Source organism: Theropithecus gelada, chromosome 5 (genome assembly GCF_003255815.1).
Source record: "Theropithecus gelada isolate Dixy chromosome 5, Tgel_1.0, whole genome shotgun sequence".
Classification (NCBI taxonomy): Eukaryota; Metazoa; Chordata; class Mammalia; order Primates; family Cercopithecidae; genus Theropithecus; species Theropithecus gelada.
The window spans coordinates 54,606,007-54,750,185 of NC_037672.1; the positions used below are offsets into that span (position 1 = coordinate 54,606,007).

Below are 144,179 nucleotides of genomic sequence, written 5' to 3' on the forward strand. Positions count from 1 at the left end.
CAGGTTGTGTCAGATCTTTTTAAAGACCCCCTATGGACACCTCATTTCCCACCTTTTTCTTTCAGCTTCTTTGGCCAGCTTCTTGTTTGCCCCAACTGTTATCATCACATTAGGCAGCTGTGATATTAAAAAATTTTTGCTGGTTGTTCTCAACAATTGCCCCAGGGAAAAGGTTGTTCACCTTCAGTGAGCTCTTAGATCAGATAAAGACAACCTTTGCAAATAGGGCTTCCAGATAGCTGCCAGATGAGTCTTATAATGACAGTTCTGTGGGCTTTGGGCTTTTGAGAGTTCCAAATCCATTCTGGCCATCTTCAGAGACCACTAGACTGCTGGGTTTCATGGCTCTCATAATAGCAAGGTTGTTAATTTTCAAGGCTACTGGGGAGCTGGGGAGAGAGAAATGGAAATATGGCAAGTTAAAATGCCACAGATCTCACTGTTTTAACAATATTTAGTCATTTTTAAAAATAAATAATTCTTAGATTGTTATAAACCTTTGGTGAGTTTCCAGAGTTCCGAAAATATTGATTTTGACCATTTTTGCCAGTCTTCTTGCTTTGGAGGAGCAGATTTTTATGGAGAAGATCTTCACTCCACCATGTAGAAGTGGCTAATACGATTCCTTTTTTGACCAGTAATTACTGAATGTCTCTCAAGTACAGGGCTGTACCTGAGGAAAGAGTCACACAGATTTATCTGAAAACTTATTGCCACTGTATACATTGGGTGTTGGCAGAGGAAAGGGAAAAAAATTTAAAGCTGTTAATAAATAAATTTGTATACTAATTCAGACATAGAACAGAAAGCAAAAAAAAAAAAAATAGAAAAAAGAATAAATGTGTATATCATTATCATTTTGAATAATGGATTCAGTGAAATTTCTGGAAGAGAAATTTTTGAAAAGATTAGTCATTTAAAACCAAGGGAATGCTTTTCTTTTTTGAACAGTTATGGATTGTTATCTGTGAGTCTTACATAAGACTGCCTGCTTAAGGGCTATTTCAGTCTATGAGAGGAAATAATGGGAGAACACAATTAATATGAATTTTTACCATTAAACCACCTTTGATTTAATTATCTCAGAGAACCTTATAACCCTTTAAACAATTCAGCTTCAGAGCACCCTGGAGAGACAGAGAATGTCGTCAGGGACACGTGATCCAGGATATGTGTTTCCTGGATAATTTTGTTTCAGCTCATTTATTCCCAACACAGAAGCAAGCAGAGTAAACAAAAAGATAACTCATGCTGTAATGAGGACCTTGTGAACTGGAACAACTGAAACTACTGAAGGGCTGAACAACTGGACAAATAAATGAAAGACAGAAGACTACAAAGAGCAACAAATGGAAAAAGTACGTTGTAAGTACAAAGTGGTGTTTGGAAGACAGTGCTGCCAGTGTTTTTCCGGTAATTCCTCTTTAGATGCTGTCATTTTCAGGAGAAGCTGATGTAAATGACGCTACAGCCCAAAACCCAGGTGAGCTGTGTTGCCTTGGTTTGATTATCTAATGATTCCTTAATCTAGCGTTGCAATAAGACTGTGAAGTAGAAGACAGACCCTTTTTTGTCTATGGAATTAGAAGACAGAATCTCTGGGTGCTGCTTTTAGAGGCAGCATGTACCTTTTCACTCTCCAAGCTGGTTGGAGGAGGTGTTCTCAAAGTGCTGTGGGGAAAAGAAACCATTGTGATTCATTTATATGGAATATCAGATAGTAAATTATTAGGACTTTCAGCAAACATTTAAAATTCCATCAGTGCCTACCAAATGAGGGGGTTAGGATCATAGAAACTCAAAGATTTGTTCTTGGACAAAATTCCTATGAAAAAGGGGGTGGGAAAAAGAGGGAAGAATCTGGAGGCTGATGACTGAGAAGTAGCACTGGACCTGATGGGGTTTTCTCTTTTTTCTTTATTTTTAAAATTACTGTAAATAATAATACTAACCTGTTAAGGAGGTTTTACAAACCATGTTTCTCAAATAAATCTTACCTTGAAGAAGCCATGTAGGTAGTTTCAGCCCAAGGTTCTCACAAATTCATCCTCTGAGGATGTGTTGTTAGTACTGCTGAGACACCTGCTGCCTCTTGCATATGTTCTGGATTATCTGAAGGAAGGTGAAAGGGAACTGAGAAAAAAGTACCCAGAGGTAAAGCTTGGCCTTATCCACCTCATCACCTTTTCTCTGATCTATTATCAAGCAGAGAGGACCTAGTGAACTTTTCACTTATTAGAAGTGCACATGTTCCTTAATTCTTATGATTCAATAAACAGCCAAGCTTGGAGAGAGGTACTGGGAAATAATAGAGCTTTGCTCCTACCAAGTCTGTACTATACATCAGATGGAGTCAGATTCTTAACAGAAGCACTGGAGCCTCTCCCTGGGGTCTCCTTTCCAAGCCCTGCTCCATTTCCCACTTGAGTATCTTTAAAGAGTCCAAACTTTATTCATTCATCAAGCAAACAAATATTTACTGAGCACCTACTATATCTTCCAGGCTTTTAAAGAAACACCAGAGCCTCTTTTGGGGGAACTCCTCTATCTACTATACTCTCCACTTACCTTAAAATAAGTTAAATTTCACATATTTAATCACAAATATTTATTGAACACTACTACTTAGAGAAGAACCTTATTGAGTGAGAAAAGGTATATATTGTCTTGAAGGCAAAAGAATCCAGAGCTCTGGGGAATCTGCATTTTTAAAAATACAATAGAATGTGTTGAACTTAAAATAGGTGTCTTGAAACAATATTTACACGGAAAAAAAGTCACTAGAGAGACCAAATGGAATGGTAAATTTGATTGCTAATTGTTACAGTTCACCATAACAATGATAAAATATAGGCAGATAGCATGAAAAATTATATTATCTATTGAGCCAATTTATACAGGACTAGGTTAAAAACTGTGGACGCCTGAGCACTGAAAAGTCATGATTCCTTCTAGCATATGTATTTCCAGATCACAATAATATTAAGCTTTCATTAAAATAAATATAAAGAAGTCCAATACATTTTGTATTTTTCGAATGATAGCTTTACTTTTCTGCTGTCCATTTTGGTAGCTACTAGCCACATGTGACAATTTATATTAACTAAAATTAACAATTTTCTTTCTCAGTGTTAAACTAGCCCCATTTCAAGTGCTCAGTAGTCACATGTGACCAATGACTACCTTATTAAAAAGAACAGATACAGAACTTTTTTGTGTGTGTGATAGGGTATTGCTAGGCTGGTATCGAACTCCTGGGCTCAAGCAATCTTCCAACTTGTACCTACCAAAGTGCTAGGATTATAGTTATGAGCCACCACCGTCCCTGGCCAAGAACATTTTCATTATCACAAAAAGTTTTATTACACAGTGCTGACCTAAATGCTTTACGAAAATATATAACAAATATTTTCAAAAATGATTTTCTCTTTTTTCTTCTTTTCTGCAAGTATGCTTGGCAAGAAATCCAGGGAATATAAGAAATGCATGGAATATAAGATGTAGGCTGAGCATGGTGGCTCATGCCTGTAATCCCAGGACTTAGGGAGGCCGAGGTGGGTGGATCATGAGGTCAGGAGTTCGAGACCAGCCTGACCAACATGGTGAAACCCTGTCTCTACTAAAAATACAAAAATTAGCCCAGCATGGTTGCACACGCCTGTCATCCCAGCTACTCAGGAGGCTGAGGCAGAAGAATCGCTTGAACTCAGGAGGAGGAGGTTGCAGTGAACTGGGACTGCACCACTGCACTCCAACCTGGGAGACAGAGCAAGACTCCATCTCAAAAAAAAAAAAAAAAAAAAAAAGATCTAACACTAAAACACATTAACTGAACACATATATGTTTGATATGTTTTTCTGAAGGGGAAGCAAAAACAGAACTCATTAATATTATCAGCATTAAATCTGTATTATTATTATTAGAGACGGGGTCTCACTCTGTCACCCAAACTGAAGTGCAGTGAGCCAAGATTGTGCCACTGCAAACTCTGCCTCCCAGGCTCAAGTTATCCTCCCACCTCAGCCTCCTAAGTAGCTGGGACTACAAGTGCATGCCACCATACTCGGCTAATTTTTGTATTTTTAGTAGCTATGGAGTTTCACTATGTTGCCAAACTGGTCTCTGACTCCTGGGCTCACACAATCTGCCTGCTTGGCCTCCCAAAGTGCTGGGATTACAGGTGTGAGCCACTGTGCCTGGCTATGACTTGTTTATGTAATCAGTGACTGCATCAGCATGTTGTTTGTTAAGACTTCCAAAGAAATAAACTAGAACTAGGCTAACTTTCTGTTCTTTATTATGCTGAAAAAACACGTTTGTTTTGTTTTGTTTTTAGTTTCTACTGATTACAGTTAAACAATTTTAAGGGGGAAAAATATGTCTTGTATTGGCAAGTATCTCATTATTTAAGGCCCAGCTCAGATACAGCTTTTCTCTGAAGACTTCTCTGGTTATCTAGAAAAGTATGTGTCCTTATAATCTTCCAATACATTCTTCTTTCCATGTTTTATTGCTGTTATTTGCATTAGTATAGTGTCTTCCCCAGTAGACAGTTGGATTGGGAGTTCTGGGAGGATGAGAACCCTATTGTCAGGTCTAACACAGTGACTGGGACTCAATACTGTGTTCATCTGGGAACATGGCTGCCGGCCAGTTCTGGGATTTTTAGCAATGGGAAGAACATGTGGCACTTGGGAAGTTTGTTTCACATCTGTTTTCTTCTTGTTGCCTTCCCACTATCAAAGTGTTTGGGATTGTTATTGTCATCTTCACTTTAAAATTAGACACAATACAGGCGGGTGCGGTGGCTAATGCCTGTAATCCCAGCGCTTTGGGAGACTGAAGCGAGTGGATCACCTGAGGTCAGGAGTTCGAGATCAGCCTGACCAACATGGTGACATCCTGTCTCTACTAAAAATACAAAATTAGCCGGGCATGGTGGCACATGCCTGTAATCCCAGCTACTTGGGAGACTGAGGCAGGAGAATCGCTTGAACCCGGGAGGTAGAGGTTGCAGTGAGCTGAGATTACGTCACTGCACTCCAGCCTGGGCGACAGAGTGAGACTCTGTCTCAATAAACATAGACGCATACAGATAAATTAAATGACTTTTCAAAAGGTACGCAATGAATAAAAGTCTGGGCTGTGATGAAATTTTCAGTCCCCAGTGTTCTAAAGTTATGTTATGCCCTTCCTTGAGGTTGCCTCCCTTAAGGTGTCGATTAAGAAATCAAATTCGTAGGCCATGCGTGGTGGCTCACGCCTGTAATCTCAGCACTTTGGGAGCCCGAGGTGGGCAGATCACAAGGTCAGGAGTTCAAGACCAGCCTGGCCAACATAGTAAAATCCCCGTCTCTACTAAAAATACAAAAATTAGCTGGGTATGACAAAAATTAGCCAGGCATGGTGGCGCGTGCCTGTAGTCCCAGCTACTCAGGAGGCTGAGGCAGGAGAATCGCTTGAACCCGAAAGGGGGAGCTTGGCAGTGAGCCGAGATCGCAGCACTGCACTCCAGCCTGGGCAACAGAGCGAGACTCTGCCTCAAAAAAAAAAAAAAAAAAAAAGGAAAAGAAAAAGAAATCAAATTCATACCTTTTCCTGGTATAAAGTAGATATTTTAAGGTAGAAGGAAAAGTGACAAATTTTACATAAAACTCTAGAAGAGAGACTACTGTGGTTTGAACCTCGTGTCAAGGCTTACTTTAAGAAAGAGCCATTTCTTTCTTTTTTTTTTTAATACTTTAAGTTCTGGGGTACATGTGCGCAACATGCAGGTTTGTCACATGTGCCATGTCGGTGTGCTGCACCTGTTAACTTGTCATTTACATTAGGTATATCTGCTAATGCTATCCCTCCCCCTCCCCCCACCCCATGAGAAGCCTTGGTGTGTGATGTTCCCTACCCTGTATCCAAGTGTTCTCATTGTTCAATTCCCACCTATGAGTGAGAACATGCGGTGTTTGGTCTTCTGTCCTTGTGACAGTTTGCTCAGAATGATGGTTTCCAGCTTCATCCATGTCCCTATAAAGGACATGAACTCATCCTTTTTTATGGCTACATAGTATTCTATGGTGTATATGTGCCACATTTTCTTAATCCAATCTGCCATTGATGGACATTTGGGTTGGTTCCAAGTCTTTGCTATTGTGAATAGTGCCGCAATAAACATACGTGTGCATGTGTCTTTATAGCAGCATGATTTATAATCCTTTGGGTATATACCCGGTAATGGGATGGCTGGGTCAAATGGTATTTCTAGTTCTAGATCCTTGAGGAATGGCCACACTGTTTTCCACAATGGTTGAACTAGTTTACAGTCCCACCAACAGTGTAAAAGTGTTCCTATGTCTCCACATCCTCTCCAGCACCTGTTGTTTCCTGACTTTTTAATGATTGCCATTCTAACTGGTGTGAGATCGTATCTCATTGTGGTTTTGATTTGCATTTCTCTGATGGCCAGTGATGATGAGAAAAAATCAGTGATGATTTTTTCATGTGTCTGTTGGCTGCATAAACGTCTTCTTTTGAGAAGTGTCTGTTCATATCCTTTGCCCACTTTTTGATGGGGTTGTTTGATTTTTTCTTGTAAATTTGTTTAAGTTCTTTGTAGATTCTGGATATTAGCCCTTTGTCAGATGGGTAGATTGTAAAAATTTTCTCCCATTCTGTAGGTTGCCTCTTCACTCCGATGGTAGTTTCTTTTGCTGTGCAGAAGCAGAAAGAGCCATTTCATTCGCTTTTTTTGGTTTCTATTTCTACCAACGGAGGCAGAGCGCTTCGTCGGTACTGCTATTTTACCAATATATTCCAGCAGAGGGCGCTCCAAGCATTTTACAACGTTTCCTATGGCTCCTTCGATCCCCGCCCCGCCCGCGGCCCGCAACATCCCTGCTCTCGTCCCAAAGACTTACGTTTTGACCTAATTCTTCTGGTGCCAAGTCATTGAAAGGTCCTGTTTGCCCCTCGGGGTGTATTAGGAGCTCGTAGGGTTTGAGAGATACACTGCATTTTATCACACCTCTCCATATTCAATTCAGTAGGTCATATTTGAATATGAAACATAGAGGATAATTTTCAACGATTGATTTGCTATAGTTAGAGATCATGCTAGGTGATGATTAAATGATAACAATTATGCTTTTTCTCCACTCTGCCCCCCAAAAGTGTAGTTTATTCAATTCATCTCAAATGATGACAAAGGGATTTTTTTATACTTTCTTCATTTGCACCTCGAATGCAGTCATGTGTTACTTAACAAGATTCTGAAACATGCATCACTTTGTCTTGTGAACATCAGGGCTTATACAAGCCTAGATGGTATAGCCTATTGCTTATGTGGTCTAATCTATTGCTCCTAGGCTGCAAACCCACACGGCATGTTACTGTACTGAATACTGTAGGCAACTAGAATACAATGGTATTTGTGTATCTAAACATAGGAAAGGTACAGTATAAATACGATATAAAAGATAAAATGTGGTACTTGTATAGGGCACTTACCCTCAATGGAGCTTGTAGGACTAGAAGTTGCTCTGGGTGAGTCAGGGAGTGAGTGGTGAGTGAATGGGAAGGGCTAGGACATTACTGTACACTATATAGACTTTACAAAACCTGTACAGTCAGGCTACACTATAAATAAAATATATTTATTTATGCAAATATTTATTCTTTCTCTGGTAATAAACTAACCCTAGCTTACTGTAATTGTTTTACTTTATAAACTTTAGAACTTTTTAAACTTTTAGACTCTTCTTTAATATCACAACTTCCAATGCAAACACACTGTACAGCCGTTCAAAAATATTTTCTTTCTTTATATCTGTATTCTATAAGCTTTTTTATTCTTTTCTTTTCTTTTTAAACTTTTGGTTAAAAACGAAGACACAAGCACACATTAGCCTAGGCCTACACAACATCAGGATCGTCAATATCACTGTCTTTCATCTCCACATCCTGCCCCACTGGGAAAGTCTTCCGGGGCAATAACCTGCATGGAGCTGTCATCTCTATGATAACAATGCCTTCTTCTGTGATACCTCCTGGAGGACTTGCCCCAGGCTGTTTTACGGTTAACTTTTTTTGAAATAAATAGGAGTATACTCTAAAATAGCAATAAAAAGTATAGTAAATAAACCAGTAACGTAGTCATTTCTTATGAAGTATTATAGAATGTACATAATTGTATCTGCTATACTTTTATACTACTGGCAACACAGTAGGTTTGTTTACACCGACATCACCATATGCACATGAGCATGAGCAATGCATTGTGCTAGGACATTCTCATGGATATGACATCACTAGGGGATAGGAATTTTTCAGCTCCACTATAATCTTTTTTTTTTTTTTTTGAGACAGAAACTTGCTCTGTCGTCGCTAGGCTGAGTGCAGTGGTGCAACCTCGGCTCACTGCAACCTCCGCCTCCCCTGTTCAAGCGATTCTCCTGCCTCAGCCTCCTGAGTAGCTGGGACTACAGGTGTGCACCACCACACCCAGCTAATTTTTTGTATTTTTTAGTAGAGACGCAGTTTTACCATGTTGGTCAGGATGGTCTCAATCTCTGGACCTTGTGATCCGCCCGCCTCGGCCTCCCAAAGTGCTGGGATTAGAGGCGTGAGCCACCGCGCCCGGCCAGCTGCTCTATAATCTTATGGGACCACCCATACATGCAGTCCTTTGCTGACCAAAACATCCTTATGTGATTTATGATTGTACTTTAAAGTATCCCTACATCTACAGTATGGACCCAGAACTCATTCTACTCTAAATGTAGTTCTTCATCCAATAATTGAACACTGATTGTGACAAATAGTTGACTCACTTGCATTTTTGGTAGTTTATGTAAATGTCTAAACAGTGACAAAGAATGCGTTGTCGAGTGCTTCTAAAAGATACACTTAGCCTGAAATTAGTATTTTTAAAAATAGTGTTTAAAATAGAAAATCAAACAATGAAAAAAGAAAATGGAAAAATATTTATCAAGTATCTTCAATCAAGATTGTGTAGGCATAAATGATAACATGATAAAAATTTATTTTATAAAAAAACCTAGGCAGACCAAAGACTTAAATATACAATGTAAAATTCAAAATTTTAGAAGAAAATATCTTTATGTCCCAGAAATAGGAAATATTTCTCAAAGAAGATATAAAAGAAACTCAACCCACTAAGTAAATAGGTAAAATCTGATCAGTTTGATTACATTCTTTTATTTTTATTTTTATTTTTTGAGACAGAGTCTCACTCTGTTGCCCAGGCTGGAGTACAGTGCACAATCTCAGCGCACTGCAACCTCTGCCTCCCAGATCAAACCATTCTTGCGCCTCAGCCTCCTGAGTAGCTGGAACAAAGGTGCATGCCACCACGCCCAGCTAATTTTTGTCAGGGTTTCACCATGGTGGTTAGGCTGGTCTTGAACTCCTGACCTCAAGTGATCTGCATGCCTCAGCCTCCCAAAGTGCTGGGATTATAGGCATGAACCACACGCCCAGTCAGTTTGATTACATTCTCATCAAAAGCTACCTCCCATTGGAGTTTGAGATCAGCCTGGGCAACATGGTGAAACCCCATCTCTACTAAAAATACAAAAAAATTAGCCAGGCATGGTGGCCTGTGCCTGTAATCCCAGCTACTTGGGAGGATGAGGCAAGGAGAATTGCTTGAACCCTGGAGGCGGAGGTTGCAGTGAGCCAAGATCATGTCACTGCACCCCAGCCTTCGCGACAAAGCGAGACTCCATCTCAAAAAAAAAAAAAAAAAAAAAAAAACATTGGAAAGCAAGATTATCAAAAGATATCACTAAAAAGTAAGACAAGTCACAAACTGGAAGAAGATATTTAATACTCACATAATGTGCAGAGGATTACTATTCAGAATATTTAAAAATTACACCTAAAAAAAATTGAAAAAAAAAACCTAATAGAAAAATGGACCAACATATTGAACATGGATTTTACAAAAAAAGAAATCTGAATTGGCAATAAATATATTAAACATATTAAAACCTCATTCATAGCTAGATAAGTGCAAATTATGATCACAAGATTAGGGAAAAAATTAAAACCACAAGATACTATTTTATGTCTACCATTGGTATAAATTTAAAAGTCTGGTAAAACCAAGTCTTGGCCAGAATGTTTGATCACTGGAGTCCTCAGAAAACTTCCTTAAAAGTGTGCATTGATATGACAATCTTGGAAGACAATTTGACATTTTTTAGTTACACCAAAGTCATGCATATTGTAAAACCAGCAATTCCACTTCTAGAGAAACTCTTGTATTTGCTATGTACCCTTAGACATATACACGAGTGTCTATAGCAGCATTGTCTGTAATAGTAAAAACCTGGAAGTAATCCAAGTATCCATCAACAAGATGAGTAAATTATGGTATATTCATATGATGCAATAGTATGTAGCAGTGAAAAATGAAGAAACCATAGCCATGCGTATCAACAAGGATGAATCTCACAAATACAATGTTGAATAAGAAAAGCAGATTGGAGAAAGATACATACAGTATGATTCTGTCCATTTAAATTTCAAACTCATGCAAACTAAATGCAAATAGGGTACAACTACAAAGAAATAAATGAGAAAAATAAATATCACATTCACATAGTGTTTACTATGGGAGAAAGAGAGATGTGTTCGGAGAAGAGCACACAGAGGTAAGTGCACAATTCTATTGAATTATCCTTTTTAAACATGCATAAAGAATAACCTCATATACCAGTAAGTATAGGAAATGTATAATTATTTTTAAATATTAGAAACATTATTAGCTTTGAAAGGGAGATGTCATCCTAATAGAATTTGGTATGTTTATGTTAGATCCATGGTTATAGAAATAAAGTATTAGGAGAAAATTTGTGAGATAGTGTGAACAATAAAAGTGGACAATCAACCGGGCATGGTAGCTCACACCTATAATCTCAGCACTTTGGGAGGCCGAGGCAGGCGGATCACTTGAGGTCAGGAGTTCGAGACCAGCCTGGCCAACATGGCAAAACCTCGTCTCTACCAAAAACTACAAAAATTGGCTGGGCGTGGTGGTGCACACCTGTAGTCCCAGCTACTCGGGAGGCTGAGGCAGGAGAATCGCTTGAACCTGGGAGGCGGAGGTTGCAGTGAGCTGAGATTGCACCACTGCACTCCAGCCTGGGTGAAAGAGCGAGACTCCATCTCAAAAAGAAAAAAAAAAAAAAGGTGTTTGTGATTTTCCCCAGGTGGATCAAAAATGTGTTTAGATATCATGAAAGCAAAGAACAAGGAAAATATTGGGACATAGAAGTTATATCCAGTAAAGCACATCCTTGTACATTCCTGCCACAGGTCAGGTGAACATTACTGTTCACAGATGGGGTTGTCACATCATTCTCTGCCATTCTTCCGCAGATGGCGTGTTAAGGCAGAAGGCTGGTACTCAGCACCTGCCTGTCTTGGGTTGGGTTACCCCAGAAGCAAACCCAGACGTAAGGATTTAGATTTATTAATAATTAAGTCAGGGTATTTCATTTGGAAAAGGATCCCAAAAGGCACTGGCAGAAGAGGAGGGAAGAGAGAAAGAAAGGGAAGAAAGCCAACGAAGGGTATTGTTACCACACAGATTCCGTGGAGGCCGACTGGGCTTACTCCCCGGTGAAACTGAGAAACCAGGCAGAATGCACCTCAGAGTTGCCCCCACCGGGCAGGTAAGGCCGCTATGATTTTCAGACACCAACTCCCTTCAGTCACTAGTTGAAATCTGCTTTGGGGGAGGGGAGAGAAGACAAACTTCCCAGCACTTCTAGCCTGCCCTGCCGGCCAGGGCTACCCAGACAGAGAGAAAAATCCCTCAGGTGAAGGGCTGGAGATTTCTCCAGATGGAAGTCCACATTCCACGTGCATGCTACATGGCCCTGATGTCAGGAACACACATATTGACACGTGCAAAATGCTATGCACAAAATCCTAACATCTAGGCTTCTGGTTCTTCCTAATAACTGATTTTAAATGATTCTTTCCATAATAATGTGAAGGTGTAAGCCTGTCCTGGAGCAGGTAGGGAGTGGGATAAAAAGTGAGGGGCAGGAAATGAGAAGATTACAATTCTGATCACCTGGTCTGTGCTTAACACTGCATTAGATGCTGGAAATAGATTTGTAACTCTTAAGCTGTGGTCCCCAGAGCTAATAATATAATGGGTACTTATATACACATGAAACATTTAAGTGGTAATAAAAGATGTATAGATTGTCAGTGTGAGTGATACAGATAAAATGCTAACTGAGGAGAGAGGCATTTCTATGTTTAAAAGTGGGTCATACGTGGTACTCTAGACCAGACTAGAGGATTACCTGACAGTTGGAATGAGGTGATCTAGGTGATACTCCCAGCCTGAACAAAAACGTTAATAGCAAGGGTGCTGTTTGTCTCTCCAGATCTCTGCAGATTCGTCTTCACCCTTCTCCACCTTGACTGGTGCCAGAAAACTGGATATTATGGATGAAATTAACAGACATCCTTGTCCCCTGGCTTCCAGCAGTTATATTGGGGGTGGAGGTGTCACTTGAGGAGGTCAAAGGGAAGGACCAGGAGATTGGGGTGTTTCTCTCTCAGCTCCCTTCTTTCAGGGTTGTCACGAGTTAGTTGCTTTCCTTTATCAAGAACTTAGTCAAGAGGTGCTCTACATACAGCTTCCTTTCTCCAGGTTCCAGGAACTGCTCTCTTACTGGCTCAGAAGTACTGCATTATTCCTTGCAGCTGACTCTAGAATCTGTTCACACCTTTATTAAACTCTCCTCAAATTGCTGAAGTGTGCCATGAGTTTTCTGCCAGTGGCCTGACTGAGAGGGTGGGAATGAACTTGAGAGGAGGGAGGAGTGAGATGTTTGGCAAAACTTGAGGAAAGGGCTCATGTTGAGAAGGGAGGGAGGTAAAATGAATATTCTTTTATTTTTTATCTAAAGAAAAAGGGTAGGTGGTGGCGGGCACCTGTAGTCCCAGCTACTTGGGAGGCTGAGGCAGGAAAATGGTGTGAACCTGGGAGGCGGAGCTTGCAGTGAGCTGAGATTGCACCACTGCACTCCAGGCTAGGCGACAGAGCGAGACGCCATCTCAAAAAAAAAAAAAAAAAAAGGGTAGGCCAGGTGCAGTGGCTCACGCCTGTAATTCCAACACTTCTGGAGGCTAAGGCAGGTGGATCAATTGAGGTTAGGAGTTCAAGACCAGCCTGACCAACATGGCGAAACCCATCTCTACCAAAAATTACAAAAATTAGCTAGGCGTGGTGGTGCGCACCTGTAGTCCCAGCTACTCAGGAGGCTGAGATAGGAGAATGGCTTGAACCTGGGAGGCGGAGGTTGTGAGCCAAGATCGCACCACTGTACTCCAGTCTAGGTGACAGAGTGAGACCCTGTCCCCCCACCGCCCCCGCAAAAAAAGGAAAAAGACATTCCAGATTTGAGGACCATGTTCTGAGGGAAGTTTTAAAAGTCTGGGCTGATGTATAAATGGCTGCTTGCCAATGTCCATGCAGCAAAGGTGATCACATATTATCTGTCCTGAGCTCTGCTTGGCCTCATCTGTTTTCTATTCAACAGTTGCGAGCATAAAGGAGGAGTTTTTGTGTAGAACCTCTACAGGTAGGCATATATCTAATTACCCTCTGGCCTTCTATAATTCAAGTCTTAGTGATGATAAAAGGAGCAACTGAAACCTTCCAAGTAGGCTGAACAACAGGCTATTTTATTCTAATAGTCTAGTTTCACCTGTGAGGAAATAGGCTGAAAGTTTTTCTTCTGGTTCTACTTCTTTGAAAAAGAAATGCAATTACAAGTTTTTAAATGTAATTTTCCATGTTCAATGTTGGCTTGTAAACTCCCAAAGGGAATCACTTAGCCAGAGGACCTGAGAATTTGAGCTTCTTTCTGTACCATCTGTGCAAAGATTATGGGTACATGAGCAATAGATTGTGGCTTCATGACCGGTAGCAACCATTTAGGGGAAGGAATTACATCACCTAAAAAAGGTTGCAATATGACCTCAAAGTATTTTCTTAAAGTTTCTATGAAAAATGGTCAAAGTGTAGGGAAGTAAATTCACATACCCTGTCTGATTATTCAACCCTAGTTTATCTCTCAATTGGTGGTTTTTATCTGCTGATCTCTTCATGACTCCTGACTTTTGTACCTTCTTTCTCCACTGACCCAGTAAAAGAATAGGCCTAAATTGCTGATTAAAAAGTAGAGAAAGCCTGAAAGGCTGGGCAGTCCACTTGGCAATTTGGGAGCAGTCATATTTGTTCCAATGCCAATATTATCCCTTTTGCAACTGGAACTTCCAACGCCTCCAGGTCTTTAGCGAGACTGTTTTGGTAGAAGCCACCAATCAAGTATAATACTGTTGTGCAATCCAATACTAACCGCCCAAAGTTAGTGCCGACTCCACAGGTTAAGGGCATAGTCCCTGAGAAAACTGCCTTTGCTTCAGATGCAAGCAGCAAGTTTGGGAGTCCTCAGACCACCGTCAATTCTGAACCAATGACTACAAATTCAGGGGCTCCCTGGCCCCCACAGGTTTAATAATTCATTAGAATGACTCACAGAACACAAGAAAGCACTATATATACGATAACAGTTGTGTTATAATGTTAATAGATACAAATCGGTATCAGCCAAATGAAGAGAAACATTGGGTGAGATCTGAGAGGGTCCCACACGCAGAACTTCCATGCCCTTTCCTCATAGAGTCAGGATGTGTTGCCCTCCTGACACATCAATGTGTTCACCAACCAGGAAGTTCCATTGAGCTTTGGCATCCAGAGGCTTTTTTTTTTTTGAGTTTCCTTTATGTGGGCATGAGTGATTGAATTACTGGCCCTGTGAACCCAAACTCCAGCCTCCTACCCTCCTCAGGGATCAGGAGATCAAGCTAATATCAAATGGCAGAGAATATAGAGGGTTGCATAATTTACTGTAATGTAATACACATGCACCTCTGCATGCTCTTAAATCAGGTTTAGGTCTGGCTATATAAAACAAAAAGCCCTGACACAGTGGCTTAAGCAAGATAAAAGCTTATTTTCATTGCACAAAGGTAGGCAATCCTGGACTGAAATGATGGTTTAATGGTCCTCAGAGACTCAGGCTCCTTCTGTCATTCTTCCATCATTCCATACATGATTTCCAAAGACAAATAACTTATTTATTTATTATTTAGACACGAGGTCTGGATTTGTTGCTCCAGCTGGACTGCAGTGGCGTAATCATAGCTCACTGCAACCTCCGACTCCTGGGCTCAAGGGATCCTCCCATCTCAGCCTCCCAGGTAGCTGGGACTACAGGTACATACCAACAATCTTGGCTAATTTTTTTTGTTTTTTAAATTTGAGTAGAGACACAGTCTTGCTGTGTTTCCCAGGCTGGTCTCAAACTCCCAGACTCAAGCATCCTTTGTCTGGGCTTCCCAAAGTGCTGAGATTACAGACATGAGCCATGGTGCCCAATCTCTACTGTCACATAACTCTGTGGTCCAAGATAGCTGTTAAAACTCAAGCCATCACTTCCAGGAAGAAAGAAAAATAAGAGAGATACTCTAAAACTGGATTAGTAAGCAGCCATCCCCAAAGTCCTGTGCAATAGTTACACCTTTTAGCTGGGCTTACAGCCATCCCACTAAAAATATTGGAGTTCTCCTTCTAAAGAAGAAGGCAAAAAGATGCTGTTTAAGCAGCTAGCAGTGTCTGCCATGTTGCATTTATTTTCATTTCAAAAAATAAATCAAAAAATAAACTTTTCAGATTGAATCTATAATGAGAATGTGAAGGTGATATCAGAAAACAAATATTTTATATATAAATATTTATATATTTATATTAAATATTATGTATTCATATTAATATTAAATATTATATTAAATAATATAAATATAATAAATACATTAAATATTTATATATATATTTTTGGGGGGACAGAGTCTTGCTCTGTTGCCCAGGCTGGAATGCAGTCACGCAATCTCGGCTCACTGCAACCTCTGCCTCCCGGGTTCACGCAATTCTCCTGCTCAGCCCGGAAGTAGCTGGGACTACAGGCGTGCACTGCCACGCCCAGCTAATTTTTGTATTTTTAGTAGAAACAGGGTTTTGCCATGTTGGCCAGGCTGGTCTTGAACTCCTGATCTCAAGTGATCTGCCAGCCTTGGCCTCCCAAAGTGCTGGTATTACAGGGGTGAGCCATCCCGCCTGGCCTAATATAGAGCTATATCTTAATGAAAGAAGTACTTTTCACAGACATGGTACATTTGGAATACAAATTGCAGTGGAAACACAATTACATTTGTTTCACTGTGCCAATTTCTACCATACATATGGATACAATTTTGGTCAGAAGTATGAGGCACAGGTTTTAAAAATAGTTACTGAAAAACAAAGTTTCTCTAAATGTGTTTTTTTCTGGTAACTAAAGTCACAGTTTTTGAATGTGGTAGGGATGAAGGCAAGTTGCTCTCATTCTGTCATTTTTCATATTGCTCCGGAGAGAATTCCACAGTTTCCCCACATATTCAGCCTGAGAATTCAACCCTATCTAGGCAGGTTCATGGGAAATGGAAACTGATTAGACTTGGGTATGATGGCGTAATAAAAGTAAAATGCTAAACATGAAAACAAACAAACAAAAAATAACAACACTCAGATTTCAAAAGTCACCAACACTAGTAATTTTCAAAATAAATTATTTAGTGCACCAAGAGAACTAGCAGTGGTCATAGCAAGGATGATGCTTTCTGTTTTAGCTTCACCCACAGACCCACCCACAAACTACCTAAAACAGATATTCAGTGGAAACAGTAACTGTGTGCCTGCCATGTAAATATATCTTCAAGTAATGTCCTCTAACCCAGAGCTGCATCCCTACTCCTTTCATTCAAAGTTTTAACTCAAATTCTGTCTTATATAGATATGCAACAGAGATCTTATGGCCCTAAACCCTGAAATATTTACTGCCTGACCTTTGGCAGGAAGTAGTTACCGAATGGTTGTTTATTGCGCAAAGTTGGTATGCATCCATTTATCGTCCAGGTATTTATTAAGCATCTATACATCAAGTACTATGCTGTTATTTTCTGTTTAAGGAGATTTCAGACAAATGAAAGATATAACTTCTTAAAATGCTCACTAAGTGCTACTTTAGGGGCAAAAATAAGTTGTACGATGAGCATATATAGGAGGCAGTAACCCAAAACTGGAGAGGGGGGACTGTAACCAAGAAAGCCTTCCTAATTAAAAAGTTGTCTAAGTTAATACTAGATGATTAGAAAGAGTTCGCCAGACAAAGGGATAGAGGGAACAGCAATTACAAAGACCCACAGAAAAACTGGGAACTTTAAATATTTCAGAGATACTGGGTGCTGTGACTTGAGCCTTGTAATCCCAGTCACTCCAAAGGCTAAGGCAGGAGGATCTCTCGAGGTCAGGAGTTCAAGACCAGCCATGGCAACATAGCAAAATCCCCCTATCCCCGCACCCCACCAAACTCCACCTCACCCATCTCTTTAACAAAATAAAGACAAAAACAAAACAACAATATACATCAGAGAAATATATCAGAAAATGGTCAGCAAAGGTTTAGAGATAAGGTATGTCAGGCTGATGGCATGGGTAGTGGATGGAAGAACTGTCATTAATTTGTTAAAATAGCACAAGTTGAGCCACCAGCCTAAGGTCAGAAACCATAGCCATCCACACGTGTGTCTTAGGATAAAAGGCAGGAAATGATTGTTGAGGGAAGCTGAAGTGCCACAGTAAAGACTGGTTTTGTAGGAGGGTGATAGGATAGGAGTCAAGGGATTGGGAGGAAATGTAACTACAAGCCAGTAACCCTGACCTGGACAGGGAGGTAGTGGTCTTGCTGGTGGTGTTCAGGCTCTTTAAGTATGTTTCCATAGACAAAGAACCTTAGCAACTCTTCCGGGACCTGCTCTCTGCTTGCAAGCTTTGCCTCCCTAGCAAATGAAGATAAAATAGCCTTCTTTATTAATCTTTCCAAATCCCTCTGCAAGCCACATCTGAAAGTCTTCCCCCCCTTCCCCCTTTAGAGAAAGAAAAATTGTCTGGCTCTGTCATCCAGGGCATGAGCCACCATAGCCAGCCCACATCTGAAATTCTTTTGATGGTTATAAAGCCTTTCATCCCAGGATTAAAGATAAAGACTTAAAATGCAAATGTTGACCGGCACGGTGGCTCACGCTTGTAATCCCGGCAATTTGGGAGGCCGAAACCCAGCTACTCAGGAGGCTGAAGCAGGAGAATCACTTGAACCTGGGAGGCGGAGGTTGCAGTGAGCCAAGATCGCGCCATTGCACTCCAGCCTGGGTAACAAGGTGAGACTCCGTCTCAAATTAAAAAAAAAAAAAAAAAAAAGCAAATGTTGATTGGGGTTAAAATATTGCAATTTTTTCTGACTAAAGTACAGTCATAGAATGAACAAACAGATATCAGATCCTTTCCAGTTTTAATTTATGGGACTTTGAGGGAAGGGAAGGAATTTCTTAGATCCATACTTATTATAGGCTAGTCTTGCTTATTCTAAAATGGAGCTAGGGAGGAATGGGTAAAAGCTAAGAAGATACTTTTCTGATTTAGGAAATGTGTGTTTTGTTTCAGTTGAGGTATATCCTGTTTTGTAAGATACTGTATATATTTTTTAAATAATTATTTGAGAGCATCGTTATAGATATATCACTTTTTAGGGAAAGATGTACCCCTCCCGCCCCAGTTTATAGCTATTTGGTTTAAAAATTTCATTTAATTTTCAGAATTTTTGCCAGACTCCTCTACCCCAACAAAAAGCTCTAGATTGGGTGTACCTTAAGTGCTCCCCAAACCCCTGGCCACCCCATGCATGCCTTTTCCTTATTCACTGTTTAATTCTCTGTCTGCCAGTCTAGATCCTAAGTCTCCATGAGAGCAGGAACTATTCAGTTTTGTTTACTGCATATTTCCCAGTTTCTAGCTCAGTGTCTGGTGCTCAAAAAAATTCTTCAATAAATAGATGATAATATTGAAATATTATGTGTATTTCTTTGATTTGTTAGTAACTACAAGTAGTTTATTGTGTGTCAATTAGCAGAAGAAAAAGAGCCATTCTGCTTTTTTATATGCATTTTTAGGAGTTACCATGATCTTATTACAAGAAAAGTGGCTGGGAGTGGTGGCTTACACCTGTAATCCCAGCACTTTGGGAGGCCAAGAAAGGCAGATCCCTTGAGCCCAGGAGTTTGAGAACCAGCCTGGGCAACATGGAGAAACTCCATCTCTACAAAAAAAAAAAAAAAAAAAAAAATACAAAAAATTAGCCAGGTGTGGTGGTGTGGGCCCGTAATCCCAGCTACTCGGGAGGCTGAGGTGGGAGAATCACCTGAGCCAGGGAAATCAAGACTGCAGTGAGCCATGATTGTGCTACTCACTGCACTCTAGCCTGAGCAACACGGTGAGACTCTGTCTCAAAAGTAAAATAAAATAAAATAAAAGCTTTGGCTATAAAAAATAAAATTTCTATTAACATGGTCTTATTAAATACATATTGTAGGCCGGGCGTGGTGGCTCATGCCTGTAATTCCAGCACTTTGGGAGGCCAAGGTGAGCGGATCACTTGAGGTCAGGTGTTTGAGACCAGCCTGGCCAACAAGGTAAAACCCCGTCTCTACTAAAAATGCAAAAATTAGCCGGGCATGGTGGCAGCCGCCTGTAATCCCAGCTACTGCGGAGGCTGAGGCAGGCGAATCACTTGAACCTGGGAGGTGGAGGTTGCAGTGAGCCGAGATCATGCCACTGCACTCCAGCCTGGGCGACAAGAGAAAAACTCCGCCTCAAAAAAATAAAATAAAAAAATAAATAAATAAGTAAAATACATATTGGATTTTGTGTTAATAAAGGGAATAAAGGGAAGCTTTCCCTTTTCCCTTGGAAGGTTCACTGAAAAATCAACTGTCAAATGGCAGATTAATAGGAAAAAAGACATACAAAATTTATTTTAACGTGCATAACACAGGTAGATTTCAGGAGAATGATTACCCAATAACTCAATGGGATAGAGACGTTTATATACTCTTCTTTACAGGGGAAAGGGAGATTGGCGAAATGTGGCAACTTAAGGTATAGTAAAGGACTTTTAGGGGAAAATGAGGAACATACAATGGCCTGGGAAAAAGTATGTTGGGCCCATAGAGCAGACAATAGTTTGTGACAAAAGTCTGTCCAAGAGTGTTGACAGACTTCAGTCTTTCTTCCTCCACTATGAGTTAAGTAAATGAAAACTCAGATAAGGCAATTATATTTGTGTTCCTCTTTGGCAGGTCTGGTTTCTAGGCAGATAAGAGAAATTCAGAGGACTTCATTTGGTGCTTTGGGAGAGACAAAGAATTGAGAGGCAGGAAGGGTAGTAGGGAAGGTAAAAGAGACCGTGAAGCTGCTTCCTCAGTTCAGTGCGGCAAAGCACCATATTTGGTTTCTGAGCCCCAACAATTTTTACATCACCTTCCAGATACATTTTATGACTTTTCTTCACTGCATACTTCTTTAAAACTCATCTTACTCTATTTTTCTAAAGGTATTTGCATTAAATGTGCAAAATACTAATGCTCTAAAGAGGAATATTTTGAAATATTAAGAATTATTTATATTTCAATGTAAATAAAGTGATTTTTTTCTAGAAATAAAATTTCAAATTCAAATAGTTGTTTTGGGTGTTTATAGAAGATGCATATATATACATACAGATATGTATGTTCATTTCTATTAAAATCAATGTGCTAATGTTCATATGTGTTAATAAAGGTCCTAGGATTAAATTTATTCTGAAATAGACTCCTAAGATTGTGAAAGTTTAGTCTGGCAAAAGACACATTTAGGGGAATATCATTCTTTAAAAAACTTTTGTTTTTTTTTTACTGTCTCTTGATCTCCCGCCTCACGCATTCCACTTTATTAACACTATAGAAAAATTGATTCACAGCATTTTTACTTGCACTGTTTTATTTTATTTTATTTTTTATTTTGACGGACTCTTGCTGTGTCGCCAGGCTGGAGTGCAGAGGCACAATCTCAGCTCACTGCAACCTCCTACTCCCGGGTTCAAGCAATTCTCCTGCCTCAGCCTTGCGAATAGCTGGGACTACAGGCACGCACCACCACGCTCAGCTAATTTTTGTATTTTTAGTAGAGACGGGTTTCTCCATGTTGGCCAGGATGGTCTCGATCTCTTGACCTCATGATCCGCCCGTCTCGGCCTCCCAAAGTGCTGGGATTACAGGCGTGAAGCCACCGCGCACTTCCACTGCTTTTTAGCAGCGAGCTCTCAGGTCAATCAACTGCTTCCTTAGGTTTACAAACTGTGGGTGTGTATTTGTAAACACAAGTTGTTTTGTATATCCTTGGTAGAACACGTGGTGAAAGTGACACAGGAATAAACGCAAACCTTTTTTTCCCCTTCTTTTTTCAAAGACATAAATCCCAGGAACACTCACAACCGCAGAAGGGGATTTGGTGGACATAAAAAGAAACTAAATTTTGTACTGCCACAGAAGTGAAGCATGGATAAGCTCAAAGGTATTCATGCAGTGTTTTATTTCAAGATTTGTTACGGGGACGTCCGCCACGCCCTGGTCCGCCTTCACCAGGCCGGGCAACACCGCGCAGTCCCTGAGACCCCGGAGCCGCGGGGGCGAGGTCGTGGGGTGGACTCCGGGAGGAGGTTACGAGAACCACACTTCCCAGAGTGCCGTGCGCAGCCCCGCGCAGCCTGCCCCGCCCACCCCGCCCCGCCCCCGGAGGCCGCCACTCGCGGGGGCTGAGGTGAGAAGACGCCAAGCGCCCGCCAGGGCTCTGCGGGGCAGTGCAGAAGAGCGCGCCTCCGCCGGGTGCTGGCGCAGGGCTGGTGAGGTGCCGCTGAGGGCGGCCGGGGCTCCGGGAGCCGGGTAACGTGGCTGCAACCTTAGCGACACCAGGAAGAATAGAGCGGACGGTCGAAAGATCGAGGTAACGGGACGCTTGTCTCCCCTCAGTCCCCTCTTCCTTTGTGCGGTGCCGTCCGCTCGCGCGGAGCCCTCCCTCACCCCAGCCCCGAAGTCGCAACACTGTCTGGTCCCGGATCTCTGGCGTGCGAAGGAAATTCGAGCCCTCGTGCACCAACCGAAACTCCACAGCTGAGAGGGCTTGGGGCCTGACAGCAAGAGCTCCAGCCCCGGAGCTCCCTTGCACGGCTTCTGTCGCCCCCATTGGCCGGAGGAGCAGGATTACGCTCCCGGCTCCCGGAGAGGAGCCCCAGCCTCTGGCTCTGTCAGCCTCGCCGGCGCCTCCTTGGCTCCCTCCTCCCGGTCTTTCGAAGAGGGACCCAGGCAGGTGCTTAGCGGGGTCCAGGGAGAGGGCAGGCACTGTGCGGCTGGCGCGGGTTCGGGGCCCCGGGAGGGCGGCCGGAAGCCCCCTGGAGCCGCTGCCTGCGGGGGCGGGGCGAGTGGGCCACCTCCGGCCCGCGCCGCGCGGGGACGAGGCGAGGAAGGCACTTCCTCTCCCCACTCGGGGGGCTTGCTGGCCGCGCTGGAGGTGCCTGCCCGGGCGCGGCGGTGTAGACTTTGTGGAGAGTGCCTCCTGGTGTGGAACCAGGAACCGCAGCCTCTTTCTAGACGCGCAGCCGCCGGATGGAGTTGTTACCGAGACGATGACAGCTCTTTACGCCTTCCACTCCGTGCTGGGCTCAGTTGTCTTGCTGGTTTCTTCAGAGAGCGATTTGACTGCATAACTTGAATTTTCTACGTGCCTCGTGCTTTACTGGACTTGCACTGTTTTTCCCTCCTGACAATGTTTAATCGGGTGACTTTTCGTAGAAAACGTTCGGTGTTTTCATCTGTGTTCATGGCTAACTTTATTTTTGACTCTTTGCCCTAAGCTAATGTCACCAGTTTAGAGGGATGCTTTGGGAAAAGGTCCTTAGAACCTGGGTTGACATAAGTATTTTATCTGCTGGTTGCACGTTTTTTCCTTTGCATTGTTTTTCTCCCATACAAGATGGTAATTGTTGGACTCTCGGTGTTCTTTATCCTCTCTCTAGAAGGAAATCCTCTTCCCGCAACTTTCTCATGTTCTGGCCCTGCGGTACTCTTGGGTACGCAGAGGACTGCTGCTAACACTGCTGGCACCTGGAAAGCTGCTTGGAGATGGCGGTGGCATTAAGCTGCTGCTTTTCCTCAGACTTCCTCCTGTCACCCTCCTTAATTTGTCAAACTGACCCAGTTCAAACTTCAAACTTTTAGTCACTTTATTTATTTAGTCACTGTTTTAAAAAATTGCTTTCAAGATACCAAATTGCCTAAGCCTAAATATAAAAAGAAGTGTCTCAGGGGCCAGGTGCAGTGGCTCACGCCTGTAATCCTAGCACTTTGGGAGGCTGAGGCGGGGGGATCACTTGAGGTCAGGATTTTCGAGACCAGTCTGGCCAACATGGTAAAACCCCGTCTCTATTAAAAATACAAAAGTTAGCCGAGCGTGGTGGCACATGCCTGTAGTCTCAGCTACTCGGGAGGCTAAGACAGGAGAATGGCTTGAACCCGGGAGACAGAGGTTGGAGTGAGCCGAGATCATGCCACTGCTCTCCAGCCTGGGTGACAGAGTGAGACTCCATCTCAAAAAAAGAAAAAAACGTCTCAGGATACTCTATTCAACTACATATGAGCACTTAGCTTCATCCTTTTAATTTTTAAAGCTGCCAATTCTTTTAGCGTTTGATAAGATTACTGATAATTGGTTAAGATTATATATTCTGTAACAATTGCACATTTTTTGACAAACTCAGTTCACATTCAGTGAGGGAATTTTTTAAAAACAGTATTTCTTCATTCATTAAGAAGAAAGTTGGGGCTGGGCGCGGTGGCTCATGCCTGTAATCCCAACACTTTGGGAGGCTGAGGCGGGCGGATCAAGAGGTCAGGAGATCAAGACCATCCTGGCCAACATGGTGAAACCCCGTCTCTACTAAAGATGCAAAAAAATTAGCTGGTCGTGGTGGCGCGTGCCTGTAGTCCAAGCTACTCCGGAGGCTGAGGCAGGGGAATCGCTTGAACCTGGGAGGTGGAATCTCCTGATTGAGATCACGCAACTGCACTCCAGCCTGACAATAGAGCGAGACTCCGTCTCAAAAAAAAAAAAAAAAAAAAGTTGGGTAAATTTTGATCCCACCTGCTATTTTGAAAAATGAATTTTATTTTTTAGAGCAGTTGTAAGTTCATAGCAAAACTGAGTGGAAGGTATACAGATTTCTCATGTATCGCCTACCCCTACAGAGCCAAAATCCCCATCAGAGTGGTACATATATTACAGTTGATGAACCTACATTGACATATCATTGTCATATCCACAGTTAGGGTTCAGTCTTGGTGTTAAACATTCTGTGGGTTTGGGCAAATAACATTTTTGTTTTTATTAAGAACTTTTGAGAGTTGTAGAGAACTGAAATGGATATTGTCATTTAAAAAAGATTAAAGAGACTATTGCAGACATCTTAAACTTTAATTTCAGATAGTTTTTGTGTTTTATAAATTGAATGTTTAAATTTTTGGTTACTTATATTGGAATTCCCAAAAGAGACATTTATTTTTGTGTTTTAAGAACTAAAGGGCCCCACGTGGTAACTCACACCTGTAATCGCAGCAATTTGGGAGATCGAGGCAGAGGATCGCTTGAGTCCAGTAGTTCGAGACCATCCTGGGCAACAAAGTGAGACCTGTCTCTATATTTAAAAAAAAAAAAAAAAAAAGTCAGGCTCGGTGGCTCATGCTTGTAATCTTAGCACTTTTGGAAGCCAAAGCAGGCCAATTGCTTGATCCCAGGAGTTCAAGACCAGTCTGCACAACATCACGAAACCCTGTCTCTACAAAAATAAATAAATAAATAAATAATAAATAAATAAAAATTAGCTATATGTGGTGGTGTGCACCTGTGGTCCCAGCTACTTGGGAGACTGAGGTGGGAGGATCACCAGAGTCCAGGGAGGTCAAGGCTGTGGTGAGCCATGATTGTGCCGCTGCAGTGGGCCATGATTGCACCACTGTACTCCAGCCTGGGTGACAGAATCAGAGCCTATTTCCAAAAAAAAAAAAAAAAAAAAAAAAGCGAGAGATGAGGGAGGATAAATGTTTCATAAAATAAAATGTTGTTTTCAATCGCTAAAATTCACTTGACCATGTCTTTCTTTTTTTTTTTCTGAACAAAATGTTTTTTATTAACCAAAAAACCGAGGGAGTTGAGCATTTTAAATAAATAAATTTTTGTTTACTCATGTCAAGATGTGTCTACAATAAAAATGTCACCCATTAGTCTGTTTTTAAAAATTCGGTTTTCTCTGTTTTGAGGGACTTTTATGGAAGCACCAGACTATAATAATGTTCTGAGCTCCCTTCTGGTTTACTACACAATTCTCTATTAGAATCCCAGATCTCCGCTTATTGGCTGTGTGAGCATGGCAAGTAATTTTCTAAACCTCTTTCCTTAGCTGTGGAAGGGGGATAAAAATAATACGTACTTCTGTTTTACCAGAATTGAGGATTATTTGGTGTTGTATGTGAAAGCATTCTGTAAGTTGTAATCAACTATAATATGCATTGATATTACTAGTCACATGCTGCATTTAAAAATGCTGCCTGTACAAATTATTTTCTGGTGGATATTGCTACGTAGATACTGTCAGCTGCTTTTTTTTTTTTTTTTTTTTAATGGGTTGGTCATCCAAGAAAGTATATTGTTTGGTTTGGTTATGAATGATTTAGTTGGTTCTTATGAGTCAGAGAGATAATTATGGAAGAGGGTTGGAGGGACCTTGGGAAATTTTCTACTTCATCTCTCTGACTCTTAACCTGCATCTGTTAGCGTGCGAATAAATGGTCTTTCAAGGGTCTGTGAACTCTACTATTTATACTTTTCTGGGGAGAAATTAAATGAAAATTTGTACTTTTCTGGGGAGAAATTAAATGAAAATTTTACTTTTCTGGGGAGAAATTAAATTAAAAGAGCAACATGATCTTGTTCCCACTAAAGGTTTAGGAAACCATTAGCTTCAATGATCTAGGCAAGTTTCTTTAGTAAAAATGTTAGAGATTATTTTTAAAATTAGTTTTTTGTGGAAAGGAAAGAGAAACAGCTTATATTGCGGAAAGGAAAGAAAACAGGTTATTTTTGAAGCACTGAGTGCCTGTTTTTCTTCCAAAGCTAGAAGTTGGTATTTATGATACACTACCTTTATATGAATAATAGTGCTGCTACTTCTACCTGGAAGTGGTACCTTCATTATGATTAGGCAGATATTGTCTACTCCTCTCTTCTTCCCCACCCCCAGCCTTGATGGGCAATACAGTGGGGCAGAGAATGGGACTTTAATACAATCCAGCATGTCGGAATATTATTTAAAATGCCAAAAGATAATTTGGCTTGTTTATTCTAAATTTGGATGTTCTTTGTTTTCACAACAAAACACCCAATGTTAAAGAAAATTAAGTATTTAATCTTTCAAACTAGATGATGATATATACATAATCTGTTGTATATTTCTTGTATATCATAGAGTATAAAATTATGTTAAATCCTAATTGATTATCACTTTGACTTTTAGTATTTCTAGTTTGGAAAGATGGATATGTATGTTTTCAAGAAATTTACAGTTTGCTTTTGTAGATTATATTATAATTTGTAATTTTCATTTATAACATTTAAAACTTATTTGCTTTTTTGGAATTTCTGAATCAGATATACTTTTAAACCTTAGTTTATTCTTTTAAGAATAAGAATTTGGAATTTTGCCCTGTTTTCCTTGTATAATGATTGCTGGGCTATAAGGCTTTACAGTGTAAAACCAAGTTCTGTTCTGGATCAGTTACCAGTAGCATTCCCAAGGCTGGAAGAGTATGAGGTGGATCCAGTGATGGTATACAAACTTGTGAATGAATCTATCAAGTAATGTCTTTTTCCTTGAGTTTTTTTTCCTTTGATATTAATATTTTCATTTAAATGTTTTTTGGAGTTCAAGGTTCTAAACTAATATTTGGGAATTTATAGAATAAAGTAGCAGAAGCATGGTTCTTTGTAAAAATAGTCTGAGAAGTCTTAAATAGACCTCAAAGATTAGCAATAGAGATGAATGCCAGTATTGCAGCATACTTTATATGTAAATGATAAGTCACTATGTTGGATCTTTAGTTATTTTAATGCAGAGGATTGCTTAACTTTAATAATGAAAGTTTGAATTAAGTTAATTAGATATGGAAAATAAAAGGGAATAATTTCAGCAAAAATTTTACCTATGGGACTCCTATCATTTTAAGATCAGTGATTTGTATGGGTTCTTCTACACTTAAACCTTTAAACTTCTGGCCAAGTGGGGTGGCTCACATCTGTAATTCCAGCACTGTGGGAGGCCAAGGTAGGTGGATCACTTGAGGCCAGGAGTTCAAGACCAGCCTGGTCAACATGGTGAAACCCTGTCTCTACTAAAAATACAAAAATTAGCTGGGCATGGTGGTGCACAGTTGTAATCCCAGCACTTGAGAGGTGGAGGCTGGAGGATCATGTGAACCCAGGAGGAGGAGGCTGCAGTGAGATGAGATTGTGCCACTGCACTCCAGCCTGGGTGACAGAGCAAGACTCCGTCTCAAAAAAAAAAAAAAAAAAAAAAAAACCTTTAAAAATTCCTGAAACATTTCCTGTATAGGGAGAATATTATTAATACCACTATTTTGGTTCTCATTGTCATTTACACATAGGCACCTCCATACGGAGATAACATTAATTCTGTCTTTGGCCTAGTTATAAGAGCTTGGGCTTTGTAGTGAGGCAAGTCTCTTTTGAATCCTGGACGTTGCACTTCATAGCTATGAGGCCTTGGGTAGGTGTCTTAACTTCTCTGAGTCTCATTATCCAAAGCTGTAAACAAATAGGAATTTTACCTTTTTCAGTTATCCTGAGGATTCAAATGAATACATGTAAGTATTTAACTCATGGTGACAATTATATACATATATACATATATCTGTTATGTGCCACTTTGTTAACTCATTTAAGCTTTATAGCAATCCTATGAGGTTGGTACTTTTATTTTCCTCATTTTTACAGATGAGGAAACTAAAGCTAATAAAACATTATGTAACGTAACCAATATTGTACAACGAATATACAACTAGTAAGTAGATAGAAGCACCCAATTAATGCTGGCTGTTGTCATTTTACAAAAAAGATGACTTAGGGTATTATCATCTTTTCTATGGTGGGTTTCTAATAATTGCAGTCTCATGTAGAGCATTATAAAGCATATTTTATTTCTTTGCTGGAAAAAAATGTTGATTGCCGGACTGTGTTCCTGACCAAAGACTCAGGATCACATAATTTGTAAAAGTAATAACATTTGTTTATTGAATGCTTACTGTGTACTAGATGCAGAGCTAAGTACTTTATATACATTACTTCACTTACCCCTCACAGCAACCTTAGAGCCGAGGCTCAGAGTAATTTTAAGTAACTTGCCCAAGGCTGCACAATTAACACCGAATCCCAAAACTGTCTAGCTCTAAAGTCTCTGCTGCTAGCCACCAGTTTATCTGCCTTGTGTCACATATGGCTGACAGATTTCTCTCAAAAGCAAGGCAACAACTTCTATAATTTTAAACAGCAAAATGTGCTACTATAATTTTGAACGAGAAGGAAACTGATTACCTGCTGCCTGTAGGCTAAACCAAGCTTGCTGCCTGTTTTTGTAAACAAAGTTCTATTGGAACACAGCCATGCTGTGTTCTTTTAAAAATAAAGACACTGAGACCCAGAGAGATAGGTAACTTCCCAGTAATGTAGCTAGCTAGTAGTAATCTAATGTCAGTAACTATGTTAATAAGCCTCTGAAAGTCCGCTGATCCCTGAATCCCATGCTACCCACTAAACTCTGTGTAAGATCAGCAATGTGCTCCATTCAGAGCGTCGGTCCCTGGTTGGCATAGCTATCCCTTCAGTAAGTATTCAGCTTTGTGCTTTTCGTTCAATTTCAGACATCCAGTGTGAAGTATTCCATACTTTGATACTTGGCAACAAATTATTGATAAATTAATTTTTAGTAGGCCTTGTTATCTTAAGTACAACCCTGTCACTTCTCTGACATTCTCAAGTAAAAATAATGAGTAATATAGGCCCCTCTTAAGGTTCACGCATGTAGTTCGCATATTTAGGTAAAATTCAAGATCTTTCTTTTACTACTTTATACTAGACTTTTAGAGCACTATGACTGTGATAAACTAAGTGGCCCAGTTCAAACAAGGAAATGATTACTGTAAGGTATCAATGGAATTCCGTTTTAATAAAACAGATCCCAAAATAAACATCCTACAAAGTATTCAATGTAGTGAAAATGTTGCTTATAGACCCTAGAAATGACATTAGTATTTAACAAGCAGACTTTGATAATAGTAGTATCTAATATTGCATGTATCATTTAAGGATGGGGATACACTCTTAAGAAACATGTTAATAGGCAATTTTGTCATTGTGCAAACGTCACAGAGTATACTTACACAAACCTAGGTGGTATAGCCTGCTACACACCTGAGCTATGTGGTGTAGCCTGTTGCTCCTGGGTTACAAACCTGTATAGCATGTTACTGTACTGAATACTATAATCAATACTGTAACACAGTCGTTACCTATTTGTGTGTCTAAACAGAAAAGGTACAGCAAAAATAAAGTGTTACAATTTTATGGAACTATCATCTATGCATTGGTCACCATCATCATGACCAGAACACTGGTCATGCAGCACATGACTGTAAAGACTGTAAGTGCTATTGTTAAGAACAACTTTTTTTTTTTTTTTTTTTTTTGAGATAAGGTCTCACTCTGTTGCTTAGGCTGGAGTCCAGTGGCAAGATCATGACTCACTACAGCCTTGACCTCCCTGGGCTCAGATGATCCTCCTACCTCAGGCCCCCGAGTAGCTGGGACTACAGGTGCAAGCCACCACACTTGGCTAATTTTTTAATTTTTGTCAAGACTGGCTCTCACTGTGTTTCTCAGGCTGGTCTTGAACTCCTAGTAGGCTCAAGCAGTTCTCCCAGCTCATTGGTAACTGGTTGTTTTACGCATTTCAGTTTTCAAAAAATTGCTAGGTTGTATAACTCACAGCCTAAGTCATCAAGATATTTCTTTATTTTTATTTTTATTTTTATTATTTATTTATTTATTTATTTTTGAGACGGAGTCTTGCTCTGTCGCTCAGGCTGGAGTGCAGTGGCCGGGTCTCGGCTCACTGTAAGCTCCGCCTCCCGGGTTTATGCCATTTTCCTGCCTCAGCCTCCCGAGTAGCTGGGACTACAGGCACCCGCCACCTCGCCCGGCTAATTTTTTTGTATTTTTTAGTAGAGACGGGGTTTCACCGTGTTAGCCAGGATGGTCTTGATCTCCTGACCTCGTGATCTGCCCGTCTCAGCCTCCCAAAGTGCTGGGATTACAGGCTTAAGCCACCGCGCCCGGCCCATCAAGATATTTCTTAATAAGTGGAACTGGTACATGAGAGGGCACGTAAATTAAAAAGATTTTGGATATCTTAGCTAAATGGAGCCTGGGAAGGCTTATATGAACAGCAATGTGAGAGTGTTTATTTCCTGACAGCCCTACCAATTTTATTTTATTTTTTGTCTTTTCCAATATTTAATTTCATTGATTAATAAGGATGTTTTAATAATCTCATTGATCATTTTCCCTTTCATTATAATCTGCCTTTTTTCTATATGTAAGGACAGTTTTAGGCAGACAGTGTTGCTGTACTACTAACTGAAGGCCATGTTATTGTTGGTCTCTACTCAGTTATTCTTCAAGAACACATCTGTCTAAAGGAGGACTCTGACATCGAGCTGTTTCAGGCATCTAATTCACACTTAAGTTTAACTATGACTTTGACTTTAGCACCAGTGACCTCTCTTACCAGTCTTTCCAGTAGCCTACTAGATCTCTCCATTGGCTCTCCTATCAGTGTTGAATTTCAGCACACCCTGACTTCCAATTAGGAAATTATTCTTTCCAACTCAGTAATCTTGGCTCATTGCAACCTCCACCTCCCAGGCTCAAGTGATCCTCCCACCTCAGCCTTCCAAGTAGCTGGGACCACAGGTGTGTGCCACCATGCCTAGCTTATTTTTGTATTTTTTGTAGAGATTGGGTTTTGCTTTGTTGTCCGGCCTGGTCTCAAACTCCTGGGCTCAAGTGATCTGCCTGCCTTGGCCTCCCAAAGTGCTGGGATTACAGGCTTGAGCCACTGTGCCTGGCCAAGAAAAACATTTTTTAAAGTCACAGCAGTAACTTGTTGGAAGTCATGTATACTTTCAGTAGGAACTATTGAAGCTATTATACAGTTTTTCAAACCAGCAGATCTCCTTTAATTATTGGTATATTTTAGACTGTTTGACTCAAAATTTTAAATGTTAATCAAAAGGAAATAATGATTATAGCCTACTTTTTTCCTGACTTAAAAGTAAAAGTGGAAATTTTAAGAAGAGTATTACCTTTGAAATAAAGTGATTCAAAAATTGAAGTAAATGTCTTATGCACAGTGTTTAGTTAAAATTATTTAAGCATACATTGATTTGGATTATAATAGAAAAATCTCTAGTGTTCATAATCTGTTCATTATAAAAATATTTTAAGTACTTCTGTTTGTTTATTGTGTTAAATGTGTTTACTGAACATGGGAGTAATAGCAGTGAAGACAGATGGTGCCTCTACTTTAGGGGCTTATGTAGTGTTACAGGGAAGACTAGTAGTGAATAGGCACTTATAAGTAATAAGTATTTTAAATCTGACCAAAAATTGAGTATGATTTTCTTTGTGGTAAGTACAATGAAAAAAAAAAAACCAGATTTTTGTGGGAGTGCAAAGGAAGTACACTAGGAATAGGGAAGATTTTTAGGGATGGGCTTCTTGAGCAGATGAACCTGAGCTGAGTCTTAGAAGATGAGCAAGAGTTAGCAGGAGAGAGTGGTGGTAAAGGGCATTTCAGAAACAGCAGAAAACCTGAAAGGAGGCAGAGGTGTAAAATAGCCTAAAGTATGTGGAAAATTAAACACATTCAGGTTTTGCTCTATAGAACATGAGGTGGGGTTTGCCATTTTGTTATTTCACAAGTATGCAAGAGTTAATTTTGGTAAATGCACACACATCTGCCATCAACGTTCAGGTGTAGGTCTAAAATTAATCACGTACTGCTATAAAATATAATCTTCTTGTATCCAAAGTCTTCACCTAACTGAATTGTGAAATAACTTTTGAAATTATTACTACTATTATTATTATTTGAGACGGAGTCTCGCTCTGTCCTCCAGGCTGGAGTGCAGTGGCGTGATCTCGGCTCACTGCAAGCTCCACCTCCCAGGTTCATGCCATTCTCCTGCCTCAGCCTCCTGAGTAGCTGGGACTACAGGCGCCCGCCACCACACCCAGCTAATTTTTTTGTATTTTTTTAGTAGAGATGGGGTTTCACCGTGTTAGCCAGGATGGTCTCGATCTCCTGACCTTGTGATCTGCCCATCTCGGCCTCCCAAAGTGCTGGGATTACAGGCTTGAGCCACTGCACCTGGCCAATTATTATTTCATAAATATGCAAGAGTTGATTTTGGTAAATGTACACACATCTTCCATCAGCTTTTAGTTGTAGCTCTAAAACTAATCAGATACGGCTATAAAATACAATATTTTGTATCATTTAAAATCATCAAACTGAATTATAAAATATCTTCTTTAAAATTACTTTAAAGAAGATTGTGTCTAATAGAGTACTGCAGCAGCAATTATATTATGGCATTGAGGTTTTTTATTTTTATTTGTACTTTTTTGTTTGTTTGTTTGAGACGGAGTCTCACTCTGTAGGCCCAGGCTGGAGTGCAGTGGAGCAATCTTGGCTCACCACAGCCTCCACCTCCCGGGTTCAAGCGATTCTCCTGCCTCAGCCTCCCAAGTAGCTGGGATTGCCTGCCACCACGCCTGGCTAATTTTTGTATTTTTACTAGAGACAAGGTTTCACCATGTTGGCCAGGCTGGTCTGGAACTCCTGACCTCAGGTGATCCACCTGCCTCAGCCTCCCAAAGTGCTGGGATTACAGGTGTGAGCCACTGCACCCAGCTGGCATTGAGTTTTTAAAGAGGTGCTTTCAAAGTGCCATTTGGGGCTGGACGTAGTGGCTCATGCCTGTAATCCCAGCATTTTGGTAGCCTGAAGCGGGCAGATTGCTGAAGCTCATGAGTTCACCACCAGCCTGGGCAACATGGTGAAACCCCATCTCTACAGAAAATACAACAATTAGCCTGGTGTGGAGGTGTGTACCTATAGTCCCAGCTACTCAGAAGGCTGAGGTGGGAGGATGGCTTGAGCCCGGAAATCGGAGGTTGCAGTGAGCCGAGATTGTGCCACTGCACTCCAGCTTGGGCCAATAGAGCCAGGCCTTGCCTCAAAAAAAACAAAAACAAAAACCAAACAAACAAAAACCAAACAACAACAACAACAAAAAAAACAACACCAAGTGCCATTTGGAATTCTTCTTTCTGTTCAGTAGTCTTTTGATTAATGTGTAATATGAAAACACAGTCACTATGCTGCAAAGAGTTATGAGGATAATACAGTATAAAGTGAGTACAGTATTCAGTGTAATGGTATTACATACTGATACCACATGCTAAATGTGATAAAAATTGTAAGTACAAAGGAAGCTACAGAAAGAGAATAAGGTGGTCTGGCTTAGTATAATAGGATCTTTAAGCTTTTGCTGTCAGTCCTGTTTTCTGTAATTCATTGTAAATAATGTTTACATATAAAAATATATTAGTTTTGTTAAATATGCTTTGCATTGAACCATAAACCTGTCTGCTTCTGTTTGAAGTATTTTCTCTTCATAACTTCCTATTTCGTTGATCGATATGCCTTTACTGGCACTTAGAGGAGCAAAAAAAAAAAAAAGGAATCAACTTCCTGTCCGCTTCATTGTCATAACATGCCAGTGTGTGATAGAAATGGACATCTGTAGCATGTTATGACAATGATATACCACGGATGTCCATTTTTTTTCCTCCCTCTTGTTTTGTGCTTTTAATCTTTTAACATATTTGAAGAAGGAGGAATATCATTTATTTTTCTCCCTAAGAATCAGAATCTTAGGCGTATTTTAAAAAAAATTCTGGTTGTTTAAATTCTGGAGTTTAGGCTGAATTACATTTTTACTTGATACTAATATACAGTCTTTATAAGTCCTAAAGTCTACTGAGTTCCTTAGGCAGAGTGAATAGTCTTTGAGTAAGCAGTCTTTTCCGGCTCCTGTCTTCCTGTTCTATTATATATAATAGATTTTTTAAAGTTGTTTAAGAGAATTTTGTATAGACAGATTGTGAGCTGTTGTGTCCTGCCCAAATCTGAATTCAAATGTAAAAATAATTTTATAAAAATGAATATTTATTAAAGCCCTTTTCATAGAAATAGTACGCTGACAAATGAAAACATTTTGTGACAACAATAATAAAACTTTCACTAGATAGAGCTAGAGTAGTTTGATGTAAGGGGAAAAAGTATATGGTCATTTTGAATTGTATGCATTTTAACTTAGTAAAATTTAAAAATAAGATACTAGTGATACCTGCTGTCATAATACTCATGTAGGACACAAAATATGGCATGACAAAATGAAGACTCCCGGGCTCAGTGGCTCAGGCCTATAATCCCAGCATTTTGGGAGACCCAGGTGGGAAGATGGCCTGAGTCCAGCAGTTCAAGACCAGCCTGGGCAACATGGCAAAACCCCATCTCTACAAAAAAATACAAAAATTAGCCCAGCATAGTGGTTGCACGCCTGTAGGATTGCTGGAGCCTGGGAGGTCAAGGCTGTGATAAGCTGAGATTGCACCACTGCAGTCTAGCCTGGGCGGCAGGGTGAGACCCTGCCTTAAAAAAAAAAAAATGAAGAAGACTCACTAACTAATAAGAGTTGACCCAGGTTTTTGTTTTTTGTTTTGTTTTGTTTTGTTTGTTTTTTGTTTGTTTGTTTTTGGCTAAGCATAGGGGACTTTATTAATGGTACACACTAGGTGGGGCTTCTAGGCCCCTCCCTCTTCAGGGGTTCTGCATGGACACTGAGGAGGGGAGATTCTCAGTGTAGTGGGGGACTGAGTGTGGCAGGGACTCCCCAGCAGTGAGGGCCTCTCTCTTCCTCTCATGCTTTCGCTGGGGCTGGTGGTCTGGTGGTCTTACTCTTGGAGGCCATGTGAGCCATGAGGTCCACCACACTGTTGCTGTAGTCAAATTCATCACTATACCAAGAAATTATCTTGACAAAGTGGTTGTTGAGGGCAATGCCAGCCCCAGCATTGAAGATGGAAGAGTGGGTGTTGCTGTTGAAGTTGGAGGAGACAGCCTGGTGCTCATTGTAGCCCAGGATGCCCTTGAGAGGGCCCTCCGACGTCTGCTTCACCACCTTCTTGATGTCATCGTATTTGTCAGGTTTTTCCAGACGGCAGGTCAGGTTCATGACCGACACGTTGGCAGTGGTGACACAGAAGGCCATGCCAGTGAGCTTCCTGTTCAACTCAGAGAGGGCCTTGCCTACAGCCTTGGCAGCACCGGTAGAGACAGGGATGATATTCTGGAGAGCCCCGCAGCCGTCACGCCACAGTTTCCCAGAGGGGCCATCCACAGTCTTCTGGGTGGCAGTGTGGCGTGGACTGTGGTCATGAGTCCTTCCACGATACCAAAGTTGTCTTGGATGACATTGGCCAGGGGTGCTAAGCAGTTGGTGGTGCAGGAGGCATTGCTGATGATCTTGAGGCTGTTGTCATACTTCTTATGGTTCATGCCCATCACGAACATGGGGGCATCAGCAAAGGGGGCAGAGATTCATGACCCTTTTGGCTCCTTCCTGCAAGGGAGCCCCAGCCTTCTTCATGGGGGTGAAGACACCAGTGGACTCCACAGCGTACTCAGCGTCAGCATTGCCCCATTTGATTTTGGAGGGATCTCGCTCCTGGAAGATGGTAATGGAATTTCTACTGATGACATGCTTGCCATTCTCAGCCTTGACGGTGCATGGAATTTGCCATGGGTAAAATCATACTGGAACACGTAGACCATGTAGTCGAGGTCAATGAATCGGTCATTGATGGCGACAATATCCACTTTGCCAGAATTCAAAGCCACCCTGGTGACCAGGCACCCAATACAACCAAATCCGTTGACTCCGGCCTTCACCTTCACCTCAGGGATGCAGCTGGAAATGCATGAGAAGATGCGGCTGTCTGTCAAATGGGAGGAGCAGAGAACTAAGTTGACCCAGTTTTTTACATTGGGGAAAAAAACCCAACCCATAGAGATTGTGTTAATTCAGCCACTCGTGACTCTGGCTCATTGTGGGCAAATACATAGATATTGTTAAGACACAGTCTTCAAGAAAGAGTACACTGTGTTAAGCAGGCAAGTCTAAAATACAAAAGAAAGAAAGTGAACAAGTCAGAGAAATACGGCGTACTATGGGGGTTCATGAGAAAGATCACATCCCGTTGGGAGAATTAGAAAAGAATTCATAAAAAGGAATTATTTAAGCTGGGCCTTGACATCATTCCCTCACAAGGAACAGCTTGAGCACTTGCAAATACCTTTGAGGAAAACTGAATAATTAAATCTGTGATATAGTGGAAAAAGAATGGACTTAATCACAGCTGGATTGAAGCCCCATCTCCCACCATTTCTAGCTGTGTGGCCTTGGGCAAGTCAGGGATGTTAGAACCATCTATGAAGTGATGCTTAACCAAGAGTATATTTAAGATTTCTGGCAAAATAGGTGGTGCACAGTGGTTTAGTAAGTAGTTTTTCTGTCTTATTTCCCTCTTTCCCTACTTTATGTAAAAAACAAATGGAGAAAAAGAAGGTAGACTAGAGCCAGAGCAATGAGGACCATGAATGCCAGGGTAAGCTGAACTACATACATTAAGCAGTTTGGAAAGGACAATTAGAGTTAGATAAATCTAGCAGCATCTAATCCTTGATCGATGTTCAGTGATGGGAAGGAGGGATGTGGTGATTGGTTAGGGGAAGTCATTACAATCCAGGTTAATATGTGGATCTGAACTAGAGTACAATGAGAGAGAATAGAGTTCAATGATAATAGGAAGAAAGGGATGGATGAATAGAGAGTTTTCCAAGCAGAATCCAGGAGAATTGAAGTGGATAGGTTGTGCAAGTGGAGAGAAGAGTCAAATATGGCTCACATTTTGAAGTAGGGTAACTGTAAAAATGGTGTTGCTACTTATAAAAGTAGGGGAATCTAAAGGTATAGTGAGGGAAAAGATAAGGACCTTGGTTTTTCATATATTTTGTTCTGTAATTATATTTCACTTATAAAGTGCTCTGAACAGTAGTGTGGTAGTTAATAGCACAGGCTGGGAGCCCTGCTGCCTAGGTTCACATCCTGGCTCCACCACTTACTTGGGCTTCACTCCATCTCACTGTGCTTCAGTTTCTTCAGATAGGGCACAAAATATGGCATAGCAAACTAAGTGAAAGAAGACTCCTGGGTGCAGTGGCTCAGGCCTGTAGTCCCAGTATTTTGGGAGGTCTAAGTGGGCAGATGACTTGAGTCCAGGAGTTGAAGACCAGCCTGGGCAGCATGGCAAAACCCCATCTCTACAAAAAATACAAAAATTAGCCCAGTATGGTGGTGCATTCCTATAGTTCCAGCTACTTGGGCAGTGGGGCTGAGGCGGGAGGATAAAGGGCAAAATAAAAGTAGCTACTTCATAGAGTTGTAGTGAGTACTAAATGATTTAATTTACATGCAGTTAGAACAGTGATGGCAGATAGTGTTTTCTGTCGTGATGCTGATGTCTGCCTTTATTGTGTGTGTGTGTGTGTGTGTGTGTGTGTGTGTGTGTTTCTTGAGTGAGAATCTTGCTCTATCACCCCGGGTGGAGTGCAGAGGCATAATCACAGCTCACTGTGGCCTCAACCTCCTGGGCTGAAGCGATCCTCCCACTTCAGCCTGCCAAGTAGCTGGGACTACAAGTTTGTGCCACCACACGTGGCTAATTTTAAAATTTGTTGTAGAGACTGAATCTCACTCTGTTGCCCAGGCTGGTCTTAAACTCCTGGGCCCAAGCGATCCTCCCAGCTTGTCCTCTCAAAGTGCTGAGATTACAGGCGTGTGCCATTGTGCCTGGCAGGCCTTTGCATTTTATTTTAGGGCTAATTGATCCCTTAAGCAGTAGAGTGGCTTGTGATTATATTGCTTTGTCTTTTGAGTTTTGTCATGAGTATGTTGGAATGCAACTTTCTTTTTTTCCATTTTATTTTTTATCTTATAGCAAAATTGAGATTTTTGGGGTACAAGTCCATGAATTTTAACAAATGTATAGATTTGTCTCATCGTCACCCAAATCAATTTTAAATTAACATTTGAAATAGATGCAAAATAGTTTCATCATCCCATAAAACTCTTTTTGTCATCTCCTTTTAGTCATACTGTTTCCCTGCCCCTCATCCCTGGCAGCCACGGATCTGTTTTTCATCACTATGATTTTGTCCTTTTGAGGATATCATATAAATGGAATCGTAGAATGTGCAGTAACCTATTGAGACTGGCCTGTTTCACTCAGCAGCCATTGAGATTCATCCAGGTTGTTGCATGTACCAAGTTTGTTCCTTTTTATTGTAAGGTAGTGTTCTATTGTATGGGTGTACCCACAGTTTATCCATTCACTTGTTGAAGGTTATTTGGATTATTCTCAGTTTTTAGCAATTGCGACTAGAGCTGCTATACATTTTCATGTACAAGTTTTTGTGCAAACACGAGCTTTCATTTTACTCAGTTAAATTGCCAGCAGTCAGATTGCTGGGTTATAGTGTAAGAGTATGTTTAACTGTATAAGAAACTTCCACCTTTTTTTTTTTTTTTTGGAACAGTGATGCTGTTTTGCATTGCCACCAGCAGTATATGAAAATTCCAGGTGTTTCACATCCTCACTAGCACTTGGTATTGTTATTGTTGTTTATTTTAGCCACTCTAATAGATGTGTAGTGGTATTTCATTAAGATTGTGGGGTGTGTGTATGGGGGTGTGGCAGGGGCTGTGTTGCTTAGGCTGGAGTGTAGTGGCTATTTACAGACATGATCGGATGGTAGTGCACTACAACTTTGAACTCTTGGGCTTAAACAGTCATCCTATGTAGCGGAGACTACAAGCACACGCCACTGGGCCTGGTTCATTATTTTAATTTTCGTTTATCTAATGGCAGTGATGTTGAACATCTTTTTGTGTGCTTATTTCCATCGATATATCTTTACTGGTGAAGTGTCTTAAGTCTTTGGTCCATATTTTAATTGAGTTGTTTTTCTTACTGTTAAGTTTGAAAGTTTTATATATTTGGGATGTAAATGTAAATTTTTTGTCAAATATGTGATTTGCCAACATTTTTCTCCTGGTTTGGAGCTTGTCTTTTTATTCTCTTATGGGGTCTTTCTCATAGCAAAAGGTTTTAATTTTGATGGAGTCCATTTTAGCAGTTTTTTCTTTCGTATTTAACAACTAGTAGCCTGACCCCGAGTCATGAAGTTTTTCTCCTATGTTTTCTTCAAAAAGTTTTATTGTTTTAGGTGTAGTTACATATATAACATAAAAATATATTTTATATATTATATATTATATAAAATGCATCAGAAACTATATGAAACTATAGCCAGGTGCAGTGGCTCGAAGTCCCAGGCTACAGTGTGCTATGGTATGATTAATTTTTTGTGTGTTCACCTTGTTTTGTTTTTTTTTTTTTTTTTTTTGAGACGGAGTCTCGCTTTGTCGCCCAGGCTGGAGTGCAGTGGCGCATCTCAGCTCACTGCAAGCTCTGCCTCCTGAGTTCACGCCATTCTCCTGCCTCAGCCTCCCGAGTAGCTGGGGCCTGCCACCACGCCTGGCTAATTTTTTGTATTTTTTTAGTAGAGATGGGGTTTCACCATGTTAGCCAGGATGGTCTCAATCTCCTAACCCGTAGTAAGTTAAGAACTAACTTAACGAAGAAATTTCTAATTTCTCTTAAGACTTCCTCTATGCTCCATGGATTATTTAGATGTGTGCATTTAATTTGCAAGCATTTGGAGAGTTTTCTGTTGTCTTTATTACTTATTTCTAGTTTAATTCCATTATGATCAGAGACTACACTTTATACAATGTAATTTCTTTTAAATTTGTTTAGGGTTGTTTATTGACTCAGGATATGGCTTATATAATAAGGTCCACGTGCACTTGAAAAGAATGTGTATTCTGCTTTTGTTGGGAGGAGTGTTCTATAAGCACCTGTGAAATCCAGTTGGTTGGTGATGTGTTCTGTTGTTTTATGTCATTGCTAATTCTCTGCTAACTAGTCCTGTAACTGAAGAGGAGTGTTGAAATCTCTTTAGTTGTAATTGTGGATTTATCTGTTTCTCCGTTTTGTTGTTTTTGGTTTTGCTTTGTGTATTTTGAAGATTTGAAGTTAGGTGTATGCACATTTAGACTATAGTATGTCTTTGGGAATTGACACTTTTATCATTATGCAGTGTCTTTTTTTATTGCGGTGAAAAACACAACATAAAATTTACTATCTTAACAATTTTTAAGTGTACAGTACAGTAGTGTTAACTACATGTATATTGTTGTCCAACAGATCTCTAGAACTTTATCTTGCAAAACTGAAACGATACAATAACTCTTCTTTCCACCCCTCTTGGCAGCTACCATTTTACTTTCTATGAATTTGACTGCTTTAGATGCTTCATATAAGTGGAATCAGTGGAACTTGTCTGTTTCTGGCTTATTTCACTATGTATAATATCCTTAAGATTCATCCATGTTGTAGCATATGACAGGATTTTCATCTTTTTTGAATCTGAATGGTATTCCATTGTACGTATAAGTCACATTTTCTTTTTCCATTTTTCTGATGATGGACATTTAGGCTGCTTCTACCTCTGGGTTGTTGTAAATAACGCCACAGTGAACATGGGTGTGCAAATATGTCTTTGCTATCCTGTTCTCACTTCTTTTGGATATGTACTGAGAAGTGGAATTGCTGGATATGGTAATACTATTTCTAACTTTTTGAGGGCTATCCATACTGTTTCCAAAGCAGCTATGGAAGCTATTTTACATTCCCACCAACAGTGGAAAGGGTTTCCAGTTTCTCTAAGTCCTTGCCAACACTTCTTTCTTTCCCCATCCTAACAGGTGTAAGGTGATATCTCATGATTTTTATCTACATCTCCCTGATGATTAATGATATTGAACATCTTTTTATATACAGTTGACTGTCAGTGTCTGCAGGTTACACATCCCCAGATTTAACCAAACATGGATTGAAAATATTTTTAATCCAATAAAAATAATACAAATTTTAAAAATACAATATAATAACTATTTACATAGCATTTACATTGTCTTAGGTATCGTAAGTAATCTAGAGATAATTTAAAATATGTAGGAGGATGTACATAGATTATATGCAAATACCATACCAGTTTATATAAGGGACTTAAGGATACATGGATTTTGGTATCTGCAGGGATTCTGCAATCAGTCTTCTGAGGATACTGAATAAGGGCTGTACTTCATGACCATTTGTGTATCATCTTTGGAGAAATGTCTGTTGAAGTCCTTTACCTTTTTTTTTTTTCTTTTCTTTTCTTTTTTTTTTTTTTTTTTGAGGCAGAGTCTCACTCTGTCACCTAGGCTGGAGTTCAGTGGCATGATTACAGCTCACTACATCCTTGAATTCCTGAGCTCAAGTGATCCTCCCACCTTAGCCTCCTGAGTTGCTGGGACTATAGGCACATGATACCACGTCCAGCTAATTTTTGTTTTTTTTTTGTAGAGACAAGGTCTGTGTTGCCCAGGCTGATCTCGAACTCCTGGGCTCAAACAGTCCTCCAGTCTCAGCCTACCAGTGTTGGGATTATAGGAGTGAGCCACCACACCTGGCATGTTTTTAGTTTTTGTTTGTTTTGTTTTGTTTTGAGACAGGTGCTTGCTGTATTGCCCAGGCTGACCTTGAAGTCCTGGGCTCAAGTGATCCTCCTACCTTAGCCTCCCAAGTGGCTGGGACAACAGTCATTCACCAGCCATTGCACCCAACCTTTTGCCCATTTTAAAATTGGGTTCTTTTTTTTTTTTTTTTAATTGAGTTGTAGTTCTTTGTATATCTGGATATTAACCCCTTTCCAGGTATATATTTGCAAATACTATTTTCTTCCATTCTGTAGGTTGCCTTTTCTTCTCTATTGATTGATTGTTTTGCTGCACAGAAGTTTTAAAGTTTGATGTCCCATTTGTCTGTGTTTACTTTTGTTGCTTGTGTTTTTTACGTCATACACAAGAAATCATTGATAAATTCAATGTTGTGAAGCCTTTTCCCCGTGTGTTTTCCTCCAGTAGCTTTATGGTTTCAAGTCTAGTCATTTTATGGTTTCGGGGCTACATTTAGGTCTTTAATGAATTTTGAGTTAATTTTGTATATGGTGTAAAGTAAGGGTCCAACTGCTTTCTTTTGCATGTGATATTTTTATATAGTGTTTTTTATTACTAACAATTTTATGTGTTTGATATTATAGCTACTCTTCAGTTTTTAAAAAATTCTTTAGAGTTTTGTTGTTGTTGTTGTTACTGTTGGCATGGTGTGTCTTCTTTCTATCCTGTTCCTTTAACTGTGTCTTTATGCTTAAAGTAGATTTTTTTTCTTGTACGCATTTGATAGTTGGATTTTGCTTTTTCTTATCCAATCTGAAAATCTCTCTTTTTAAAAGTCTTTATTTGAGACCATTGTAGATTCACTTGCAATGCTAACAAATAATAGATCTTATATTTCCTTCACCCAGTTTCCCTCAGTGATAACATCTTGTATAACTTTTATACCAGGAAATTGACTTTGATACATTGTCTATCTTATTCAAATTTCACCTGTTTTACATGCATTCGTGTGTATGTGTATGTTATCACGTGTAGATTCATATGATCAAGATACAGTATAGTTCCATCACAAGTATCTCTTGTACTACTCATTTATAGCCATAGCTACTCCTCTCCTCTCATCCTTCCCTAACCTCTGGCAAACAATAATCTGTTCTCCACCTCTATAACTTTGTCATTTTGAGGATGTTATATAGATAGAATCATACTGTATGGCTTTTTTTATTGAGCATACTTTGAGATTCATCCGGGTTGTTACATGTTTCAATAGCTTGTCCCTATTGCTGAGTAGCATTCCTGAGTCTCTGCCTTTAATTGGAAGTGGTTAGTCCATTTATATTTAATGTGATTATTGATACTGTTGTGTTTAAATCAACATCTTACTCAGGGATCAGCAAACTATGAGCTTGGGGATTAAATCACACTCACCAAGTGTTTATTCTTTATTTTATTTTATTTTATGAGACACAGTCTTATTCTGTTGCCCAGGCTGGAGTGCAGTGGTGTGATCTCAGCTCACTGCAACCTCTGCCTCCCGGGTTCAAGTGATTCTCGTGTCTCAGCCTCCCAAGCAGCTGGGGTTACAGGTGTGCACCACCATGCCTGGCTGTTTTTTGTATTTTTTAGTAGAGACGGGGTTTCGCCATGTTGGCCAGGCTGGTCTCGAACTCCTGACCTCAGGTAATCCACCCACCTCAGTCTCCCAGAGTGCTGGGATTACAGGCATGAGCCACCACACCCAGCAACTAAGTGTTTTGTTTTTTTTTTTTTAATAATTAAAGTTTTATTGGAACATGGCTATATTTATTTATTTACTATTGTCTGTGACTGCTTTTGTGTTACAATGACTGCGTTCAGTAGTTGTGATAGAGACCCATATGGCCCAGAAAGTCAAAAATATCTATTCTGTGGCCTTTTACAGAAAAAGTTTTTAAGCCCTGATTATGCTATTTGTTTTCTATTTGTCCCATCTGTTCTTTGTTGATTTTACAGCAGGAATGTGAATTTAGAAGAGATACTACAGTGACTGGTGCCTGTTAGAATATCTATAGATGCTTTCCTCAGATAACATTTTAGACCTGACAGAAGGTGTCTGTATTCGTTTTTTATTGTGTGTAACAAATTACCACAATTTAGTGGCTTAAAATAATATGCATTTATTATCTCACAGTTGCCGTGCATCAGGAGTTTGGGCACAGTGTAGTTGGGTCCTTTGCTTAGGATCTCATAAGACTGCAATAAAGCTATTGGCCAGGCTGTATTATGAAGAGGCTCAATTATGGAGAAATCTGCTTCCACACTTATTCAGGTCATTGGCAGAATTCATTTCCTTGGAGCTATATGACTGAGGGCCTGGCTTTTTACTGACTGTCAGGTGAAAGCCTCTCTCAGGTCTTAGGGATTGCCTGTAATTGCCTGCTACATGGCTATCTCCATGGTGGTTTGTTTTTCAAGGCCTGCAGGAGAACTTCTTACTCCAGTCTGCTCACACAGTATTCTATAATGTAACGTAATCAAGAGAGTGACATCTCATCACTTTCCCACATTCCGTCAATTAGAAGCAAGTCACAGGTTCTTCCTGCATGCAAGGGGTTTATATGAAGCCATGACTCATTAAGGATCACTGTCATGTATGTCTGCCGCAGAAACCATAAGAAGGCATTAATAACTATAATCTCTAACCTTACATTGACCATTTTGATTTCTGTCAAAAGCTGGAAATGATGAGATTAACAATAAAGAACCTAATATAGCTAAAGTTCTGGTTAGAATATTTAGAGTTTTCTGAAACTACATAATAAGCAGAGCTTTCTACTCTGATAATGCCAATATTTTAAACAAGCACTTGTAAATTCATTATTGTATTTGATGTATTTCTCAGGATAGTGCCATGAGGGAGATAGGTATCCCTGTTTATAGATGAAGAAACTGAGGATTAGTAAAGCCTCAGTTTTACAAATTACACAGCCTCAAAAAAAATTACACAGCCAGTGAGTGATGGAATAGGTGTCTATTTGTTAGTAACTTGAAATCCTCTGTTCTTGTCAGCAAAGTAGAATTGTAACATAGAATTATTGATGGTGTGACTGTTCATCAAATATACTTTGATGAGGAGGAAAGTTTGATTTTGTATGTAAATACTAATAAGTTCTATGTGAAAATGCAAATAAAATGAGATCTTTGTAAGAGTGCAGCATTTCCTATGTTTGGCAGTACAATATTTCTAATTCTGAAAATGTTTCCTTAAGTGGTATCTCTATTTTACAGAAGAGATCGAGGTCTAAGCAAGTTGTCATTTGCTCAAGCTCATATGTTTGATATGTGGTAGAACCATAATCTGACTTCAGAATCTAGGATGAACCTAATTCAATCAAAATATCCTTCTGTTTTGGCCTTGCATTACTAAATTGTATAGCTGGAAGGCAGCTATACTAGTGTTTTACTGTATATCTCTATTCCAGTAATTTCATCTCTACTTGTTATCTGTTAAGTGGGGTTGTTTATCTACACTTGGATGAGAAAGTCTTTAGTGAACTTTACCTATCATCTGTAGGATCATGTTGTTCTGCTAAAAAAAAAAAAAAAAATCCAAGTGACGCCTCAAAACTTAACATTTTCAGTTCATGGCCGTGTGTGGTGGTTAAAGCATGTAATCTCAGCACTTGGAGAGGCCTAGGTGGGCAGATTGCATGAGCCCAGGAGTTTGAGACCAGCCTGGGCAACATGGAGAAACTCCGTCTCTGAAATAAAAATTTAAAAATAGAAAAATGTTAGTTCATAGCCTTTCTCTCTGAAGATAGCATATTACACATCTCAAAAGTCATGTGCTTAAGTCAGTTGTTCTTGTTGGATTTTAAAGGAGTTCCTTTATTGATATAAAATAATTAGCAGAAGTGAATTATGTGTTATTTAGCATAAAAACGAAGTTTTTTGTTATTTTATAAATAATGATTGATATAGTTATTTTGCATGTATAGTACTAACAAATTATAGTTAACAATAATTTTTTTCTTTTGGTTTGTCTCTGTGTGTTTTATTATTGATTTTTCAGTCACAGCAAACTGTATAATGGCAGTTGAGTGGGTTTTGAAAAACATCTGAATTGTAGTGTCTACATCTACCTCTGCCTTCTCCCTACCCTTTGAAAAAGAATAAATGGCATGCTTGAGAAGAGAGCTATATTGAAAGAGGAATATTGCAAATGGCTTCAGATTCTGTGAATACTAAACAAGCTAGGAATCACATTACAAAGGGGAAAAGGCAACAACAGCACCAGCAAATAAAAAACAGATCCTCAATTAGTGATGGTGATGGAGAAGATTCCTTTATTTTTGAAGCAAATGAAGCTTGGAAAGATTTTCATGGTTCTCTTCTTCGATTTTATGAAAATGGAGAACTCTGCGATGTCACACTCAAGGTGAGATTGCCTTTTTTCTACTTTTCTCAGGCCGCTTCAGTGTAATATGAGAAATGGGGTTTCTGTAACCACACAAGGCAAATTTTGTTGCTATACATATGTGATACAGTTGGAATGCTTTTAGTCTCAATCTTTTTTTTTAGTGTAGGAGAAAGGACATAGAGGGCAAATGAAGAGAAGTTAGAATAAGATAAAATTATTGTACTAATTTAATGGTTGATATTCATTATTTCTTAGTTAATTTAACTTCTGAGAGTTCTGAAACCCTAGAACAACAAATATTATTAGTGAAATTAATAAATTGCTGTTGACCAGATAAGCTTTTCACTTGTGAATTTAAATAACTTGGTGTATTTGCTTACTCTGAATACAGAAGTAAATTAGAAGTCAGCAATTTTGGATTGTTTACTCAGCTAGTGATTTACTGTATATCTCTATTCCAGTAATTCAATCTCTACTTAACTGTTTTCATCTGTTAAGTGGGATTGTTTATCTACACCTGATAGTGAAATATAGTCTACTTCGCCTTGGATGAAAAAGTCCTCAGTGAACTTTGCTTATAATCTATAGGATCATGTTGTTCTCCTAAAAGCAACCAGTTTTAATAAAATTGGAAAAGTGATAAAGCAGTATGGAAAAGCCTGTGTTCTGATTGTTTCTCATTGCACATTTAAAGTACTTTCTTCTTATCTCTCAGTGAAATATTAAAACTTTTTGGTGAACTCTTGGGCTTAAGCAGTCCTCCTGCCACAAGCGTCTGAGCAGCTGGGACTAGATGCATGCACCACCATGCCTGACTAATTAAAAAAAAATTTTTTTTTAGAGATGGGTCTTGCTATGTTGCCCAGGCTGGTCTCAAACTCGGTCTCAAATGATCCTACTGCCTTGGGCCTCCCAAAAAGCTGAGATTATAACTGTAAGCCACTATGCTAATGGTAGATAATTATTTCTCATAGTTCTGAAGGTTGGGAGGTCTAAAATCAAGGTACCAGCAAGTTTGGTGTCTGGTGAGGGCTGCTCTCTCTGCTTCCAAGATAGTGCCTTATTGCTGCATCCTCCAGAGGGGATGAACACTATGTCCTCACATGGAAGGCAGAAGGACAAAATGGGCCTAAGCTAGTTCCCTCCAGTCCTCTTTTAAGGCACTAATCCATTCATGAGCACAGAGCCCTTATGATTTCATCATTTCCCAGAGGTTCCCCCACTTAATATTAGCACAGTGGGGATTAAGTTTCAACACATGGTTTTGGAAGACATTTAGAAGATAGCACAGACATAATTTGATAGAAGAGAAAAATAATAATGGAGAAAGTGATCCTATATTTAACACGTAAGCATTCTATATTATGAAATTTTAAGATTCTGTGTTTAAGGAAGATTACCTTTTACTTCATTCAGCTAGTAAATCAGTATTTTAATCTTTTTCATGTTTCTCAGAAAGGTGGTATAATCATGTGGCACATAAGGACATTTTGGTCAACGATGGACCCCATATACAGTGGTGGTCCCATAAGATTATAATGGAGCTGAAAAATTCCTATCACTTAGTAATGTTGTAGCTATCATAGTATCCTAGCACAGTGCATTACTTACGTGCTTGTGGTGATGCTGGTGTAAACAAACTTACTGCATTGCCAGTTGTATAAAAGGTATAATACATGGTTATGTATAGTACCTAATACCTGTTCATGCTAATAAATGATTGTGTTACAGGTTTATGTATTTATTGTACTTTTTATTATTGTTGTAGAGTGTACTCCTGCTACTTCTAAAGAAAAGAACATTACTTAAAAAAGGAAAAAAATTGCAGAAAGTTGATTCTTAACAAAAAACAAGAAAAGAAAAAATGTTAACTGTAAAAACAGCCTTAGGCAGGTCCTTCAGAAGGTATTCAAGAGGAAAGCATTGTTACTATAGGCGATGACAGCTTCATGTGGCATCTCCTTTGTAGTAGGACAAGATCTGGAGGTGGAAGACAGTGATATGGATGATCCTGACTTGGTATAGATGCAGGCTAATGTCTGAGTTTGTGTCTTAGTTTTTAACAGAAAAGCTTAAAACGTATAAGAAAAAAAATTTAAATAGAAAACTTTTGGAATAAGCATAGAAAAACATTTTTGTAGAGCTATGCAATGTGTATGTTTTAGGCTAAGTGTTATTACAAGAGTCAAAAAGTTTAAAAAAAAAAAGTTTATGGTAAGCTACGGTTAATCATGAAAGAAAGAAAAATATTTTTAAAAATGTAGTGTAGCATAAGTGTACAGTGTTTGTAAAGTCTGCAGTAGTGTACAATAAAGTCCTAGGCTTTCCCGTTCACTCACCACTCAATAATTCACCCAGAACAACTTCAGGCCCTGCAGCTCCATTCATAGCAAATACCTTATACAGGTATACTTTAAAAAAATATATTTTATACCGTATTTTTACTGTACCTTTCCTATGTTTATATGTTTAGATATGCAGATAGTTACCATTATGCTACAGTTGCCTACAGTGTACAGTACAGTAACAGGCCATGCAGGTTTGTAGTCTGGGAGCAACAGGCTATACCATATAGCCCAGGTATGTAATAGGCTATACCATCTAGATTTGTGTAAGTACATTCTGTGACATTTGCACAATGATAAAATCACCTGACACATTTCTCAGAACGTATCCCCATCCTTCAGTGACACATGACTGTATTAGAACTGCTTACTACAGCCTACGTGTGTAGTATAAGCTACATACCTAGGCTATATGGTATAGCCTGTTGTTGCTGGGATATAAGCCTCCGTAGCCTGTTACCATACTGAAAACTGTAGGGATTTGTAGCACAATGGTATTTGTTTATCTAAACATATCTAAACAGAAAAGGTACAGTAAAAAGTGGGCAAAGGACATGAACAGACACTTCTCAAAAGAAGACCCACAAGTGGCCAAAAAATATATGAAAAAATACTCATCATCACCAGTCATTAGAGGAATGCAAACCAGAACCACAAAGAGATACCATCTCACATCAGTCAGAATGACTTTTGTTAAAAAGTCAAAAAATAACAGATGCTGGCAAGGCTGTGGAGGGAAGGGAACACTTATACACTGTTGGTGGGAATGTAAATTAATTCAGCCACTGTGGAGAGCAGTTTGGATTCTTCTCAAAGAACTGGGAGTTGAACTACCATTCAACCCAGCAATCCTTCTGGTGGGTATATACCCAGAGGAAAATAAATCATTCTATCAAAAAGACACATATGTGTGTACGTTCATTGCAGTGCGATTCGCAAATAGCAAAGATACAGAATCAGCCCAGGTGCCCATCAGTGGTGGATTGGATAAGGAAAATGTGTTATATTTGCACTATGGAATACTATACCATAAAAAAGAATGAAATCACGTTATTTGCAGCAACATACATGCATCTGGAAACCATTATCCTAAGTGAACTAATAAAGAAGCAGAAAACCAAATACCACTTGTTCTCACTTGTAAGTGGGAATAAACACTGAGTAAACGTGGTCATGAAAATGGGAAAAATAGTGGAGAATACAAGATGGGGGAGGTAGGGAAGGTGGTGGGGGTGTGAATTGAAATAAACTGTTTATTTCATGTTGTGTATTATGCTCACTACCTGGGTTATAGATTCATTTATACAGCAAATCTCAGCATGATGCAATATATCTATGCAACAGACCTGCATATGCACCCCTAATTCTAAAGTAAAAGTTGAAAAAAATATATATTTATAAATTATAATTTATATAAATAATTATATAAATAATTATAAATAATTATATAAATTATAATTTATAAATATATATTTACATTAAAATAAAAATATAAATTTAAAATAAAAATAAAACTGTAAGAATGAAGGAATAGTAAAATTTTTTTACTTTGTAAGGGGAAAGGACAGATTATAGGCTTATTTTATTATTTTGAGACAAGGTCTTGTCTTGTCACCCAGGCTGGAGTAGAGTGATGCAATCGTGTCACAGCAAGTGTCAAGATTATTCTTACTCATGAAGTTATGCAACTGTATATCTACTATAATAGTATTTACGGTAATCAAAAAGTCATAATGTAAATGTCAAAACAACATTGAAATGGTAATGAATAATATGCATGTAGAGTAAAATATTAGATATTAAAGAAATGCTTTCATGAGTTGCTAATGATGAATGTTAAAGTATATTAGAGTAGAAGGGCATTTTTCAACTACTGATATGGAAAATTTTCCTGCTTATATAATGGTTAATAATACTAAGATAAAATTTAACTTTTTCTAATTTTTTTTTTTTTTTGAGATGGAGTCTCGCTCTGTTACCCAGGCTGGAGTGCAGTGGCACAATCTCAGCTCACTGCAACCTCTGCCTCCCAGGTTCAAGCAATTCTCCTGCCTCAGCCTCCCAAGTAGCTGGAACTACAGGCACGTGCCACCATGCCCGGCTAATTTTTTTTGCATTTTTAGTATAGATGGGGTTTCACCATGTTAGCCAGGATGATCTCCATCTTCTAACCTCCTAATCTGCCCTCCTTGGCCTTCCAAAGTGCTGAGATTACAGGTGTGAGCCGCCGCACCTGGCCTTTTTTTTGCTAAATTTTTTAAGTGAAGTGGAAATAGTTTACAAAATAAATGTTAACCATGGTGAACTCTTTTTTTTTTTTTTTTTTTAAATAGCAACAAAAGCACAGATTTATTGAAATGAAAGTACACTCCACAGAGTGGAAGTGGGCTCGATCAAGTGGCGCTCAAGAGCCATGATGAAGACCTAACTAGTGGAGTTAGGAATGCTTTATATGTTGATAGTCAAGTGCTTTACTAATCCAAAAGCCCTTTTTTCATTGTATTTCCGTTCATATTGGCTAATCTCTGGAAAATTACTCATTGTTTTTATTAATGGTTGGTATTTCAAGCTTTTTAAACAGAAGTCTACGGAATTATTTAATGAATGTTGATATTCTACATATTTTAATACTGAAGTGTGACATGATTTTTCCCTGAGTATTGTTAAGTATAGCCTAAAGCTCCCGCCTTACGTATTTTAAGCTTGGCCTAAAAGTTTCTCTGTACACAGTAAACTGTAACCTAACTGGATGTGTAAGCAGACTGCAGCCTACTCTTGTGCTAATCACTGAGTTTCAGCCAATCATAGACAACCAGTTGTCCAACCTGTGTTCAAGTAAGGCAGACCCTGAGCTGTAACTGACCCATCTATTTCTGTACCTCACTTCCGTTTTCTTTGTGCCACCTTCCTTTATCTGTCTGGAAATTTTCAACTACGCAGCAGCACCAGAGTCTCTTTGAACCTATTCTGGTTCCAGGACTGCCTAATTCTTGAATCCATCTTTGCTCAGTTAAACTCTGTTAAATTTGTCTAAGGTTTTTCTTTTGTGATAGTATCTTGAATTAGTCACATGTTCACTGATCTAACAAAGAAAGAATATAAATTAGAAAATTAACTAGTATCGTGTACATATAGTATTTATGTAATTCTAAATTATATGTTAGTGTCTAATATTATGTAACTTGTGTGTTTTTCTTTTTTTTTTTTTTTTTTTTTGAGACAGAGTCTCGCTCTGCCACCCAGGCTGGAGTGCAGTGGCCAGATCTCAGCTCACTGCAAGCTCTGCCTCCCGGGTTCACGCCATTCTCCTGCCTCAGCCTCCCGAGTAGTTGGGATTACAGGCGCCCGCCACCGCGCCCGGCTAGTTTTTTTGTATTTTTTAGTAGAGACGGGGTTTCACCGTGTTAGCCAGGATGGTCTCGATCTCCTGACCTCGTGATCCGCCCGCCTCGGCCTCCCAAAGTGCTGGGATTACAGGCTTGAGCCACCGCGCCCGGCCCAACTTGTGTGTTTTTCATCCAATTTTAAACATCAGGTCTTTAGACTTAGATTCCTTTCGTTTTCAAATTTCTAATGAAATGATTTTGGTAATTGGTAATTATTTTTATGTACCAGAGAAAGAAAATGTACAAATAAACTTTCAGGAATGTAATGAACTATCTAACATCAAAGGAGAATCAGTCATTAAAAAGCCAAATTTTTGGCTGTTCCTATTTATACATGTGGCTCAAAGATCTTTATAAAGTAATGATTGATATTTATTCAAAAAGGGTACATGGGGTGTATGTGTTAAATAGCCACATTTTCGTTTATTTGAATCAAGATTCAAATAGAATTGTAAAGGGACAGAATCCTATTAAAAACAACATGAAAATGACTTGCTGGCCATTGATTTGTACAACTTGAATGGCAAGTGTTAAAATAATGGTTATCTAGAAGTTGTAGAACCATATTTTATGATACTATTATGTAGGAGAGTGTTGGCAAGTTATTTAATGGAGCAGGTTTAAGTCATGTGAGACTTACAGATATTTGCATAGAAACTGAATCCTGGTGGTGGCATGTGGAAATAATTTTTTAAAGGATATACTTAGGCTATTTAAAAATTACTTAGTATCAGATTTCAGATCCCATTTTAGAGCTGACGTGAATTTGAAAACATGCCAAGCTGGCCGGGCGCGGTGGCTCAAGCCTGTAATCCCAGCACTTTGGGAGGCCGAGACGGGAGGATCACGAGGTCAGGAGATCGAGACCATCCTGGCTAACATGATGAAACCCCGTCTCTACTAAAAAATACAAAAAAATAGCCGAGCGAGGTGGCAGGCGCCTATAGTCCCAGCTACTCGGGAGGCTGAGGCGGGAGAATGGCGTAAACCCGGGAGGTGGAGCTTGCAGTGAGCTGAGATTCGGCCACTGCACTGCAGCCTGGGCGACAGAGCGAGACTCCGTCTCAAAAAAAAAAAAAAAAAAAGAAAACATGCCAAGCTTTATGTTATAGTCTACATTACAACGTTAGTCTCAATGGAATCTAAATCCTGCCTTGTGAGTTCTGTGAAAAAATTTAATATAGCATAACAGACAGAAATGATTGTCTTGTACTTGCTGAAATAAGTGATACTGGTTCTTCCACATTAGTGAAAAAACACTGAGGAAGGGGCTTTTATAAGCAAAACCATTTATACATTTGAACACTCCAGAAGTTGTCATTTAAAAATTATTTCTCAGTGAGGTACAACTGTAAGTTTATTATATAATTAAAACACTACATGAAAACAGGAAAATTGTTTAAATAGTACTATAACTGTTACTTGTATTTGATTAATGTAAACTCCTGGGAAAATGGGATAAATACTATATTAAAAAGATATCTGCCCACTCAGTACCAAAAACTTCCAGATGTAAATAAAAATTTAAGTGTAAAACATAAAACCATAAAAGTAGTATAAAAAATATGTGAAGCAAATATAGAATATTAGAATGATTCCCATTTCTAGCAGGGTACCTAAAACAATAAATAAAAAGACTTCATTTAATTATATCAAAATCCATAGGGAGAGAATAAAATTTGAAAGCAAACTAAAAGAGAAGTTTGAAATATATATGACAAATACCTAATACTCTGATTATATGAGGAGTAGTTATAAAAAATTTGTAGTTCATAGAGGAAATACACATAGCTCAAAATTTATAAATGATTCAATCTTAAGAGCAAAAAAAAAAAGATAAACAATGAGATCTTTTTATTCATCAAATTGGCAACTATGGCCGGGCATGGTGGCTCACACCTGTAATCTTAGCACTTTTGGAGGCCGAGGCAGGAGGTTTGCATGAGCTCAGGAGTTTGAGATCAGCCTGGGCAGCATAGACTTCGTCTGTACCAAAAAAAAAAAGTGTGTTTTAACACTCAAGATATGGTGCAAATACTGTAAGAAGCTCAGAAATGGACAGTTTGACAGTATGTATTCACATATTCACATTGTATCCTTTGAAGCAGCATTTCTACTTTTAAGAATTTATCTGTTGGAATAATAGAGAATGTGAATAAAGATTTAGTTACAAAGAAGTTCACTACTGTGCTGTTTGTAATAGCACACTGTTGGAAGCTATCTGATTTTTCAATAATTAAGGTGATGAGATTGCAGTGTTTTTTTTTTTTTTAACTGCTCTTATGTGAGCTATATCATTTCAAGATAATGTAAATAGAAAATAAAAAAACCTCAGTTGAGCTCATAGTAAATTATTTATAATTTATAATACTAAATAAGTATTTAGTAAAATACTTATTCTGTGCTTCAGTTTTCTGATTGATAAATTGTGGATAATACTAGTACTTACTCACAGGGGCGTTGGGACAGTTGAGTTAGTATATGAAAAGAACTTAGAAGGGTAGGCTCTGTGCCTCATGCCTATAATCCTAGCACTTTGGGAGGCCAAAGTGGGTGAATCACTTGAGCCCAGGAGTTTGAGACCAGCCTGGGCAGCATGGCAAAACCCTGTCCCTACTGAAAAATACAAAAATTAGCTGGGTGTGGTGGCGCGTGCCTGTAATCCCATATGCTTGGGAGGCTGAGTTGGGCAATTGCTCAAGCCCAGCAGGTTGACACTGCAATGAGCCATGATCATACCACTGCACTCCAGCCTGGGGAGCAGGGTGAGACCCTATCTCCAAAAAAAAAAAAACCACTTACAATAGTGGTTGGCATGTAATGAGTGCTAACTGATGTTTGCTGTTATTATTTATTCACAAAATGTCCTTGAAATATAACATAGAAAATCATGGTTTGTTGTATGTATGTTATAGATACATATATAAAAGAGGCCGAGTATGGTGGCTCACACTGGTAATCCCAGCATTTTGGGAGGCTGAGGCAGCTGGATCATTTGAGACCAGGAGTTCGAGACCAACCTGGCCAACATGGTGAAACCCTGTCTCTACTAAAAAAACAAAAGCCACAAAAATTAGCCAGGTGTCGTGGTGCACGCCTGTAATCCCAGCTACTTGGTAGGCTGAGGCAGGAGAATCGCTTAAACCCAGGAGGCAGAGGTTGCAGTGAGCTGAGATCACGCCACTGCTCTCCAGCCTGGGCAACAGAGCAAGGTCTTGTCTTAAAATAAATAAATAAATAAATAAATAAATAAAAAGAGTGTGTGTGTGTGTATTTGTATGTATATATATGAGATATGTGGTTAATTTGGAAGATGAAAATTGCTTGACTTTAAGAAACTGGCCTACATTGAAAGTAAGTGACCAAAGGTTCGCCTTATAAAAAGATACTCTAAATTTGTCTGGAAATTTTGTTCCTGTTACAAACACATGTTAAATGCTGACCCGAAGCTGATTTTGATATTAAACTGAATCTTTCTTGGTTTCTTTTGAACAGGTTGGCTCAAAGTTAATCTCTTGTCACAAGCTGGTATTGGCTTGTGTTATTCCCTACTTCAGAGCCATGTTTCTTTCTGAAATGGCCGAAGCCAAGCAAACGCTGATTGAGATTAGAGATTTTGATGGTGATGCAATAGAAGACTTGGTAAAGTTTGTCTATTCTTCACGGCTCACTTTGACTGTTGACAATGTCCAGCCTCTCTTATATGCAGCCTGTATTCTGCAGGTTGAACTGGTGGCTAGAGCTTGTTGTGAATACATGAAGTTACATTTTCATCCCTCCAATTGCCTGGCAGTAAGAGCCTTTGCAGAAAGTCACAATCGAATAGACTTAATGGACATGGCGGATCAGTATGCCTGTGAGCATTTTACTGAAGTAGTGGAGTGTGAAGACTTTGTAAGTGTATCACCCCAGCACCTCCATAAGCTTTTGTCCTCCAGTGATCTAAATATTGAAAATGAAAAGCAGGTCTATAATGCTGCCATCAAGTGGCTACTTGCCAATCCTCAGCATCATTCCAAATGGTTGGATGAAACACTTGCACAGGTAGGGGCTGAAATAAGATTTCACACAGAAATGAAATGATACAGAAGCAAATCAACATGCTTCATTTATTATGAAAAGTGTAGATTATTTGAAGGAATATAGAAATTATTGATGTAATAAATGATAAAAATGACTTTTAGCTCTAATTTTCCTGTTAACTTGCTGTGCTGTTTCAGGATGAATCTAAATTTGTCACATTTGAATTACCAGTATCATTCTCTGCTTTTTAACCTGAATATTTAAAATATTCCTTTGGGATACTAATGATGAATATTTTATTTATGCCAGTAGAAAATGGTTTGAGGAAACAGCTCTAAATTAATATAATTTATAATGATTGTTTTGTAATGAAGTTTCTAAATTAATGAATTATTTTGCTATTAAAAGTATAGTTATTCCTAATGTGTGAAGATTTATTATGTAAACAACCATAGGACATCACTTTCTATTTTCTTCTTTCACCATAGTTTGACTTTTTAAACCTCAGAAATGTGTCTCATTGTTACTGTTATTTTTCACTGTCAGTAGCAGTTACCAGGATAAGAAGATGGTAGGCCCTCGCGATCTTTTTTTCTTTTGTCTTCCTCCCCTCTCCTTTCTCTCCCTTCCCGCCTTCCCTTCCTCCCTTTTTTCCTTTCTTCATTTATTCCTGAGAAGTAAAATGATGTTTTACTACTTAAGAATGTTCCTATTTACTTATTTTTTCTAAATTAAATGCTTTGTTAAAACTAGTGCTTATTAAAAGCACTCAATGATAATCTTGTGATTTTTAATAACATAAAGTTTCTTAATAGCATTATCAGAAGGTTAAACAAATAGTAGGAAGAATGAAAGTGCTTATAATTACCAGTGTTGTCATTTTAGATATTTATAGGCAGATGAAGTAAACCTATTCAAAGTGTGATGATAAGACATATTTTTTCAAGTACATATCACAATATTTATGCATTCATATGAGTATCAAAATTCAGAACACGTTTGGATCTTCTCTCAGAATTATTTTGAAAGTAAGTTTGTCAGCAAAGCAAATGGAAAGTTTCATTATCATGCAGCTATATCTTATTTGTGTATATGTGTTTTTCTTTAAGATGGTAAGGCAGACTTCATTCAAGTGGGGGGCCATAACAGTAGATATAGGGACTGCTGCAACAAAGTCTTGCAGCTGGGGAGAGAGACCGGACTCAACCCCTTATGTGTGTGTGCTTTTAACTCAAAATAGCATTACCTGGTTTCATCATCCCCTTTAATCCACTGGAAAATCAGTGCATCTTTAATAGAGGAATGGTGAATGCCTCTGTTGAAAAAGGGGATGCATCCCTGAGTTAGTATATTCCCTTCCAAGATCATTGATTTGAAGAAAACAACGCTTGTTACAGATATTAATTTTTACATTTTTAAGTTAGAAATCACATTTCCCTATGTTTAATCTTAGCTTAAAAAGACAAAAGAACAAAGCCCAGCACTTTTGTTTTGATTGAGCCATTATCAACAGAAGGGCCTTGTGATTATGTCAGTACTGTTTTTGGAAGTAAGCAATTTGAAGATAATTCAATTATAAAGCCTATTTAAACCTATATTTAAAGTGGGTGGATGTAATTTAACGTGTAGTCTGATTTCATTCGAGCAGACCAATACTGGAAATTGCTTTAGAATTTGGCACGTTGAATTTCATGAACATGTTAGATTTCATGAAGTAACAAATTTTAAAAAGAGAACATGCTGCAGTAGAAGTGGAGAATTACCCATCTTATTTTCACCTTTATTTGATACAATTTTTAGACTTTATATTTTCCCAAGAAAATATAAAATGTATTATATTGCAACTATTCATGATCTTAGGTTCGTCTGCCATTGTTGCCGGTTGATTTTCTTATGGGTGTTGTGGCAAAAGAACAGATTGTCAAGCAAAATCTAAAATGTAGAGATTTACTGGATGAAGCAAGAAATTACCATCTTCACTTGAGTAGCAGAGCAGTACCTGACTTTGAATACTCCATTCGGACTACCCCAAGGAAGCATACTGCTGGTAACCAAATTATTTTGTCAACTCTCCTGGAAGGATCTTTGTTGTATTTGAGGGTTGTTCTTGTGTGCCCAAACTTAGTTGTAATAAAATTAGTCTCTGATTGCCTTAAAGTAATAATTGGCAAACATGGTTCTATATATGTATTTATCATTTTTTCTGTACATTATTTAGTTTTACTAATAAGCCAGTTTTTTAAAAAGCCATAATCAGTCCTATATACTCTGCAGAGCCTACTGAAATATCTCTTCTTTTGAGATCTTCCCCGATTCTGAACTTGGTTTACTATGTTGCATTTTCATTTATTCATTTGACATGTCTTGAGTTCTTCAAAGACAGCCGAGTATCTTATTTAGGTTTCTATCCCTGGGGCCAAGCGTGGAGCTTGAAATACGTTGTGTGTCTAAATATTTGTTTTTTCATTTTACCAAATAAAAAGGGCACTAAACATAGCTAACATTTGTATAATGGGTTATATTAAACTCTTAGAATCTAAAGCCCTTATGTTTTAGGAGGCATGCAGTTTCACCTTTATTTGATACAATTTTTAGGCTTTATATTTTCCCAAGAAAATATTTCATGTTCACTTCTTTTTCTTGAGACATTATGCTATAAGAAGTATCACTTTTTAATAAAATATTTATAAAGTGTAACATATTTGAGACATGAGGGAATACATGAGATTCAGAAATTTAGGGAAGAGGTGCTCTGAATAGAGACTTCCTCTATCTAAATATGCAGTTATCAAATAATGAGGTCTTTGAAATAGCCTGAAAACAACAACATGATTATGTCCTACTCATGATTATGAGTAGAATGAAATTTTATCTAGGTAATACAAAGAAACGCTGAAAGTCATACACCTACCTATGAAGAAGTAGTTCTTCTAGATAATTAGTTTGACATGAAACTAATTATCCTCATTTTCTATAGGTTGATGTAAAGAATTAATTTTTTTTTTTTTTTGAGACAGAGTCTCACTCTGTCGCCCAGGTTGGAGTGCAGTGGCACGATCTCGCCTGGCTCACTGCAAGCTCCACCTCCCAGGTTCATGCCATTCTCCTGCTTCAGCCTCCCGAGTAGCTGGGACTACAGGCGCCTGCTACCATGCCCGGCTAATTTTTTTTTGTATTTTTAGTAGAGACAGGGTTTCAACGTGTTAGCCAGGATAGTCTCACTCTCCTAACCCTCGTGATCCACCCACCTTGGCCTCCCAAAGTGCTGGGATTACAGGCATAAGCCACTGCGCCCAGCCCAATAATTCATTTTTTTTAGTTATATAGCTTTTTTGTTGTGAATTTAGAAAGTCAAGGTATTTGATGAAATTCTTTAAATTCAGAGTGGAATTCAAATAACATCTTAGCAGCCTAGGTTATATGCCAAAATATACTAGACAGTCATATAAACGATCTCTTACATGACTGAAGGAACTTTATGTAGTAAGTTTTAGTGAAGGATTTGATCTTCATTTTGAAATAGGTGGTTTTATTCCATTTTAAGGATGAGGAGACTAAGATTTAAGTTAAAAGTATGCTGAAGGCCACACATAGGAATAGCAGAAAAAGGGTGTGCATCCTGGTCTTTTATTTTAGTTAGTTTTTTTTTTTTTCTTCCATACTTTGTTCCTATGTGAACTGTATAGATGAAATACTAGTTTCCACTTAAAGAAAATCTAATCAAAGATTAACATTACATTCTGGGATTATAATCCTAGCTGTGCCATTGAACATCTGTAATTTTGGGCAAATTTTTAATCAGGACATCAGTTTTCTTTTTTCTTTTTTTTTTTGAGACCGAGTCTCACTCTGTTGCCCAGGCTGGGGTGCAGTGGTGCTTTCTCAGCTCACTGTGCCTCCCAGGTTCAAGAGATTCTCGTGTGCACCACCATGCCAGGCTTTTTTTTTTTTTTTTTTTTCCGTATATTTAGTAGAGCCAACCATGTTGGCTAGGCTGGTCTCGAACTCCTGGCCTCAAGTAATCCGCCTGCCTCAACCTCCCAAAGTGCTGGATTACAGGTACGAGCCACTGCGCCCAGCCCAACTTATAAACAAATTTCTTAATCAAGGCCTCCGTTTACTTATAAACAATTTGACTAAATGATCTTCACAGTTTCTTCCAACTTTTTTTTTTTTTATTAAAAAAATTTTTTTGAGACGGGATCTTGCTCTATCATCCAGGCTGGAATGCAATGCTGCAATCACAGCTCACTGTGCCTTGAACCTCCTGGGCTCAAGCAGTCCTCCTCCCTCAGCCGCCTGAGTAGCTGGAACCACAGGCACATGCCCAGATAATTTTTTTTCTTTTTTGTAGGGAGTGGGTTTCACTATACTGCCCAGGCTGGTCTCGAACGCCCGGGCTCAAGTGATTCACCCACTTCAGCCTCCCAAAGGGATTATGGGTGTGAGCCACCACACCTAGCTGCTCTTCCGACTTTACATTTATCTAACTTAAAATATTGAATTAGTTGAAAAAGATAGCATAGGCAGCTTCAAGGCATTCATTTATGCAGTCATTCTGCTAACATTAAGTGCCTACCATGTGAAGGGCTCTGGGTTAGGTGTAAGAAATGCAGGCACATACAGAATATAGTCAGACTTATTTTGGAATAACTTGTCTGGTCTAGGAAAATAGACATTTGAGTAAATAAATGCAGTAAAGTCTTAACAGGTGCTTTTATATCATCATAAGGTGTAATGGGACTTACAAAGAAAACAGTAGTTATTTTTATCTTGGAAGAGTCAGAAAAGGTTTCATAGAGAAGGTAAACCTTAGCCTTAGTTGTGAATAATAAATAAATGTTCTTCTGAATGCTAGTTAGGGTAAGGGTGTTCAGTTCATTTTACAATTATTGAATGCCTAGTACATGGCAAGTACTGTGCTAGTCCTTATTCATGCATGATTGCTTAATACACAGTCTTAACCTACCTTAGACTCTAGTAACAGATGTTGGCATAATGGATCATTTTAATACTATGTGTTAAATAAATGCTAATTACCAAAAGTGCTATAGGAACACGAAAGATGTATACTACATGCATAGTTGCAGGAGCATGAAGTTTAAGAGAGAGAAAGAGGGGAGGAGATTGGGTTAGATCCTGGACGACCTTTATGCTGTGATACAGTTTTACCTTGTAAGGCAGCCTTTGCTCCTCAAAGTGTGAAGGAAGTGGTCGCCCCTGGACCAGCAGCATCAGCCTTCACTTGGGAACTTGTAGGAAATGCAAATTCTTGGACTTATCTCAAACATACTGAATTAGAAACTCTGGAAGTCAGGCCCAGCAATCTGTGTTTTATGCCCTTCAGGTGATTCTGCATTACACTACACTTTTTTTTAAAAAAATTGTGGTTAAATATATGTAACAAAATCTGCCATTTTAAGCATTTTTTGTCTTACTTCTTTTTAGAGACAGGGTCTCGCTCCATCACTCAGGCTGGAGTGCAGTGTTGCAATCATAGCTCACTATGGCATCGAAATCATGGGCTCAAGTGATCCTCCTGCCGCAGCCTCCCTTGGGGTTGGGACTACAGGCATGCCCCACCACACCTGGCTAATTTAAAAATTTTTGTAGAGATGGGGGTCTTGTTCTGTTGCCCAGGCTGGTTTCCAACTCCTGGCCTCAAATGATCCTCCTGCCTCAGCCTCCCAAAATGCTGGGATTACAGGCATGAGCCACTGCACCTGCCCATTTTACAATTCAGTGTCATTCACTGAAGTTTTTAAGAAGTACTGGTGTAGGTAATGGAAGGCTATCAAAAGAGCCTTTTCGTTAGTGTACTATGTTGACAATCTGAACGCAAAAAGACAGCTTAGTATTAAGAGAGGACAGGATTTTGCAGTAGTTAGGTAATAGTTGATGAGAGCATGAACTGTTCCCAGTGGCATTGGGAATAGAGAGGAACAGATAGAACACCACAGGAAAGGAAGAGATTGTTTAGGTAGGCAAGGAGGGCAGATCCTTTTGAACTTGTTGGGTTTAAGGTGTCTGTGGGACATCAAGTGGAGATGTGGCTTAGAAATGTATATGGGAAGGTATTATGATATAGGTGGAATCTAAAACAAAGGGATGAACTTTTCCTGTAACAAAAAGCGTGTGAGAAATGGGCTAAGGATGGAACATGGAAAACATAGAAGGAAATAAATGATTGGAGATAAAAGGAGACTGATATTATAGAAATCAAGGAAGTAAGATGTTTCCCAAAAAATGGGATGATCAGCATATCAAGTGCTACAATTGTGTTCAGTAAGAAATTAACTTAGAGGTCGATTCGTTTTGTTACAACCTTAGCAAGAGTAATTTTAGACGGTATGTGAGAGTATAGACCATATTGTAGTGGGATATTAGCAAGCAGAGATAGTTGATATACCCTATTCTATGAAGGGACAGGAAGAAAATTTTATTAGATTTATAGTAACATAATAACATTAAATACTATCCAAATAACTTTTTTTTTTGTCTTTTTACTTTTACCCAAAGTTTTGACTTTCTAAATGTTTTTCCACCTTAATTTTGTTTTCCTTTGGCAGCTATGATTTATCTCTATTTTGTGGCTTTACCTTTAGGTGTGCTGTTTTGTGTAGGTGGTCGAGGTGGATCTGGTGACCCCTTTCGCAGTATTGAATGCTATTCTATCAACAAAAACAGTTGGTTCTTTGGACCAGAAATGAATAGTCGAAGGCGACATGTGGGTGTAATCTCTGTGGAAGGTGGGTCCACTTTGAAATATCACATGATCACAATGCTCTTTTAAAAATATTTCAACTTTGAGAATTTATTTTTTATACAAGAAAATGACTAAATTGTAAATTATTTTTAAATAAAATGCTTAGTGATAATTTACTTGCTTTGTGCCACAGATGCTCAGTGCGCATAATGTGGAGATGAATATCAGAGAAAAGAGATACAAAGAGTTAAAATAAACTATTCTGAGTTATATAGTTACCAAAAAACTAAACCAAGGAAAAATGTTTATTGAACCCAAATTATAATTACGTATCAGTTTTTTTAATACCCATCTTATTTTAATACTCATTCCTGAAAATGAATTAATTGTAGAATCATGGATAAATTGTCAGAAAACTCTAAAAGGTCACTTTTTTATTATAAAAATATAAATGAATTTTTAACAATATAAAAACATTTTCATAAAAAATGAAAACCGCTTGCAACATAAACACCCAGAAATAGTCACAGTTAACATTTTGGTGCACAGTCTTTCCTGTCTTTCTCTGTGTATTTTTGTTTGTATCATCTAGGAAAAAAGTTGATCATATTAACAGTTTTATGGAGATTGAGGAGGGAGGATCATTTGAGCCTGGGAGTTCAAAACCAGCCTGGGCAACGTAGGGAGACCTCGTCTTTACAAAAAAATTAAAAAATTTAGCCAGACGTAGTAGTGCATGCCTGTGGTCTCAGCTACTCAGGAGGCCAAGGTGGAAGGATCACTTGAGCCTAGGAGTTTGAGGCTGCACTGAGCAGTCATAATGCCACTGCACTCCAGCCTGGGTGACAGAGCAAGACCCTGTCTCAAAAAGAAAAACCAAACAACAAAGAAGTTGTGTGTGTATGTGTGTGTGTGTACATGCGTGCGCACACAAACCAGTTTATATATATGTATTTTTTGTTTTGTTTTGTTTTTTGTTTTTGAGATGAAGTTTCGCTCTTGTTGCCCAGGCTGGAAGGCAGTGGCGCGACCTCAGCTCACTACAACCTCCGCTTCCCGGATTCAAGCAATTCTCCTGTCCCAGCCTCCTGAGTAACTGGGATTACAGGCTTCCACCACCGCGCCCGGGTAATATTTTGTATTTTTAGCAGAGACAGGCGTTCACCATGTTGGTCTCGAACTCCTGACCTCAGGTGATCCACCCGCCTCGGCCTCCCAAAGTGCTGGGATTACAGGCATGATCCACCGTGCTCAGCCACCAGTTTTATATGTTAAAATATAACCTAATAAGAGCGTTTTTCCATTTTATTAAGCATTCTTTGAAGGCATGATTAGTGATTTCATCTACCAAGTAATAAAAAGTTGGGAAACCTAAAAGGGGCGATAAATATTAGAGCATTTACTAATAAATAACTTCATGTAGAACAGCATGTTTAGTGCAAGCTTACATTGATTTTTCATTCAGCTACTGAAATGACATTGATGATAATGTTGAACAGAACAACAATTGTTGAAAATTAACTTATGGTGACATTTTAATTATATAATGTTTATATATGTAACATTAATGTTATGAATTTATTTATTTGGAGTCAAATGAAAATACTTCTCTATTTGACAGGTAAAGTGTATGCAGTAGGTGGACATGATGGAAATGAACATTTAGGTAGCATGGAGATGTTTGATCCTCTCACTAATAAATGGATGATGAAGGCATCAATGAACACAAAGAGGTAGATCAGCATGGAAAGTTATTTTGAACTGATGGTGGAAATAAGGTTTCTTAAAATTTAAAGGCCTTATTTTAAACTTTTTTTTCTACTTTAGAAACTTTAAATACCTTCTCAAACACATTTTGTTAGCATGTCCAAGGTGATACTTTGTTACCACCTTTTATTTTTTTTAAGAGTTAAAAATGCAGTCATGTTTTAGAGTACCGTATGGTAGTCACAGTTTTCACTTATACATGAGCATTGATTTTTAAAACTTTTTATTTTGAGATAATTTTAGTTTATTCAGAGAAGTTGCAAAAATATTAAAGTTTCTGTGTACCAGTGGTTCTCAACTGAAGATGATTTTGCCTCCTCTGTGGGACACTTGGCAGTGTCTGGAGACATTTTTGGTTGTCACAGCTTGAGATGGGAAAATTGCTGCTAGCATCTATGGGAAGAAATCAGAGATGCTGCTAAAGATTCTACCGTGCACAACAAGGATCTTCTAGCCCAAATGCCAGTGGCAAAGATAATGCCAAATGCCAGTGCTGAGATGGCAAAACCTTGCCACCTACCCTGCCCCTGGCTTCCCATAATGTTAACATGTTACACAGCCATAGTGGTTATTGAAATTAGCATTGATACAGTACTATTAATCTGTAGACTTTTTGGGTCATTTTCCCCACACATCCTTATGCTTCTTATTGATTTTTCTTGTCTAATTGTATTGCCTAATAATCTAATACAGGTGAATAGTGGCAGAGACAGTAGGTGTTTTTGTCTTGTTCCTGATCTTATTAGAAAAGTATCTAGTGTTTCGCTATTAAGTAAGATACTGACTTTAGGACTAAGGTATCTATATTTTTATCATGTTAAGAAAATAGTCCTCAATTTCTCTTTTCTTCATTGATTTTTATCCTGATGAGCAGTAATATTTTAAGTTATTGCTTACATATTTATGTGCTCATTTACATATTTATGTTCTGATATTTATATTCTCATCAACATAAACTGGAATATATGTTGATTAATGTATCAGTCTAAAGGGGAGATTTTCAGTAACATACTTAGTACTCTAACCTGCTTGACACTTTCATTAATGACTTGAATACCAAATTTTTAGATATCCTAAGGTGGAAAGATCACTAAGGCATGTGACCAAATTAGGATTCCAAAGACAGAGTAGACCACATATACTCTAGACAAAAACCTAAAAAATGTTAAAATGAGAGTTACTGGTTAAAACCTGCCTTAGGTATTTTAAAAACTCAATCACATGAGCACAACATAACATGGTGGGAAATCAGGTTTTTGTTTCAAATGGAGAAAAGTACCTGAACCATTATGAAACACAGCTCTTAAAAAAAGGAAAGGAAAAAAGTGAATATAATATAGTTGCCTACATTAAAAAAAGTGAAGCCTTAGGTTAAGGGAGTTTGTAGTTTTATTGTTCTTGACACTGATCTCTCCGTATCTATAGCTGTGTTGTTGAAGTAGGATATATAACACCAGTAGGGGTATGAGAATAAAAGATTAGCGTCTCTGTACATTTTTAAAAATTTATTTTGGGTGGATGTTTTATAATGAACATAACTTGTTAGTACACTAATGTGTTTATAATTTGAAAATAAGATATATAGAAGGTGCACAAAAATGGATTGTTATAAATGTGAGAATGATAATCTGGAATGCATGTAAGAAAATTAGTAGGTTAGTAATACATCTGAAAACCATGTTGTCTACAAAAAATAGTTGAAGTGTTATGATCTGGAGACAAGAAAACTTACAGGAGTAACTAGATATTGTAAGAGGTGTATGTTGCTTTCATAGGAAGGAATAAATATTTATTTATGATTCAGTATATTAGCAGTGAAGCTAATTCCTCCCAGTGTCTGGAATTGTATTGTCAGAAAGATCACATATATTTTGCACCAAATGGGAGATTAAATTTTATTGTCTATTATTTTTCTTTTTCAACTTTATTGTTCTGTAAATGGCATGAGGATTTCAAAGACTGAGCTTAATAATTTATATGAAACTAGAGAGTAGAATAATTCTGCCTCTGTGTCAGAGTGAAAATATAATGCAAGAAGAGAAAAGAGGGCTATCTTAGTAAATATTGACAATATCGCTAAAGAGTTTCTTTTAATAAAACTGCAGGTGGGCTGGGCACAGTGGCTCAGGCCTGTAATCCCAGCACTTAAGGAGGCCGAGATGGGCGGGTTACCTGAGGTCAGGAGTTTGAGACCAGCCTGGTTAACATGGCAAAACCGTGTCTCTACTAAAAATACAAAATTAGCTGGGCATGGTGGCGAGTGCCTGTAATTCCAGCTGTTCGGGAGGCTAAGGCATGAGAATCCCTTGAACCCAGGATGCAGAGGTTGCAGTGAGCTGAGATTGCGCCATTGCACTCCAGTCTGGATGGCAAGAGCAAAACTCTGTCTCAAAACAAAAAACCTGCAGGTGAGATATATATATATATATATATATATGACATATAATGATACATACCTTAATATATATAAATGTATCACCCACGGTTTAATTAAAAGACACAAACCTGAACTAGTAAAACCATACCTCAGACATTGTGGCTTATATGGTTGGCAAATTAGCACCATTCTGTAAGAGTTAAAAATGACTTGTTATCAAAATGAGCAATTAAAAACTAAACCACACATGGGGATATGTTGCCTCTAATTTTCTGTTTTTGAATAATATGACAATATTTTCAACTAGTTTTTGCTTCATGTGTGAAAGATTAAAAAGAAATGTGAAGACATTTTAAGGTTTTTTCCCCCTCGTGAGAAAGAATCCTAGAAAAAAAAAGGCTAGTCTTAAACTGTTATCTCCCACTGTCTACAAATGACATTTTAATACTTTAATAGGGAGTGATTTATACTATGTGATAACTACAATGTGAGCTATACAGAGGCAGAGACATTGGCTATGTTTTTTACTGCTGGTAGCAAAAAACAAAGTGGTATCTTTACCACTTGGTATGTCTTGTGGTGGGCATTTACAACTTTTTTGTTGAATAGGTACGTGAATCTTTAGACATACTGTCAGGATGATGGGTTTCAACAGACTCACAGCTTGAACAAACATCAGTGTCCATTTCAGTGGAAAGATGAAATAAAAAAGTAAAGATAACTGATATTTCACATGTGAAAATTTATTGAAATGCATACTAAAAAGATGATTTGGGGGTATATAAATTATAAACAAGTAATATGACAAAATAATTGTAGCTCTGTTATTTTTCACACAGATTGTAAATGCTCAGGGCATGTTTTAAAAGATTACAGAAATTCAACTGCTGTTTTGCTAGAGAAGTTTCATCCAATCTTTGGCAAAAACCGACATAATAACAGAGATACAAGGATTAAAAAAGTACTTTGGGATTTTTATCTCCCATTTTATAGGATCAGATTTCTCTTTTCAGAGAACTTCTGCATACAAAATGGAGAAGGGATTTGAGGATGACCAGAGTGAAAACAGTCTGACAGACCAAAAAGAGTTATTGTAATTCTTCATCCCTTGATGTAAAGAAATAATGGTGGCTTGGACTATATTGATAGAAATTGAGACAGAGAATAGAGGACATATTTGAAAGATAGTTCAGAGGTGTAGAGTCAAAAAGACTTTATGATAATTAGAAAGAACAATTAGATAGAGGCAAAGATGATTCTTCAGTTTCTGCCTTTAGCAACTGGATAGGTAGTATGATTTCTGAATTAGGAAAGCAACATGGTGAACGGGATAAAATTTTTGCTTGTTTTGTGATGGGGGTGTATTAATTTTCTGTGTCTGTGTAACAAATTGCCACCAATTTAGCAGCTTAAAATAGCACCCATTTATTAGCTCACAGTTCAAAAGTGATACAGATTTTGCTGGGCTTTCTACTTAGGGTCCCACAAGGCCAGAATCAAGAGGTTGGGCTAGGCTTTTATCTGACGGCGCTGGGGAAGAAGCCACTTCCAAGGCCATTTAGGTTATTGATAGAATTGCGGCTATAGGACTGAGTTTCTCATTTTTATTGGCTGTTGGCTACGAGACACTGTCAGATCCTTTCCACACGTCACCCCCCCCCCCACACCTTCAAACAAATAGTGGCACACTGCATTCACCTGGTTTTTTGAATTTCTGACTACCAGCTGGAGAAACCTCTCTGCTTTTGAAGGTTTGTTTGATTAGATTAGGCCCACCAAGGCCACCTCCATTTTGCCATATAATGTAGCATAATCATGAGAGTAACACCAGGGGCTGAAGGTCATGGGGGATAGGGAGTATCTTAAAATTCTGCCATCACAGGGAGGTGGGCAGTGAGTTTCATTTCAGATTAAAGTTAAGGTTGAAGAACCAGCAAGACAGATTTGAGATAGAAATTGGGTATATGTCTGAAAATATATATCTGAATTATCACAAATCTGTGGAAAGAATGGGATTGCTTAGGGAGAGAAGGTATAGAGTGACCCTTAGGGAGAGAAGGTATAGAGTGACCCTTAGGGAACTTTATAATTTAATGATGGAGTAAAGAAGGTACTGATAAAGGAAGCTGAAAAGCACTAGCCAGATAGGAGTGGACTAAAATGTGTGATGTTATGAAAACGAAGACAGTTTTGAGGAGTAGGAAGTAAGCCAATAATGTTGTCTGCTTTTGTTGTTTGAGGGGAGGGACAATTATTAGGCATACTTACTTTATTTCCCTGACCTAACATCCTTACACTCTAGAGAACACATGTACTTGTTCTCACACAGCTGAACATTTTTATAAGCACAGTATGTGGTAAGTCATAGCTTTATACCCAAGAGAAAAGAGGTTGAGGAGACTGAAAGTGAATGATAACATTATCCTTAATAATTCTTTTGTTGGATACTCTCTGGTAAATTTTGAGTTGGAATCTCAGTGAAGCAGCTGCTTTCTCGGTAATAATAAAAGCTAATACTTCATAGCACTAAATATGGGCCAGACATTGTTCTTAGTGCTTTACCTGTATTAAATCATTAATATCAGCTATGTCTCAGATGAGACATAAGGTAGTAGAGGTTTATAAATTATCCAAGCTAGTGACAAAATAATAGTTTGATAATAGTTCAACTTTTGATTGGTGCAATGTGTTTTTTAAGAAATTGAGTTTTTTTTCTGATCACTGTTAAATAAATCAGCTTTTAACATGGGCTAAGTCTCTTACTTTCAAAGAGAAGTAAATACCCTTCAGAAATAAAGGAATGTGACATACAACCTGTAATATAAAATTTAATATTCTTTTGTGTGGTATAATGAAACCCTGCAACAAAATGAGCTCTGTAATTGCATGGATTTGTAAGTGAGATTGGCTTCTGACCTCCACTGCAAAACTTCTCTGTCAACTCATTAACCTCTCAATTATGCAACTGTGTGTGCACTAATTGAGTATTTTGGACTCTTTTATACTATTTTGTTGGGTTATATTTTATTTTTTTGAGTTTAAAGTAGCCTGTGTAGGCTATGCACTGTTCAACTTTAGGGGGCAGTATTCACATAGAGTTGCAGTTTGGCAATTCTGTAGCCATCTAGTCAAAAGCTTTTATAAATCTAAAGATAATGGAAACAAACTATACTGTTTGAAGGTTAACATGATAAAGGATTTGCATTAGCACAATATTTTATATGACTTTTTTCCTGGAAACAAACCCATTTGCTAAAGTATGTTTTATTGTCTTTGCAGGCGAGGAATTGCCTTGGCTTCCTTAGGAGGCCCAATTTATGCAATTGGAGGGTTAGATGACAATACTTGCTTCAATGATGTGGAGAGATATGACATAGAATCTGATCAGTGGAGTACAGTGGCACCAATGAATACTCCCCGTGGAGGAGTTGGCTCTGTTGCTCTAGTAGTAAGTTATATGGCAACTTGCCATTAAGTTACATTGTATCACATTCATAACCAAAATAAGGAAAGGTCCAATATATCATCACCAGTATGAAGATATTATATACCATATTATTTCATGAGATACTGCCTTGTACCTTCTAATTTACCATTAGAACAATATATAAGTAAATTCAAAATCTAATGTGTTTTGTTTGACTCTCTTCATTTAGAACCATGTTTATGCAGTAGGTGGCAATGATGGAATGGCTTCTTTATCTAGCGTGGAGAGATACGATCCACATCTGGATAAGTGGATAGAAGTTAAAGAAATGGGTCAACGAAGAGCAGGCAATGGAGTTAGCAAGCTTCATGGTTGCTTATACGTAGTTGGTGAGTAAATGGGTATTTCTCTAATATATCAGTATATACAATGACAAGTGTCATATAACAGAGTAACAAAAATTACATTGCATTTAGCCTTAAGTAGAATCAGTGCTGAAATGTGCTTTTGAATTCTTTCTTATAAAACTTTTGTTTATAATTAACAGAGAAGAATGGTACGTGTTCAGTCTGATGCTTTTGAATTCTTTTTTTTTTTTTCTTTTTTAGAGGGAGACAGTGTCTTTCTGTTGCCCACGCTGAAGTGCAGTGGCACAATCGTAGCTCACTGCAGCCTTCAAATCCTGGGCTCGTGATCCTCCTGCCACAGCCTCTCAAGTAGCTAGGACTACAGGCCCATGCTATCACACCCAGCCAGTTTTTTTCTATTTTTTGTAGAGATGGGTCCTTGCTGTGTTGCCCAGGCTGGTCATGAACAACTGGCCTTAAGTGATCCTCCTGCCTTGGCCTCCCAGAGTGCTGGGATTACAGGCATGGGCCACCATGCCTAGCTGAATTGTTAAGGTCACATTCATAATTTTTGTTTAAATCTTCATCTTTCATGTTTAAAACATGTACAACCTTATTTTTCTAAGAGTAATAAAGTTATTTAAAGAAGGAGATTACATTTAAATAAGGTATATGTTTTTAAATGGAAGGACACAGATAGAATGTGCTTTGCTACAATAAATTTTAAAAGGTCTAAGATTTGTTTTTCTCAGCCTCATTTCAAGGGAAATTATGTTGAATGCTTCAAGTAAGCCAGTAGGTATTTATTTATTTATTTTTGAGATGGAGTTTTGCTCTGTCACCCAGGCTGGAGTGCAGTGGTGTGATCTCAGCTCACTGCAACCTCTGCCTCCCATGTTCAAGCGATTCTCCTGCCTTAGCCTTCTGAGTAGCTGGGATTACAGGTGTGTGCCACCACGCCCAGCTGATTTTTGTATTTTTAGTTAAGACAGGGTTTCATCATGTTTGCCAAGCGGATCTCGAACTCCTGACCTCAAGTGATCTGCCTGCCTTGGCCTCCCAAAGTGCCAGGATTACAGGCATGAGCCACCGCACCTGGCCTAGGTATTTAATATAAATAAAGGTCATGTCAATGTTTATATTGCTTTTTTTTTTTTTTTTTTTTTTTTTTCTTTAAAAACTTTTTTTTACAAACCCCCATGGGGGGTTAATGTTTAACCCCCCCAAAAAAAAAAAAAAAAAAAAAAAAAAAAAAAAAATGACATTGCTAACAAGATCAAGGATAAAGGTACAGACCCAATAAAGATTGTGTCTTGAAAAAGAAGGATATAAGCCGGGCGCGGTGGCTCACGCCTGTAATCCCAGCACTTTGGGAGGCCGAGGCGGGCGGATCACAAGGTCAGGAGATCGAGACCACGGTGAAACCCCATCTCTACTAAAAATACAAAAAATTAGCCGGGCGCGGTGGCGGGCGCCTGTAGTCCCAGCTACTCAGGAGGCTGAGGCAGGAGAATGGCGTGAACCCGGGAGGCGGAGCTTGCAGTGAGCCGAGATTGTGCCACTGCACTCCAGCCTGGGCGACAGAGCGAGACTCCGTCTCAAAAAAAGAAAAAGAAGGATATATATATATATAATATATATATATTTTTTTCTTTAAACTAAAACTCTCCAGTGTTGCAGAAAAAAATATTATAAAGTGATTTCAGTCCATAAAAAACAGCATGTAGCAAGTTTGTGCTATCTTAAAAACCCCAACTCAGGATAACCCTAGGAGAAAATCACCTCCCCCCATTAAAGAAGATTCTCTTTTCTGTTCTTTCTTGTCTAAATTTCACTGCTTATTCCACAAAACGCCCAAAGAATAACAAGACTCAGCTCACATCCCTCGGCCCTTGTCTGTTAAGACCAACACCAAGGGCTCTTCCTTAGGAGTCTTCACCTCTGCTACAATCAGAGAATTGAGCCCTAATTTCAGGGCCAGTTTTCTAGAAACCTGCAAAACCTTCATACTTCCTTCAAGGAAGGACCTGAAGGCCCCTTGAAAGATCAAGGGGGCAGTGTACTTGGCACAGACTGGAATGCCTGCCAGGCTGGGAAAAGGGAGCCTTTCTATGCAAAAATACCCCCTAAAACACTTTGTAGTTGAAAGTCTAACCAGGTGAAACCAAGTACCAGCAGGCACCAAACTATGGTTCTACCTAAAAGGTATACATCTTCCCCACTTTAACCATAAAGGTAAGGGGTCGGGGGGTAGCAGGATAAGGAGAGCCAAGTGAGCATTTGACCTCATCTGTCTTCTGAGAAGTCAGCATATTTTAGGCTGAAGCCGTGTTGTAGAGACATTTGGCCAAAGGATAGCCTTTGCTATGTGTGGCTACATAAAGCTGCCATTTCTGGGCAACTTGGTTCATGGCTGCTTTATGGAAGCTTTACCACTTGCGCAGAGTATTTAAGAATTAATAGGGCCAGGCGCGGTGGCTCAAGCCTGTAATCCCAGCACTTTGGGAGGCCGAGACGGGCGGATCACGAGGTCAGGAGATCGAGACCATCCTGGCAAACATGGTGAAACCCCGTCTCTACTAAAAAAATACAAAAAAAAACTAGCCGGGCGAGGTGGCGGCGCCTGTAGTCCCAGCTACTCGGGAGGCTGAGGCAGGAGAATGGCGTGAACCCGGGAGGCAGAGCTTGCAGTGAGCTGAGATCCGGCCACTGCACTCCAGCCGGGGAGACAGAGCGAGACTCCGTCTCAAAAAAAAAAAAAAAAAAAAAATTAATAGGAAAAATTTCAGTTTGATTTTGTAAGTGACAAATACTTTAACAACAGCTTCTCAATAACCACCAATGGAGACAGGCTACCCCTCAGCTCAGGATCATAGCTCTTTCCAGTCAGTGGGCTTCTTGCTAGACTTCTGCAGGAGCTCATTGGTCTTAGAAAATTGTCTACATCCAAAGAACTCTCTGTACACGGGGAGGAATGAGCCATCTGCAGCACATGGTGCTGCTTCCTGTGCATGGCACTGTCCTCCTTCTTAGCATAAGAGCCCCAGAGCAGAAAGACAAGGCCATTCCAATTCTGATTTAGCCAGGACACAGCTGCATTGGTAAGTTGCTCCCAGCCTCCTCCTTCCTTATGAAAATTGGCTTGATGGGGCAGAACAGTGAGGACACCCTGGAGTAGGAGAACACCTTATTTGGCCCACTCAGATAAATCTCCATGACCTGGATGAATAAAACCATCCATATCTATAGATGGCTCTTTATAAATGTTTTCCAAACCTGGCAGAGGTGGAACAGGTCTATGAACACTAAAGCAGCCCATGAACTTGATTCGGTCTCTGATATGGATCCTGTCCTGGGATGACAACCTTCACATCTCTTATGTCACACATCTAGATCCAGGTGAAGACTTAGTGTGGGGGTGGGTAAACAGTGTAATGTTTCCTTTCTTCTGCAGCAAACCTATTACCTTGATAAAACACGTTTCCCAAACTCTGTTGAGGTGCTGCTTCTAACTCTCACCAAAGCCCATGGACACGTTACAGGCCATGAGTCTGAGTAGGGCCGCAGCCTCGTTGCTCTGGATACTGACCAACTGCCCAGTGGCAAAAAGGGCAGCGTCTTGGGCTTGTCCTGTCTGGCTGGGGCCTTCTTGGCGGGACCGGCCCCCGCTTCCTCACTCTCCTCCTGAGACGGTCCCCAGGTCATCCGTCTCAGGGCTGCAGGCACATTGCTTCCTGGCGGGGCTGCGGGAGCGAATGTGCACCACCTGGGGACTGCAAGACTTGCCCTGGCTGTAGTGTTCAGTAATTGGTCTATATTGCTTTTTGACTTACTGAATTGCAGAGTTGGGAGGAACATTAGATCAGTGCTTTCTCAGATCATAATGTGCATATGAATAATCTGGAGATCTTGTTATATTGCAAAAGAGGGGCCTAGTTTCTGTGTTTCAAACAGTTCTCAAGTTATAGTGATGCAGTTTCAGGTTCACACAACATACTTCCAGTAGCAAAGCTTTAAATGATTATGAAACGGGAATAATGCCTATCTTTCAGTATCATTTTAAGAATTAGAGATAATACATGTTAAGCATTTCAAAGTGTGTCTGGCACTTTGTAGTTCCCCAATACATGATTAGCTATATTGTGATTAGTAATACCTTCCTTTATAGAGGAGGAAATGAATTCAGAGAAGTTGTCACTAGCAAAGGTCATATTTGTTCATATATGTTGATGTAAATTGTTTGTGTTACTTAACATATTTCTTATGAGGATGCTGTGTTTAACATATTTCTTATAAGAGAATGCATGTAAATATCTATAAGTAGCAGAAGTAATGCTGAATCTTTCAGTGCTCATGTGTATTAAGGAAGAAGGGAAATAACATAATTTACCTCTACATCTTGCCTGATCTTCACAACTGTAAGGTAGTCAAGAGACTCAGAGAGAATGAATAATTTACTCACGGTCATGCATAAATAAATGGCAAAGCTGGAATTTGAACTTGGGTCTGTGAATCCAAAGTTCTTAGGTTACATCATTGCTACCTCTCACAGCTCCCTGTCTACCACAGGCATTGACATATGTTATATGTCGACAGGAATAACATTGTTGCTGTTACTTTTTTAATCTTTTGGACCCTTATAATTAGAACAGACATGGTAAAAATAAGAATGATTCAGGTTGAACATTAAAAAAATCTTGGTCATTCAAGTTCTACTTAAAACAGGTACAACTGATCTGAATAAGAAAAATTTGAAGGTGTGGGCATGTCTGACATCCTAATTGCATTTTACTTTTTCTATCCCTGGTTTGAATTCTTCATTGTAATATGTTTTTATGCATTATTTGGGGAAATGATAGGGAACTAGTGAAAAAGAAGACTATGGAAAAAGACTATATAAAATATAACTATCAAAAACTTGGTCAGGTGCAGGGATTACCCGGGTAATACCAGCATTTTGAGAGGTGGAGGCAGGAGGATCATTTGAGGGCAGGTGTTCAAAACCAGACTGGACAACATAGTGAGACCTCATCTCTGTTTTAAAAAAATAAAAAAAAAAATTAGCCAGGAGTGGTGGCATGTGCATATAGTTCCAGCTACTTGGGAGGCTGAGGTGGGAGGATCGCTTGAGCCCAGGAGGTTGACAGTGCAGTGAGCTGTGATTGTGTTACTGCACTCCAGTCTGGGCAACAGAGTGAGACCCTGTCTCAAAACAAAACAAAACAAAAAATTAAAAAAACCCCTTAATCTTCTACATTAGCATGAGCAATAATTAAAACCAAACCCTTTATTATAATGAAAAAATGTTTTCTGTAATGGTTGTAATGGCAGTGACACTATACATTTGTCAGAATTCAGATAAAATTGGTGAATTTCATTTTAATTGATTTAATAAAATTAAACCCATTAGAGAAGTTGACTTGAATTTTTTTTTGTGACCTTGTTTTGTGTTTGTTTTTTTTTTTTTTTTTTTTTTTTGAGACGGAGTCTTGCTGTGTCGCCCAGGCTGGAGTGCAGTGGCGTGATCTCAGCTCACTGAAAGCTCCGCCTCCTGTGGGTTCACACCATTCTCCTGCCTCAGCTTCCCGAGTAGCTGGGACAATAGGTGCCCACCACCACTCCCGGCTCATTTTTTGTATTTTTAGTAGAGACGGGGTTTCATCGTTTTGTTTAGCCAGGATGGTCTCCATCTTCTGACCTCATGATCTGCCCGCCTCGGCCTCCCAAAGTGCTGGGGTTATAGGCGTGAGCCACCGTGCCCGGCCTCTGACTTTGTTTTTAAATAGATTGATCATAATATCAGCACTTTCTATTCTCAATAAATTAGACTGTCACCAAAGAAAGCCATTATATTCATTTAGACTTGGAGCCTAAAAAGAGACACACTTGTTTTTAAAGGAAGGAGCACTATTGAAATAACTGTGTCTATAACCTCAGGAATAGATTAAGTACATTGTTAGAATGAGCTATAGAAAGGACTGCTATCTTCTAGAATATGTAGCAGGAAAATGTTGTTTTGGCAAAAATTGGTGAGAATTCAGTCATAGTCCATCTCTGTAATTATAATGGCGATTATAGTTTCCAATTAAGGGAAACAATTGGAAAACTTTTTTATCTGGATGAATCACATGATTCAGTTTATTCCTTTCTTATACCTTCTTACTGTTTAAGATATAATACACAGAGAAGGAATCTCAGTACTGTCTTGCTTGTCTCTAGATGGCTAAGGACAAATTTATGAATGTTTGTGTTTTTTTTTTTTTTTTCTTTTTCTCTAAATTATCTGCTTAGATACAGGGACTCCAGTTTTTCCCTAATTAGAAGATCTTTAATCCTAGTGTTGAGGAAAATGTCACTTAATCTTACGTTGAATTGTAGACAATGTCTAATAGTAGTTGTTGGTGGTAGACAGGTATTGGATGAATTTTTTAAAAAAATTTTCTCTAAACCATTCTAAAATGATTTTAAAAGATTGGGGTGTAAAGCCCATTGAATTGAAATTTAATACTTAATTTCTAAGAAATGTAATGCTGTTTTTAAAATATTTCTTTACATAGGTGGTTTTGATGATAATTCTCCTCTGAGTTCAGTTGAGCGGTACGATCCCCGAAGCAACAAGTGGGATTATGTGGCAGCACTTACTACCCCCAGAGGTGGAGTGGGAATTGCAACAGTGATGGGCAAAATCTTTGCAGTTGGTGGTCATAATGGCAATGCATACTTAAATACAGTAGAAGCATTTGATCCAGTGCTGAATAGGTAATTTACATGTTGTCTCTGTGCTTTATAGTATCTTCTGGTATAATAGTAGATTACTCCAGAGTGTTAGAATGTTGCTAGTCGTAGTTAATACTAGGCTTTGGGATATCTTATCTCCCACTGGAAGCTTGCTATCCTTCAAAACCAGTCCCACATAGGGAATTTTTGTCTTTGGTTAGTATTTTGAGTAAAGTAAATTATGCTTTGTTTTAAGATAACATTTTATCTTCTCCGTCTTTTCAGGTGGGAGCTTGTTGGATCTGTGTCTCACTGCAGAGCTGGAGCAGGCGTAGCTGTGTGTTCCTGTTTAACTAGCCAAATTCGAGATGTAGGTCATGGATCCAATAATGTGGTTGACTGTATGTGATTTGAGTTCTGGCCACCAACAATTTAGTCATATCTGATAGGTACAAAAGAAAACCAAGATTTTGATATGACCACCTTTCAACACTTTTTACTACAACTAGAGTCTTATGTAAACGTTAACTGATGTATTGTGACTAAGTACAACTTTTGGAATGATACCTGAAGAATTATTAGTAATAGAATTAAATTTGATATTTCCTGCTTTTGCAAAAAATGGAGTAGGGAAGGAAGACAGTCGAACTTAAAACCATACCTACCCTGAAAAATGCTTAAAGTAGTGCCAAAAATCTTGAAATCTCTCTCTCTCTCTCTTTTTATTTGGATGAATCAAAATGTAATTTGTTGAGTTTTGCCCTTTCTTTTGCCTAAAGATGTTAACTTCAGGCAGTGGATTTTTCCTAGAGGAGAGATTAGTACCTATTCATTAACACAAGGATACATAAAAGACTGCCCCTTTTGAAGATCATTTCTACTTGGTGCTGATGCATTTATGTCTTGCTTTTTTTTTTAGGTGGTGATTTTTCAATTTATTTTATATTTACAGAAGTAGAAAAAATGTTCTGTCTTTTTGAGTGCCACTTGGCTGCATTTTCAGAAGCTTATAGGCTATAAGAAACCTTTAATTTCAGTTTGAATTGCTAGGACACCAAAAGACCTAGCTGGGCTAACGCCATCCAAATGATTTTACAGTTTTATTTTTTCATCTTTTGCAAGAAATATTTGTTACATAATCAAAAGGTGAACCAGAGGAAACGTTGAACAAGGTTTTAGATCTGATGTTAGTCTGGCACCCAGTTGAGAGACCTTGAGAAAGAATGATGCAGATTACATGACTCTAATGTGGGCAGTCTGAAAATATCTTTAACTCTCTTCTTTGATCATTTGATTTTGGATCCAAGATTTATCAACTCTCTATTTTGCTATTTGCCACCATCCTGGTTTTTCTGACTGTACAGAATCTGCATTTACTTATTATCAGAAATGAATGCATTTTTACAAAAACCCTTTTGTAGACTGTAGTTTATTGATTAGTTCAAGCCCATCATGAGCCAATTAAAAATATTGTTGGTAAAAACAGATTGAAATTACTGTTTTTATCATATTTAAATCCCTCTGGTGTATTTATTGAAATTTAATTAAAAATATTTCTACATATCGATTTGAAGCCAGGATATTGATGGAAACAGCTCTTCAAATTTTTACTAGCATTGTAAAATGGCCTATTATATGTATTTTTTTATAAGTATTTAGCAAGAACATGAATATGTTTTATTTTGTATTTGCAGTGCAATTTGGCATCTCTCTTCCAGGTCTTCCTAAGTTTTTGTTAGTTGTGTCTTTGAATTTATTGTAGTTCACTGCTCGTCAGTTATCTGGTTCATAAGGAAGCGGGGGCAGTGAAAAACACTTCCTTGATCCATCCAGCCCTAAAGTTCATTGACTGATAGCTCATGTATCTTATTAAATGGGATTCTGGACTTGTATAGTAGTGTGGAAAGCCACATCACAAAAGCCAGTGCCTATTGAGTATATCAAACCAAAAAAAGAAAAAAAAAAGTTTTAAGAGGGGGTCAGGCTGGCAGATAAAATCTCTTATGAAGCAGATTTAAATCCAGTAAGCTATTTTTTTCTACTGTCACCTATAGGCAAGTTCATAAGTCATTGCTGGATCTGAACCAGTGTTCTCTTGTGTCAGTACAACCATATTTCAGTCAGTCCAGAGGCAGTTAACCCTGTAGCACTTAGTAGACTGTGACAACTGGCTGGATGTGGAGAATAAGTGTCAAAACCTGGCTTCAATGTCTATTTCTCATGTCTAATGGAGTTCTTAAACAGTGCTTGTTTAGCTGTGGTTACTAATATGTTTGTTATATTTATTTTTGGGAAGAGGATCTTGTTATTGTTTCCTGAGATTATTTAAAATGTTTTTGCTTTGACATATTTCTGTCTTTGTTATATGTAAGGAGTTATAAGGGTTATTATATTTTCATTTCGGGTTTTTACTATACAGTGGTTATCTAACATACTAAGTTGGAACCCTACCTACCCATAAAATATGAAATACTCAGAAGTAAAGTGTATGGGCAATCAGAAGCATAGCCTTGAAGGACCTGACAGCAGTATGAAAAGATAAATAGGCCAGGCATGGTGGCTCACACCTGTAATCCCAGCACTTTGGGAGGCTGAGGTGGGTGGACCACCTGAGGTCAGGAGTTCAAGACCAGCCTGACCAACATGGTGAAACCCTGTCTCTAGTAAAAATACAAAAATTAGCCAGGCGTGGTGGCACATACCTGTAATCCCAGCTACTCGGGAGGCTGAGGCAGGAGAATTGCTTGAACCCAGGAGGTGGAGGTTGCAATGAGCCGACGTTGCGCCATTGCACTCCAGCGGGGAAACAACAGTAAAGCTCCATCTCAAAAAAAAAAAAAAGATAAAAAGATAAATATAATCAATATGTGCACAGTTTTCTTTATCAGGCAAAAACGCATTTATTGAGACATGAAATGAGAATCAGGCTGAAGGAATCATGCAGCTGAAAGCTGATTACAGTCATAGAAATGAAGAGATGAAATATTCAAATATTCATTCAAAGAAGATGGCTACTTTATTGTGAGACTTACCACTTTAACCTCATATGTTAACAGCACCTACCAAAAAATGATATGAAATAGAGCTAAAATACTGAAATTGTAAATGGTGAAAAGAAATCATGAAAATTTATGTGTTATTTCTTCAATAAATATTTCTAGGTGCTTTGTGATTCTTTCATTTAGTTGTTAAAGCCATTGCTTTACTATATTGCACTGCCACTTTAAAAACAACTTACTTGACATTGTTTTTGACGGATTTCACTATATTCTTATGTAATTAATTGATTATTTCTAAAATATTTGAATAAACTTTATACTCCCTCTAAGGAGTATTTTATTCATTCTTTTAATTCCCCAATGAACTTTGAACTTACAGTGCTGTTGAATGCCTCGGTAAGGACTTGTTGAAATTGCATAAACTGTTCTTGTAAATGGTAAACTTGAGAATTTTTTTTGCTTCTTTTTTCTCTGTGTCTTAAAGAATGCCTTTAGAATCTAATTCATGTTGTATCAGTTAAGAATGTTTCTGTGGTTTCTCATATCAGATGTGTAAAGAAATTATTATTGGGGTGCTGTTGGCTATGTCTCTTTCCCCTTCATGTAAAATTCCAAGTGTCAGTAAAACTTCTCTGTAATATTTTCTTAAAACCATTTATAAATTTGTGTTATAATACTCCAGCAAATCAATGTAATAAATGGTCATATATATCACCAATTATTGATATCAAAAAGTTGGGGTCACATCAGTGCTATTTATTTAATTAAAATATATGGCATATTTCTATTAGCACAAACTTCTTTCTGTAAGGTCTGTGTAACTGCTTCTCATCATTATTTGATTGCTGTTGTGGGATCCTGTCAAAACTGTGTAATTGTTTATTCTCCATTCCTCAAATACAAAATTCAGTAGGTTGGCTGTATTTTTCTCCTTATATAAAGGATCTTTATGTTTAACTGAAAATTTTAGAAAGCTTTTCGTTTTCCCTTACAAAAATGAAAGGTTGAAGGTAACTGATGTAAGTAGTTTCACTGATCTTAAGTAGTTGTCTCTTCAGTAATTTCAGACTTGTACTATATAGAAATGAGACTACACATTAGGATGACTGTTGTCCTTCCAAGTAGAAACCTTGCAAAGTTGTAGCTTCTGCAAAGTTATAGCTGTATTAAAAAAATTAAGGTTGCCATTGCTAAAACTTCTTTTGAAACTCATCCTTGAAAATAGCCTGAAGAGATCATTTGTAAGTCACTCAAAAGAATTAGTCTCATCATAGTCATGTGTTAATTTTGACCAAAATCTTAACTTGATTATTCATCAAACATGATTGAAAATATTTCATGTCTATTTTCATAGATAAAATCTACTTTCAAAGAATTAAGGTTTTTCCTCTACTGGTAAAAATGTTTTCAACACTAAACAGTTTGAATGAAATATTTCTAAAATCATCCTGAGCAATGGCAAGGTCAGTGAAAGAAGTGTATAGTCTCTTTGAGGGGCAACCTTATTTGAATGCAGAAATTCTGGTGTGTTTTTGGTTGTTTTTAACAAGTCACTCTTCCATTATCTTAGTGGTTTGAGGCTAAGTTCAGTAGAATATAAGGGGTTTCTTAGATATGAGTAATAGTCATGGTGAGTATTAGCTATCATTTAAAAAATATATCGCCTGTACCAGTCACTTAGTAATTCAGTACTTTACAGTTTAAAAATTAGGTTCAAAAGTTAAAAAAAAAAAAGGTTCAAAGACATTAAATAACTAGTCCAAGATCACAACTAAGTTAGTGATTGACTAATATTCTTTGTGATTAAAAAACTCAACTGCCCACCTATATCAGTTATATACATCTGCATTCACTAGGTAATACAGAATACATACATTAAGAAAAGATGATTTCCTTTTCTTGTAGTCTCTTCTTAGTGGTATGAAAGTATTTCTGGTCACTACATTTCTCCTGTCGTCGTTTTTGAGACAGAGTCTCACTCTGTTGCCCAGGCTGGAGTGCAGTGGCGTGATCTCGGCTCATTGCAACCTCCTCCTCCTGGGTTCAAGTGATTCTCCTGCCTCAGCCTCCTTTTTTTTTTTTTTTTTTTTTTTTTTTTGAGACAGAGTCTCACTCTCCCAGGCTGGAGTGCAATGGTGTGATCTTGGCTCACTGCAACCTCTGCCTCCTGGGTTCAAGTGATTTTCTTGCCTCAGCCTCCTGAGTTGCTGGGATTGCAGCCACCACACCTGGCTAGTTTTTGTATTTTTAGTACAGATGGGGTTTCACCATGTTGGCCAGGCTAGTCTCGAACTCCTAACCTCAAATGATCCACCCACTTTGGCCTCCTAAAGTGCTGGGATTACAGGTATGAGCAGCCGTGCCTGGCCTGGTCACTGCATTTCTATAGGTAGTATTTGATGCATACATAAAAATATATGCAACACGAAGGCTTAATAATAAAATACCTATGAAGCCACCCACTAAGAACTGGAGCCTTTCTGGTGGTATTAACCCTACCTTTGTGTTCCCTCTCAATTCCAATCCCCAGCCTACTCTTTAGTGGTAACCACTACTTTGAATCTATCATTCCTTTTTTTTTTCCCCTTTTGCTTTTATACATATGTCCCATGGCTATATATTGTTTATTTTTGTGAGCTTTATAAAAAATAGTATCCTGGCCGGGCGTGGTGGCTCACGCCTGTAATCCCAGTACTTTGGGAGGCTGAGGTGGGCCAATCACGAGGTCAGGAGTTTGAGACCAGCCTGGCCAACAGAGTGAAACCCCATCTCTACTAAAACTACAAAAATTAGCAAGGCATGGTGGCACGTGCCTGTAGTCCCAGCTACTTGGGAGGCTGAGGCAGGAGAATTGCTTGAATCCAGGAGGCGGAGGTTGTAGTGAGCTGAGATCCTGCCATTGCACTGCAGCCTGGGCAACAGGAGACTCCATCTCAAAAAAAGAAAAAAAAAAGTATTCTCTATGTAGTCTTATGTAACTTGATGTTTTTAGGCAACAGGTTTATTTTTACAATTTATTTTGTTAAGTCTAGTTTTCACATTTTTGTTTTTTGCTTTTACAAATAATGCAGAAACGAACACTCATATCCAATTTTTTGGTGCTCATGTCCAAGAGTTTCTTTAACGTATGAACCTAGATTCAGAGTTGGTGGTTTGTAAGGCATGTGCCTGATCAGCTTTTATAACAATTTTACAAGATAATGCCAAGTTGTTTTCCAAACTGGTTGCACCGCTTTACAGTATGGTTTCTTATTTACTTGCTATCATAAGACCCAATTCTTTCCAATCTGGTAGGTGTAAAATGGTATTTTATTGTGGCTTTAAATTGCATTTTCCTTATGAATGTGACATCAATATAAAAAATGCATTTTTCTGATTATTAATAAGTTAAAAACATTTTTAGTTTATTAGTCTTTCCTGTTTCTTCTGTGAAATATGTCTTGATGTCTTTTATTTTTCTATTTTTGCTCTTATTTAAGAGTTTTTTATATTTAGGATATTGATATTTTTGTTGTTCTTTTGTACATATCTTCATCTAGTTTGTGGCTTTTCACTTTGGGTTTTTTTGTAAACAAAACTTAATATATTCAAATGTGAGTCCTTTTTATGTTTTAAGAAATTTGTCCTATCCCAGGGTCATAGTTGTTTATAGTTGCTTCTGAAAATCAAAAAAGTACCTCAGTTTTTAGTCTGCTTAGAGTTGATTTGTGTATGTGTGATACAGATTTAAAATTTTATTTTTTTACTATATAGAAAATCAGTTTTCTCTAAACCATTTATTGACTAACGCATCCTTTCCTCAGAAGCTTTACTTATATGGAAATTTGCCATTGTAGCCAAATGTTTATTTGGGGGACTTCCTGTTCTGTTCTATTGGTCAGTTTGCCTAAGCAAGGGCCAAGTATCACGTTATTTAATTGTTATAACTTGATTATATGTCTTGATAACTGACAAGGGTAGTCTCTTACCTCTGTATTTTTCTTAAGGAATGTTCTTGGCCTTTTGGTTTTGTTTTTTGTTGTTGTTCTGAGACAGGGTCATGCTCTGTCACCCAGGCTGGAGTGCAGTGGCATGATCATGGCTCACTGCAGCTTCAATTTCCCCGGGCTCAGGTGATCCCCCACCCCCCCGACCCCCCCCTGCCTCCCCTCCACTCTTCCACCCCACCTTTGTGTTGCTTAGGCTCGTCTTTAACTACTGGGCTCAAGCAGTTCTCTTGCTTCAGCCTCCCAAAGTGCTGGGATTACAGGTATGAGCCACCATGCCTGGTCTGCTTTTTAAATTCAGTATGAGAATCAGTTTGTAAAATGATAAACTGGGATAAAAAGCAAATAGCTCTAGGAAATTTATTTTTCTGTCCTTTTTTTTTTTTTTTTTTTTTTTTTTTAAATTTTATGACAATGTTTCACTCTGTCACCTAGGCTGGAATGCAGTGGTGCAAACATGGCTCACTGTAGCCTCGAACTCCTGGGCTCAAGCAATCCTCCCACCTCAGCCTCCCAAGTAGCTGAGACCACAGGTGCACACCATTAGGCCCAACTAATTTTTAAATTTTTTGTAGAGACAGGGCCTCGCCTCGTTGCCCGGCTGGTCTTGAACTCCTGGCCTCAAGCTATCCTCCTGCCTCAGCCTCACAAACTGCTGGGATTACAGGTATTGAGCCACTGTGTCCAGCTTGCTTTCTCTCTGTATCTCTCTCTTTCTCTTTCTTTCAACTAGAATCACATTTAGTGATTAATTAGGGAGTATTGACAGTGCTACAATATTGAATCTTCCTTGGTTTTGCTACTCTAGCAGAGCAAGGAAGTTCCAGTTTGCTGAGCTCTTTAGAAAAATTTATACATATTGATGGATTGCATGTAAAATTTTGTCACATGTATATAATGTATCGTGATCAAGTCAGAGTATTTAGAGTGTTCATCACCCAGCTACATTATTGTTAACTGTAGTCACCCTACTCTGCTGTCAAACATTGGATTTAATTCTATCTAACTATATGTTTGTACTCTTTAACCTACTTGTCTTCATCCCCCCGCTCCCCTGCCTTCACCCTTCCCAGCCTCTATTATCTTTCCATTCTCTACCTCCATGTTATCAAATTTTTTAGCTCCCACATATAAGTAAGAACATGTGATATTTGTCTTTTGTGCCTGGCTTATTTCACCCAGCGTAGTGACTCCCAGTTCCATCCATGTTGCTGCAAATGGCATGATTTCATTCTTTTTCTTATGGCTAGATAGTGTTCCATTGTGTATATATGCCACATTTTCTTTATCCATTCATGTACTGGTGAACACTTAGGTTGATTCCATATCTTTGCTATTGTGAATAGTGCTGCAATAAACATGCAAGTGCAGATATCCCTCTGATGTATTGATTTCTTTTCCTTTGGATAGATACCTAGTAATGAGATTGTTGATCGAATGGTAATTCTGGTTTTAGTTTTTTGAGAAATCTCCATGGTGACTGTACTAGTTTACATTCCCACCAACAATATGTAAGAGTTTCTTTTTCTCTGCATCCTTGCCAATATCTGTTCTTTTTAATCTTAATAGCCATTCTGACTGGGGTAAGATATTGTTGTGGTTTTGATTTGTATTTCTCTGATGATTGGTGATGTAGAGCATTTTTTCATATACCTGCTGGCAATTTGTGTGTCTTTCGAGAAATGTCTATTCAGATCATTTGCACATTTTTAAAGTGGATTATTTGTGGGGTTTGTTTGTTTGTTTTTTGTTTTCTGTATTGTTCCGTAAGACCTGAGATTATTTGTTTTGTTTTGTTTTGCCATTGAGTTGAATTCCTTGTGTATTCTGGATATTCATCCCTTGTAAGACGGAGAGATTGCGCATTATTTTCTCCCATTCTGTGTGTTGTCTCCTCATTCAATTGATTGTTTCCTTTGCCGTGCAGAAGCTTTTTAACTTGATATAATTCCATTTGTCCATTTTTGTTTTTGTTTCTGGTGCTTTTGAGGTCCTACCCAAAAAGTCTTTGATCAAAACAGTGTCCTGAAGTGTTTCCCCAGTGTTTTCTTTTAGTAGTTTCATAGTTTCAAGTCGTACATTTAAGTCTTTACTCCATTTTGATTTGCTTTTTGTATATGGTAAGAGATAGGGGTTTAGTTTCATTCTGCATATGAATATCCAGTTTTCCCAGCACTATTTATTGAAGAGACTGTCCTTTCCTTACTGAATGTTCTTGGCACTTTGTTGAAAATCAGTCAACTGTAAATAGGTGTATTTATTTCTGGGTTTTTTTTGTGGTTCCATTGGTCTGTGTGTCTGTTGTTATACCAGTACCTTGCTGTTGGGGTTTCTGTAGTTTTATAGTGTCTTTTGAAGTCAGATAGTATGGATACCTCCAGCATTACTCTTTTTGCTCAGGATTGCTTGGACTATTCAGGGCCTTCTGTACTTTCGTGTGTGTTTTAAGATTTTTTTTTTTTCTATTTCTGTGAAGACTGACACTGGTATTTTGATAGGAATTGCACTGAATTTGTAGATTGCTTTTGGAATTATAGTCATTTTCACAATAATAATTTTTCCAATTCAGAAACATGGAATGTCTTTCTATTTATTTATGACCTCTTCGGTTTCTTTCATCAGTGTTTTATAGTTTTCCTATGGACATCTTTCACCTCCTCAGTTAAATTTATTCCTATGTATTTTATTTTTATGGGGAGCTATTGTAAATAGGATTGCTTTCTTGATTTCTTTTTCCACTAGTTCATTGTTGGTGTATAGAAATACTACTGATTTTTGTATATTAATTTTGTGTCCTGCAACTTTACTGAATTCATTTACCAAATCTAAGAGTTTTTTTTACAGAGTCGAGGCTTTTCTAGATGTAAGATTGTATTCTCAGTGGAGAGCAACAATTTGGAAGGCTTTTATTTATTTCTCTTGCCTAATTGCTCTGGCTAGACTTCCTCTGTTTCTTTTGTTTCTATCTTTTTTATTTCTTTGGGCATTTCATACATAGTTATCTTTATATCCTGTAGCCAATAATTCCAATATCTGAAGTCCCTTGAGGGTCTAAATCTGTTTATTGTCTCTATTGAGCTTTTCCTTATGGTATGCCATTCTTCCTGTGTTTGGTGGTTTTTATTTGTAAATATATATTTAGTAGAACCTGTGAGAATCCAGAGGTTCTTTAACTGGGAATGTGCTCCTTCAGAGAGGTTTTGCATTTGTGTCTCTAGGCTAGGGAACAAAACTGACCTGGGACATTTTAGCTTTCTTCTTGGCTCCTCCTCTTGCTATGGGTCTAGAACTTGGTCTCTCAATCCCAGTGCTGATAATGGCGTTTATCCTCAGGGCAACTTCGGTTTTCCTGTTTAGTTACCACTCCTGCTCAGGTTCCATCTCTTATATCAGCCTTTCAGTGTCCCTGCTTTCTTGAGAGCCCAGTAAAGCATTTTTAAAAGTATATTGTTTATAACTGAACTAGGAACTAATAGTAATGGGAGAGCCCTTCAGATGATCTTGTCTTTTATAACCCCACAAACCACTACCATTCTAGAAGCCAAAGAAAAGACATAGTTTTGTCTTGATATTCACTAAATTTTCTCTTGTGTACCACTAGCCTCCTCTGAAATTTATGTGTTGAAGATGTTCCATAGACCAGGGGGCCCCAGCCCCCAGGCCTCAAATCAATACTGGTCCATAGCCTGCTGGGAACGGAGCTGCACAGCAGGAGGTGAGCAGCAGGTCAGTGAGCATTACTGCCTGAGCTCCACCTCCTGTCAGATCAATGACGGCATTAGATTCTCATAGGGGAGCAAACTTTATTGTGAACAGCGTATGTGAGGGATCTAGGTTGCAATCTCCTTAAGAAAATCTAATGCCTGATGAGCTGAGGTGGAATAGTTTCATCTCAAAACCACCTATCCCCCACCCCTGCCCCGTCCGCGGAAAAATTGTCTTCCGCAAAACTGGTCCCTGGTGCCAAAAAGGTTGGAGACTGCTGCCATAGACCTTAACAGAGCTTTCTCTCTTTTTTGAGACAGGGTCTTGCTTTGCTGCCCAGGTTGCAGTGCAGTGGCATGACCATGACTCCCTGCAGCCTTGACCTCCCACCTCTGTCTACTGAGTAGTACTACAGGCCCGCACCACTATACCTGGCTAATTTTGATATTTTTGTAGAGACAGGTCTCGCTAAGTTGCCCGGGCTGGTATTGAACTGCTGAGTTCAAGCAATCCTCCTGCCTCAGCCTTGTAAAGTGCTGGGATTACAGGCCAGAATGAGCCTTTTGATCCCATATATTATTACACCTGAAGTTTCTTAAGTAAATTTAAACTAGGAGTTTATAAAAGGATAATTCAGGAAATGTAAAATTGCTTGGTATGGATATGCCTGTCACTTCAAGTGTCTCTCTTTGAATATCTCAAGTTATTAGTTATTTCATATAACATCAGACCCTTAGCACATTGATGTGTTTTAAATCCCTTCATAAATATGACTCCAGAGTACTGATGGAGAGTCAGAAAATAATTGCTTTCTGCTTGAAACTTTATAACCTTTCTTTTTAAACAAATATTTCTGTTTAATGTAACAAATGTAATAGGCCTTTGGCCAAAAGTAATAAAATTCTTACCTGACCATAAATTCCCTAAATTTCCCTAGTCCATTTGCAAACAGTGATCTTTTTTCCTGTCTGAAAACCAGAGCTCAGGACCAAATGACATAGTGGCTATTTATATTACTTTCTAATACACAGTGCTGTTAGTTTTCTTTCTTTCACTTGTTTCATTTCCCAGTACCTATTCTAATGCAGCACTAAATCTGTGTGTTTTTTGAGTTAGCTTTATTGCAGTATGATTTATATTAAATTTACCTGCTGTAAGTGTACATGGTGATTCAGTAAACCTGTAGCATTGTGCTAGCCTCATCATAATCCAGATTTGGAACATTTTCATCATCTCCCTGAAATTCTCATGAGCCCGTCTGCAGTCAGTCCGCATTCCTCCCCTCCTTTCTCTAGGTAGCCACTGATCTGCTTTCTGTCTATAAATTTGTCTTTTCTGGGTATTTCATATAAATTGAATCACACACCATATTTAGTCTTTTACATCTGCCTTCTCTCATTCAGCATAATATTTTTGAGGTTCACTTCATCCATAGTGTAGAATTTTTATAGCTGAATAGTATTCCCTCATATGTATATATCACGTTTTGTTTATTCATTCACCAATAATGGTTGTTTGGATTGTTTCCAATTTTTGGCTATGTGTGATGCCATGAATGTTCATGAACATACCTTAATTGCCCATATGCTTTCATTTATCTTGGGTAGTTTCATATATGTGGAATTGCTGGGTTTTATTGTAACATGGTTTTAACTTTTTAAGAAACTGCAAACTGTTATCCGAGTGGCGGTACCATATATTTCCACCAGCAACGTATGAGATTTCCAGTTGCTCCTTGTCTCCTCCAACACTTGATACTGCCTTTTCTGTTGATTATATCCATTCTCCTGGCTGTGAGACATGGTGTCATTGTGGTTAAATGAATATACAGTGCTTTCAAACAGCATCTTTTTCCTAAAGAAAATGGTTGCCCTCTAGTGGCTCATTCTGCACATTACAGTTGGGAAAGGTGCACTAATGAGGTTTACAGCTCAGAATTGGCTTGTTAAAATTTACATTCATTTCACAGCATGCCTGGTTTAGCACACTGAACACAATTTGAGTCCAGTTTCAAAATGTTTTACTTTATTACTACTAATACCCAGAAACTGAGCTGGTTGGTTGTGGCTTTTATGTAATCCTAAGAGGTACATTATAGTCAAAACTAAATTTGTGTGCTTTAGATCTTATCCACTTTATGCACTAAGATCTTTTGGTATAACAAGGGTTTAGACCTGTAGAGTGGCTAACGCCTACAAAGAAGGGGGAAAAAAGGCCAGAGGTGGTTATTGTTTACTCAAACCTATTACATCCTTTCAAATCAGCCAGAGGAATAAATAATTTTTACTAGTGGAATGAATATAAATTCTTTTTAATGAATTGCACACAAATGTAGTGTCTGGTGGCTTGTTGGTATTTTCAGGTAACACCTTGTAAATATGCCGATAGAGAGTTGTGAAAATTTAGGAGACTAGGTCTCAGTTGCCCCCAGGCTCCTAGGGCTCTGCTGAAAAGACAGAACACTGTGCATGTTTAAAAAAAAAAAAAAAAAAAAAAAAAGTTAACACTTCGAGCTAAGTAAGGAACCTGGCCAGAGATTTACTTATTTAAGGAATGTGTATTTGGTAAGTAAAAGAAGATGTGGCTTCAGGAAATTAGGGTAATAGAACCAAACATTTAATGATTTAATGTAAGAAGTTTTTGCTTTAAAGCTATCACTCATATAGGTGATATCATTTATTTTTTAGAAAGTGGAGAAAATGTATATATGTGAAATTTCCCTGAGCTCTTAGGCTTTAGATTTCCAAATTGCCCAACAATGCATTTTATTGTCCTGACATGTCTATGAAATCTTAACTATACATGTGTGTATTTTATGCCTGAACACAGAATAGTAGAGCCTGATGGATGGGACTGCCTATGGTTGACTTACTGCTTTACTCAGTTTGAGGTAAGGGGGAGGAGAGGGCATTTGTGCATGTGACATTGGGTACACAGTGATTCCACTCCTTAGTAAGTATGGTCCACTCCACTTACCAGTTAGAGGTGGATAAGGGAGTATAAAGATTAGGATAAGGGAACATTTAGCCAAGTCTAGGGGGTAAGCTTTGGATATGAGGAAGAGGATTAAGATAATTAATTTTTAAACATGTATCAGAACCTAAAAAATGTTGGCACCATGAATACTGGGGTTTTTTGTTTGTTTTTTTGAGACGGAGTTTTGCTCTTGTTGCCCAGGCTGGAGTGCAATGGCATGATCTCGGCTCACCGCAACCTCTGCCTCCCAGGTTCAAGTGATTCTCCTGCCTTAGCCTCCCGAGTAGCTGGGACTACAGGCATGCGCCACCACACCCGGCTAATTTTGTGTTTTTAGTAGAGACGGGGTTTCTTCATGTTGGTCAGGCTGGTCTCGAACTCCTTACCTCAGGTGATCTGCCCACCTCAGCCTCCCAAAGTGCTGGGATTATAGGTGTGAGCCACCGCGCCTGGCTGAATACTGGTTTTTAAATAATTAACGTGGAAGTTTTAAACTTACTCCTATGGTGCTGCCATCATTGCCCAAAGAAAAAAAACTTAGGTAGATATTGAAATTATCTAATAGGGACACATTTTTATCCTCTGTCTTTTGCAATAGTGTTTTGGAGCCAAGTCTGATGAGTTATTCATGTGGATAGGATTGTTTAACTCTTGGTAGAAAAGCAACCATAAAATAAGTAGGATGTACATATGCTTGCACATAGTTCTGAAGGCAGTTTTTGTTGTTGTTTTGAGATGGGAGTCTTGCTCTGTCGCCCAGGCTGGAGTGCAGTGGCGCAGTCTAGGCTCACTGCAACCTCCACCTCCCGAGTTCAAGTGATTCTCCTGCCTCAGCCTCCCGAGTAGCTGGTACTATAGGTGCGTGCCAACACACCTGGCTAATTTTTGTATTTTTATTAGAGATGGGGTTTCACCATGTTGGCCAGCCTGGTCTCAAACCTCTGACCTCATGATCCGCCCACCTCGGCCTCCCAAAGTGCTGGGATTACAGGCGTGAGCCGCTATGCTGGGCCCTGAAGGCAGTTTTAAAGAATTTTATTCTAAATTTGTTTTGAACTGTGGTAATAAATGTGAATAAACCCCCAAGATGATTTAAAGGACAGTGGTCTTTTAAATAAGTTCTGTGTATCTTTTTAGATTTTAATACACCATTTTTAACAGGGAAATATTTGATTACCAGTATCTTTATCTTATACACTTCAGGATATCATATTTCAACTCCTTCCTTTTTTCTTACAGATGAGGAAATATAGTACCAGACATTCACGTAACTTGTGCAAGGTAGAGGATGGTTATTCAGGGCCATGTTTTTTATTTCTGTTTCTGGTTGGCTGTTTTGCCTGGACAGCATAAGGCAGGTGAGGGGGCCAACGCATTCAGTCTTCAGGGTCACTAGCTTCAGAATTAAAGTTTTATTCTGCCCCTATACTCTCAAACTTGGAGGACCCTGGCGGAATTTATACTGTTGCCTGTTTCAGTTACCATTTCTTATTTCCTGTGATTTTACTCATTAAAGCTTAGTTTATATTATTCATGACTTAAAAACATTTACTTTATACTCATTTGTTGAAATGTCTGTTACACTAGCATTTAGTGTTTTATTAAACTTTTATTTATTAAATAATACATGTCCTCATGCAAATAAGGAAAAAAAACTGTCAATTTTAGCTGTCTTTACAGGTGCACTAGTCTTGACTAGTGCTGGTAAATGGAGAAAATCCATAGGGCAACATGGAAAGCAGCATTGGATGGGATGATCCCCCATGTGCTTCTAATGACGCATTCTTTTAATGACACATTCTTCTAATGACGCATTAGAAGAGTTGCTAGCGACTGCAGATTTTTAGGACTTCTTTCTCAAGCTCCAGTTTATAAAGCCTCTAAGGCCTATTAACAGTCCAGTCTTACCTCAGTCTAATTGTCTATAGTAAAATCCAAAAGTAGTTAAATGGTAACAGTGTTAAGACTGGCTGCAGATAACATTAAAGCAGTTTATAAAACCACATTTTCACTAGTTTATTCTCACAAGCAAAACCGCCTTCATAACTTGAAATCAGACAAATCTGTACCATCTGAGCTTCACCTTTTACTAGCTTCCTAACCATGGACAGATTACAGTTGTCTCTCTGTCCTTGGGTTCTGCATCTATGGATTCAACCCACTGTGAATTGCAAATATTGAGGGCATGGGGGTGGTGAAAGGAATGGTGTTGTATCCATTCTGAATAGGTACAGACTTTCATATTGTCATTCCCTAAACAATGTAACAACTACTTACATAGCATTTATAAGTAATCTGGAGATGATTTAAAGTATAAGGGAGAATGTGTGTAGATTATATGAAAATACTATACCATTTTATATCAGGGACTTGAACATCCTTGGATTTTGGTATGGGGGAAAATCCAGGATCCAATCCCACATGGATACCAAGGGATGACTATACTTATCTTGGGCTCACGTGTCATCTGTGAAGCATAATGACTAATTTGAAAGATGGTTTCAAAGTACAAGCAATGGAAAGTACATAGTGCATGTGGCTTCATACATCTTTCTCTTCCACATTTTTACTTTTTTAGGTCAGTGTTGTGCTATAGGGATGGGAATGCATCATGGATGTAGGAAAGGGGAAAATGCTGGTTGGCTGTGTTTTGCTGTGGGGAATTCCGGACAAATACATAGGTACAAGAGGAGTGCTGTCATCCACCTGTCAGATGAACTGGCTTATGCTCTGCTCTCAAGCTTGAAATAATCTGAACAGTGTGTCCACAGGGTGCTAGTTTTAGACTAGTGACATCTATGTTAAGAGGAATGGCTGAAAGCAGAGACAATGGCTAGTTGAATGGAAAAACACCAGGTCTGAAGTTACCTGTAACTTGGGTAGAGACATGTCAGATGAGCCGGGAGCTGGGCACCCTGACCTATGCTTTAATGCCTGCACACATACTGAAGCATGTAATTTTACACAAAGGAATCACTGAAACTATTGATTGGATGTGAGTAAATTTCACAAGGACAAGAAACCAGTGTAGTCTTCTTAACCTACATTCAAGATAAGCAAATATCAGGTTAATAGGACTATAGTTAAGTTCAGGACTGACATTTGGCAAGCAATTTTAGATTTGATCTCGGCCATAAAGACAATCCATGATGAAATTCATGTTCCTTCCGTGGGTTTCAAAACTGCCAATTTAAACAGCTTCCACTTTATCCAGAATAAATATCATTTGCTTGGACAAGTAGTAAAAAGATTAGTGGAGCTTCAAATGCCAAAGATCCTGAGTTGGTGACACACACAGAGTCTGACTCGGGGATTGATCATTTTTTCCGGTAGGTTTGTAAAAAGAAAGGTAAAGGTGGGAACTGTTGTAAGCAGCTCATAGGTGATACTGAGGTGTAGGCAGTGGAGCAAACTCAGCAAGTCATGCAGTTGGTTGGAGGCAATCAACCTTGTACAACCTTCTTACTCGACAAACTAGTAGGCAAAAGACAATCTCAGAAAATGAACTAAGTACAGGAATAGACATTCCATAAAGTCACACAAATGACCAATGAACTTGTGATAAAATGGTTAACTTCATTTGTCAGATAAATGCAAGTAGTGTAAGCTTGTTTTTTACATTGCTCTCACAACTGGCAAAAATGTAAGATCATCTGCAGTTGGTGGGGAAGGTAGTTTGGTAACATCAAATTTTTGTGTGTGTGTGTGTGTGTGTGTGTGACACGGTCTTGGCTCTGTCACCAGGCTGGAGTGCAGTGGTGCGATCTCAGCTCACTGTAACCTCCACCTTCTGGGTTCAAGTGATTCTCCTGCCTCAGCTTCCAAAGTAGCTGGGAAGACAGGCGCATGCCCCCATGCCCAGCTAATTTTTTTTTTTTTTTTTTGTATTTTTAGAGACGGTTTCACCATATTGGCTAGGATGGTCTTGATCTCTTGACCTTGTGATCAAGGTCACCCGCCTCGGCCTCCCAAAGTGCTGGGATTACGTGCGTGAGCCACCGCGCCCAGCCTATAACATCAAAAATTTAAAATTTAGCTTACGCTTTGACCCAGACGTTTCCCTTCCAGGAATTTATCCTATAGAATACTTGTAAGAATGTACGAAGATGTTGTGTACTATGATTCCTTCAGTACATTGTAACCACAGAGTATTGTGGGGAGGAGCGATCTGTGTCCATAATGGGAAAATATTTAAGTAAATGGTGGCATATCTTATTACATGGTACTTTGTAGCCAAAATATGCTGGACATTGAAAAAGGATACACAGTGTAAAAAAAAATGCACAGAAAAGTTGTAGAAAGATCCACACGAACTTACAGGCTATAGAATCTGGGGAGGAAGTGCACTTGCCCTTTCACTTTTTGCCCTGTATGCCTCTATGTAGTCGTCCCTTGGTATCAGTGTGGGTTGGTTCCAGGATCCTCACAAATACCAAAATCCACGGATGCTTAATTCCCTTTGTAAAATGGCACAATATTTGCATATAACCTGTGCACATCCTCCCATATACTATAAATCATCTCTACATTACTTTCAATACCCAATACAATGACCACACATCACTTCATTCACGTGGATGCAACATAGTACTCAGCACGTGGCAAATTCATTGTGTCTTTTAGAACTTCGTGGGAATTTTTCACCCTGAATATTTTCTATCCGTTGAATCCACCATGGATATGGAAGGCTGACTGTAATTTGTTTTACTAGTCTGTAAATCAGCTTAAAAATAGGATTAAAAAATTACATTCTTGTGCATATATAAGCTTGGGAAGCGCTTTAAAACCACCCTACCAGGATCACTTGCTTCTTCCCTTGAGATTGTGAATTCCTCAGTTGCAGTCCTGGGAACCAAGTTTTACCTGCACAAGGAGTTTCTTCAAAGACTGTAGTTCAAAGATGGAAAACTAAAGGCATTTTTCTATAGTTCATTCAGTTGAGCACGACCAGTTTTCCACATCCAATAGTGTGAGTACTCCTAAGAAAATACATGCTCATGCACCATTTTTGAGAAGGGGTGGTGGTGTTTCTTAGAGGATAATTTATAGGAATAGTTAGCAGTGAAGATATCAAAACCCGTAATTGTTTCTTCCTCCTACACATGAAATAAGGTAAATGAGATGTTAGGACTGGGCCTCCATAATAGAGAAGGGTGATTTAAAGCACTTATCCAGGGGAGTCACATGGTCTTTTTAAAGCTAAAATAGAATTGTGTGTTCAAAGAGTATTTCAAGGCCTGCCCTCAGTCTGTTGGAAGGGCAAAGGCCCTTATTATCAGAGCCTTGGTGTCTCAGTACAGTCTTGCTTTCAGCTGAGTGTGGTCTACTGGAAAACCACAAATGCTGAAAGAGTCCTGTTCCTCAGACAAAACAGACTAGACAGTACAATTATCTAATCACTACCAAAGTAACAGCAGATAAACCTCCGATTATATTCTGATAAAGACACATTGGGTTGCAAAGTTATTTGGAATGGATTTGAGGGTTCTAAGCCCCACCTAGATGACTGACTGAAAAGTAGCCTGGATTGTGACAATTTACATTCCTAACAACCCTGGCAAATAGTGAGCCAGTACCTATTCAAATAATGCAGGCTCCAAAAGTGCCCAGATACTTGCTAATAAAAGACAGGACACAAAGGGAGATTACCGCTTCAACGTCACAGAGTAGTTGCCAGTATTCAGTGGTAGTAAAACTGCCTTGTACAGCATCTGGGAAATAGTCTGTATGCACCGTATGGAGACACCAAAAGCAGAAACTGCAAGGACATTGCTAGAAGTCTACCTACTTAAATTTTTTTTCTTTTAAAGCCCAGCATAATAAAAATCAAAAAACTAATTTGGAGAGAAATACTTAACAAAAGGTTACTATCCTCTAAATACATAAATCAAAAGGAAAAACATGCATTTTTCAGCCTAGTGGATCATCTTTTCTTTATCGCTCAGCATCCCCTTCCTTATTAGCAGAACCCTTCCGACTGGTGAACTCAATCTGTATGACTGGTGAAAACAGCTTTCCCCACATCTACCAAGATGGGCATTTGAACTGGGTCTAGAATACTAGTCACATAACCCATGCACTGCAAATGGCAGCTTAATGTGAGGGAAAAATAGTCTACCATGGAATAAAACACACCAGGCACACCATTTGCCACCTATCAAGTTCAGTGGTTTTTCCCCTTCCCCTTTTCCAACATGACACCCAGGTTAGGTAAAGGATTTGGAAAATAGATATTCTGAAAACATGTGTTAAAACTTTTTTTTTTTTGAGACGGATTCTTGCTGTGTCGCCCAGGCTGGAATGCAGTGCCACGATCTCTTCTCACTGCAAGCTCTGCCCCCCAGGTTCACGCCGTTCTCCTGCCTCAGCCTCCCGAGTAGCTGGGACTACAGGCGCCCGCCACCTCGCCCGGCTAATTTTTGTGTTTTTAGTAGAGATGGGGTTTTCACCTTGTTAACCAGGATGGTCTCGATCTCCTGACCTCGTGATCCACCCGCCTTGGCCTCCCAACGTGCTGGGATTACAGGTGTGAGCCACCGCGCCCGGCCAGTAAAACTTTTCTATGGGTAATGTGACAATAACAAGAGCCTGTAAAATACACTCTTCCCATTCTTTAACTCCCAATGAAATCATGTTTTTAGCAAGGATCATCAATGTGTGCTATAATAAAATCAAGTGAAAGGTGGTGGGGATAGGGAAAAAGATCTTATTTATAAAGGAGAGTTCTGGTGATTATATCTTAACCAAAGACTCAAATTTATTATCACACAGTAAAAACCATTCTAATTACCTGCTGATGTGGTCCAGCATGAAGCCCACAGCATCACCTATGAAGGATTCTTGCCAAATATAATCAGACCTCTAGACTGAACTTCCAGTTTATAGAAAATACAGGAGATGAATGAATTAATGAACATTTGGGGGAACCAGACAAATCGAGGATGGGGGACATTACATTTAAAAAAGGGGGGAGGGTGCCTGGGCGTGGTGGCTCACACCTGTAATCCCAGCATTTTGGGAGGCCTAGGCAGGGTAGATCACTTGAGCCCAGGAGTTCAAGACCATCCTGGACAACATGGTGAAACAGTGTCTCTATAAAAAACACAAAAATTAGCTGGGCATGATGGCATGTGCCTGTCATCCCCACTACTCGGGAGGCTGAGGTGGGAGGATAGACCGAGTGCTAGAGTGAGCTATGATTGTGCCACTGCACTCCAGCCTGTCTCAAAAAAAAAAAAAAAAAAAAAGGCTTGCGGTGGGTGAAGGAAGTATTGTTCTCAAGACTAAAGAGACATAACTGCTAAGTGTAATGCATGAAACAGTTGAAGCCATGTTCAAAAGGTAAGTTTGAAGGCCGCTACAGAAATCTGAATATGGACTGAACATTAAGCACTGAGAAATGACTTTAGATCCTATAATGGTATTGTGACTACACTGGAAAGTGTCCTGACAGTTGCATGCTACAACTTTTAGGGGTGAAATGTCTGCAACTCACTATTCAGCGTGAGCGTACACACCCACACATTTACATAAAAAATAAGGTAAAATGTTAATTGTTGAATCTAGGTGGTAAGTATATATGTATACATAGTATTATTTCTGTTTTTTCAGGATATGTTTGAATATTTTCCCAAAGAAAGAAAAATGAATGTTTTCACCATACAATCCACTTCTTGGAATTTATTCCAAAGAAATATCCCAAATTAAAAATATTTGAATTTCCCCAACTATTTTGTTCCAGGGATGGTCATGGAAACATTCTTTATAATATCGCCAGATTAGAAACAATCTCAATGTTTAACAAAGAGGTTAAATTGGAACAACCATACCTGGACTACTACTACCAAGTTATACAAGATATGATATGGAAAGTTTTGGTGAAGAAGGTTCAACACCCAGAAGAGACTTGATAACTGAGACCCATTTTTCAAGCCCTAGTTCCAATTATTTTCCCTGTAGTTTTTCTCAATCAGATCTAAAACACTCCCTCCCTTTCCCCACACTTGCTATTGCATGCCTTGTACAACAGTTATTGTTGACTTTTCAACTTTACTATAAATTTACAGGGGTTGGGTCTATGTTTGTTCAGTAGGACTAGTCCAAGTGAAGCATGATCTAACGTTTGAAAGGATAAAAAATTAAAAAGGAAGAGGAAGGCAGTGAGTTTCGGCTGGAGGGTCAGCAGTTGGGATATGGCAGTGCAGTAAGGGGAGGAAATCAAATAGCCACTGGTTTCTGAGTGATTACATAATGCCACACACCATGCTAAGCAATCTCCATACATCGTCTAATGTGATCCTTGCAATCTTACTGGGTGGATACCATATCAACAGTTGTAAAAGAGAAATGCAGAGAGGTTAATTTGACCAAGGGTCACATCATTAGCAAACTAGAAAATCAGATCCAAACACAAGGAAGTGAGATTTCAGCACGTAGGTCCTTCCCCATTTCATGAAATCACGAAGAATATTTTTTCTTTAACGGTGGCAAAGGGTGAAAAGGCCAGATAACCTTTAGATTCCTTTCAATACCAACATTCTACAAACCTGTCTACACGGCAAATTTGGTCACTGCTACACCCTCCAGTTGATGTTAAGGATAAGAAGCCACACTAGTGATGTTAGGCCAATTTGTGTCTGATTATGATCTTAGTGAGAACAACTGAACAAAAGGATAAGCTGCCTTCTGAGCACAGTTCTTTCTCCATTCCAGCAATAAATATTGTGAATAAGGGCACATTGTTCACATGAAACTCCTTGGCTATAGATGGCAATTTCACATAACGGTATTAAGAATTACTGTATTCAGGTAAAGGGAAAGCATGGATTCAACCCCAATGATTTCTCGAAATTTTTATTAATTTTTTTGTTTTTTTACAGCTTGATCCTCTTATGAAAAGGAAAGAATTTAAAGATGAACAATTACGTTTTTGTTTAAACAGCAATTAATCCTCATTACAGAGAACAAAAGATCTGTGGCACATTGTCTTTGGGAAGATCTTTTGCAGACTTTTCTAAAAAAAACTATTAATTATCTCACAGATCACATATTCTCTTTCAAACGACTATACAAGGCAGCTAAATTTTATTCACAAAGCCCCAAGTTGCAGTTCCATTGCTGAAGTAGGTAAAATACATGGAGTTCCCCTTAATTTGTGTTGCACATCTTCCCACTGAGAGCATCACTGCTTCCCTACCCTATGTACAAAATCATTGTGTTGATGAGAGCTGGCACATTATTCCACAGTAATTAAAGAAAAACTCATTATTTTAAAGATAGACCAGTGATTTTTCATTTATCAACTGGAAAATTTACTCCTTTTTAAAACAATTTTAATAATACCAAGATTTAAATTTCCTCCAAAGTTATAAGAAAGCAAAAAATATATAATATAATATAATATATAATGGTAATAAATAAAAAAAAGGCAACCCTGCTCAGGTATTATCCAAAACACGATCACATTCAGAAAAAAAAAATTAAAACAAGATTTGGGACACATGCGTGCGTACATACACACATACATACACACATACACACACACACCCTAACATGAACAGTGTATACTTGATATCTGAGGGGGGATGTGCAGTATTTTTAACAATACATGTTGGTGGCCTGAACAAAAGGTGAAGTTAATACTGCCTGTGTTAAGCATTGCTTAAAAACCTACTTTTAAGAAAAGCAAGTTGTCTTCCTTACGTCAGCCACTGCCTGGTCCAACCAGCACAGCTTGGCCAGCCTCACTATGAGGTCTTATTCCCGTGTCCCCTCCAGGCCAACATACTAATATACAGGCTCACAAGGAGCTATAGGGTTTCCCTCCTGCCCTCTTAGATAGAGAAGTATAGGCACTTCTCTACCCAATACACTGCCTGCTGAGCTCTGACGCTCAGTGGAACAGAATATAGTGTCATTTCCCCCTGACAATAAGAAATTTATAGCCACCTAAAGAAAAGCAGTAGTTGGTATTTGTCAACTCACCATAAATAAGAACTAAAGAACACGGTCAGTGCTCACAATTCATGAAGAGATGAACACTCTAAGTCACCGAGAAACCAACACAACTGGATTGCATATTTGAGGTTCACATGGTGGCAATATCACTTGCAGTGTTTGAAGGAAAACCCCCAACACTGTGCTATTCTGCCATTACACCTCCTTCCAATAGAATGACACAAGATAAAGGCACAGGAAAATATCTTACATCCATTAATCCTAAGTAGGACCCAAAACAAAAGGCAACTGGCTCAAGACCAGGAGGGAAAAAGGTACTGCCATAATCGATCCCCGCATCCCTCCATGGCTACAATGCCTAACTCTCACCTTCCAGGGAGAAAACTCTATACTCTTGTGTTTCTAAAGGAAGCACAAAATATTCTTGCAAGATTTAAATACTGCTAATCAGTGGCAAAGAGTGTAAATAGATGAAATGGCAAAGTTTTAAAAGTTTTTTTGTAGTGTTTGGGAAAACAAAGAATCTGTGGTAGGAAGCAAGCAGGTTTAAGTACAAAAAATTAAAAAAAAAAAAAAGCCCAGCCTCAAGCCTTAATATACCTTAAGATGCATAAATACAACTCAAACTTCATAAAGCAGAGGAGTAAAAGGCGCAAGAGTCATGTAGCATCCCTGAAGCCATGGCAAAACAAACACAGCAGTATTTCAAAACTAGGTTCAAAGGCACAATTCAATCAGCCTCTTATTCTCTGTTTATGTATTTATATCCTTTTGCATATCAGAGATAACAGTTTTGTTAATTGTGGAGGATACAATGGTTTTCTTTTTGCTTCTAAAAATTACTGAAGATGAATCGTAATAAACCAGTAAGCTCCCGATGCTAGTAACATTAATGTGTAAGATACCAAATAAGGCAAGTTTTCAGCCAGAAAGGGGTAGGGCATTTTAGCTTTTTAAACATCCCGAGACCTGAAATTAAAGAATACAGGACAAGGGAGATAAGTGTGGTCCAATTTGCCCAAGGGAAATAGCTACACGTTTTGGTCAAAACAGATCTATAATATAAAGGTCTTTTTGTTACAAAATATTAGATGCTTTTCCTATTCAGTATTGTGATCAAATCATAATATCAGACAGTCAAATTCTCCTCCCATTGTGATTTTATTTCTGATAAATGCTTGCTGGGCCCTCCCACTCCTCATCACTGCTACTAGGTGGCCAATGTTTTCACAATCCGAACCCAGTATAATTTGATAAATTTTAGTAAAGTGTTTTTTCATTATTTAGCAGGGATCTTAAATTCAGTAATTCAACACTTTTAAAAATAAAACAGTGTTCTTCCATCTCCTACTAAAGACACAGACACAGACACACAGACACACACACACACACACACACACACACACACCCCTTGTAGTGCCAAAGGCAAGATTTACACTCTATTTTCACTCCTTAAGATGCTTTGCATTTGTCTTACTGTGAAGTGTGTACTGTTACTGTTATAAGAACTTTGCATATTCAAAGGCTTAATTTTATAATCTAATCCTTTCAAAATGATCTACCTCAGTACAGATTTTGCCTTTGGGAATTGTAAGCATGCAGTGAAAAAGTGCAAATGATTTAAAAAAATCCTTTAGACTTCTATATACAACTGTAACAGCAAAAACACCCTATGAACATTAAGGATTCCTCAGCCACTGCCTTTCACATACTCTATTAAAAAGGTTACCATTAGTTATTCTCTTTTAGGTACAATGCAATAAGGATCAGAAATATCCAATGACCAAAGTAGTACAAATTGATCTATGCACATGTGTTACTTTTTCAAGGGACAAATAAAATCTTTATATCAAGTTCAGAAGGGAAAAAAAAACCCCCACAGAGTAAGGCCACTGAAAAAGCAATCTGTTTTAGAGCTGGCTGAGAAATCTACTTGGAAATGTCTTCAGTCAAGGGAGCACTGTGGCTTGCCAACAGAACACGCACATGCTCTGGCACCATCTGCATAGACAGGACCTGCCATAAAGAACACAACCCTTCACAACTGACAGGTGGCTTGTTCTAGGGAATGATGGGGCAAAAGGGGAGGGGATGGCTAAGGGAGTAAGGAAAAAAGAAAGATGTTAAATAACATCTTCAATATCAAAATAAAGCCCGATTCTGGTGCCTTGTCCCTTACATATAGGAGGACACACAATGCTACAAACGCACAAAACCTACCAGGCAATTACTGTTCATTTAACACAGGTTTTTAAAACTAGTAGTTTAGAAAGGACCCGGGGCTTTGCATTAGAACATGAATAAAGGAACCGGTCATCAGGAATCACACATCAAGGTCTTATGCTCAGATATGACTACAGCTGCCATTCTCTGGCTTTCACATGAGGGACCAGACCTCTGACTTAGTGAGAACCAAACAACAGTCTGGAGAAGAAACTGAAGGAACAGCCCCACACAGACCACTCACACTGTGAGAGACAAGCATCGCTCCTATCCCTCGCCATATCCCTTTGTATATTTATTTACAAATCACCAAGAGAGTTCCTGCATTCATCAAAGGGATCTTAGATGTCTTCATTACAAATAAAGATGTTTCTCCCTCCTCCACTAACAGGAAAATGTAAAACACGCTTGGTAGGAAACACGTAGCGGGTCAGAATAGGGCAAAGGTGGAGAAAACTAGTTATAGAGATGACACTCCCCAATTGTAGTAAGTGTGCACATTCTACTTCTAAAAGGGATAAAAAAGAATTGGCTTTTAAAAACACTGCACTCAAAGTAATGTTTCCAATAACCATTAAGGTTTCAATGAAAAAGAAAAAGCTGTGCTTATGGGCACATGGGATTTCTGATTGTGTTATTTCATTTTAGGTCATTCAAAATGGACTTGGTTTAATGTATACACTATGGCAATAACTTACGGAGGGCCACAGTTCCTCCTCAACCAAATCAAATCCAGCTGAGAACACTCTGGAGTGAAGGCATGTGGTGACGAGTTTTTCAAAAGTCTAATTAAACACCCCAAATCTCTACATCCTCTCAGGGAGTTAACTTCCCCTAGACAATCAAAGACTCTGAAAGTCTAGTTTTGCTATAAATATAAAATAATTTGTAGCAGAAAAATATAGCCTCTCTAAGAAGCAGATTTCATTTTTCTTGTTCACTGACAAAACTCTGAGTTGGTTGGACAACATGAGTTACCACATAACTGTAGACCACAGATCAGCACCTCAAATTCCAGCTCTACTCAAACAAAACTTTAAAAGCACTTTAGCCATCTGGTCAGGTATAAACGTTGGTTCCCTTCTTCCCCAAGGTAGGAAATTCAGAATAGAGTCAACAGTGACTGCCCTGTTAGAGAGTCCCTTTTGCTGAAGCAGGGGTGGGAAATGGCAGCGCCAAGTCCTCCCGTGCAGACCTCGAGGTGGCACCCCATGCGCTGTGGCTCCTCCTCACCGCTCCGACGTGGGCTGACTTTCAGCACAGAAACAGAGAAGTCAGAGCTGGGGTGAATGTGCAGCACTCTAGGCAATGGGGGGTGGGGGGCGGCAGGAGCAGGGGTTGCCTTCAATTTTATAAATTACAACAATACTTGGTATTATCAAGCCACTGTTCATTGGCAGAAAGTGGGGCACAGTGGAGTCCTTCATTACTTATGGTTTACAGATGGCCATTAGAAGTTATTAAACAAGTATTTCTCCCAAAACTCAAAAGAAAGAAAAAATCATCCACAAAACCCTTCACCAAAAGTCATTGTTAAAAAAAAATTTCCTTCTGGGAATGGACTAGTGTGGCTACCGAGATGATATAAATTCACTTTCAGAGTTGAAACTGCTTCTCCTCATTTCATTTGCAACTTGTATTCTGCTGGTTAAAAAAAAAAAAAAAGAAAAAAAAAAAAAAGAAATGTTTCCAGACCATTCATACACCCATTTAAGCTACATTGCACTTCTGTCCTTTAGTTAGGAAGGGCAAGATCATCTCTGGGGCCAGCCTCCTCATCTCTGCTTCTGCATAACCATAGTGTCCAACCAATGATCACACCGTTGTGGAGAGTTTAAGTGGACCAATGTCCTGGCCATCTCGTGGTGCTTCTTTTTAGAGTTTGGTGTCCTGATGAAACAAACGTCTGGACTGTTTTTGAGGCTTCCAATGTGCAAAAATAGTTCCCAAGGCATTGAATCAACCTGGGGCTCCATTAAGGTGTTTTGGTTAATTCTAGTAGCTGCTGAAAACCCTGTCGCGTATAGTGCACCAGGTCCACCAAACTGCTGTTGAGGGCCAAAGTGCACACATTTGTGCTGAGCCGAGCAAAGAATTCTGCAAAAACAAAACAAAAAAACAAGTAAATACACAAGCACACACAAAAATTAAAATTCAAGGTTCCAGAAGGTACGTCCCCACAATATTCTGCACTTTATCACAGAAAAAAGATCACAATCTACTGTCACTGCTTGCTAATTCTCCACTAGAGTATAAACCCGGTTTGCTTTAGAGCGGAATCCATAATGCTTAGCACAGTGGCTGGCACTTGGAAAACACCAAATTTATACCTTTGCCTCAAAAGATGCATTAATGGGGGGAAAAAAAAGTTAAAAGTATTACCAGTTTGATAAGATGGATAAGGCCCTAAGAGGCTATGTGGAAAGTAAGTGGTTACAGCCAGCTGGTTCCAACTCTCCTAAACCTTGCATTTCTCCAAGGGTCTTCTTCCCTAAACAAGTCTCAATAATGTTTACTACACTGCATCTCTCGTACTATAGCTACTATCTTTCTTAACATATACTAAAAACAAACAATAATCTCAGTATTTGGGTTATGCTACTTTGTATCTCCAAAGTGCTGAGCCTAGGAACAGCCAGTGACTCCTCTTCCTCATTTGCCTTGCCTTTCAGCTAGCATTTGAGCTCAGGCTGAAATAATGACAAGAGAATTTCAGAAGGGGCAAGACGCTAAAACCACTTCTATTTTGGTTTTGCTAAGATCTAGCCACAGAAATTCAGCTCCACGCCACAGTGCTCAAGGAATAATTGCAACTAGGTTCTGAGGCTGAATGGAGAAAATATAATTAAAGTAAACAGCTACACATTTCCTTTTCTCCAAGAAACTGAACTTAAAATATAAACCAATGTTATTTCCTCCCAATCCACACACCCCAGTAATTACCACCACAAAGCCATTTATTTACCTTTATTCTTCCTTGTGAGCGCCTCGGCCTGCTCCCAAAGGTCAAAGGCGGTAAGAACATGGGACGTGATGGTGACATAGGAAGATGTCATATTCTGGATAGTGACTGGGGTGCTGATGGTGGCTGCCACCCCACTGCTCCCCACACTGCCAGCACTTGACTGGGACCCTACGGAGCTGGCAGGAGAAGGCATTGGGGAAAGAGGGGATGGTGTGCCTGTGCTTCTGGGAGGCGGAAGAGAAGAGAGAACTGGTCAGTCAGTCACCAGTAGCCCCCAGATCACAGATTTACGTGTCTGGGACTACAGTCCAAGACACAAAGTTTCACTACACACCTGCCAAAATGATAACCACTGCTAAAGTCACTCCTACAAGGAAAACGAGACACCATGCTGAGCTAATCTGTATTCCAAATATGCTTTCCCATGCCATTCGCAGAGTCTACTTCCTCTGCCTGGAATCTCCTAGTAAGACAATACTCTATGTATGTAATGTATGCGTATGTGTGTGCACCCATCTGTATTTCATCCTTTCATCCACTCAGTAAACACTAACCGAGCACCTGCTCTGTACCATGCATTCTTTTAGACACTGTGGATACCCTGGATACATCACAGCTTCCTTTCTGCCACCACTTGCACATCTCTCTTTTCTTGCATTTATCTACTGTTTATTCCTTTTCCTGGGTCACAGCAGAAATTATGTCTTATTAATTTTTGCATTAGTAGTGCTTAGCACAATGGGTGCTAAAAGCAGGCTCCTGATAAATACTTGCCGAGTCAATGAATGAACTAATATAAGTATCATGCATCAGAAGACTCAATCTCCTCTTTACTCCACTCTTGGCTGAATATCTGGACCTGCAAGTTAACATGTGACTCAATGTGGATTAAATAAAAAAGAGTTAATGAATATAAAATGGAAAGATGGCTCAGTGGCAGTAGCCTCATGATGTTACACCTGCCCTTTGGGCTGCACGGACCTAGCAGAATGTACATTTGCAAAGAGTAGAGTGAAAGCTCCATGAGGGCAGTGGTTCTTGTCCACTGTATCCCCAGTACCTAAAACAAGGTTTGGTATGAAGAAGGTGCTCAGTATATACTGGATGGACAAACGATTGAAGGAGTTATCTAAAATAATGTGACTGACAATCTATTAGCTTAGAATAATATCTCAGACGCAGCAGCCATGAAAATCTTCAGAGGTAATATGAAGTTACTTCTTAATCAGGACTTTCTTTTTTAAGAGAGGCCATATGGGAGTCTCTTCTTTTGACTGTGCTAGAAATAGGGCAGTCGTGTAAGTGATATTCTTAAAATAGCAAAACTTATCAGAACTAGGAACTTCACAAGGAGTATGACCAAATTAAAAAATACTAGGCAAGGACTACAGGGAAGAAAATTCCAACTTCATTTTAAAAACACTTGTACAAGGATTCTTTTTTTTTTTTTTTCCTAATAACTTAAGAGCATACACGAACAATTTTAGTTCACAAAGTGGGGAAAATAATTTTGCTAATCATTTTCATTCTTAGTATTACTGGTGTGGATCCTGGAGAAGATGAAGGGCATATGGCTCTGGAAATGTCTTGTTTACTGAAATGCCAAGAAGCTATGTGACACACACACAGAGAGAAAGGACTCTGGCTCTGGTTCTGATGGCTCTGCCTCTTGTTTTGTGTTCTTCGGCTTATCTAAAGCTCCTCAAAGCTCGGCCGGACGCAGTGGCTCACACCTGTGGCATCCCCGCACTTTGGGAGCCCAAGGCAGGCAGATCATGTGAGGTGAGGAGTTCGAGACCAATCTGGTCAAAGTGGTGAAAACCCCATCTCTACTAAAAATACAAAAATTAGCTGGGCCTGGTGGCGGCACAGACCTGTAATCCCAACTACTCGGGAGGCTGAGGCAGGAGAATCGCTTGAACCCAGGAGGTGGAGGTTGCAGTGAGTCAAGATTGCAGCACTGCATTCCAGCCTGGGCAACACAGCAAGACTCTGTCTCAAAAAAACAAACCAACCCTCAAAGCTCAAAAATCTCAATTCTATATTCTTTGCAATTACCTTTTTATGTTTTCCAATCAGCAAGAACCTTGATTTATAACTATTTCTCAAAAAGGTAGAAATATGCTAATAATTTAAATTTAGGAGCAATCAGCACATAGTTGAAGCCAACAATTTTTGAAAAGACAAACTCACATATGTAAGCATACAAATGGTCACAAAGCAAGAAGTAAAGAAAGAAATGACTCAATTTTGGAAATTATTTATATTAGAGTTACCTTGCAATGCATGGAGAAGGTGCCTGGGCGACTTTGGAAGAACTCTCGAAGTGTTTATTAAGAGTACGAGAATACTTTATTGCTATGTCTTTTTTACAACGAAACATCGCCATGTTCAAAATGGACTGGCAACGCATGCTATGAACAAAGACAGAAGGGAAACTGCACGTGACTATCAGACGACAGAAAAGCAGTCATCTCACCTTCTACAGCCTAACGAACACACTGCGTTTTCCCCACCTGTGTGAGTTGGTATGTAAAGAATCTTACTGCTCTGTTCATACTATCCTAAAAGTAAATGCTGGTGGAAAACACAAGGATATAATTTATATCACAAGACCAAAGCATTTAACAAGCCATCAGAAAAATGGCAGCAGATACCATTTTGTAAGAACTATCAGTGGGGGATTAACCTTTTGACCAAAGTACTGACTTGCTTTTCATAATTTTCACATTAAGAAAACAAATTTCAAAATCTTTTTGTAACATCAACAGATGCAAAAACAAATTTAGTACTATTTAGACAAAGGAAAATACACACCATAAAACAGCAAATATTTTCTCTTGTGTTGGTGCTGTGGCATCTGAGAAGGATTTTAATGACATTATGAATCTACAGGAAAACATAAAAGTACATCAGGTTTTAAACAAAGGCAGACACAAATACAACTTATTATGCTTGTTTCCATTTTATATTGACTTCTCCTGAAGATGTTAAACAGATGAGAGCATCACAGGAAGAAAATGAAAAACCCAAGGCTTTAGAGCAGCAATCCAGGCCACTGAGAAAACCAGGCGAGGACATGCCTCTTGCGTGGCTTGTCTACCTCTTGAAACCAAGTAAAGTTGTGTCCTCACTGAGTCCCCTGTTGAAATGTAGGTAAGTAAACAAAGTAGAAGCTTAAACTGAGAGGAGAGGTCATCTGATAAGAAAGTTAAACTGGAAAAAACCAACCTCTCCCTGAAAGCTCTGGCACTTCTTGGTGCACTTAGCAAAATGATGTAGTTGGACCCAGTTACTCTGTGCTAGCACTTCATCTAGAACGCAATTTTAGTTTAGGACAAAAACTAGTTCTTGGACCAATAACTTTTTAAAGGCTCCCCTTTATTGAGCCATCTTCACACTAAGGTTCAAATGGATTAAGACAATAAAGGTGAGGAAAGAAAAGGAAAGCACAATGACTTGGCACTTACTTAATGAGATCTACAGTTTCAGAGTAGACAGAGTAAGCTGACTTGGATGCCGGGCTTTCAGACTCTGTGGCAATTCCACACTCAATCAAGGACAAGACGGCTTCCAGGTACTTAAAAGCCTTTCCAACCTTGTCCGTCTGCGGGAGAAGAACGTGGTGATTGTTAGGCTGAAGACAAACCTTGCTTTAGTTTCTCACCCACATTCTTTAGTGTGACTTCCCTCCACTGTCTTAGTTTAACTATGGCCAGGGAGAAGTGTGAGGATGAATGAACTAAAAAGGATAACCAAAGCCTGTTAGCTATGACCTGCTGAAAACTCTTTTAGCAGAAATTCATTAGGAAAAAGAAAACGATCCTGTATTAAGACCATGCTCTCAAAGCCTTATGAAAGCACATATCCAAACCCAGGCAGTAAGTACACAGTCTCCTTGTTATCAGTGTGCAATTACTCATTCTGTGACTTTCTTGAGAAACAGATTATCCCACATGTCTAGAGTAATGCAGACACATATTTCTTTGTGTGTGCTGAAGTTTACTAAAAAGCAGAAAACACTCTTGGTTTATGAGCATGTTAGATATAATAGCTAACAATAATTGTTTTATGCATCTTACAGCCCAACAGATTAATCTCCTTTGACGTCTGCTTTAGTGCACAAAGCCATCCCCCCAGGTCAACAGGGGTAACATTTCAGAGTCCCTTAAAGGGAACGTAGAAATATGAACAAAACCAGATACTGGTGGTCACCCTACACCTGAATACACACCTTGTCATGTAGCACCCTTCTAAGTGGCATGCGGCGAGTGCAGCTGATGACAGTGTGATGTAACTGTGTCTTTCTCTCCACATATGGCATATGTACTGCACATCGCACATCGAGAGCAACTGATTAGCGTTTGTAATTTCTGCTTTGTATTTGCTATGTTCAAAAGGAAAGAATGAAAATATGGGCCGGGCGTGGTGGCTCACGCCTGTAATCCCAGCACTTTGGGAGGCCGAGGGAGGTGGATCACTTGAGGTCAGGAGTTTGAGACCAGTCTGGCCAACACGGTGAAACTGCTGTCTCTACATAAAAATTAGCCAGGCATGTTGGCGGGCCTGTAATCCCAGCTACTTGGGAGGCTGAGGCAGGAGAATTGCTTGAATCTGGGAGGCAGAGGTTACAGTGAGCCGAGATCATGCCACTGCACTCCAGCCTGGGCGACAGAGCGAGACTCCATCGCAAAAAAAAAAAAAAAAAAAGAAAGGAAGGAAAAGAAAAGAAAGAAAGGAAAAGAAAGGGAAAGGAAAAGAAAAGAAAGCGAAAGGAAAAGAAAGGAAAGGAAAGGAAAGGAAAAGAGTAAAGACATAAGTGGAATCTAAGGAGCTGGAGACACGTCGGCAATGAGAGGGTATGGGCTGTCATGCTACTTAGGGATGCTGCTGCACTCTACATGGGGTGGAAACGCTTCTCTCAGTGAGCTGACAACAGAATGATTTGAGTGCATACTGTTCTCATGTTTTACCAGTACCAGAACAAACTAGGCTGCTATACACATACACATGTATATGTACATATGTATACATGTATATTTCAGAATATTCAATTATTCTAAAATTTTTTATTTTAAAAAGTAACTTAATCAAAAAATACTTTTTCTGGAGAACTAAGGGTCAGATTAGTGACAGAACAAAAATCAAATGAGTATTCCCCAATTAATCAGCAGTATTTGGTATGACTGGTTTGCTTCACTGATGGGAACTTAATTCTCCAAATATGCTTATTCAACATCATCTCTTTCATGGGATTTCCAAAGTTAATATTGGCTTTAGGCTAGAAATGAACTAAACTACAATACTATATAGCAATTTGTCAATATTCACTTCCTTTAGATAAGTATATCATAAGGCCAATAATGCCCATATTTCTGTGATTCCATGTATCTCCTGAAACACTGTTAAAGTAGTTTCCCTATGCATCAGTTGAAGACAACGTAGAGAAGAAATACATCCCTTTCTACTCAGTTGGGTACATAACTATTTGGAACACCAAAGGCATATCTTCGAAACAGTATGCAGTTAAGGGAGATTGTTATGGAGTGAGTGGCCACAGGGGCCTATTGTCCAAACTGGTATATTTTAAGAGTGAAACAGGATACAATTATTTCTCAAACTGAGATGAAACAGGCACAAACTAGGACTGTCCTGGCACACTGGGATGTACAGTCACCTTAGGTAAGGAGAAAGAACATATGCATATGAATAGATTAAAAACAAAGTTCCCCAGAGGATGACTGTTACTCCTTTGAATAACGCGGAATCTAGTACTGAAAGTGTCCAATGTCAAGGTAAGCTTTAGATAACTGGCTGACAGTGCGAAATATTTACTCTTTCCAAAACTCCAAAGATTCACACAGTTCCAGTAACAAGCTTGGTAAACTGGAAGCTGCTGAAACCACTGCTTGGCACAATCTCAGATTCTTTTTGTTTTTGCTCTGTCACCCAGGCTGGAGTGCAGTGGCGCTATCTCGGCTCACTGCAAGCTCTGCTTCCCAGGTTCAAGCAATTCTCCTGCCTCAGCCTCCCTAGCAGGTGGGACTATAGGCGCCTACCACCGGGCCCAGCTAATTTTTTGCATTTTTTAGTAGAGACGGGGTTTCACCGTGTTAGCCAGGATGGTCTCGATCTCCTGACCTCGTAGACGGGGTTTCACCATGTTAGCCAGGATGGTCTCGATCTCCTGACCCCATGATCCACCCACCTCGGCTTCCCAAAGTGCTGGGATAATAGGCATGAGCCACCACGCCTGGCCAATCTCAGATGCTTAATCTGACTTAGGTCACCCTGGTACAGGGTAGTTTTAGGGACAGGGCTAGACAGGCCTGTATTTGACTATCTTACAGAATTCAGCATGGTAAAGAATCAACATTTTGCCTAATGCAAGGGTATCTGATGAAAGAGTCTCAGAAGAGATACAGGTCTGCAGATGAGGGATGAAGAGCGCCAGGCCAGGATCTTGTTGGTGAATCAATCTGATTCAGACCCCTGTGGGTGTCTGAAATGTGTGATTAGGTTTACATGTGGACCAAAAAAGTCAACTCATGCCCTTCCTCTGTGTAACAAAGTTCAATATATGGCTTTCCAGGGAGGTTTCTGCATTTTTTGCATTTGTGGGGATTTAGGTTTAGGGACTCACTACATAAGCAAAAGCCCCAGAGTCTTGGATATCTACACATGACAAAGGGCAAACATTATCTCATTGTATTTACTGCAGTAGTGATGTAAAAGCATAATTATGTACACAATGAACTACAAAACCACCATCTTTCAGAAAGTCCAAAAGCCAATAGGTAAAGAGAATTCATGGCTTTAAAGCATGTTTACCAACAGTATAATTATTACCTTCATCTTAAAATCTCATCTAATAGCCTAGCTCAACTCTTCCTTTGGGTCAGCCTCTCAAGGCTGTAAGATAATTTTGGAATGTAAACAGGCTTCCCTGCCTTGTGAAATGTCTTAGAGTGAACACACGTTGACTGAGTTTCAACAGCAGGACTCATTTTTCACATCCAAGGAATTGATGCAGTGGAATAAAAAGGCACCTATGCATTAAATCACCAGCAGGTAGATTATCTTTCACTGACTTAGATATAAAACGTGTGACTAGGTCCTCTATATATCTGCCCATGATCAGACTGAATCAGTGGAGCCAAAGAAAATAATACCACCAAGAACCACCTACCGCTTAATCATTAAGGTCCTGATTTTGCTGCGTGCGTATGTTGTGGCCAACAGTAGGGCCCACACACTCCTTTCTCCTGCGCCTGCTGCACCCCCTTCTTTCTACCACACATATGCTGAGTGATAGGGAATACAGTAGAATGGAGACTACCAAAAAATCCTTTTTACTATGAGAATACATTCTACAAAGAGATAAAGAGCCAATACTAACCATTAACTCTGCTTTCTGCTTCAACTTTTTTGCCTCCCTCATGTGAAGGTCTGCTTGTTGTCTGAAAAAGAAGAAGAAAAACCAGGGACAGGTTATATGAGCGAAAAAGAAGAAGAAAAACCAGGGACAGGTTATATGAGCCAAAGATTACTAGACTAGGGCAAGATAACTTAAGACCAAGAGTGAAAAAGGATGGGAGGACAGCAAGGGGAGGGCAGAGGGTAAACAAAGACGGAGAAGTGGAAATAAGGAGGAGAGGAGAAAATGGAGGAAGAAAGAGCAAAAAGTGGCTGAGTGTGGTGGCTCATGCCTGTAATCCCGGCACTTTGGGAGGCCGAGGCAGGCGGATCATTTGAGGTCAGGAGTTTGAGACCAGCCTGACCAACACGGTAAAACCTGTCTCTACTAAAAATACAAAAAAAGTTAGCCAGGCATGATGGCTCATGCCTGTAGTCCCAACTACTTGGGAGACTGAAGCAGGAGAATCACTTGAACCCAGGAGGTGGAGGTTGCAGTGAGCCGAGATCGTGCCACTACACTCCAGCCTGAGTGACAGAGTGAGACTCCATCTTGGGGGGGGGGTGGAATCGAAAACAAACAAAAAAGAGCAAGAAGCAAGCATCTGAAGTCTTACTTGTCAAACTTCACTTGAGGCTTCCCTGGTTTAGAGTTACCATTTGGCAAAGAAGGCACTGGAAAAGGATTTGCAGTATCTCCGGAAGAACCCTTTAAAAAAATAAAATCAGTATTCAGATTACACTCTAACATTGAAGACCACTGTCCTAAAAGTACCATCCCTCTTAAATAGCTCAAAAGAGTAGTTTCAAAAAAGAGTAAATCAAACAATGCACAATCGACCCTGGTTAAACACTTCCTCAGCTACAGATTCAACTGAAGCGGTGGTTCTGACTGAACTGGGGACTCAAAAAGGCAAGAATGTCCAAGAGATCAGAGAAGTCACAAAGCCACACATAACATTTTCTCTTAGTCAATCCAAACACACCACCCCACTCCACCCAGATTAACAAGAAGAGAGGAACTTTTATTTGAGAAAGTGGATCATTTCCCCCCATTATAACCTAGAATGAAAGTATCTGAGATCAAATATTCAAAGCACAACTACACAGGGGAACAATTTCTTACTGTAAAACACCCAATCAAAAACTAGCACAAAAATCTATTTTGATTTTTCACCTCTGAAATCACTGTAAGAATAATAAACTGACACCTAAATCTTTGTGTATTATTAACTACCTTTTACTCTCCCTCCAAAAACTAGCATTTTAAACACAAACAATTGCCTTATTAAAAGCAATGGACAGTTGTGAAGTGCCATCATTAGGAATTCGTCTTCTTTGGGAACGTAAAGGTACAGCAATGCATCCCACCTTACACAATGGCCGCCGCCGCCGCTCACCTTGTGCTCCGAGGAGCTTCTGGAGCCCTTCCCCTCTACTCTTCTGTGCTTGGGAGTGGAAGAGTCTTTGTGGTTGCTCTTGGTACTGCTGGCACTTTTGGGAGGGTCCTGGCCACAGGTGTCTGCTTCCCGCTTTGACCTCTTATGTGCAGGCTTGGCTGGCTTCTGGGAGGACGAGGACACAGGTGGCGGGGGGAGCATTTCCTTCTTTGAGGACTCTGAGGAGGGCCTGCAGGGCCTGGAGTGAAACATCATGTAAAACTAAGGGGAGGCAAAGCACACATCACTTGGCTTCGTTGTTTAGTTACAAACTGGCTGCTGGCACAAAAGATTAGGGTATCACAAAGCATGAATCTGTGTTGTAAACAGGCCAAACTTCAGGGACTTTTTGAGGCCTTTCAAAGATCTAGCCCTACCCATTAGTGATAAAGGAAGCTGTATAATTTCTAAGCTTGCAGAGTCTGTCAATGGTCCTGACTTTCCCCAATCATTCCGAACGCTTGCTTCAGCTGCTTCCCAACCCAGGCCTTTCCCTGACGAGAAGGCGAGTGGAGCCGCACCCTCCACATCTGAGCCTTCCCCATCTCTGTCGGTTCCCACACGGTGACATTATGCACTTGTTTGTGCCAGGACATTTTTTGAAGCAATTTCTTGAGTAAATCAGAGTAAATAATAGTTGCTTATTATATTTACGTCTTCCTGGCACTCCCACCTCTCACCTGCCACCCCTCTTCCTGGCAACAGACACTGAGTTGCCCGACAGATTCTTAGTCATCTCTACAAAAAGCAGCACTGAACACAGGCTCCCAGAGTCCAAATGCTGGCTCCAACACTAAGAATTATTTGACTTTGGACAAGTCGTTTTCTCTGTGTCTTTGTTTCCAATTCTGCAAAGTAGAAATAATGGTACCTTTCTTACTTTCCCTTAGGGAAAAAAAAAATCCATATGTCTAAAGAAATTATCCATACTGAAAATGTTTCTGATAAATCCAAATTTGCTGCCACATGAATTGTTAATTCCTGTAAGGTCCTCAAGGATGCAAGAAACAAAAACAAACTTAATACACTGTCCAAATGAGCTTGACTTTATTAATCCACTGATTCTACTGCAGAAGAAAAATGTCTTTGCTCTGTCAAGACCCAAGAAGTGTTGATCCCCGTAGAGATGAGGTGGCTGCTAATCTCTATACTCACTTTGCTTTAGAAGATTCTTTGTGGGAGGATGAAGATGAAGATGAAGACGACTGTGATTTGATTTCCTTCTCCAGTCTGATTTTCTTGTTATCACAGTCTCTTTCTGCTTCACCCTGTTATTACAGTATAATCAGCAAAGCAAATTATTGCGAACATAATAGTACAGACAAAACAGAAAAGAAAAGATAGAAAAGGCAAAGAGGGTAAATTAACCTTTGGAGACATTTCTGTACGCACAGCAACCCTATTAGTACTTACCATGTGTGTCTGTGTGTGTGTGAGTGTGATGGGGAGTGGGCAGGGGACAATGTAGATTTGACATGATTTCTATTGAGACAGATTTTTTTGCATAAAGAAAAACCATTCCTCCCATGCAGGAAAAGGAATATGTCTACAGTAACAGACAATCCAGGCAAGTAGACTTCAGGAGACCACTGATGTTTTTCTAAATAGAAAAGAATCCATGAAACATGCATATTTACATCAAATAATACAGAGATGATTTTTTATGAGGTTTCCTCCAACTTCTTTCAAAAGAACCATCCACTTACATCCACTAGTTTATTGTTTGTATAAAATTCAAAATGGACTACTTAAAGCTTACTTTATTTTCTACTGAAAAATAAGTATAATGTTGAAAGGAAACCGTCTACAAAATCCCCTGTGTATTTTATAGAAAGGACCACAAAGACACGCAACAACAATAGAAATAGTTGCTCTGGGATTCTAGCTAACATTTTTTCCCCCTCCACTGATACAATTTTTTTAATACTTTTTATCTCTCCATATATAGAAACATGTTTCTATTTTCCAAAAAAAATGTGAAAAGACTGTAAATATTTTAGTGGAAGTAAGGAAAAGGGAATCTGTCACTACTAAATTTAAGTATCTCTAACTTGTTACCTTGAAAGTAGAGTTTAAAAAAAAAAAGAAAAAAGAATTTAAGTACCTCCAAAGCATCCATTTATACCAACTAAAGTGCTAAATACATTTAATCATTAAAACAACACAGAATTCTTCATGACGAAAGTCTCTGTGGTATTCTCGTGCCTCACTTGTTAGCACATACACCAGCTATCTAAGGAGTCTGATGTGCAGACTTCCTGCCAGCCTCCTTCCCACGGCTCTGGGTTCAGGAGGAAGCCCACACACTGTCTAGCAGGTGGCAGGTAAGTGACGGGTGAGGCCCTTCAGTTAATTCTCACGTGCATTTAGAACCAAACCTCCCAAGTGTCAGGTCACCAAGTTAGAAATCTGGGACGCCAGTCAATTTAGGACAATCCCTAACAAACCTGAAATCCTCTCTTAAAAAAAGAAAATCTTCAAATTAACTGTGGGAGGCCCCAATTTTCACCACTGTGTCTTCCTCTCCTCCTGAGTTTAAGAAAAATGAATAATTTAAGATGTGTAGGCTCAAAATCTGCCCAGACACCAATAAGCAGTCTGGCTCCATACAAAATAATAGAACACAGAAAAAAAAAAAAAAATTCCCTTCTCCTGGCATCCTACAAATCAGTGTGCCCGCATTTGCACATCCATCCAGCCCTTCAGAGACTCCTTTGGAAAAAACACTTTTATTCATTTATGCAATGCCTTGTTTCAAAACGGCTTCTTTGAGAGTAGCTTACAAAGATACCTGTTTTTAATCTTGCAGTATGTGCACAAGTAAAAACGTTAAGAAGGGAAAATACAGGAGGAAGAGAGAAATTAAGGCCAAGTGAAGGCTTGTATCCTCGGAAGGCTATCAGTTCTCACTGTCCTGCACGCTACCATCTGGCAGCCACAGCTAGATCTAGGGAGCACCTGAACTTGAATGGTGTTAATCTGAAATAAAGACCTAGTACAAAAAGGGGAATGTAATATTTTTATGTTAAGTGATTTTTTTATTGATATATAACAGACATACATATTTTGGGAGTTGAATAATCTTTTAGGTATACTGGATTAGATATAATTATTAAAATGTTAGGTTGGGCGTGGTGGCTCATGCCTGTAATCCCAGCACTTTGGGAGGCCAAGGTGGATGGATGACTTGAGCTCAGGAGTTCAAGACCAGTCTGGCCAACATGGTGAAACTCCATCTCTACTAAAAATACAAAAATTAGCTGAGTGTGGTGGTGGGCGCCTGTAGTTCCAGGTACTCAGGAAGCTGAGGCACAAGAATCACTAGAACCCAGGAGGTGGAGGTTGCAGTGAGCTGAGATTGCGCCACTACACTCCAGCCTGGGCATCAGAATGAGACTCTGTCTCAAAAAGAATTTTTTTTTTTTTACTAATTTTCCATTTCCTCCCCTTTTTACAGTTTTTAATGTGGTATTAGAAAAGTTTAAATTACATATGTAGCTTATACTGTATGTCTACTTGACAGCACAGTTCTTCAGAGTTTGCTATAGATAATCTGCAAATTGGGTTCTGAACTACTAATTCTGAACTACTAATCAGATTAGCCAATGCAAAGAAGGAATTATAAATATACTGCTTAGATAAGATAAAAACAGATCAGCTACTCAGAAATGTAATCATTCATTAGAGAAGTTTGAAAAATGTACCTTGAAGGACTGAAAAAGGAGATAATACATGAAATGAGCAACCAAGTTCTAAACCCACAAATGAAATGCAATAGGAAATTCTACACAGCTGTTTCTCCTGCAAGCATGGACTTATAGCAGATCCTGGTGCACAATTTAGAGGTTAAAGGTGCTGCCACACGCCACAAGAAGCTTGCTGGGGCACTGCGACAGGGCTCTGCGCAGCATACAAACCTCCGTTCAACAACTCACAGTGGCAACGCTTGAGAGACAGTGAATAATGGTGGAGAGAAAAAGAATCAATTGGAAATGATGGGGTTAAAATAGAACCTGACTTCTGGTACTGGTAACTCCTCTGTCAATCAAGCACTTAATTATGCCCAGGTTACCCTGTTACCAAACGGCCCAGTGAACTGTAGTGAGTTTTAGATGAAAGGAAGTATAGCCGGCCCAAGAAACATTACAAGACGGAAACTTTGTCTTTGAAAAGTCAAAATTTGCTAAAATATACAGATGGATACTAAACTGAACATGAGGCAGTAAAATATACTGTCTTCAATGAAAGGTATTTCCAGGCAGTTAATGACACATTAAGGCCCCCAAGGCAAAACTAAGCATTAACAAGGCTACTTCTTAAAGAAAACACCAAAGTCTAGCAGTGGAATGAGAGCTGATTTTTGTTCGTATAGTTTCATTTTGCTTAGGACATGCTGGTTGTAACTACAAGCCAATCTGGCAGACCTTATAAACCACATATGAAGATACAAGTCAGGGCAAATCAATCCTCACAGACTGGTTATAGCTCTGGCTGTGCCAATCGGTGACTCAAGTAGACAGCCAACAAGAGAGAAACCAGTGAGCACTAACTTCCGCGCCAGCATCTAACAACTGCATTGGCACTTACTGGAATAATATGCTTTATATTGATATTTAGCAACCTAGAAGCAGATACTATTCTATAAGCTGGTAGAAAGCAAGCCATCAAACTTTAAAGCAAAAATCCCCTTCTGTTGATTTTGCTTAACTGTTGAAATCACGCCAGCGGGCATGAGGTTAGTATTTTTTTGTACACTATGCACTTGGAACTTTGTCATCTTCTCTCTGGAACAGTCACAGAGGCTTCCCCAGAGTAGGCACTCGGTATTTGTCAGTGGCACAGAAATTCAGCTTAATAGCTCAGGGACACAGCTGAGGTCACTGGATGCAGGACTGCACTACAACTTTAAGTGGATGGATGTAGGAAAGGGTCATTAACCTGGGAGCCATGCAATACTGGGTGAGCGGAAATGCAGACCAAAATTCCAAGAACAAGACCTGCCAAAAAACAGGAGGCACGGTGTTCTTCAGATTTTTCTGGGTCAAGAAGCCATTCAGATGAGAGTGATACTCTCTCGTCAGGAGGAAAAAGAAGTCCCTTTGCCCTGTGGTTTATCCCCCAGGTCACCCCCACTTCAGGGAATCTGGCTTAAGGTATGGGTTTCAGAAATTCTTTTTCTACTAGGTTAAGTGTCTCAAGGACGGTGCCTCACCTTCCACAAAGGGAGGCTGCCGGCTGACAAATTGGTCCTCACAGACTTGTTTGCTTTTCTTAACCTGTTGGGTCAGGCAGCCCTGATCATCTGCCAGATGCTGCTCCACCCACAGTGGAGCACAGGGCAAGAGTGAAGGCCATAAAAGGAAGACATGGGCTTGCAAGGGGCCGAGTCAGTTTCCGTCAGGGAAAGCCTCTCGGCGGGCTGCGCTGCCCTGCAGCTGGCTCACCCAGCAGACACTTGGAGGAAGCAGGGAAAAGGTGGCTTTTTCCAGAACTGACACTTATTTGGGGCCACAGAGATTCCAGCAGATGGAAAGATGTAGTTAACCAGGAGCTTGGCTGCAGAGGAAGATGGGGGCATCTGCAGGAGGAGCTAAAGTGGAGTAGGAATGTGTGTGGTACTGAGTGGCAACGGTGGGGGCCGTGGAGGAACCAAGCCAGGGCTGACGTGGTAGCCGCCTTATTCACCGGCGTCAGAGCCAGTACGCCGACCTTGTGCGCCTCTTGAGAATCCTCCCGACAGACACTTGTACGCAGAAACACGTGTGAAAAAGAGGAAAGATCACCGCACTGGGAGGAGACAGCATGCCTGAGCTGCAGATCTATTTTTACTCAGCAGCCAAGCCATGTTAGTGCCTTTCTGGATCTCATCTATAAAAGGTGGCAGCTGATCAAGGGACCACTAAGGTTCTTTCCACACTTAAATTCTAAGGCTCTATTATCTTCTTCCAAAGGGAAGCAAATGAGCTTGGTAGCACATGGAACACAGAAAACTGGAGAAGCAGTCTTTGGGGAAATTCAGGGACTTTCCTGTGATTCGCCTCGGAAGGAGATTCAATACGAAAAAGACACAAGGGACATCAATTTAAGTTTGCACCAAGATCAGGCCCAGGGACTTGCTGTGCAAACAGGTTGTGTTCACTGGGATGAGTACTACAGAAAAGGGAAATTCATCCACTTTTCTCTTTGGTGAGGGAACGGTTGATTCAGAACAGCCTAAGCTATCACATGCATATGGCTGTGGTGCTCTCCTCAGGGTAACTAACAGGCATGGAGAAATTTAGATGTAAGTGGCCTTAGTCAAGCAGAAGGGATGAGCTTTCATTTTGAAAGATAACCAGGGGTGCTGATCTGGAGCAATAAACCAAGAAAAGACAGTCGGATCTTGGATGCAAGGGAAGGACTGAACCAATCATTCCCTACAATAAAGCTGCATTTTCCTCTTACACATCATAACTTCCCTTCCTCAACTCCTCAAAACACATACACGATAGCACTGGAATGTCTTTCCCAAAAAAGTTAAAGTGTCTTGGTCGGCAAAGCAATTATTTAGAAAAAGGAAAAGAAAGACTTGAATGAATGCACCTCCTTATTCAGTTATTCATCTAAATGATAATTAAGACAGACTATCCTTCATTTGAAAGGAATCTATAAGATAACTGAATGAAGTGAGGAATTATTTCCATGAGCTCCTAGAACAATGCAAGGCTCACACATGTAGCTCTATGCACGTTAGGTGTTTATTTTACTTTTTTTAGAGACAGGGTCTTACTCTGTTGCCCATACTGGAGTGCAGTGACTCAATTACAGCTCACTGCAACCTTTAACTCCTGGACTCAAGTGATCCTCCCACCACAGCTTCCCGAGTAGCTGGGACCTCAGGCACGCACCATTGCGCCTGGCTAATTAAAATAAATAAATAAATAAATTTCCCCCGGAGACGGGGTCTCACAGAGTTGCCCAGGCTGGTCTTGAACTCCTGGGCTCAAGCAATCCACCTGCCTCAGCCTCTCAAAGGGCTGGGATTACAAATGTGAGCCACTGTGCCCAGCTAGGTACATTTTTAGAAGGCTCCCAATTGCACTGGCCTGGTTGCATATTACTGTATATATATATTGTAGTTCTTGAGTTCAACTTTTCTTCCAAATCTGGAAAAAATTAAGCTTGGTTTAAGAATTCTAAAGAAGAAAATATAGGCCAGGCATGGTGGCTCATGCCTGTAACCCCAGTGAGGCAGGAGAACAGGGTCTGAAGGCAGGGAACCTTAGGCCCACCTACACTGACTGGATATCAGAGGCTACTCCCTTTTCAACCCCTCCTTTTTCTGTGTGGTAGCTGGAAAATGAAAGTAACTCTGATTGGTCCCCCCTACAATCAATCAGACCAGTCGTGGGCCACCACAGTGAACCAATGGGAAACCTCTAGAGGGCATACAAACCCCAGAAGAACCAGTGTTCCCGAGCCTCTTGCTCCAGCCAGCTCCCACCCTGCGGAGCATACTTTCATTTAAAATAAATCTCTGTTTTCACTGCCTTGGTTTTGTGTGCATTTTGTCCAATTCTTTGTTCAAAACACCAATGAGCCAGACAACTGCCCTCAACCAGTACCTCCACTGCTTTGGGAGGCAGAGGTAGGGTTGCTGGAGGTCCCGAGTTCAAGACCAGCCTGGGCAACAAAGTGAAACCCCATCTCTACAAAAAATAAAAAGAAATTAGCTGGGTACAGTGGCATGTGCCTGTAGTCCAAGCTACTAAGGAGGCTGAGGCAGGAGGGTCACCTGAGCCCAGGAGTTTGAGGTTGGTGAGCTATGCCACTGCATTCCATCCTGGGCAACAGAGCGAGACCCTGTCTCTAAAAAATAAGTAGATGAATTAACAGAATAGTCTCTAAGCTAAAAATAAAAATTTTAAAAAAGAAAACATAAGTTGGTATTAGAAAATCTAAACTGCAGTCAGACTGATAAAATTCAGTAGTTTATGTAAAGAACACAACATGAGGTCATGCATATTTACCCTCACAGTTTTCTCTACTTTTCCTCATGCATTGTTCCTTACCCACGGCTGTAGAGTAGTAAAAAAAAATGTGTGTGCATTTCTATAGGTGCCATGTCTAACGACTTCATCACAGATGTTAGCCACCATTAACTCTTTATGATTATCTTCATACACTTTTAAGTCTGAAGTGGATTCAAGGATCTGTAAATATTCTGAAAGAAAATATTTGCTAAACTTTGTGCCAAGAGAGGGACAGACTCTAACAGGCCTTTAAATAAAAACACTAAATTCCACTAATGTGAGGGATCAAGCATGTTCTTCTATTGCTCTGACTATATGCTCACAGAGCTTTTTCTAATGTTCACATTTAAAATGAAGAAAATGAAAAATATCCTCATTATCCAAATGTTAGCAGTACCCAAACTTGACAGTCCTGTCTCTGCCATGGAGAGCAGGCCCACACACTGGTGCCTGCTGGAGCAACCGTGCCAGTCAGAGGGCCAGGGGCAGAGAACCCTGAACAAGCAGTCAGGGCACTAATGAGGAAGGGGGGACAACCTGTCCTCTACAATAAATAATGAGATTAATATGCTCATCTCCCACCTGGAATCCAGCAGGAAGTTAAACCAAACGACACACGATTCTCTGAAGAAGAAGAAAGAATCCAGTTGACTGTTTCTTTATATTTATTTACCTGAAAGCTTCTAATGTTTGTAACTAGTGACATATCTCAGGCCAGGAATTCTGTTTGCCTAGATCATGATGTCTAAATACTGCACACTTGACCAATTTTGGATCCAAATAACTAGCTTTGTATGCTCTTGGGCCCTGTAGTACGGCTCTGCTTCAGTGGTTCCCAGCCCTGATAGGCACTAGGATTACCAGAGGAATTTTTTAAAATACCAGTGGGGGTTGGGGATTCCCGTCATCAGTGCTAAAAGCTCCCAGGTGACTGTAATGTGTAGCCGGAGTTTGGAACCAGTGGGTCAGACATCAATCCTGACAGTACCAAAGAGGCCGACTGTTTCCCAGGTCAGATCTCTCAGCAGCTCGACAGCCTTTTGAAGAAATCATGCACTCGATTAAGATGAAGGGATCACTATTTCTTCATGCTCTAAACAGAAAGATAAATGAGCTGCCCAAGAGGTGCTCAGCCAAAACCTGGGAACGGCTTTTAGAGGGCACAGTTCCCACAGTCAACAGTGAGAGCTGGAAGTTTCCCTTTCTAGGGCCTCAAGCAACACTTCTAGATTTGCACTGGGGTATGAACTAGACTGAGCTCTCTGGGGGATCCTCCAGGTTCTAACATTTCCACCTGGTAAGTAATCCTTTCAGAAGTGAATACCTGTCCCCACCCCAGCTAATGCAGACGGCCAGCACTGGAGACCACACAAGACCACCTGGGAGACAGGTGAGAGATTTACCAGGACAGGGAGCTACATGAGTGTGTTCCTGAAGTTTTCTCAGGTGTTATCAGATGCAGGTATCTTCTTCCTAACCAGGTCCATCACAATTTTCTCCATAAAGTTTTGTACCTTTCACTCACTCTCTCTCACACACACACACACACACACACCCCAATCCATCCCATATAAAAAGTTTAAAGAAGTTTCTGGCATGAAAATATGCCCTCTTCTAGCTGAGACAGAGCACTCATTAGCACGGATACCATCCCACTCAACTTGCCTGCTGCAAACGTGGTGGCAATACACATCCTCTAGTCTGCTGCGAGGAGGTTCTGAAGAAAGCAGTCGCCCTTTACTATTTGGTAAAGTCGGGTTATATTTTTAACCCAGTGGATTAATCAGTCAAATCTCAGACATGACAGCAGGCTTCACAATCTTTTTTCCCTTTGTTATTCTTAGCTCAACTTCCACAGCTGAGTAAGAAGTTTTTCATGTACTTACAAGAGTGTTAAAAATTTTATTTCCTTCTCAGCAGGAGAAAGTTGGCCCTTCTTGTGTCTTTGTCTCTGATTCTTGGGCAAGTTGGCTTGGGAATGCTACTGGAGAAAAGCTCACTAATCTTTCATCATCATGAAAAAGCAACAAATAGAACAAGAGCTCAATGATTCAAAATAAAAGGAGACTGTCTAAAATAGCAGCATGTTCAAGTAACAGACAATCTTAAATAATGCAGCAATTTTTTTTTTTACTCTGTCCATTCTGTATCCAAAAGAATCTTCCAAAATTATAATAAATAAAATGATGTGGTCAACACTTTGCAATGTGCCATTATCAGCCTATATTACTCAAGGAGACACTAACCATATGTTAGTAACTGTAATGAGGTGTTGTATGGTCATGTGTTAAAATATGGATGTGATATTGGTATAAAAGATCCTACTACGAGAGTAAAATTTGTACAGAGCAGTTCTTTTAATAATTCAGAATATGAATTAACATTTCAATTAATATAATATCTCAATTTCTAACCTAATGGGCAAAACCTAATGGGCCAGGTGGTAAATGCCAGTTATAAGAATAAACGAAAATGAGGCTGGGCATCGTGTCTCGCACCTGTAGTCCCATCACTTGGGCAGAGGCAGGTAGATAACTTGAGCTCAGGAGTTCAAGAGCAGCTTGGCCAACATGGTGAAACCCCACCTCTACAAAAAAATACAAAAATTAGCCAGGCATGGTGGCACACACCTGTGGTCCCAGCTACTCAGGAGGCTTAGGTAGGAGGATCATTCCACCCCAGAGGTAGAGGCTGAAGTGAGCCAAGATCACACCACTCCAGCCTGGGCGACAGAGCAAGACCTTGCCTTTAAAAAAAAAAAAAAAGAGGGAGGGTGGGGGCAGCCCTAGATGCTACATTATCCTAAAAGAAGCTATCGTTTTTAATGACTGCCTCACCTTTTTTAAACTAGCAAGACCGATGGAGGGACACAACACGTGTTAATGCCCATATGCAGAATGAGAAGCAAAGTCCAGACAGCTAACGCTGGTAGAAGGCGCAAAGGCTACAGCGAATCAAAGCAAAGACTTGTGAGACAACTCAACTGGGCCTAAATCAAAGGTCGATCAAAGATACCATCAGGCCAACAGCAAGGATGGTCCACACTGGAGTCAAGGCAGTCTCCCCAGAACTCACCTTTCTCTTTTTGGCCAACTTGCTTGAGCTGTCTGAGCTCCTCTTCTCAGAACTGTGCTTCTTCCCTGCAGGTGGCTGTTTATCTTCTGCTTTCCTCTGGCGGCTCCCCTTTCCAGGAGGCTGGGGTATCCGAGAGAGCAGGTCTAGGGTGATCTTCACCATCAAGCTTTGTGGGGGAGGAGGAGTGTCCCTGAGCGGTGAGAGCAGCTTGGTGTCTCTCAAAGGCAATGGGAGTCTGTCTTTGCGGCTGTCCTCCTGGACCACCACGGCTTGGCGGCAGCCACTAGTCCTGCTGCCGCCGCCACTGTGGAGCGGGCCCTGGCTCTGAGTCAGGGGAACAAGAGCAAAGTGCTCAGGGCTCCTGTCCCCCACATTGTCCTTCGTGGGTTCTGGGCCTGAGGGAGCCTTAGAGGGGGCAGGGAGGGAGCTCTTGTGCTTCTTCTTCTCACTGGAGGGGGGCACTGCTGGCTTGGGCTCTTTGCTTGCTGTGGCCCGGGGCCGTCCTTTCGTCTTCACCTTGGGCTTGTCTTTGGAAGTCTGGTCTCTGGAGCCGTAGGGAAGAAGTCCCGCCTCCCTTTCCACCTGCAGGCTGGCCCGTGAATCCGCCCGGGCAGAGGCCTTGACAGGTTTTTTGGGTTGTTTGGTTCCAACAGTTTGCCTCTGTGGGGGTTCCTGCTGTGCCGGGGACTTCTGACAGCTCCTCTTTCCGGGGTGGGGGGCTTCGGGTGGGGCCCGGGGGGCTTTGCTGGAGCTTTTCGGGGGAGGATCTTTGGATTCAGAATGCTCCTGACTCGTGGCACCGTCGCTGCTGCCCTTACTCTCTGGGCGCCGCCGTGGGGGCTCTGTGCTGCCGGGACCCTCTGGTGGTGCAGCGGGCTGGCTGACTTTGGTCAGCCAGTTGTCCAGCTGCCATTTGTTTGTTGTTGGAGGCTCAGGCTAAAAATAAGGAAAGAAAGAAAAGTGTTAACTGACTGATGATGACAAATCATTCTTTTGTGTTAGTCACCCACTTATACAATACTGTCCTGCAGAGGAGCGAATCCCTCCAAACCCAGAATTTAGGTTCCGGTCATCCTCCTCAAGTTATAAGATCTATAACAATTAACTCTTAAAGCAACCTTCACTTTTTTGTGGGATTTAGAAATTTGGTAATAGCAAGTATTAACCAACAGGCAACTGCCAACTGCTGAGAAATCTTTATAATATATCTAATGGTAATTACAGTATAATTTAAACAGAATTGACACATTTTGGTATGTGAACTACTCTATTAAGGAATAACAGGAGGAAATGAGTAAAAAATCATTTCATCAAGTATCTGCAGAAGGCAGCTAATGAATAAACTAAGTTTTAGTGGGCTCACATTTTATCCTTGTTTTGACATATTTTTCAACTAAAGATGACTTTTATTCAAGAGGAGATTTCTCTTTTTTGTGTGTGATAGGGTCTCACTCTGCTGCCCAGGCTGGAGTGCAGTACCATGATAATAGCTCACTGCAGCCTCAAACTTCTGGCCGCCAGTGATCTTCCTGCCTCAGTCTTCCAAAGCACTAGAGTAACGGGCCCATTTCTCTCTTTTACTTAAAAACATTATGTAGTAAACATTTATATGTGACAAAGTTATCACATCACATATAGTATATACTGATTTGCAATTTTTACACCTTGATAAGAAGTCAGCTGGGTCACATTAGCCAAGCATTTAATCCCATGTGAACTCTTGAAAAGTCAAACATTGGACCAACACGGTGGTTCACGCCTATAATCTCAGCTTTGGAAGGCCAACACAGGACAATTCTTTAAGCCCAGGAGTTCAAGTCCAGCCTGGGCAACATAGCAATACCTCATTGATACAAAAAAGTAAAAAATCAGCCAGGAGAGGTGGCACATGCCTGTGGTCCCAGCTACTCAGAAGGCTAAGGTGGGGATTGCTCGAGCCCAGGAGTTTGAGACCGCAGTGAGCCATGTGCACTCCAACTTGGGTAACAGAGTGACACCTCGGTCCCAAAAAAAAAACAAAAAAAAAAAGTCATACATCAAATCTCTCATTACAAGCAACCTGGTCTGAAATAGCACCTATGTTTCTAAGATACAAAGGGAGGCATACAGTCAGGGGCAATGAGAATGTACAATTGCGTGGCATAAAAACAGAGGTTCCTGGCTTGTTATCTTAACCGTTAGTTCAACCTTTGTCGATAAATTAACTGCTGTTGCATCCCACCACGTCTCTCCAGCTCAGCTATTACACCTTATTAAAAGAATGACAGAGACTCTTGTGTCTCCAAGTTCCACTACTCTATCTTGCACATAGTGGGTGCATGAGATATATGCGTATTCCGCTAGGTGGATTACTATACCCATGAATTTCATATCATATAGAAAAACATTAGTGTCTAACAGAGTGAGTGATAGTTACATTTATTTTAAAGAGAACACATCGCTGTCCTTACGTCCTTATCTTAAGAAAAATACTCATTTCTTTAAAGATCCACTCTGGGAGGTGGTTTGTAGAAGTAAGTCATATACATAATGCATCAGAAAATTAGCTGAAAGACATCCCACTTCAGATTTACTTGCTTAGATTATAGATAAGGAGAACACTCCAGTAGGTGGAAAAGTTTTAAGGGGAAGAAAGACTGCTGACAAGTTTTCCGAGTGGAACATCCCAAATAATTCTACTTCATAAAACATGGAAATCTAATGATGCAAAATATGTGGCTATGACATAAAGGCTTTTTGGCCAGGAAAAGGTTAGGTAATAAAATGATCAGGTAGACCGTTTGGGTTTAGTGTGACTAATGGAACAGAACTAAGAAACTTAAAAAACCAGGCAAGAACATTCTTTGGACAGTAAGATGACTGCATAATTCCTTTTTTCTTTCTGTTTACCTCATGCTGCTGCTTATGATAACATTATCTTCCTTATGGCTTCCTTCGCTTATGTTAACTGTATACCCATGCTGTCATCTGAATTTAAGGGCAGAGAGGGAGGGAAGAAGGAAACTACTACTAAGTGGCAGGCATTTTGTCACATCTAAATCTGTATTCAACATTCTAAGAAGGCAGAATGGTTAAGAGTAGAGAAAAGATTAGCACACAATGCCCACTTGTCAAACATGATTTCCTGCAGAGACTTCAGGGTGTGGTTACATAAATGGTTAACTGATGGGACAAGGTAGTGAGAGACATCACTTGCCAATCACAACAGGCACGAAGCCTTCACACCCTTCCTCAGGAAAGGTATGGACATACCTCACCCGCTGGCTATACTTACAACTGCACCCCAATCCCTGGCATGCTCTTTAGAAGACGATTTAAGTGTGAACCCAAAAGGGAAGTCATTCCTGGTCTAAATAACATCTGGTTTCCCCCCAACCCTCAGAACAGTATAGTACTGAGATACATTTAGTAGTCCCTAAGAATGTCCTGGTTACAGAAATAAAATATACTCTTCCACTACAGTCCTAAAACGTTCTGAAGGAAGGCCTATGTCCCAATTTGAGGGTAAAACTGAGTAGTTGTGCCAGACAAGGGGAAGAGGTAGGGGCAATCCTGTATACCCAATATTAAGTTGTGAAATGGATACAATTTCTTTGATATATTATTTGGGTATTGAGATGGAAAAAATGTTTTCATAAGGGATTGATTTAAAATATTTTTTAGGCTGGGCGCTGTGGCTCACGCCTGTAATCCCAGCACTTTGGGAGGCTGAGGTGGGTGGATCACTTGAGGTCAAGAGTTCGAGACCAGCCTGGCCAACATGGTGAGACACCATCTCTACTAAAAATACAAAAATTAGCCGGACGTGGTGGCATGTACCTGTAGTCCCAGCTACTCAGGAGCCTGAGGCAGGAGAATTACTTGAACCCAGGAGGCGGAGCTTGCAGTGAGCCAAGATCACACCACTGCACTCCAGCCTGGGCGACAGAGTGAGACTCTGTCTCAATAAAAATAAATAAATAAAAATGAAAATAAAACATTTTTAAAAATAAAGTTTAAGTAGATAAAAGTGCCAAGGTTTTAGACTTTCAAATATCCTGGGAACATTTTATCTTTGTTTAGAGGATCAAGGTCTGGACTTTCATTTCTTTCTCAGCCTCTCCTCACCCCACCCCCAATCTGCTCTCCCAGTGCCGGTGCAACCCAAATACTACAAATTGGAAGTAGGAAAAAAAGGATATAATTATTTTTTATTAGGTGTTTTAATAAATTGGCAAAAGTTAGTATATTTTAGAATGAATTATGATTTTGAATTAAGAAGTTCTGAGCTATGCACAATATAGATTTATTCTTTTAGTAACACTACATAGCTACGGGGAATATGAGTGCAAAATGTTTTTTAAATGCTTGAGGTGATGGGTACCCCACTTACTCTGATGTGATTATTATGTATTATATGGCTGTATCAAAATATCTCACGCACCCATATATACACCTACTACATACCCAAAAAATTAAAAGACACAAAAGAGTGAGAAACTGAAAACTGCATAATGTACAGTACTGATTATGGAATATTAATGAAAAAGAATTCTCATTAATATCTGTATGTACAGCCTATTATGGAATTTGTGTTACTCCCAAATAACACCAGAGATTTATAATAATGCAGGTATTTACTGTAAAAGGAAAGACATGTAGTTAAATACTTTAGGAAAAATTCAAAATTTAAAATCTAAACAAAGATAAAATATTCCCAGGAGGATGAGCCTCAGTACATAACACGTACTGTCCACGGATCGGCAATACATACCAATACTAGCCCTTTTTAGTAAAGCGATTTTAAAAGATAAGGCAGGAGGGGACCATTTATTTTACACCTAAGAGGTTTCACTCTATTCCAGTAACTTCTCAAGCAATAAAATATATCTATGTCTCATTACTACAAATACCAGACTTTCTATCAAGTTTCAATTATTCAGCCAAATCTGTACCATTTCCATTTTATTTTAATTAAATGTTATTTAATTATCTTTTCGATGTCAGTAATCTAACTAGCATGAAGATTTTTCTTAAGAATAAGGTGAAACACAAAGCAAAGATCTTATAAACGTTAACAGTGAACATCACACAATTTGTCTGCACAGCATATTCAGTATCCTTTTCCCTGAGGCAAAGAAAAATTATTTCAATAGCAATTAGTATCATATAAGGAAACAAAGAGCCCCAGAAACACACACTGTAGTTTCTAAATCTGAAAGGCACTTCAAGTGCAGTTAATACTGATGCATGTCTGTCCACTCCAAAACATATCAAACTCTTATTTTCTGCGCCAGACATAGATTCGCATCTAACAGAAAATGACAGCCAGTTATTTTCTCAGCCTCCCTCACCCTCAGACAAGACCCTTAAATCTCCCTACATCAGCTCCAGATGTATTCAGTTAATGCCCCACTGGAACTGCTTTGCTTTCTAAACAGAAACAAACACAGAAGGCTTTTTAATGCTTTCCTAATTAGAAAGCTTCATTTCCTGGCATTTCCATATTAAATATCTGGAATAATTTTCTCGATGTGGGCTGGTCTCATTCACCAAAAAGAAAAGAATGCCTTCCCTTTTCATTAATTTCTTGCCTTCCCTTTTCATTAATTTCTTTCCCCACCATAATTTTTACAATGCTACCCAAATTTTGAGGTTATCTGGCAACCCTGTTAGATGTTACTAACAATTTCTTGGGCTCCACAATCCAGTAAATAGCATAAACCCTCTATATTTATTTAGTGCTTAAGATTTTCAGTCTTATCAGTTTATCTTTACAATATTCTCCTGAGGGTGGGTAACAAGCAAACACCATCATCCCTGTTTTACATGGGGCAGAAGGGAGCAAGAAACAGAACCCTGACAAAATCACTTTGCCATCAATTTAACGCATGGCTTTTAGTGATTCGAAAATAGAACTCCTGATGACTTATTTCTAGTTCACATTCCTGCCCTTTGCTAAATCAGGCGGTCTCCTTTTGCTTTCCTTAATTCATGCATTTCTAAAATTTCAAAAAGAATTCTCATTAATATTAAAATAGCAGCCTACTGAAACCAAGTTTTCTTTTTAAAAGAAGGGAAAAGAAAATGGTGTGCAAACAGTCTTAATGAGTTGATCTTCAAAACACCACTAGCAACGACAGAGAAGGCCTATCATTTTCAACAGAGGGGAGAAGACCTCTCTCCCAACTCTCCTTTACTAAATATTTGGTAAGAAGCAAATAAATAGAAAACAGATGGCTCTAGACAGCGCAGGAGCAGGAAAGCACTGCCCCATGGTACAGAATGACTCAGTCTCATGGTCAATCCTGGCCCACAGCACAGACTCTAGCTTCAAAGGGCAGAATGCTGCCATTTAAGGTGGCCATCTCGAGGGGGGACACGGTACCTCCGGAGCCGGGGTTTCTAGGGGCTCATTTTCTTCGCTGTCACTTGAACTGCTCTCGCTCTCCGAGTCTGAGGAACTGTCTGAGTCACTGGTGCTTTCTGACTCTGCACTGCTGGAATGTGCTGATGCCACCGGTTCTGGAAGGGACTGTGGAGCACTGCAAAGCAACCAAAAGATAAAATTAGAAGGCACGATGCAAGGTGGATTTCTTCCTTCTCCCTTGCCCATTTTTCTGCTACTCAAAAGGAAGGGTCTTGGTATTAGATACACTGCTAAACTATCACATCATCCAACTGAGAGAGGCCCAAAGTAGTTTAATAGAAAAGCAAAAACCTCTGAAAACTGTTCACCAGATAAATGCATAAAAGACAAGCCTGTGAAATTTTACTCCTGAAGAATATTTCAAGCGATCCAAAATTTAAGTTAGATGCTGGGTGCTTCATATGAAGGGTTGGTAAACCATAGCCTAGGCTGGCTGCCTGCTTTTCTAAATAAAGTCTTATTGGAAGACACCCATACCCATTTCTTTAATGTACTATGTCTGCTTTTACGCTGCAATGGCAGATTTGAACAGTTGCAACAGAGACATATACGGCCCACAAAGCCTAAAATATTTACTATCTGATCCTTTAAGTTTGCTGGTCTCTGCTTGCTACACATAACCAAATCCAATTAATTTCTATAAGAAAAGCCAGTACGTTAAAATCTCCCTATATTCTCTATACAAGAACTGGGTGGTAGCCAAAGACCACTAAATATAAATGGTGTTCCTTTGCAAGATGAACTCAAAAGTAAACAACCATTCACACTTCCTGGCAGAACTACAAAAGTGATTTAGGGATCATCCCCAAATATCAGCCAAAGGAGAGATTATCTACTCCAAATTTTAAGAATGGGGCAATAAATCTAAGTTAGTGAGAAAACACATTGATCACAATGCTAGACACACATAGAATTTCAAGGCATATATAATCTTAAAGCTTCACCCTAGATGGTATTAATTAAAGCAATAAGTCATTAACTAAAATCTGGACAGATTCCAAATCCACCTAAAACGTTTTCAAAATAGATTCGTAAATAACATACTAGAATAAAAAGTATTAAACAATAACAAAATCACTAGTTGAAGTAATTTTAAAGCACACACGATACCACTATATAATTTCCTCACAGAAATGCTGTACCCAGTCTGTGGCCCTATCTCCACTGGCAGCTGAAGAGCATGAGCCAGTGATGAGCAAAAGGGGCTACACTCTCAATGTTACTCCTGCCTCAAATCTGTACCCCTGCTTGGTCTCTTCTTTTTCCTTTTCCTTCACTTTTAGAAGTTAGGCTACCTTGTCATGTTTTATGAGTCATCATAACCCACCAGAAATTACTGAACAAAATAAGACATAATCAAGCAAACCTTATGAATCTGTAAGAGTGCACATAATTACATGGGCTTCCTCCACATTAACTGTAACATCCCCTGCATAATGGACAAGATTTTATCACTAATCTCGTCTCTGAGTGGATGAGCACATCTCAAGGGAGTAAACTTTGTCCATAAAAGACAGGTATCTGGCATATCAGAGGAATATATTATAAAAGTAGTTCAAATAGTTCATATTTTCAAAAATTAAATCATCACATTTCCTAAAGTATGGCTGGCTTGTTCCATTTCCCATCACACTGAAATGTACTGCTGGTCATTTTGAAAAGCAGCTGAAACAGTATGAAAATTCATGTAACTAAGAAAACAACCATAATGGAAAAGAAGTTCTGGAAATAATTGAACTTTATTGAAAACAGCAAATCTGTTACCTCCATTAAAACACTGGGCTTGTCAGTTTAACTTTTCAAATATTGATTACCTAACACTGATGATAAATTGTATTTTAAGCTTGTTTGTAAACTCCTTTTTTTGAGACAGAGTCTCGCTCTGTCACCCAGGCTGGAGTGCAGTGGCGCGACTTCAGCTCACTGCAACCTCCATCTCTTGGGTTCAAGCGATTCTCCTGCCTCAACCTCCTGAGTGGCTGGGACTACAGGTACACGCCACCATGCCTGGCTAATTTTTGTATTTTTAGTAGAGACAGGGTTTCACCATGTTGTCCAGGCTGGTCTCGAACTCCTGACCTCAAGTGATCTGCCCACCTCGGCCTCCCAAAGTGCTGGGATTACAGGCGTGAGCTAGCACGCCCAACCTGTAAACTCTTAAAAATCTTTAACATCTATACTGATGATGTAGATCAGTGTGGGGCTCTCGCTTCTATAGGGTTAACAACCTCCTTATGGCTGATTTAAGCTTCCAAAATATTAAACAGGTACTTTCCTTTTACTGTGATCCTTCAGCTTCTTCCCATGAAAAAACTGTGGAAGTACTAAATAAGGCTTTATTTTCCCCATTTGGTAAAAAATTGCAAACATTCTGTACAGATGGGGAGAAACCCACACAGTACCTTGGAGGTGCAGATGAGGAGGGAGGCTTCTCTGGGGTCTAGGCATTCACAATAAGGGGAAGAAGGAACAGGAAAAGAACAAAAAACAGGTTAGAACAAGCAGCTCAGATCTGTTAGATGGATTTAAAAGGACTCCTGGTATTACAGGCTGTGCAACACTTACTTGTTCACCGTCACTGTCCTCACTGTCACTGAGCTGAAGGTCGTCTTCGAGCATGCTGGAAAGGGCAGGGACACAGAGAAGAATGAATGTGAAATGACTTCTAACAACTTTTCTAGCATGTAAATAGAAAATATGCCTAATTAAACAAAAGAGAGAGAGGACATGTATACGTTTTATTTATTAAAGGCTGTAATTTCCAAAAAATGTAAGTTTTACAATTATACAATTACAATGTACGAATACAATTATAATTATATAATTATAACACAGAAACCAGTTAAGTGCAAGCCTCTCACCATCTCAAGACAGACTCTTTCACATGTTACAAACATTGAAGCAGAACTACCACAAGACAAGGATTCATTGCGAGCCCTGAGACTAAAGTCCTCCACTCCTAATCAGTGAGGTCAGGGTCCATGCAAACAAAACAAATGGGGTGGGTGGGGGGGATACATAATACACTCAATTACTTTCTTCCAAAAGCTCTAACTGAATTAGAGTAATTAGCCATTAAATGAATTAAAGTTGAATGAATATTTGTAAAGCACTCAGAACAGTGCCAGGTACATAAAAAGTTCAACATTAGAATTAAATACACAGTAAGATGTATGACGCTATCAAGGCAAATATCACCCAACAGTGCAGTTACTTTACATTTCTGTCCAAAGGACATTATTAATAGTGAGCTTTATTTTTCACATGTAATAAATTATTCTTTTTTGCCTATGTGAACACTGATCAATGGGAAGAGTAATACAAACGCAATTGTCTACAGATTATGTTTAACCTTATTGCTATTGTTTCAGTGGGGAAAAAAAAATCCATTTCCTCAAACTTGGATTAACGTATCTGTAGGCATGCTGGCTTATGGTGAACCTAAATAGTAAAAAGCAAACATTTTCCAATCTGTACATGTGTTGTCAAATTTTAAAAACTCCCCTACCCTTAACCTTCTTCCATGGAAATAGCCAAATATCACAGGGATGAATCAGTAATTGCTTCCTCTCTTCCTTTTCCCCCAAGTTTTATGAACATGGCTATTTGAGGAAATGTTGTAAGTAAAACTGAAAAGGAAAAAATAATCTGCTGGAGCATTACCAATGCTCCAAAAAGCAAATTATTAGAGGTTAAAATCCTTCAGTATTTCCAAAAATACCTATTCAAAAATCTGACCACCAATTTTTACTGCAAAGCCACTATCTACCACTGAAGAAAGCAGGCGTGGTTACTTCGGAAATCCTGGTAAAAATCACTGTATTTTCTAATGAAAATGAATAAAACTTGGCTGTTTTGTAAATGACCGCCTACATGAGGTGGTAACTCTGCCAAGAAACAACTTTCATAAATGTACTAAAAACATACTGGGATAAGTTTCTAAATAAAATGAAAACTGTCAGCAACTTGTAAATGTAGGTCTTGCACAATATTTATCTAACAGAAGCTAAATTCATATTTTTATTTCTTTTTGAGACAGGGTCTCACTCTGTTACCCAGGTGTGGTCTTGGCTTACTGCAGCCTCCGCCTCCTGGGCTCAAGCAACCCTTTTGCCTCAGCCTCCCGAACAGTTGGGACTACAGGCGCATGCCACCATGCCTGGCTAATTTTTGTGTTTTTGTAGAGATGAGGTCTTACTATGCTGCTCAGGCTGGTCTAGAGCACCTGGGCTCAAGTGGTCTGCCCACCTCAGCCTCCCAAACTGCTGGAATTACAGGCGTGAGCCGCTGTGCACAGCTAAATTCATATTTTTTCAAGGCTAGAAAATACAGCCTTCAGTCATAGGACTTGCCAGTTAGCAACATTATGGCATACAAGAAAAAGTCACTCAACAGGTTTATTGCTAAATGGTGGCTTGGCTGGGATATACACAAACAAAAGATAAAAGAAGTATCTTTGAAATAAATGTAAAGTATAATACAACCAGAAAAAAATCTGGCGAAGTGTATTCAATATTAGCCACCAACCACAACAAAACAAAAAATGGACCTCTTTCTTAGTTACTAGGTTTGTTTTGAATAAAACTGATTTGCCTTAATTCTTGTAACATCAATGATCATGTAATCCGACCACACTTCCTGTTTTGAGCACAGGATTACAAATTCTGTAACTTTCTCTTCTAGCTACTAAACATCTAACTTCCAAGAATATACTCTCCTAAAGTAAGTCAGAAAGTTAGAGAAAGTTCTGACTTTTGGCTCCACTTCCTCTTCAGGATAAACAGGTACCATGAAAATGCTGTCCCAGATTCTAAAAATTTTCCCTGCAGAGAATTACATAGATAGTAACAAAATAGGCCTGCAGGTATAAAACCTGTTCCGAACCTAAAGAGTAGGGACTGTGATCTCTGAAGGAAGATTGCAAAAGCTATCTCCAAAGAAACACTCAGAAGTGATAAAACCAGCATGGTCAAACAAAATCTCTCCTCCCTCATTTGGGATGTATTGGGATTTATACATAAAGTATTTTACTTAATAAAAATTTGTGAGTATAATTTATTTGATAAAGAATAAACGTATCTCACATGAGAATCAGCAGATCTGTGTATTACTAGTGTTTGCTGGCACAGCCAAGAGTAACCAGAAAATATTTCAGAAAGCATGATTTACTGTATCACCAGAGGTGGGTATCTCAACATAAACTAGCATGCTATTACTGGAGGAGAAAATGGCACAAGAAAAAAAATTTTTTCTAAAGTTTTTGATTAAAAAACATGTACGACATCTACTTTAAGTTACAAGTTGTTAACTAAGTTATGCTAATATAGAAAATTAATCATGAATACCATTATGATTTTTTTTCAAACAGAAAATCCATGTAGCCGAAGACAGTTTGATGACAGGTGAAGGATTTTTAGGCATAAGGACAAATTTTAAAGGAATTCAAATTTCTTTTAAATTTAAGAGGCTAAGGTCCTCCGCCTGTCCCACACACTATATTTGAAGCCAAGGACGTACTACATGTGAAGAATCAGCCCTTGAATGTGAAGAATGAGGAGATGAACTACAGCACACCTAGGTGAGCACCTCTGTCCCCACAGCAAGAGAATCCAAATCTCTTAGACCCAGTCTCAGCCATAGCAATAAAGCCTAGGTCAAGAGAACAGAAAGCTCAATGGATATGCTTTTTCTTTCTCATCTGTAAGTTTTCTTGAATTAGGATCAAATAATTTTCACCTTTATATTCTGTCTAGAAACTGGTAGGTATCCTAAAAAAGCAGGCTGAATAGGACCCCTTTGTTAAATAAGTAATAGTATCATGTAGCTGTGCCCACTATGTGATCAGAACAGACACTGCCTATATTACGATCCTGTGTGGTGGCTTTTGACCATCCCTTCACATTCTAAGGATGAGAGAAACAGTCACCTGACATGCCCAAGATCATGAAGCTGGCACATGCTGGGGCTGGGATGCAATCTATCCCATCTGATACAAGATCCCCTTGTTCTGGCCAATGGATGACACAATGATTAGAAAACCCAACTGATGTAATTAAATCTAAGTTCCAGAACCCACCAAGAGGAAGACTTTGATTTAAAATAAAACTACTTTCCTATTGGAACTCAATATGCTATGCTTCCCTTATGAAGATAAATTAACTTTAAATCTTACATACTTTAACTGGTCAAATAACAAATTTCATTTCCAAACGCAAAGTCAAGGCAGTTATTTCAAAACATACAGAACCGTATTATCTACTTTGATAGTGTTCAAAAGAAGCCAAATTGCTCAGGTAAAGCAACTCTTTAAACTACATGTAGATTTAATCATATTTTACATTTGGTTAGGTAAACTTTTTGCTTACAGGTAACAAACAATTCTCAAAACCCTTTGTACAAATGCATTTTTCAGGCAGCTGTTCTAGCAAAGCTTAAAGAGCCACATACAGGTTCTGGCAGGCATGCTGCAGTGAGTCAACCCAACTGCTACTGTGTGAAGACATAAAGTCGCCATTTCTTTTCAATTTCTTAGTACTGGGCTTGCCCGAAGCTTTCACTGCCAATATTTTGTAACATCTCAATTCAGATCCAAAAAGTATTTACATAGCCTTATTTCTTGGCTTAACATTTCTTATGATCATTTTGAGAAAGAGCAAGTGAAGTCAAGCTCATAGCAGTTATTTAAAATCAGTAAGTCACAACCATGGCATCAGGTGTGCTAAAAATAATAAGAAAAGTAACACTTTTCAGGAACCACTAACGAGTATGTGAGAATGTGTAAACTTACAGAATCTCACAAATCTAAAACTGATCCGGGGATAGGATGGGCAATGGCACACAAGGCAGGAGAAAGAGGCTGGGCTCCAGAGCACAGCCAGAATCCCAGAATTTTTTTTTTTTTTTTTTAAATTTGAGACAAAGTCTCACTCTGTCGCCCATGCTGGAGTGCAGTGGCACCATTATGGCTCACTGCAACCTATGTGCCGCCCAGGTTCAAGTGATCCTCCCACTTAAGCCTCCTGAGTAGCTGGGACTACAGGTTTGTGCCACCATGCTCGGCAATTTTTTTAAGAATTTTTTTGTAGAGACGAGGTCTTACTATATGCACAGGCTGGTCTCAAACTCCCAGGCTCAAGCAGTCCTCTCATCTCAGTCTCCCAAAGTGTTGGGATTACAGGTGTGAGCCACCGTGCCTGGCCCTAGAATCTTGGCATTTTCAAAGCAATCAGGCTCTGATTCCTTTTTTGATGTATGGCAGAAATAAGGACTGCCCACGCGTTCTAAGAGACGATGGGAGGTTACAAGTTACGAAGCAGGCTAAACAAAGAATAGATGAAAAAGTGAAAAGGTAGATGTCTGGCAGTTGTGACACAACATATAACAGGAACTCTCCAAACGGTGACAATAGTTAGAAGGCAGAATTCAAGTTCACGGAGAAACTTTCCACAGGAATTATGGGATAACAAGATAGAGGGGAAACCAACTCTACATGATTAACTCTAATGAAAAAAGTTAATGGTTGATATGATAAAAATGGTTGCTGGAGTCATAAAAGATTATTTAAACTCCATGGATGAAGTGAAGATTATCTGATGTCAAATAAGGAAATGAGAAAAATCACAAGAGTATAAATGAGGGAAAATCTGAAGTTAAATCAGTAAGATTAAATCAGTATGACAATGTACAAGAATTATATACTTTCAACTAGAAATAAAATCTAGAATATTACTTTAAATCCTGTCTATTAAATACTGTGCATAGGTATTCAAGTTTATCGTGTAATATCTTTCCTTCTGCATTTATTCTGAGCACTTACTATGTGCCAGACACTGCTCTAGACCCTATGGTTAAAACTCTGAGCCAAAAAATGTCCCCGCTAGTCTAGAGGAGGAAGATAACTAAAATACACCATTTCTCAATGGGTAACAAGCCTGTGGAGGGAAAAGGATGAAAGAGAAAAGATGGCTAGAGATCACTCTTTTATACAGGGTAGTTAGGGAAAACTACTGATGAAGGCCACCCCAGGTCAGAGCTGAAAGGAGAGAGACAGCACAATGCAAGTCTTGTGGAGAGTCATCAGAACACCAAAATGAGCAGGGAGACCAAGGCTGGCAGACGGAAAGTGGACATGTGTGTTGGGGAGGAGCTGTGGTAGGGGGTAGGTTTTGGAGGTTCTTGGAGGCCTTTGCTGGGGGGCGAAGGAGGCAGGAAAGTGAATATGCTTGTGAAAGTGGACCACACCTTGTTGGTTTAATAGCCCAGCATCCCACAGAGAGGGTAAAATACACAAACTACCCTTAAGGCTAAGATTCCTAGTGAATTAAAATATATTTTATTCAATCCTTCAATCTAGTTTAAATTAGCCTAGGGTCACCTGTTGTAGTAAATTAGCAGTTATGATGTAAAATGACACTTAAAGGGACCCTTAAGGGCTCCCCCAAAACCAGGTTTTAGATATGCAAATGAGCTTTTTCAAAGTAATCACTTAAAAAAAAAAATGACTCCCTAAGGTTTTCAAAAGCTTTCAAAGCCTAAAGCGTAATCTGTCAAGCCCCTTTCAACGTGGCAAATAGTCTCTGCCTTTCTCTTATCAAATGTCACCCTCTCTGGACCCCTCTTTTCCCTGAAGTATAACTACTATCCAAAGAACTCATCTCAACCCTGTCACTGTCACATCCCTTGTTCTGTGTTACATGCCACCTACAGTTTGTTACAAAATGTGGAAGACAAGGATTTTGTCTTATTGACCAGTTTCTCCAAGTACCTAAAGCAGCACCAAGCACAAAGCATGTGGGGCCGGGCACAGTGGCTCACGCCTGTAATCCAAGCACTTTGGGAGGCTAAGGTGGACAGAGCCCAGGAGTTCAAGACAAGCCTGGGCCAAATGGTGAAACCCCATCTCTACTAAAAATACGAAAACTAGCCAGGTACAGTGGTGTGTGCCTGTAGTACCAGCTACTCAAGAGACTAAGGTAGGAGGATCGCTTGACCCCAGAAGGTGGAGGTTGCAATGAGCCAAGGTCACCCCACTGCACTCCAGCCTGGGTTACAGAATGAGACCCTGTCTCAAAAAAGGAAAAGAAAAAGTGAGATGAACACTTAGTGAAAAAAAAATTTTAATAAATGTTCTACGATGCTGAAGGCTTAATGCAGATCTACAAATGTACAAATAACCAGCACAAATGTTTGTTCCTTGTTTTTGGGAACTGGAAGAACTGTGAATAAGAGATGTAGATATTACTTCAATGTCAAGTTCTAAGCTTTACATGTGGAGCAGATTTCTACTACTTCCATAATATTTATCAGCAAATTGTACTTTCAGTTAGACCTGCCATTTAAATATCCAGGTTCAAACAGTATAAACTAACATTTGAAAACAAGAGGAAAAATTTAATTTCCTTAGGCTAAGCATGATTTAAATATTCTACAAGTAAAGCATGTCTTCAGACTTAATTCTAGTACATTTCAGCTGACAACTACCTATGTCCTGATGTGACAATTTTATATTACAATAAACAGAAGGAGTCTTCCTTATTCACCAAAATATTTAAAAGCCAACAATGTTTTGAGTAAAAGCTGAAAACTCAGGCTCATTTGAAAAGGTATCAGACTCATCCCAGCCTTTATTAACTTGGCCCCAGTCTTTCTCATCCAACTCGAGGGACAATCCCAATCTCAGCCTTCACATTCAGATATTTCCCTCACTTCAAAAGAAACTTTCCACATAAGTAATAAATATTTCAAATTGCTATAATGACTAATTTCTGTCTCTTACTTTAAGTGTTGATTTCAGAGGCCAAAAACAAGAAAAATAATGGAGGGTACCTTTTTGTAAGGACTTGGCAATTTGGGGGTAGGGGAAGAAACAAGTTAGCTATAATACCCAAATAAATTGCTTTTTAGTTTCTAAAATATTAACACGTTTGTCCTCTTTCAGAGGCTGACAAATGCAGACACCGGTAAACTAAATCCGGCTGCACGGAAAGAGAATTGTCCACAATTATATGAAGGTCACAATTACTGTAAATAAATACTTTGTACTTTGTCCTAGGCCCTTCACAGATCTAAGCCTTGGAAAGGAAGAGGATTCCAAAACCAAGAGCCCTTAAACAAATACACCCTCTCTTAAACTTAGGGGCAAATTGCACTAACATCCTAGCTAATCAGTTACCTACAGAACGTTACAGAAGGAATTCATTATTTGAGAAATAACTACAGCTTAAACTACAGTGAGAAATATATGCTGAACCATTACATTTAATTTCACACCTACATCCTTCTATCACGTTGCTACCCCCTACCCATATCTGAGTTAATACAGACCACTCACAAGCTTATCCTTTACTACTGGGCCTCTCTTTTTATCCTCTTATATGTCCTATTCCACTTGTCTAAGGATTCCCAAGTCCTCATAACTCTGAAAGAAAAAGCATTAAGACCTAGATTGATTTTTTAAATCAAAGTATAAATGACCCTGTAATTAATAATTTTTTTCTGACATTCAAAGTGCATTAGAATATCTCCCTAGCACTCTATGTGCCACTCAAATAGTTTAACTGCATGTCATAGAACCCTAATGCTGACAATAGATCAAATCAACCTGCGAACACTAAGAGGTTTGCCATACAAAATCTGAAACAATGACTGCAATTTGCAAATTAATTGAGACACCACTTTCTTCTAATCTCCATTAGAAGTGAGTTCATAAAAGCCATTCCTTTTTCCCAAGGGTACATTTCATTTTGGCATTTATCAATACCACCATGTCCATCCCCCACATAATCACCAAGTCCACACAACCCTCATTATCTACTCGGCCTCAGTGTCACTTCTCTTCCATGTTACTCTTGCCTCTCCTCCCTTCCACTAGGTCCTACTTCTACCCCTTCTATAAATCTATTAGGATCATCACAAATATTCTTTCCTAGATAATTTTATATGTAGTAAATTAATAGTTTCTATAAAGCAAACACAACGTGTCACAAGATATACTTGTTAGCAACTTTCAGGCACTTCTGATTTGAGTGGTTTAACACTGCTATCAAGAAAACCACTCATTTCACTGAGCAGCGTCATCACAGGAATGGTCTGTCTCTGAAAGTCTGAAAGCTGATGGAAATTGGAGTGGTAGGCTGTGACTTTTGCCTGCTCAGTCTGAGGCTACCTCTCAGGCAGACCCACCTGCCTTTCTTCCTCTACCCACAGGCCAGAGACGCGGTCCCTTCCCCACTTTGGTGCAATTGCTCCACCCACTCTACTCCTGGAAGAGCAACCCCAATCTATGCTTACAGTCAATTGGGATACCCAGGCTATCCCTGGGTCTATTGGGATACGTCCCTTCCTGGCTGCCCCAAAGACAATGGTCAGGGTCTTTTATGGTCTACAGGGCTTGACAACAAACCATCACAAAGAAATACCCGGTGTAAAACCCTACAGAGGGTTACAGAGCTTCTACAGAATTCTTACAGTTGTGGTCCTTGATCTGCAGATTCTACTCCTTACCAGCCATCAACTGG

General features: G+C 39.4%; 2 protein-coding genes and 2 pseudogenes across 8 annotated transcripts in view; 1 reads left to right on the forward strand and 3 right to left on the reverse strand.

Moving 5' to 3' along the window:
* The first annotated feature begins 21,794 nt into the window (after positions 1 to 21,794).
* KLHL8 (kelch like family member 8) lies at positions 21,795 to 81,297 on the forward strand. 4 transcript variants are annotated; one of them, XM_025386682.1, is made up of 10 exons: positions 21,795 to 22,016; positions 46,059 to 46,424; positions 55,633 to 56,181; positions 58,021 to 58,207; positions 62,766 to 62,909; positions 64,488 to 64,599; positions 70,290 to 70,458; positions 70,667 to 70,826; positions 77,342 to 77,543; positions 77,787 to 81,297. In XM_025386682.1, the coding sequence occupies exons 2-10, from the start codon at positions 46,209 to 46,211 to the stop codon at positions 77,908 to 77,910; spliced, it is 1,863 nt and encodes a 620-aa protein (XP_025242467.1). In that variant the 5' UTR covers positions 21,795 to 22,016; positions 46,059 to 46,208; the 3' UTR covers positions 77,911 to 81,297. The 4 variants fall into 4 exon arrangements, with proteins under 4 accessions (XP_025242467.1, XP_025242469.1, XP_025242470.1 ...); XM_025386684.1 differs by having other exon boundaries at positions 55,861 to 56,181; XM_025386683.1 differs by lacking the exon at positions 21,795 to 22,016 and adding an exon at positions 22,147 to 22,379.
* Positions 35,058 to 36,390, reverse strand: LOC112624303 (annotated as a pseudogene).
* LOC112625147 lies at positions 73,655 to 74,489 on the reverse strand (annotated as a pseudogene).
* An 18,707-nt stretch (positions 81,298 to 100,004) lies between the features above and the next one.
* The window catches only part of AFF1 (AF4/FMR2 family member 1), a 208,126-nt gene continuing 163,951 nt past the window's right edge, over positions 100,005 to 144,179 (reverse strand). For 3 of the 4 annotated variants that reach the window (XM_025385115.1, XM_025385118.1, XM_025385116.1), the window contains 13 exons: positions 135,229 to 135,283; positions 135,066 to 135,103; positions 132,622 to 132,778; positions 126,255 to 127,190; positions 116,323 to 116,435; positions 115,129 to 115,366; positions 114,346 to 114,437; positions 113,712 to 113,772; positions 109,783 to 109,919; positions 109,130 to 109,201; positions 108,589 to 108,726; positions 106,313 to 106,536; positions 100,005 to 105,444 (listed from right to left, as the gene is read on the reverse strand). In XM_025385115.1, coding sequence (XP_025240900.1) covers positions 105,323 to 105,444; positions 106,313 to 106,536; positions 108,589 to 108,726; positions 109,130 to 109,201; positions 109,783 to 109,919; positions 113,712 to 113,772; positions 114,346 to 114,437; positions 115,129 to 115,366; positions 116,323 to 116,435; positions 126,255 to 127,190; positions 132,622 to 132,778; positions 135,066 to 135,103; positions 135,229 to 135,283 — 2,383 coding nt within the window. In that variant the 3' untranslated portion in view covers positions 100,005 to 105,322. The remainder of the gene's footprint in view (positions 105,445 to 106,312; positions 106,537 to 108,588; positions 108,727 to 109,129; positions 109,202 to 109,782; positions 109,920 to 113,711; positions 113,773 to 114,345; positions 114,438 to 115,128; positions 115,367 to 116,322; positions 116,436 to 126,254; positions 127,191 to 132,621; positions 132,779 to 135,065; positions 135,104 to 135,228; positions 135,284 to 144,179) is intronic. The other variant, XM_025385117.1, reaches the window with a different exon arrangement.

Coding starts and splice junctions, on each gene's coding strand:
- KLHL8 (XM_025386682.1), top strand. CDS start 46,209: ATGGCTTCAGATTCTGTGAATACTAAACAAGCTAGGAATCACATTACA. Junction 62,910..64,487: donor GGGTGTAATCTCTGTGGAAG/GTGGGTCCACTT, acceptor TCTATTTGACAG/GTAAAGTGTATGCAGTAGGT. Junction 77,544..77,786: donor TTTGATCCAGTGCTGAATAG/GTAATTTACATG, acceptor CCGTCTTTTCAG/GTGGGAGCTTGTTGGATCTG.